A 144,179-nucleotide genomic window follows, 5' to 3' on the forward strand; every position below is an offset into this window, starting at 1 on the left:
TAAGATAAAATGCAGGAAATAGTATAAGGGCAGACTAGATGGACCATGAGGTCTTTTTCTGCCGTCAATCCTCTATGTTTCTAGAAATGAGAGCCTCAAAAATATTTGTTTGTAATTGGACACTTTGCCTTATTTGGATAGGCTTTTCTATGAATCATCATGTGGTACAGATCACACATTCCTTGTGAAAGAAAAAAGATACACACTCCATTTATTTTTGGCAATATAGGTGCTCTGACACTAATCTATAGTGTAAGTCAGCCCAGTAGAGGGCAAACTCTCCCTTTTGCGCTCTCTCTTTCTTTCTCTCTCTCTCTCTCTCTCTCTCTCTCTCTCTCTCACACACACACACACACACACTGTTCATTATGTTTGAGCAGTTTTTTGGAGCAGTCTCATGCAGATTTCCACAATTACCTGCAGGATTTTGATGACTATAAATCACTCACCACAGGCTAGCAAATGGGTTTTTTAAAAAGGAAAAAAAGCCACTTTCATTGTATAAAATAGCTTTGCATGTGGAAAATTACCCGAACATTCCATTTTTATTTCACATGTGAAACCAAAGTCACCTTAAATAATCCTATTTCTCCCTATTGATCTCCATTTAGAGATTATTTCTTTGCTCGTCTTATTTAAAGCTCTATTTTACACAAAATAAGAATGCATCATCGCTGATTATATGCTTCAGCTATTGGGAAACGATTCAGAATTCCAAATTGCTGTTTCATTGTATCAAACTTTTAAGACTGCTGTGTATATTCTGAAAGAAATATCCATATTTTTGCACCATGCTAGCTGTAAAATGCTGTTCTTGGCTTAAAACTAGGCCATTGTGCTCAATGGGATTCCTGCCTTTGAAAAATGGATGCAATATTCATTGTCAGAACTCTTACACTCCTTGGAATTATTCACTAAATGTTATAATCTATAACCCACCTACCCCCAACCATCCAGATATATGGGACTTCACATCTAGATTTTTTTATTTTTTTTTTGAAAAAGGCTTGGAAACAGACATGTCCATGGGGTGTAAAAAAAAAAGTAATGGAAGTGATGACAGTGCAATCAAATGTTCTTTATGTGCATCACAAATAAAAAATGGATAGAGCTTTAATTGTATCATTATAACGGCCATCTTGATTTTTTTTAACCATATACTGCAGACAGCCCTGCTGGGAATGTAAAGGAATAAAATATCTATTATTTTGAATATTATTTAGCTTAATTGGAGGACACTAGATTTTATCATAATCTTTGTATGGGATTTATCAGAGGACTTGGAAATAATTCTGGCTACTGCTATTGTTTTGAGGACTGATTCTGGTTTTTTTAAAAAAGCAGGCTTCATACAATCTCCTGCCCTTTTAATATTTCCTAGTGTAGTTCACTATTCTAGCACAATGGTGGGTGCTAACTTTCTACAGTGTTTCACATTCCCAAACGTTCTCAGAGTCTTCTTCCTGGAAGTTGAATGGGATAGGCCAGGGGTCGGCAAACTGTGGCTCATGAACCTCGTGCAGCTCTATGGCCCCTTGAGTGTGGCTCTTTCTTTTTCAGAGAGAGAGAGAGGGAGAGAGGGAGAGAGAGAGAGAAGGGCTGGCTATGTGCTTTCTGTTGGTAATGGCAAATAAATCAAGACATTTTGGTCCCGAAATAATTCTAGCACAAAAGAGGAAAGGAAGGCTTTGCTGATGAGAAGATATGAGCCGAGGTGACACAGTGGGTAGAGTGCAGTACTGCAGGCCACTAAAGCTGACTGCTAGATCTGCAGGTCAGCGGTTCACATCTCATCACTGGCTCAAGGTTGACTCAGCCTTCCATCTTCCAAGGTGGGTAAAATGAGGACCCGGATTGTGGGGGCAATATGCTGGCTCTGTTAAAAAGTGCTATTGCTAGCATGGTGTAAGCCATCCTGAGTCCAAGGAGAAGGGCGGCATAAAAATAAATAAATAAATAAAATAAAATAATGTTCTGATTTCTGTTGCATGGTAGATGGATGTCCGCATGCTTAGATATCCCAGTGTCAAATGAAAGACTCATGATGGCTAGCAGCTGAACACAGACTTCGCTTAAAGTTTGTTTTTTTTTAAAAAGCCCTTTCTCAAGAAATCTCTATGACTCAGCCGGCGAACTTGTTCAGCCTTCCCCAACTCACCTCACTCCAGAGATCTTGGAATCATAAATGCCTTTGTCCCCAAAATAGGATGATTTGAGAATGATGGTAGTTATAGTTCCTATCTCTTGTGCAGGGATGATGGCATGCCATGCACACAACAGGACCATCTGTGCATTTAGATTTTATATCACTGGGCTTAAGTTACAGGTTATGATTTAGTTCTACGGACTGAACTTTGGAAAATAGAGAGAATCCCACTTTGGAGAGCCAGACTCCCAAGTGCTATTTGAAAGGATTTGACTTGCGGGGAAATCCACCCAACTGCACTTGATCCAGATCTTAACCCTGCTGTTCTGTTCAAAAACACTATACTAAAGTTCTGTTCCCGGGTCTATTTGACCCGGACTGCAAATTGTTCATTTTAGGTACTTTCTTTTTGAAAGCTTTTTTTTACTTGGAAACACGCTTGAACATTTCTGCACACAATGAAATGAAAATTGAAATGAAAAAAATAATGCTTATTCGTTTATTTTGTTCATAAAAGGCGTTCCCCGTTTTTGTGAATTATTTTTTCAATTTATAGATAGTTTTGCCTGCAAAATGTGTTCTATTTTACTAAAGTTGGTGTGGGATTGGTAGCTTGAACATTTCTGAAAAAAATATAACCTGACACGAAATCCTCAAAAATTGGGGGGGGGGGATTTTGACCACAATAAACCAATAAGCTTCATTTTTTTCCATTCAATTTTCATATCATTTTGTTCAAAAATGTTCAAACTAGTTTCCCAGTGAAAAAAGTTTTCAAAGCCCCCCCTCCCCCCAAATTTTTGAGCATTTCGTGTCAGTTTATATTTTTTTAGGCTACAAATCTCCAAGGGATTTCCCCCAAAAAAGTTTGATATACAAAATTGAACATTCCTGATCATAACAAAAATATAAATGAGCTGAAAAAATTGATGCTCATTGGTTTATTTTCGAATATAATACCGTATTGTCTTATACTCGAGTATAAGCCTACTTGAGTATAAGCCTATTTGAGTATAAGCATAGGGGGCCTTTTATGAGGAAAATAAACCAATAAGCATCAATTTTTTCAGTTCAATTTTCATATCATTATGTTCGGAAATGTTCACGCTACCAATTCCACACCAACTTTAGTAAAATAGAACGTATTTTGCAGGCAAAACTATCTATAAATTTAAGTACTTAAAAGAATTTTTTTGTTTCAGGTCAAATAGACCCAGGAACAGTACAAGTGTATGTCAAATTTTGCCCCAGAAAAAAGTTTGCCCCCACTCCCAAAAAATATTTTTATGATGATCAGCAATGTTAAATTTAGTAAATCAATGCCTATGATATTAAAAATATTTCTGATTTGGAGCCTAAAAAAAATTTAAAGTGAAAATGGTTGCAAGCATTTGGGGGGTGGGGGGTGAGGCCTTATTTCTAATTTAAAAAAAACAATAAGCATCATTTTTTTCAGTTCATTTATATTTTTCTTATGTTCAGAAATGTTCAAACTACCAATCCCACACCAACTTTAGTAAAATTAAATGTATTTTGCAGGCTAAACTATCTATAAATTTAAAAATAGTTCACAAAAAAGGGGGGATGCCATTTATGAGACAAATAAACCAATAAGCATTATTTTTTCAGTTCAATTTTCATATCATTGTGTGCAGAAATGTTAAGACTATTTTCCAAGTGAAAAAAGTTTTCAAATTGGCCAAACATAAGCACCTCAAATGAAGAATTTTCGGTCCGGGTCAAGGTGACCGAGGAACAGAAATTTAGGAACTTTTTTTTCAGCAAGAAAGAAGCCCCCCACCCCAAAAATTCTCATAGAGAGAACCCCTGAAATGATGCAAAGTCATGAAATTTCAAGTTTCAGATATGCAGGGGAAAATTTTTACAGGGTCTCAAACTTTTACAGGGTCTCAAACTGTTCTGTTCGGGTCACAGACCCGAACAGAACAGCAGGGACAAAAAGTTCAGTATTGATTGTCCTTCCCTTTCTGCCATCATGCTTTAGAATCAGTTGTTATGGGACAGAAATCCCCATTTTGTGTCTTTTACTGCTTTTGAGACCCATTTAGAAATATATTTGCATGGCGGCAACAGCAGCAGCTCGAAGACAATGCCGCAGGGCCCTAAACTCCGCCATCTCCTCTCTCTCCATGCGGTTTGAAGTGGCCCTGAATTGAATAGCCTCCTTTACAGTCCCCTTTATAGGAGGACAGCTCTTTAAAAAAAATAATCCAAGGGGCATTGGCTATGCCAGTGGTTCAGAGCAATGCACCATTTGCAGTTAAATTCAAGACCCTTCCTTTTGATTTCAATGGCAATCCATCTTACCTGCTACAACTAGGGGCTCTTAAAAGTGGAGAAGAAAGACTTTTGCTGATTTTGAAGGGTGGAAGTCTAAGAAAAGTGAGAGTTAAATAGTAGTAGGATGGGAAGCATGCAGAAAACCCCAGGAGAGCAGATGAGATGCCAGAGAAGACACTGGCAAATCACTTCTGCATTGTTATCAACATTATGGGATGTCCAGGTAGAGTTGATTTTGACTCAAGGAAAATTTAATGATTACACAGAATGGGGAAATTATGCCAGCTAATATTTTGTCTTATGAATCAGAAATACTGGGGGTTGTGGGGGTGACTTCCTTGAAGGTAACAAAAATTTAACTGTTTTCTTTACTTGAAAAGAATAGCTTTGGAGTGATGCATAAGAAAATCTGGAAGATTAGGTAAAGTTGTAGGGCTGGATGTGGATTATAGGGCTGGATCCTCTTTTCCAGCAGGATGTTTGTAGAGTTGTAAAAAAAAAAGTGAATGTTTTGGATATTGGTTATCCACCATCATGCCATCAAACCCCTTCCTTAGATTACAGTACAAAGAAGGAAGATATGTTGGAATAGTATTCCTGACTCATATAATCATCTGAAAAAACTAGCGTTTGCTGTTATTTCCTAATCCGGGTCTACATATTTATGTGAACAAATATTTTCAAGCATGAACCTTATCAAGAGTAAATTGAAAGTCTGATAGATAGATAGATAGATAGATAGATAGATAGATAGATAGATAGATAGATAGATAGATAGATAGGTAGGTAGGTAGGTAGGTAGAGAGATGGGTAGGTAGGTAGGTAGGTAGGTAGATAGATAGATAGATAGATAGATAGATAGATAGATAGATAGATAGATAGATAGATAGATAGATAGATAGATGATAGATAGATAGATAGATAGATAGATAGATAGATAGATAGATAGATAGATAGATAGATAGATAGATAGTGTGGATAGCTATATATGTATGTGTATGGGGTGTTTATGGAGGAATAGCACTTCTGATGTCATGTCCTTTTACAGCAACTCATTTAGGGCAGCTTTTTCTAAAAGATTAAGCTCATTCACCTTTGGTCACTACCTGTCACTCAGCACTCACCTGTGGCTTCTAATAGCTGTAGCATGTGCAGCGGCCACACCCCGGACAACAGCTTTGACAGGCTGGCCAAACCAGGCTGAGAGTAGCCTATGGGTCTTTGACCTTTGTTGAGATAGGGACTTGTCTATAACGAGTATGTGAAGACAGATTCTGGTGGACTGAGCGGATGAAACCTACTAGAATAGGTCAATTGTCATGAAGGTGGTCTCTGCAAGCAATGTGGTACACTAAGAGCACAGCAAGACACGAACGACGCCCTGGTCAACCACTAGGAGAAGGGAAACTCTGACTGCAAACCTCCACTGCCTTGTGTCTATACCCATCATTGAAAAAGGCTTCAGGAGTAAACCTTGAGGAAAAATCTGGAGCCGGAATCTAGGAAGCAGTTTGTGACTGTGTACAGCCACATTCCAATAACTCCTGCGATGTAGCTGGTTCCAATCACATTGGCCTTTGCCATTCCATAGGAATGTTTCAGAGACATGGAGAGGAGGGATCTGCTGCTTGGGTAACAGCCTTTGTTCCATATTGGGATAGGCCATGTGGTGTCCATCTGTTTGTGGGTTTTTGGTCCCCCCTCCTTTTCCACAGATTTTTGGCTTCATTGCTATGCTCCTAGTAATTAATTGGCAGCAAGGTGATCCTTTGCTCCAGCAATTATATCTGACTCTCCCCCAACTCTTTTTCAAATATTAGTTTAACATTTAAGATTAAGTCCCAGAGATCCAGCTGCATTGGTACGATAAAGGGTTTGGGTTGCAATTATGATAGATGAATAGATGAATTATGAGAGAAGACAGGAAGGAAGTCACTATTTTAATTGCCATTGTATGGACTTCCTTTGTAATGTATACCTATAAAAATATCAACTTGAAAGTGTTTGCTTTTTATCTTGAGAAACAGACAGAAGTAGCACCTAAATGCTTTCATGTTGAAAGGTCATGGGACAGGAGAGCTTGCTTGTTTGTAGATTGCTGGAGTGTTTTGATTGAATAGCATAAGTAATGAAAAGAAACATTTCTTACTGACTCACCTATGGAACCAAATATTCCACCCCAATTGTCTCTCCTCTTTCAAAGTGAGCAGAAAATTTTTGGTATTCATCAACAGATGTCACCATATGGCTCTCGTACATTTGCAATGGTTGTAGTTTGATTCATGTGCACACATGCATGCCCTATTATTTATAACGATCCTGTTATAACGATCTTATTTATTGGTAAAATTACATTCCTTACAATTTACCTTACAACATCCATAAAATTAAATCATGAAAATGACTGACAAACACTAATGTGAAGAATGGCCTTGCATCTCCTTGGAAAGTTTAGGTAAGTCAGGTTTGTATGGTGTTTTTAATTTTAGTCACAATTCTGGGTCTTTCTCATCATCTCTCATCAGCTAACCATACCCTTGCTTCAGTACTCATAGAAACATAGAAACAGAAGACTGACAGCAGAAAAAGACCTCATGGTCCATCTAGTCTGCCCTCATACTATTTCCTGTATTTTATCTTACAATGGATATATGTTTATCCCAGGCATGTTTAAATTCAGTTACTGTGGATTTACCAACCACGTCTGCTGGAAGTTTGTTCCAAGCATCTACTACTCTGTCAGTAAAATAATATTTTCTCATGTTGCTTTTGATCTTTCCTCCAACTAACTTCAGATTGTGTCCCCTTGTTCCTGTGTTCACTTTCCTATTAAAAACACTTCTCTCCTGAACCTTATTTAACCCTTGTAACATATTTAAATGTTTCGTTCGTGTCCCCCCTTTTCCTTCTGTCCTCCAGACTATACAGATTGAGTTCATTAAGTCTTTCCTGATACGTTTTATGCTTAAGACCTTCCACCATTCTTGTAGCCCGTCTTTGGACCCGTTCAATTTTGTCAATATCTTTTTGTAGGTGAGGTCTCCAGAACTGAACCCAGTATCCCAAATGTGGTCTCACCAGCGCTCTATATAAGGGGATCACAATCTCCCTCTTCCTGCTTGTTATACCTCTAGCTATGCAGCCAATCATCCTACTTCGGGACCGCCTCCTGCCGCACGAATCCCAGCGACCGGTTAGGTCCCACAGAGTTGGCCTTCTCCGGGTCCCGTCGACTAAACAATGTCGTCTGGCGGGACCCAGGGGAAGAGCCTTCTCTGTGGGGGGGGCGACCCTCTGGAACCAGCTCCCCCCTGAGATTAGGATTGCCCCCACCCTCCCTGCCTTTCGTAAACTCCTTAAGACCCACCTCTGCCGTTAGGCATGGGGGAACTAAAACACCTCCCCCTTGCCCATGTTGTTCTGTTGATTGACTGTGTGCCTATTTGTTGTGAGCCGCCCCGAGTTTGTGGAGAGGGGGGGCATATAAATCCAATAAATCTAATCTAATCTAATCTACTTGCTTTCCCTACTGCCCGACCACACTGCTCACCCATTTTGAGACTGTCAGAAATCACTACCCCTTTACTCCTCCTTTTCTTCACTGCAGACCCTCTTTAAATACCTTGCATAGCCACAGATCATGGCCACAAGACAAGATTTAAATCATAAAATTTCTTCAAGCCTTGGCGTCCTCCTGTGATGACATCGTAGTCCTACCCAACCCCCCCCCCACACACACAGAGGTCCATGGACCACAGACTGAGAACCATTGATTTATGCAATTGCTGGCATGAAGAAGATTTTTGGAGCATTTTGCAAAGGGGAGTCTGAAGCGGATCTCATAATCTGGATAAAACGATGAAAGGTTTGAAGAAGAGAACAAACTGCCTTGACTGCCTATAAGTCAAATAACTAAAGAAGGAGAGAAATAAAATATTTTTGGTTCCTGATGTTGAGAGACGTGAACAGTTCTGAGCAACCATCAGACTTAAAAATCTGTTGCAACACTCTGTCATCCTTCTCAGCAGACTTTCTGGTGAAGAAGCCTTATGCCAGTGTTTCTCAAATAGTGGGGCAGCCCCTCTGGGGGGGGGTTGGAGTGATGCCAGGGAGGACACATGACCCCGGAGAATATAGGGTTTTTTGCCGCGGGAAGTAGAGGGCTTTTTGCACCGAACAATAGCACACAGCACAGAGTAGAAGACATGAAGTACAGATAACAAACCTGAAGAATACTGAGACAGGCAGGTTCAAAAGACGGTTCCTTTATTTAGCTCTTTTTGGCAAGTGACATTCAGCAGGGAACGCGTCTGCTGTCAATGAGAAAAGCCGCTCTATTTATACTTTTGCGGCTAGCGCCAAAAGGAACTGTCATGCGTCTGAACCAATCAGACGCGACCTCTTATTATTTACATTATCTGCCCAGAGACAGCGTTTGTACAAGATTCAACTATTTACATAGGATTTAACATCCCTCCCTCCTTAGTCTGGAACATGTCAATCAGTCAACCATGTGATATAGTCCTCCAATCTGCTTGGTCTACGCAAGGCTCTTTCCGACCTGCGCAGATCATTTGAGTCCTCACTTTCGACGGTGGAGGTCGGTTCGCCTGTACCTCCACAGTGCGGCTGGGGCCGAGTTTGAGCTCCGGCCCGCTGAGTTGAGTGGGCAGGCACAACACCGACCTCTGAGGACGAAGATGGCTCGGCGTCGCTGGAGGACCTTTCCTGGCTTGGTAAGTCCATTTGTAAATCCAACAAATCGGGTTGTGTGTAAAAGTCTGATAGGGGGGAAGAGTTTGCATTAGCGGTTTGATCATGGGAGGATCCAATGCGTCCTCTCAAGTGGTCAATGTGCCACTTCCACATGCGGCCATCCTCTTGTACATAATAAGTTTTGGGAGCAGTTTGCTGTACAATCTTTCCCTTAATCCAGTTTAACCCCCCATCAAAATTTTTAGCGAAAACATTTTGCCCCAGGTACAAATTCCTTTCAGGAGTTACAGACATATAATCAAGACATTTATTATTACAATATCGTGGGTGTAACCTGTCCAGAGGGGATCTGAGTTTTCTACCCATTAGGATTTCTGCAGGACTCTTGTGTGTAAGGGAATTGGGTGTAATATGCTGTACTAATAAGAATTGGTCCAAATGTTGCTGTACTTCTCCTGGGCCTGCTCTGCGCAATGCTTCTTTGGTCACCCTTACGTACCGTTCCGCCAGACCATTAACCCATGGCGAGTAAGGTGATGTGAGTGCGTGTCTGACCCCCAAGTTACTAAGGAATATTTCAAATTGCCTGGCTGTCAATTGGGGCCCATTGTCTGACACCAAGATGTCAGGACAGCCATGAGTGGCAAACAAATGGTGCAAAACCCTTATGGTAGCACAAGTGGTTATATTACTCATTGCAATTATCTCAACCCATTTGGAGAAAGCATCTACCACAATCAGAAAATACTGAGACCCTATTGGGCCTGTGAAATCAATGTGTATCCTGGACCAAGGCCCAGCAGGCTTTTCCCACTCTACTGGAGCTGTTTTGGGGGGATTAGGTCGTGACTCCTGGCATGGGTCACACTTGGCTATCCACCGTTCAATGTCTGTATCCAGACCTGGCCACCACAAGTGCCCCCGGGCTAAACTCTTCATTCTGACAATACCAGGATGGCCTACATGTAACATAGTGAGTACTTTAGTCTTCAGGCTTTCAGGAATGATTACTCTATTACCCCACAATAGACAACCCTTAATATATGACAATTCTAACCTTTTGGTTTTAAACTCACTTAATTTTGCCTCCTCGGGGTCTCCGTGCCATCCCTTTAGTACACAATTTATAACTTTTTGTAGAGTTGGGTCTTGCTGGGTGTGCGCAGCCACCTCCTTTGCTGTTGTTATTGAATTCTCCTCAACATCTATTATTAACACATCTTCAGATGGGGCTGGGTCTTCAACAAAGTCTGACATAGGGCACCTACTTAGGCCATCAGCGTGGTTGATGGTTTTGCCCCCTTTGTGAATGAGTTCATACTGGTATCCCGAAAGAAATAAGGCCCACCTAATTAGTCTGGGGGACATAAATGGAGGTGTTGGCTTGTTAGAAGCCAGAAGGCCCAATAAAGGCTTGTGGTCAGTGATCAATTCAAACCTCCTTCCAAACAGATAGTTATGGAGCTTTTTAACACCAGCCACTAAGGCTAAAGCCTCCTTATCTAGTTGGCTATAATTTCTTTCAGTGCTGGTCATTGTTCTGGAAAAGAAAGCGATTGGGCTTCAGTATTATTAGGCAGAACATGTGCCAATACCCCACCTACCCCATAAGGTGATGCGTCGCACGTAAGCCTGACGGGTAGTAATGTACTATATTGAACCACCACGCTTTTGGAGGTTAATAATTGTTTAATTTGAAAAAAGGCTTCGTGCTCAGTTTTGCCCCAGGTCCAGGGAATTCCCTTCTGAAGCAGCCAGTGTAGGGGTTCTGCTGCCGTTGCCTTCTGTTTCAAAAAGATAGAGTAAAAATTAAGAAGGCCTAGAAAAGCCTGTAACTCTGTTTTATTTTTTGGTTCTGGCGCTTCTCTAATAGCTTTTAACTTTTCGGTAGTGGGGTGGATACCATTCCCATCTATTCTATATCCTAAGAATTCTACACTTTCAGTTCCCCACACGCATTTGTCAGGTTTGATCCTCAGGCCCTTAGATTGCAGTCTATGCAGAACCTCTCTTATTCTTTGGTTTAGTTGCGCTTGGTTTTCACCACAAATTAATATATCATCAAAGTAGGGGATAGTCCCCTTAACCCCGGTCAATAAACGTTCCATTATGCTCTGAAAAATCCCAGGGGCTATGCTTACCCCAAATTGTAGTCTGGTGCATTTAAAGGCACCACTGTGGGTAACGATAGTCTGTGCTAGAGATGTTGGTTCATCAACTGGGAGTTGTTGGAATGCCTGTGCGAGGTCAATTTTTGCGAATACCCTCCCTTCCCCCAGGGAGTGAAGGATTTGTTGCACCACTGGAATGGGGTATGGGTGATGTTGGAGGGCTTTGTTGAGTGTGGATTTATAGTCCGCACAGACTCTTAAGGAGCCATCTGGTTTTAGAGGTGTGACTATTGGCGTTTCCCAAGGTCCTTGTTCTACGGGGACCAGGATGCCCTGGGCTATGAGTTTATCGAGCTGTAGGTCAAGCTTTGGGAGAAGAGGTAAAGGCACCCTTTGGGGCTTGAGTCTGACCGGGGGGACCTTAGGGTCAATAGAAAATGATATAGGGGGCCCTTTATAAGTTCCCAAGGTGGGGCTAAAAACCTCTGGAAATTCCTGTAAGAAATTGGGAATGTTATCAGAGTTAACAGTACAGATACCCAAAATTTCAATACCCAATGGGTCCATCCAAGTTAATCCTAGAAGAGAGTGTGTAGCCCCTGCAACCACAACCATAGGAAGGAGACATTTAACATTTTTAAAGTCAACAGGTACATGTACTTTTCCTAACACAGGTATGACATTCCCTTGAAAATCTCTAATTACCAATGTAGTTTGCAATAGATCAGATTTTAAGAGGTTAGGCATGTACATCTTAAGCTTTTCCCATGGCATAATAGTATATTTAGACCCCGTGTCCAGTTCCAGATTGTATGGTCTGTTGTTTAGGAGCAGCGAGATTACGATTTTGCTCCCATTTTTTGTTGTTGTGCTATTTACAGAAAATTGTTCGTTACCTCTTGTGTAGTCGCGGTTAGCGGTTGGGTAGTTTCTGCGGCTGGAACCTCGGGGGAATCTGTTGTCTCGCGGTTGGGTTGTCTGGTTGGAAAATCGAGGAGGACGAGGAGTGGAGAAGGATTCCTCAGGCAGAGGGGCTCTGCAGGCCTCGGCGATGTGGCCACGTCGGTTGCAGCGGCGGCAGATGGCGTCCCGGAAGGGGCAGCATTGGCGCGGGTGGTTTCCTCGGCAGCCAGAGCAAGGAGCAGTGGGGCGAGGGTATCTGGGTTGTCTCGATTGGTCACTCTGCAGTAGGAGACAGTTGTCCTCGGAGATGGCAGGTGGGCTGAGGTCGTCTGGGGCCTCGGCGCGGGAAGGTGAAGAGACGATTTTGGAAACGGTTTCTCTTTTGTCATGTTCTTTTAGCTCTTTGGCGGCAGCGTCGGCGACCTCGGCAGTTTGTGCCAACTTGATTACCGCCTGGAGAGTAGGCTCGTCTTCGGTGAGGAGCTTGTTGCGGACTGTGGCATTTCTCATGCCGAAAATGAGGGCATCGGTGAGTCGAGCTTCCGGGCTGTCAAACTTGTATTTTGACAGCACCGTTCGAAGTTGCGTGGCGAATTGGTTAATTGACTCGGAGTCGAGTTGTGTCATTCCAGAGAACTGGTGCCTGAACACGACGGCTGGTTTCGTGGGTTTGAAGTGGTTAGCGAGCCTTGCTTGCAGGTCGTCCCATGGAACAGATTTTGCTGGCAGCGGGTCGGTTAGAGTCTGTGTGAGGTCAAAGATTTCTGGGCCGCAGTAGTTTAAGAAAATTGCCCACTTTCGGTCGGCGTCCCTCATCCCGGCGGCTTCGAGGAAGATTTCGAATTTTGCCATGTAGGCGTCCCAGGATGACTTCTCCGGATCGAAGTATTCAGGAGCCCGGACGATTTGAAGGTTGTTCATCTTGCACGCGTGGTTTCTCCGTCCGTTGTCACCAGTGAAGAATACTGAGACAGGCAGGTTCAAAAGACGGTTCCTTTATTTAGCTCAACTGACATTCAGCAGGGAACGCGTCTGCTGTCAATGAGAAAAGCCGCTCTATTTATACTTTTGCAGCTCGCGCCAAAAGGAACTGTCATGCATCTGAACCAATCAGACGCGACCTCTTATTATTTACATTATCTGCCTGGAGACAGCATTTGTACAAGATTCAACTATTTACATAGGATTTAACAAAACCCTTAAGAGAAACCTTAAAACCCACCTTTGCCGTCAGGCATGGGGGAACTGAAACATCTCCCCCTGGGCACGTTTAATTTATGCATGGTATGTCTGTGTGTATGACTGTTAGTATATGGGTTTTTTAAATATTTAAATATTTTAAATTTGTCTGATTGCTTATGATTTGTTTTTACATGTTGTGAGCTGCCCCGAGTCTTCGGAGAGGGGCGGCATACAAATCTAAGTAATAAATAAATAAATAAATAAACCATAGAAAAATATTTAACAGGGATGAAAAGAAAGGAGGAGAGAGACAGAGATAATGAGACAAACATAAGTCTCCCAAAAGCTAAGACGATGAAATATGACAAAGCGTATGTAGCGCATGGCTTCACTGTGACTACGGTGGGAGACGAAGAAAGACCGGTATGTTTACTGTGTCTAAAAATGTTGGCAGCGGATAGCAGGAACCCAACTAAATTAAAGTGTCACTTAAACATATTACACTTGTTTTTGTGGGGGGGGAAATTGAGTTTTTTTGGCAAAAAAAATGCCATATATTGCAAACAATTGTCCTGGTGGAAAGTTGGGAAGTGCAAAATGTTTACTTTTGCCTAGGGGGGCATGACCGAAAATAATTGCTAATCAGAATGCAGCAAATTGGGAAATGCAGGCAGAAATCTATTATTGGTATACGGACCATTATGCCTAGGCATTCTTCTGTGTTGCATTTCCTCAGCTGTTTGGATAGTTCAATATTTATTTGTTTGTTTGTTTGTTTGTTTGTTTGTTTGTTTACTTATTTACTTATTTACTTATTTACTTATTTACTTATTTACTTATTTACTTATTTACTTATTTACTTATTTACTTATTTACTTATTTACTTATTTACTTATTTACTTATTTACTTATTTACTTATTTACTTATTTACTTATTTACTTATTTACTTATTTACTTATTTACTTATTTACTTATTTACTTATTTACTTATTTACTTATTTACTTATTTACTTATTTACTTATTTACTTATTTACTTACTTACTTACTTACTTACTTATTTACTTATTTACTTATTTACTTATTTTGATTTGATTTGATTTGTATGCTGCCCCTCTCCAAAGACTCGAGGCGGCTCACAACAATAACAACAATGTAACAAATCTAATACATTAAAAGAAGTCTAAAACCCATTATTTAAAAACCATACAACGCACTCGTACCATACATAAATAATATAACCCGTATTGCTAATATTGCTAAATAAAAACAGCTTTTAGTAATATACTGTGTAGATCACTGGATCACCTACACATCTGGGTCTTGAGAACAAGGTCACCTGCCTCCTGTTTCCATCAGGCTACATCTGTAGATGCATTTGCATATTTAGCTGATCATAAAGTTAAATAAAGTTGCCTTGTGACACCCATATTGTATCTATTACATATTTCACTTCAAAATCTCATCTTCCTTAAACCCTCTTCAGCATGCTTGAAGTAGGAAAGCAAAATGAAAGGAATTTTCTATTTAAGTCAAGCACTGACATTGTGTTACACAATTCAATCTTGTCTCTCTACCTGCTCTCAGAAAAATACAAGACACGGGGGGAAAAAAGTGCTGGATGCATTGTCAGCAGTGGCATAGGTGTCTGAATGCATCTGTAGCTTCCCTCTCACTCATCAGTGTAATTGTTGTCATGTTATTCCTTTTTTTTTTTTTGATTAGTCTGGTCCCCCAATCTCCAAGCTTTTTCTGGCCAAACGTTCTTCTGCTAGTTGTCATGGTGACGGGATTGTTAGAGAGGAGAAAAGCCCTGTTGTCTCTCATTCTTCTGTTGTGGTTTAGGTAATGCAGGAGGCATCACGAGTGAAGTGGATGTACCTTTTTTGCTCGACATCATTTCAGAGTATTGAAAATCTCACATAATAAAGGAGCAAATAGGCCCCAACGAAAGAAATAACTAAGTTCCCTTTTGAAAGAAAGTGCACATTATTGTACAAGGGGGTATAACAGCAGCAACTAGATAGCGGTAGAATACAGGAGCTCTATATTTATTATTGGAACAATTGCTACAATTTGAATGCAAGTATATAAATACCAGCCATTTTGCAATTTAGATTTAATCTTTCAGAAAACGCAGCTCCTTTGCCAATTGTGTCTGTGTTCTTTTACTATTTTCCTCCTTCAAATGAGAACTCATGAAGTAAGACAACAAGAACAGATAGAGAGATAGGGAGAGAGGGTGTGGTGGTGGTGGAAATAGTGCTATAAAAGATTAGCTATAATTAAATGCTCCTTTTAGGCCACTCTGGGAATCAATTAAACCATCTTTTATTATAGGGTTGCCTATTAGGGATGGAAATACCTAGCTAATTGTCCCCTTCATTGTGCTGCCCTTCTCTGCCTCATATCTATGATGGCTTGTGCATTCTCATCTAATGATTCCAGGCTACTCGCTGGGGAGAGCTCCCCCCCGGGAGTCTCAGGCTGTTCTCCCTCCTCCTCGTCCTGACATTCCTCTTCCCCATCTGCCTGGTCCTCCTCCTCCTCCTGTTCCTCGTCCTCCCCCTCTGAGCATGGAGCCGGCAGAGTTCCAGACGTTCCCTGAGGAGCCTCAGACTGAATCACAACACTCAAGGAGTTATAACAGTTTTTCTATACTCTTTTCAGAATGCTTTAGTAGAATGTCAAGGAAAAGTATATTTGTTAGCTTGTTTGTTTAAATTTCTATGTCACCCAATTCTTTGGGACTCAGGGGGGCTCACAACAAAAAACAGGTATAGATCAATATTAAAACATTTCAATTTAAAATAGTTACAGTCATCCATGCATTCATGGGCTGACCTCATTAATCATCCCCCCGAGATCAATAGTCCCAGGCTTGCTGGAAAAGCCAGGTCTTTACAGCTTTCCTGAAGGCCAATAGGGTGGGGCTAGTATAGATCTCAGGAATTAGCTGATTCCAGAGAGTCGGGGCCATTACAGAGAAGGCTTTCCCCCCACAGACCCGCCAGTCAACATTGTTTACAGAGTCTATGGAGTTTACGGAGAGGGGCAGCATACAAATCTAATAAATAAATAAATAAAATTGTTTAGCTAATGGGACCCGAAGAAAGCCAACCCTGTGGACTCTGACCGGTTGCTGGGAAGTATGTGGTAGAAGGCGGTACTCTGGCCCTGAACCATGTAGGGCTATAAAGATAATAACCAACACCTTGAATTGTGACTGGAGACCAATAGGAAGCCAGTGTAGTTCATGAAGAATTGGTGTGGTGTGGGTGTATCCAGAGGCACCCACAATAGCTGGCGCAGCTGTATTCTGGACCAACTGTAGTCTCTGACCACTTTTCAGGGGTAGCCCCATGGAGAGTGCATTGCAATAGTCCAGCCGTGAGGTGATAAGGGCATAAGTGACCGTGAGAAGAGCCTCTTGATCCAAGTAGGGTATATTGAACAGTATATAAACTGCTTTAATAGAAACACTGCCTGTTCTCAGTGTTCTCAGCGTTATCTAAATATTAATATATATAGAAGCACCTAAGAAGCACCAGTTAAAAACTATTAAAGCAAGTGGGTCTTTCCCCCCCCCCCAAAAGGAGAGACTCAGAAGCATCTAATCACACAAAGCTAGAACCTGGGGAAAGATGTAAGTGCTTCAATGATACCAAGAAAGGTTTTAAAAAATGATACAAAGAAAGGTAATCTATATATGCTTCCAAGCATTCCAAGGCACTTCTTTCAAAGCATTTGAAAATGTATTTAGCTTCTTTATTAATTTTTTTAATATTGCCTGATTCCTAGCGATTCTCCTTACAATCTATCCCTATGCTATAGCTATTTGAATCCGTTCAATGTTCTCAATCCGGTGTTTGCTTTCAAAAGCATATGCTTTCTGTTTTACAGACTGCTGTAACCATAATTTAAAATTTACTTTTTTAACTGCATAGCAAAATGAGACCTTTGTAGTGAATCCACATAATAGGATACTGTAAACCACTGTACATAAAATCAGCATTCTGTTTTTCCTGTGACATTTATCCAAAGAAGTAGAGTCATGTTAGAAATCAAATAGATACACTTAATTAAGGAGTACTTGCAAAATAGCACCTCTTGCCTTAAAACATAATAGGGGCGGCATACAAATCAAATCAAATCAAATCATAAATAAATGAATGAATGAATGAATGAATGAATGAATGAATGAATAAATAAATAAATGAATAAATGAATAAATGAATAAATGAATAAATGAATGAATGAATGAATGAATAAATAAATAAATAATAAAATAAAATAAAATAAAATAAAATAAAATAAATAAATAAATAAATAAATATTGTGACTTTGATTATAAAAGTCGGGAATAGATTATTTTCAAAATGTTACACAGTGAATTCACATCCTACCGAAGGTCAGTTACTAAATTTCCAACCATTTTATACAAAGATGTTAAAGAATGTCCCCATCTGCCCAACTCTTTTCTTCATGTGGACTAGCATGGTTACACTGACTCTGCACTAATTAGTTCATTTCTGTTCACACACATGGTCTTTTTCAAAGCCAATTAGTCCATTTTCCCCCCTGGCTTCCTCTCCAAAAGGGCTGAATCCTGGGAAGCTATCCTATACAGCAGGGGAAAGCAAAGGCCACGATGGACAAAGGACAACAAGACAAAAGAGATGTGCTAGCCTTACATTTCTAGCCCGGCTGATTGAAGGAATTCGTTCCTATGAAGAAATGTTTGAACTGGCTTCCTAGCACTGGAGCACCCTTGAAGAGGCGCTAGCTGGAATTATTTCAGCCCTCATTTAGAACTGAATGGTTGCAAATTCTAACTGCATTAAAAAGAGAATGTCCGCTCGGTGTGTGAGTTTTTTTGTGGCAATATGAGTACTTGCTTGGTACGTTTTATATATAGGCAACTTCCATCAAGTTGATTTCTTACACTTATTCAATGGGATATTCATTGCATGCAGGTACCTAGAGGTGCATAGGGGAGCCCATTCCATGTATTCCCAAGTCTTAATAGAGTTTTTTTATGAGCCAAGTGTGATTGGACACACAAGGAATTTGTCTTGGTGCATATGCTCTCAGTGTACATAAAAGAAAATATAGATTTGTCAAGAATCATGAGGTACAACACTTAATGATTGTCATAGGGGTCAAATAAGCAATCAGGAAACAATCAATATTAATAAAAATCTTAGGATAGAAGCAACAAGTTACAGTCATACAGTCCTAAGTGGGAGGAAAAGGATGATAGGAATGATAAGAAAAAACTAGTAGAAATAGAAGTGCAGACTTAGTAATAAAATTGACAGAGTTGAGGGAATTATTTGTTTAGCAGAGTGATGGCGTTCAGGAAAAAACTTTTCTTGTGTCTAGTTGTCTTGGTGTGCAGTTCTCTGTAGTGACGTTTTGAGGGTAGGAGTTGAAACAGTTTGTGTCCAGGATATGATGGGTCAGTAAATATTTTCTTTTTGACTCGTGCAGTATACAGGTCCTCAATGGAAGGCATCCTCTGAAGTCTGTGTTGGTCATGTTGGGTTGCAGAACCAAACCAGACAGCTATAGAGGTGCAGATGACAGATTCAATGATTCCTCTGTAGAACTATATCAGCAGCTCCTTGGCCAGTTTGAGCTTCCTGAGTTGGTGCAGAAAAAACATTCTTTGTTGTACTTTTTTGACAACATTATTGATGTTAGGTGACCATTTTAGGTCTTGAGATATGATAGAACGTACAAATTTGAAAGTCTCTACTGTTGCTACTGCGTTGTCTATTATTGTGTTTGTGAAGAAGAATATATCTGTGCGGTTGATAAGAGTTGAAACTGACTTGATGGTACTTTATCCATCAAAATGTGTTGGAAGTAGAATTTGTCCCTCTTAGGACAGAAACTATCAACAAACCTACAAATAATCTTGCTCCTCTCAGAAATGAAATTCAAGTCTGGGGTCTACAACGGGGATGTCAAACACACGGCATCACGTTGTCATGTTGTAATATATTGCAACACCCCCCTTCGCTAAAATGGGCTGAACGCATCCAACCAGTAGCTGGTTCTTACCGGTATAGTCAACGCCATCATACTGGTTGCGAAAATTGAGCTGCGCAAGCATCTCTGCATCTCCGGTATACATGTGCATCCAATGAAGATTTTGCTTCTGCGCATGTGCAAGAAGCAAAATCTTGCAATGTACATGAGATTTTGGTGATTTTTTGCTTCTGCGTATTCGCTGAAATGTGTGCGCCCCTTGTGAGATTTTGCTTCCTACGTATGCGCAGGAGCAAAGTCTTGCTCGGATGGGCACACGTACATGCCGGAGGTGCAGAGCTGCGTGCATGGTACACCAGGAGCGGCGCGAGCGGCAACCCCTGCCTGCACCCGACCCATGGGCTGTGAGTTTGACACCTCCAGACTACAACATTTTAAACACCCTCTTTATGTTTCCTTGTTTGCTTCCCCAGGGCTTTAAAATCCCCCAAAGTCCCAAAAGCTTTATGTCAGCATAGTTCCTTCTCTGTTCCTTTTAAATGCAGGCAGGTTCTTGGTAAGGAGACTATGCTGGTTGATTTCCTGAATTTTAATTGATTGGGTTGGGTTTCTTTAAAGTAGTGCTTAAAATTATGTTTTTTGCTGTCTTTTTAATTTATTTAATTTATTTATTTATTAGATTTGTATGCCACCCCTCTCCGTAGACTCATTACTCATTCTGCATTTGTATCTTTTTTTCTTGAACACTTTGAATACTACTCTTTGTTGGGAAAGATGCATATACAATAGTCCTGAACTTATGAACACAATTGAGCCCAAAATGTATGTTGCTAAGTGAGTTTTGCCCCATTTTATGACTTTTTTCACCTCATTTCTTAGGAGAATCACTGTAAATATTCCTATTTACATAGAAGATCACGCTGTTTAATCAAAACAGGTTGGAAAAGACTATTGGTAGGTCTATAGCAGTGATGGCAAACCTTTCTTTCCTCAGGTGCCAAAAGAGTGCATGCCTGTGTATGTGTCCACACTCATAATGCAATGCCCTTCCCCTGCATATGCACACATAATCCCCCTCATTGCCTCCCGTGCATGCGTGCAGACCTTACTGAACTCTCCGGACTTCTGGTATCCTCCTTGGGCCATTTTTCTCCCTCCCCTAGCTTCAGGAGGCCTTTTTTCAGTCTTCCGGAGGATGGGAGAGGCTGTTTACTTCTCCCTAGGGTTCAGGAAAGCCTCCGGAGCCTGTGGATGGTGAAAAATGGAACCAACTTCATGAAGCCTGGGGAGGGTGAAAATGGCCTCCCCCCTGCCCTGCAGATGATGGAAAATCAACTGGCCAATGCACATATACATGCTAGAGATGAAAAAGGCCAATGCTTCCTTTGCCCTCAGATATGGCTCTGTGTGCCACTTGAGGCATGCGTGCCATAGGTTTGCCATCCTGGGTCTTTAGTTTAGATATAATCTGCCAGGCACCTCTGCTAAACAAACCACTGGGGCATGAACAGGCCATTTTTAAAAAATGAAATATTTTTAATTGAATTTATTTAAAACAAAGCAACATACAGTATACAAAATACACATATGTACAAGACCAACATTCGAAAAGTTATACACTAACATAAATAATATAACCTAACCTAAAAACAAGAAACAGAGGGAAAATAAACAAAGAAACTGAAAAAAAATCAGAAAGAAAAAAGTTTGTATTTGTATGTTACAGCTTTATGTATCACTATAATAAGTTTCGTTCCTTAATGAATTATGTTCTTTAATAAAATTTGGCTTATTTATTCTTATTGTCTTTCCATCACCCATAGTATTCTGCACATTATTATTTATTATTTCTTTTTCTTTTGTGTTCCAACCATTTATACCAGTTCTACCAAATTCTATAAAATACCAAATTCTATAAAATTCTGTGTCATTTTACACATCTCTGCACATTTTAGTAATTCACATAGTGTTTGTAGGGATTATGTCAGTTTTCCAGAATTGTGCATATAAAATTTTTATATGTTTGAAAGACTGCAGAAATGAACAATGTAAACAGTATATTTCAAACATTGCAAGTAAGAATTGTTTCCACTTTGATAAATTCACATTCTACAATACCACTTTTAAATTTTATGTTTCCAGTAAAAACTGCATCTTTTATCTGTCCCTGTATGCCATACATTCATATGAATCTTTATATACACTTTCAGATTATTTATTGTTTATTCATTCATTCATTCATTAGTTTATTGTATTTATATGCCACTCATTCCAAAGCGGACTCAGAGTGGCTAATAAGTGGGATAATACAATAGTACAAAAATACAATCAAAATAAATAATAAAATCAATAATATAATAAAACAATAAAATAATATCCTAAAATCAGCCATACACACATGGCAGTCAATCTAATTCCAGGCTTGCCGGAAAAGCCAGGTCTTAACGGCTTTCCGGAAGACCAGTAGGGAGGAGATAGTGTGGATCTCTGGAGGCAGTTGATTCCAAAGGGTTGGAGCCACCATAGAGAAGGCTCTTCCCTGAGGTCCCGCCAACCACATTGCTTGGTGGATGGGACCTGGAGAAGGCCAACTCTGGGGGCCCTTACTAGCCGCAATGAGTTTATATGAAATTCATTTATATAGTTGAAAACAGCAGATAGTTTCATTATAGAAACTTGAATATGTAAAATTTTGGTTCATAAAAGATAAATCTTTTTAGAAACCTGCAATTATTTCTATATTTATCTGAGATTAATATCCATTCAGTGGGATTTACATCTGAATAAATGGTTGGTTTCAAGAATTAAATGTAAATGTGTGAAAACTTAAAAACAGAAAATTAATGCAACAATGAAAGCAAATGAAATACTGATTCTCCACAATACATGAGCCAAATTGCCCCCAAAAACCAAAAAAACAAAGGATTTCAGAGTCCTAATGTGATAAAGTCTTGCTATGGAATTTATTGGAAAGCAGTCAAAAATAGAATACTGTAATATTTCTTTTAAAAAACTGGAGGGTGAGGACATCAAATTGCCCCCATATGAACTGCTGAGAAGGAAGGGAATTTCAAAGCAAATTATGTACATATATACAGTACATACATGATACATACATGCGTGTGTGTGTTTATGTATATTTATATATATTTTAACAGATTGGTTTCTTTATTTCCATTGGGCACATTTAAGGGACTCGTCAAAATCTTATAAAAGGAAATGCTGTTAATCTACTGTTTGTCTTGGTCTGCTTAAGGGACAGAGAGAATGCAAACAAACCAAAATGAAGATCGTTCCTTAAATCCTCCAGAAAGGGAGACAAGGACTAAATTATTGCTGAGAATTACATATAGGAAACCCTCAGGATAAGATAGGTCATTGTTCCTTATTTGCCAAGGGTCACAGCAGCATTACATTTACATATTTGTGAAGGGATTAAATTAAATCTTCCAGCTACAAATTCAATAATGGTTGGCTTTTAGAATTTTCAAAGCAAATGCATTGCTTTTTCTTTTCTTTTTCATTTTGAACTCCAGCATGCTTTCATGCAATCTGCTTTCTTTAACGCTGGACACAAATTAATCTAATTAGTTCAGAAACTTCCATGAACTACCTTCTCAAACTATAAGATATTTTAATTGGATCTTCTACCGTTAATGTATCAAAATACTTTTCCTACCCTCTCTCCCTCCTCCATTTTAACATAAAGCTTATGCACTTGTATCGTAGTATCCTGATGTTTAACTAGTCCTAAGCAAAATACTAAAGCACTATATTTATCAGTGTCTTAAACAATTATTTGGCACATCCTCCAATAAATGGTCAACGGTATTTTCTGAACCATAATGCAGAGTAATTGCACTGGCAAATCAGACTGCAAACAGAAATTGGATTCCATCCAATTTTTAAAAATCCCCACTGAAAAAAACAAAACAGTAAATCTGTGACGAGAGGAAAAATATTCAGCCATAGCATGCAAACCTGTGCTTCAAGAAATAATGCTTTGGTGATGCAGAAGGAAGGAAGGAGGGAAGGAAGGAAGGAGGGAGGAAGGAAGGAAGGAAGGAAGGAGGAAGGAAGGAAGGAGGAAGGAGGAAAGGAGGGAAGGAAGGAAGGGGGAAGGAAGGAAGGAAGGATGGAAGGAAGGAAGGAGGGAGGGAGGAGGAAAGGAAGGGGGAAGGAAGGAAGGAAAGAAGGAAAGAAGGAAGGATGGAAGGAGGAAGGAAGGAGGGGGGGAGGGAGGGAGGGAGGGAGGGAGGGAGGAAGGAAGGAAGGAAGGAAGGAAGGAAGGAAGGAAGGAAGGAATTTTTTTCTTGGAACTGCAAAATATTCAATGGAGCTGTTCTATAAATAAAACATGGCAGCTTTTAGCCTAATTCTTAGTGTGAGAACATGCTACTTTTAGAGCCAACAGTAATGCCACTTGTGTGCTTCAAGAAATAATGCTCTGGTGATGCATAATTATATTCACCAAAGTATTTGAAGAAGAGAAAGAAAAAAGATTGGGAGAGGAGAGAAGGAAGGAAGGAAGGAGGAAGGAGGAAAGGAGGGAAGGAAGGGGGAAGGAAGGAAGGATGGAAGGAAGGAAGGAGGGAGGAAGGAGGAAAGGAAGGGGGAAGGAAGGAAGGAAAGAAGGAAGGATGGAAGGAGGAAGGAAGGAGGGAGGGAGGGGGGAGGGAGGGAGGGAGGGAGGGAGGGAGGGAGGAAGGAAGGAAGGAAGGAAGGAAGGAAGGAAGGAAGGAAGGTATTTTCTTCTTGGAACAGAAAAATATTCAGTGGAGCTGTTCTATAAATAAAACATGGCAGCTTTTAGCCTAATTCTTCGTGTGAGAACATGCTACTTTTAGAGCCAACAGTAATGCCACTTGTGTGCTTCAAGAAATAATGCTCTGGTGATGCATAATTATATTCACCAAAGTATTTGAAGAAGAGAAGGAAAAAAGATTGGGAGAGGAGAGAAGGAAGGAAGGAAGGAGGGAGGGAGGGAGGGGGAGGGAGGGGGGAGGGAGGGAGGGAGGAAGGAAGGAAGGAAGGAAGGAAGGAAGGAAGGAAGGAAGGAAGGAAGGAAGGAAGGAAGGAAGGAAGGAAGGAAGGAATTTTCTTCTTGGAACAGAAAAAATATTCAGTGGAGCTGTTCTATAAATAAAACATGGCAGCTTTTAGCCTAATTCTTCGTGTGAGAACATGCTACTTTTAGAGCCAACAGTAATGCCACTTCACAAAGGGGATGCTGCCTGAAGAAAGAATCTTGCCGTTCCTTTCCACTTTAAAATCAAGTACCTCAGCTCCACAATATCCTCAGCCCCAGGAGCCTGATGACTACAGTGCAAGAGTTAGACACCAAGCTCCCCTTTGGCAGAGCTTGTTCCGTCACCACTATCCCGCCAGCTGAGGTCTCCGGTATGAACTCTCTGTGCCTTGCCTTTTGAACCCCAGCAGCAATTCCCTGAAGAGAAAATATATAATTTTTAAAAGGACAGTGCACAAATCTCCATAAAATTGCTATATTTTTAGTTTAGGTAGGCCAGTGGATATGAACTGGAATTTAAGTGAAAGTATATGAGATTGTTTCCAGGTGACCTCTGTCTACTGTTCAAATGCAAAGATCGGAGTGACAGCTTTGTGCTATGCTTTTTTTTCCTGTAGTTAATTCGCCTTTCAAAGACAGAGTTATCTTGGATACAGGGATATCATCCAGTAATATTCAAAAAGGAATATATGGTATTTAACATATTCGATCTAGGTCCTATAGTTGACTTCGAACTTAATGTAATGAAGTGCATGAATGCACAACAACTTTAAACCTTGCAGCACAGAAAATTACCTTCTTATATTATTTCACAGCAAGTAACTTAGCCACTATTGGACAACACAGATGTTACTAATCATCAAGGCTTCATGTATTTATATTCAGTCATGATATTTCAACCTTATGCTTATTTGTACCAGAATAGAAAATGGGAATATTATACTTTTATATATATTTTTGTTGTTGTTAGATCTAATACTGGATTGTCTGAGGAATTCTCACTCTGGATTTTTTTCTTCTACTCCAGAGCTGCATTTGGGATAAAAATCCAGTTGCCCTCTCTGTTCTTCATCCTTACCTGAAACCTTGTAAAGATATTTCATCAATAGGATTTCCTTCTTTCAACTCCAGCTATGCTATGCTAGTGTCCTTTTTTGTAGACTTTAGTTCAGCATTCAATATCATCATACCGGACATAAATCAGCTAGCGGTACCTGAACACATTTGTAAGTGAATCACAAGCTTCTTAACAGGCAGGAAGCAGCAGGTGAAGCTAGGCAAAATCACATCAGATACCTGTACAATTAGCTCAGTCCCCCCCCCAAGGCTGTGTACTCCCACCACTTCTCTTCTCTCTATACATCAATGACTGCATTTCAAACGATCCATCTGTTAAACTACTGAAGTTTTCAGATGATACAATGATTGGCCTTTTTCGAGACAACAATGAAACCGCATACAGATGAGAGGTTGAACAACTAGCCTTGTGATACGATTGGAACAATCTAGAACTGAACACACTCAAAACCGTAGAAATGGTGGTAGACTTTAGGAGAAACCCTCTCATCCTACCATCTCTCATAATACTAGATAACACAGTATCAAAAGTAGAGACCTTCACATTTCTAGGTTCTATCATATCTCAAGACCTAAAATGGTCACCTAACATCAAAAGCGTCATAAAAAAAGCACAGCAAAGAATGTTCTTTCTGCACCAACTCAGGAAACGGCCCAAGAAGCTGCTCATAACAGTTCTACAGAGGAATCATTGAGTCTATCATCTGCACCTCTATAACTGTCTGGTTTGGTTCTGCAACCCAAGAAGACCAACACAGATTTCAGAGGATAATCAGAACTGCAGAAAAAACAATTTCTGCCAACCTGCCTTCCATTGAGGACCTGTATACTGCATTAGTCAAAAAGAGGGCTGTGAAAATATTTACTAACCCCTCACATCCTGGACATAAACTGTTTCAACTCCTACCCTCAAAACATCACTACAGAGCACTGCACACCAAGACAACTAGACACAAGAACAGTTTTTTCCCAAACGCCAGCACTACTATTACTACTAGTTTTTTCTCGTCATTCCTATCACCCTTTTCCTCCCACTTATGACTGTATGACTGTAACTTGTTGCTTGTGTCCTTAAGATTTTTATTAATATTGATTGTTTCTTCATGACCCCTACGGCAATCATTAATTGTTGTACCTCATCACTCTTGACAAATGTATATTTTCTTTTATGTAGTACACTGAGACCATATGCACCAAAGACAAATTCCTTGTGTGTCCAATCACACTTGGTCAATAAAGAGTTCAACATGAAAAAGTTGGATGTATCTTAAATTTTTTATTTTATTTTAACATGGCTACACAATAAAGAAATAAATTTCCCTTCATAATGTTCTGTGTTGAAAGTTAAAACCTGTTTTCCACATGCATGTAGGCATAAATAAGATGACCAAAATAAAATTAAAGATACAGCTAAAAATGAAATAAGAATGTGCAAATTGACCTGTAGGAAGCAGAAAATAAAAAGACAACCCCCCCCCCCCTTAAAATTACAATTTTCTTGAAAGAGATGTTTCTTCTGGGCTAAACTAAATAATGAGTCTAATATAAAGGAAGCATTTTCCACACATCATGTCAATATTTACTGACTCTAAGGACAAGTGGCTTTCAGGAGCCTGCTTTTTCCAACCCAAGTCTCCACCAGATCGCTTTGTGTATCCTTCTGCCTCTTGTAGTGAGTCAACAACTGATAAGGCAGCAGATGAAAGCTCTGATAGAAAGATGCTGGGTGATTTGTGTATGAAAATGTATATTTGAAAAGTGATAAGAATACAAAGGTTGGCTTTGCATACTTTCTCCACAGCTTGAATGGTAACTAGAGAATTGCTATGGCAGCAGATGCCAAACTAGTTTTTGATATCTTCAATATACAACAAAACATGAAACCCTGGAAATAAAGTTCATAGACTAATGCAGCAAATTACGAAATGGGTTTAAGTAGAATGTATGCTGAATTTTTCCACTCTTTCTATATGTTTAATAAACCCATTATAAACTCATTTAATGTGAAATTTCATAAATTTAGTATATTTAAGAGACGGCTTTGCCCTAAATAAAGCTCTAAAAATATGCTTTTGCTATAAAACTGCAAAAAGAAAACAAAAAAAAACAAATATTTTTGACATCAAGTTTACATAGTTAGTACCTTATAACACACATAGATACATAGATACATACCAAAAAAATGGGTCGTAAAAAAAATAATGAATTCCATCATTAAACATACAAATACAGTCTTGGAATCTATAGTGCGCCAGATGTTATTGCTTTTCTTTCCAGTAACCCACAATTAACAAGGCAAATGAGACTTATAATGCAAAAACATCATGAATGCAATATGTTCCTCACCCCTGAATTATAACTCTAAGGACATTTCTAGGTGAGGTACTAGTTATGTAATTTAAAATGGCCTAGTGAAAGCTAGAGATAGTTGCATAAACTAGGCTTGTATTTTCTGCATTCAATATTTCAAGACATTGAATTATTGTGTTCCTGATCAGAGAGCATTTCTCTTTGTTCTTTGGGTTTCATACAGCCAGAATGCAGAAAATGTTTGAAATGCTGTCACCAGTCAGCATCTATATTCTAGAAATTTTGGACAATGAAAAATGTAGAGTAATTCTGAGATAATTTCCATAAACTGGTTCATATATAAATCATAATGTGATTTATTTTTTATTTCTAGTTTGAAATATTCACTATACCCATCAATTGTAAACCATGATTTAGTACCAACTTTATTTATTCTGATTTTTGTCCCTTTTGGGCCATAAGCCAATATAATATACAATCAAAATATGTACAGTTTTGCCCTTAGACGTTTAAAATTAACCATCTACCACCAAAAAATAGGATGGTCAGGGATTATTAAACTGTTCAACAAGCCCAAAAGAACTCAGATTAGAGAAGGCTGAACTAGATATTTCACTGAAAGTTCAGGTACAGTGAAAGAATTTCAGAAAGACAAAGAAGCTGCAACCTTCTGATTGCATTAGAAACCAACTTTTCTTTCATTTCAGTATAATAAATTCATAAATCATGCTCACAGCAGCCATAATACGACAACAGCTGCATGGTGCAGTTATACATGTTACTGCTTAGTATCAGTCTACTCCGGTAATGCCTTACTAGCTGTTACAGGAATAGAGGGACTGGACAGTGAAGAGCTACCAAAAATTTTACTACCACACTGTGAGCATGGCTTGTTTATTTATTTATTTATTTTGTCCAAAACGTAATTAAAGTTACAGAGGATATACTTATAGCAGTGGTTCTCAACCATTGACCATTTCACGGGGGTCGCCTGAGAACCTGGGAAAAGACAAATTTCTCCTGGTATTAGGAACTAAAGCTTCTATTCTGGCATCTTGGAACATATTTTTACAATCCAACCAATCAGGCGTTTACAGTGGGGGCGTCTCTCTGACCTTCCTGCCAATCAGCCCAAAGCTCTGTTGGAAGAATTGGTGCTAGGCTTATGGTTGGGGGTCACCACAACATGAGGAACTGTATTGTGGCCTTAGAAAGGTTGAGAACCACTGACTTATAGTAAGTTATATCAATGAAAGAATAGAAGAAAAGATATAGGAATAGAAGAAGTATATATAAAGAAATATAGAAGAGACAATTAGACAGGGGACGGAAGGCACGCTGGTGCACTTATGCCCGCCCCTTACTGACCTCTTAGTAATCTGGAGAGATCAACCGTGGATAGACTAAGGGTAAAATGTTGGAGGTTAGGAGATGACACTAGGAGTCAGGTAATGAGTTCCAACTCGATTACTAAAGTCGTATTTTTTTACAGGACGCACTGCATTTTCTTACAACATCTTTCAATGTTAATTGGGTGCTCTGGGGTGGAGCTCCATTTTCACTACCCCACTGTGTTCCCCCACATCTGGGCAGTAGCCCACCCCTGGGACTGGATCAGAAGTGTATTAGCCAGTTCAGACTGGTTCAGGTGAACCAGTAGTAGTGACCAGCAGGTGGGCCCGCCCACATGCCCTGGTGCTATACCATCCCATTTAAGCTCATTTGAAGCTGCTTGCATGCATGATAGTTGTGTGCATAAGGACAGCACATCTGTGGAAGGCCACATGCATGAACAGAGGAGGCGTGTGCAAGCGAAGCATGCACACAAATGCTTGCTCTCATTTGCAAATTGGGGAGGGAAGGGAAGCGAATACCCTCCCTGGATGTCATCCATCATGTTGTTCCAGAGAAAAGGTCATTTTTTTCTTCCCTAGACCCAAACTTAGGAGGCAAATTACTAGTACTAATAGAAAGGCATGGAGTAACTGGTAATAGACTCTGTTTCTTCAGTCCTCCTAACTTCAATGTCCCTGAGGTTAGGTCTGCAGGAGAATGAGTAGGGCTTTGCACATTGAGGTCATCATTTGTCACTCTTAAGAGTCAGACAGAGGACTCTCATTCTACATTTTAGCTGATATTTAATTGGAGCAACCAAGTCTTCCATGTATGGCACCAAAACATATATATAGTGCTGATCCAAGGACTGTGCTTTTCTGAGGCAACATGCCACCTTCTCTTTAGTCAAGGACTATAATAAGTGGATTGTTTATTGATTGATTGATTGATTGATTGTTTTTGTCCAATACACAATGAGGGTTTTACTGGGTGTACACATAGTAAAATACATAATGAAGGTTATAGAGGATATACTCATAGTAAAATATATCTAAGAAAGAATAGAAGTTATAGTAATAGAACATATCAATGAAAGAATAGAAGAAGAGATATAGGAATAGAAGAAAGGTATAGGAGATATAGGAGAGCAATAGGACAGGGGACGGAAAACACTCTAGTGCACTTGTACTTGCCCCTTACTGACCTCTTAGGAATCTGGATAGGTCAACTGTGGATAATAGAAGGGTAAAGTGTTGGGGGTTTGGGGATGACACTATGGAATAATGAGTTCCACGCTTCGACAACTCGGTTATTGAAGTCATATTTTTTTCAGTCAAGTTTGGAGCGGTTAATATTAAGTTTAAATCTGTTGTGTGCTCTTGTGTTGTTGTGGTTGAAGCTGAAGTAGTCGCCGACAGGCAGGACATTGCAGCATGTGATCTTGCATATGATTGTGTTATGTTGGCACCTAAGACATAATACTTCATTCTCCCTGGCAGGAAAAATACAAAGATAATAGATTAAAAACAACTAATGGTTTCCCCCCCAATATCCATAGTGGTGCATCTGGGGCGATTTCCCCACTGAAAAATCACTGAGGTGATTCCCTTATACCAGTGTTGGTGAATCTTTTCGGCACTGATTGCTGAAAAGGGAATGCGCCCGCACACCCATAGGCCACAAACCAGAAGAGCAGTTGCAGGGGCGCATGTGTGCGTTGGGAATATGATCTTATGGTTTCTGATGCATCCATGCGCACCAGCCAGCTGGTCTTTGTGCATCCATGCATGCCAGAAACCAGAAGACCAGGGGGCTGGTGTGCATGCCGGTGCCAGAAACCAGAAGATGTGCAGATCCCTGGTGTGCAAATGCCCATTGGCCACCTGCTCTTCTGGTTTCCGGTGCTCCTGCGTGCCTCAAGATCAGCTGGCTGTCACGCCGGAAAACGAAAGAGCAATGTGTGAAACTCATGTGCCCAGAGAAATGGCTCTGCATGCCATTTCCGGCACACGTGCCATAGGTTCACCATCACGGTCTTATACTGTTTTTTCCCAAACACCATCACTCTACTAAACAAATAATTCCCTCAACACTATCAGACTCTTTATTAAATCTGCACTTCTATTTCTACTAGTTCTTCTCATCATTCCTATCATCCTTTTCCTCCCACTTAGGACTGTATGACTGTAAGTTGTTGCTTGTATCCTAAGATTATTATTAATATTGATTGTTTCTTCATTGCTTATTTGACCCCTATGACAATCATTAAGTGTTGTACCCCATGATTCTTGACAAATGTATTTTTTTCTTTTATGTACGCTGAGAGCATATGCACCAAGACAAATTCCTTGTGTGTCCAATCACACTTGGCCAATAAAATTCTATTTTATTCTATTCTACTATTTATTTTTTATTGTATTTGTATGCCGCTCACTCCAGAACGGACTCAGAGCGGCTAACAGCAATCATAAATACAACTGCAATAATAATGCAGTAAAAATATAAAATCAACAATGCAATAAAAAACAATAATATGATTTTTAAAACCATACAAACTTGCTAATCCTAATTCCAGGCCTGCCAGAAAAGCCAGGTCTTCACAGTTTTCTGGAAGACCGGTAGGGTGGAGATAGTGTGGATCTCTGGAGGCTTCCAAAAGGTCAGGGCCGCCACAGAGAAGGCTCTTCCCCGAGGCCCTTCCAACCGACATTTTTGGCAGATGAGACTTGTAGAAGGCCGACTCTGCAGGCCTTTACTTGCCACAGTGAGGTGTGAGGGAGGAGGCGGTCCCTTAAATATCCCGTAAACTATCTAAAATTTGGCTGGCTTTGAAAGCATGTATTCTACCAGTGAGCTATAGAAACTTATGCAAGCTGGAAATCTAAGAAAGAATGGATGCTTTCCAAGATACAATTTATTCAAAGCTTCTTTCAACTTCATTCACAGTAAGGAGGAGCCTACCTTATAACTTTATTCTCTGGGAAATAATGTTCCCTTTACATAGACACAAACACGAACTTTCATATAAAGTCCTACTAACACATACACACACACATGTACACACACAAATATTAATTTAATCAAATATCATCAAAAATATGACACATCAATCTTTTAATCACAAGCTTAGAAATGTGCAAATGCAATAAACATCATGTACATTTGGTATCTATAGCTGATTTTAAAATTATTTTTCCTCATATTTACACATCCAATCCAATCCTAAGTAACCAGTAAAACACAAATTCAGATTGCAATTCAGCTACAATGCATGCGAAGCACAAAAGCTTTCTAATGATCTTTGATTAGTTCTTTATTAAATTCATCAACGGAGCAAAGAAAATTTAATAAGCTTCACCATTTGTCATCTTTCTGATTAGAGTTTTGATTAGAACTTTAAGCTTTTATTTGCCTCCTTTCTACCCACTGCTATTATAATAGAGGGCAATGCAGAAGAACATATGTCTGATTTGGAATTCATTTAGAGATGCACAAGTTAAACTAAAGCTAGACAATTTTGTGGCACACAAATAGTTGTTTATAGGGGTAACCTGAATAGAGATCTATTGGAAGCCCAGAGATTGGCCCAGATGATTTATATATATTAGTTTCAAAATCAAGTATTAATAATTTATTAAATTTGTGATTTAAATATCAGGGCAATATATAATATCATGTGATACTTCATTGTTCTTCAGATAGGGTGGACTCCAACTACAACAACTGTAATTTTCAGTGATTATTCTACATAGGACATATTGGTTTTGGGCAAGTGGCAATTGTTCAGTATCCCACACATGGGAAAGATCCCATTCAGATTTGAGTTTCAATATTTGAAATGAGATAAATTAGTACTTCACAATTAGTGTAATAAAAGTTTATATGTATATGTATAATTCTGAAGCTAAGTTTAATATTTTGCATTCCTATGCATACTTCCACTTATATCAACTTCTGACTTCAAATGACAAAAGAATGAAAAGAAAATTATATTAATAAAAGATGCAATGGGAGGAAAATAGGACTGCAGGGCTTCATTTAAGAACAAACTTCTGACCAATAATATTTCTGAGTCGTAAGTCTTGCCAAGGGGTGGAGAGGATCAGGTTGCATATTATTTTCTAAAAAAAATTTTTTAGAATAGAATTCTTTATTGGCCAAGTGTGATTGGACACACAAGGAATTTGTCTTGGTGCATATGCTCTCAGTGTACATTTTAAAAAGAGATACTTCCAATGCTTATTTCATAGAATAGAATAGAATAGAACAGAACAGAACAGAACAGAACAGAACAGAATTTTATTGGCCAAGTGTGATTGGACACACAAGGAATTTGTCTTGGTGCATATGCTCTCAGTGTACATAAAAGAAAAAGATACATTTGTCAAGAATCATGTGTTACAACACTTAATGATTGTCATAGGGCTCAAATAAGCAATGAAGAAACAATCAATATTAATAAAAATCATGAACCAAGCATACACAGTCAGGATCAAAATGCATATAGTTCTATTGATATAACATTTCTTACTGAACTAAGATGGCCTTTCAGCATATCAGTCATATTTCTGCAGTGTAATAGAAATTTGTACCAATTTTGCAGCATTTTGTCTGCCAAGAGTCTTTGGACAAGCCAGAAATGTGTAAAGACATTGTTAAAGAAAATATAGATTTATTCAATAGAGAGATGAGTAAAAATACTTTCATTAAGAACAAGATCTGATCAATGGATTGTTTGAGCTGAATTCACTGGCCAAGACTCCAAATGTTATAAGGAGAATAAGAACTTGAATTGAAAATCAAATGAACCTGAAGGTAATTACCTCAGAAAAACTTCACTGAAAAGAAGGCAACTCTGTAACTCCCATCATCTCATTAATACATACAGTGATACCTCATCTTACAAATGCCTCGTCATACAAAATTTTCGAGATACAAACCCGGGGTTTAAGATTTTTTTGCCTCTTCTTACAAACTATTTTCACCTTACAAACCCACCGCCGCTGCTGCGATGCCCCACCCCCGGACTTCCATTGTAAGCAAAGCACCTGTTTTTGCGCTGCTGGAATTTCCCTGAGGCTCCCCTCCATGGGAAACCCCACCTCTGGACTTCCGTGTTTTTGTGATGCTGCAGGGGAATCCCAGCAGTGCAAAAATGGGTACTTCGCTGTCAAGGGGAGCCTCAGGGAAATCGCAGCATTGCAAAAACACAGAGGTCCGGAGGTGGGGTTTCGAGGACTTCGGTGTTTTTGCGATGCTGCGATTTCACTGATGCTCCCTTCACTGGGAAACCCCACCTCTGGACATCCGTTGCCAGCGAAGCGCTCATTTTTGCAATGCTGGGATTCTCCTGCTGGGATTCCCTGCAGCATCGCAAAAACACAGAAGTCCGGAGGTGAGGTTTCCCATGGAGGGGAGCCTCATGGGAATCCCAGCAGCGCAAAAACAGGTGCTTCGCTTACAATGGAAGTCCGGAGGTGGGGCATCGCAGCAGCGGCGGTGGGTTTGTAAGGTGAAAATAGTTTGTAAGAAGAGGCAAAAAAATCTTAAACCCCGGGTTTGTATCTCGAAAATTTTGTATGACGAGGCATTTGTAAGATGAGGTATCACTGTATGTATTAATGAGATGATGGGAGTTACAGAGTTGCCTTCTTTTCAGTGAAGTTTTTCTGAGGTAATTACCTTCAGGTTCATTTGATTTTCAATTCAAGTTCTTATTCTCCTTATAACATTTGGAGTCTTGGCCAGTGAATTCAGCTTAAACAATCCATTGATCAGATCTTGTTCTTAATGAAAGTATTTTTACTCATCTCTCTATTGAATAAATCTATATTTTCTGGCAAAAGGGGTTAATTTTGGGCTTGCATGCATTAATTGCTTTTCCATTGATTCCTATGGGAAACATTGTTTCATCTTACAAACTTTTCACCTTAAGAACCTTGTCCCGGAACCAATTAAGTTTGTAAGACAAGGTATCACTCTATTAAGTATTAATACATAATAATATTAATATGTATTAATTATAAGTAATAATATGTATTAATCGCATTAAGACATGCCATCTATCTAATTTTAGCATTTCAGGATAGCTAATGAAAAATTTCTTCTATGGAATTTGAAAGGGTATAGTGCTTCTCTACCAGATTTTTTTCTTTAACAACATATGCTAATTACAATATATTGCCTTATAAAACACCATTCCTCCTCCCACCCTTTTTTTCCAGCCTGATTACAACTACTAACCACAAAATGATCACTGGAGAGTAATTTATTATTTCTAAGTACAGATATGTTGATTATGAAATGCACTTTTATGATATACAGTTCTTTGATTCAGGCTAGCAGGTTAAAGCAAGACAATATGTAAAAGACACATTGATAAATAGAATCAGTTCTCTTGGTGCACTGACTGCGTCAAGTTGCAATGGACAAGTATGAATTTGCATAAAACACATTTCACCCCGGAGAAACTGCAATTCTATTACAGTTGTCCTATTGTAGAAGATCAAAGTCAAACTATCAGTCTGAGACCATTCATGTTATTTGTGGTACATTTAACAGGATAGTTTAATGCATATTTTATTCATATATTTTTTAGAAGCAGTCTCCCAGTCTGGGAAAAGTAATTTAGAAACAGACAAACAAAAATGATATATTCATGTAAGCTATGCTTGGAGAGAAAGAGGACAGCAAAAAAAAATTAAAATCTTCCGAATCTTTGATTAAGAAGTCAAAGTTTTATTTCTGTAAGCTGCACATTATAGAAAGTGCTTAGCTAAATGGAAAATAGACTTGTGGAGAGGATAATAATGGGATTAATCATCTTGTTAGGAAGAAGAAATGTATTGAAATAACTTCATGGTTGACATGGCCGGTTCTCAGATCAGGTCTCCTTTTCACAGACACTTGTTGTAACAGGCAGGGTGTTAACCTCGTCATCATGGTACTAATCGGTCCTCCAACATCATTTTGTCTAGCTAAGCGGAAAGATTCATTATCTCCTTACCTATTCTCACCTAGAGTAGGGGGAATAGTATTTAGACCAACCTCTTATATCAGATAATTTTGCCATTATAAAACAACTATTCTTTTCTCTTTAATTTAGAGCAAATTACTGCAATTTCCTATTAAATTGTTTGTCTTTTTTCGGGGTTCAAAATAAGACTTAATGCAGCTGGGTATTTCTTGGGGCAGCTCTAACAAATTACGACTCTTTTCACACACAGGAGATATTTTGTACGGACAAAAGCTTAGCACCAACTTTAGAATTTTGCCTTCAAATTCAATATAAACCCATAAAGTCTGCGAAGAGGGGCGGCATACAAATCCAGTCAATCAATCCATCAATCAATCAATAAATAAATCTGCTCAAAAACTAAAGGGAACACTTAAACAGCACAATATAACTCCAAGTAAATCAAACTTCTGTGAAATTAAACTGTCCACTTAGGAAGCAAAACTGATAGACAATCAATTTCACATTCAACTGTGTACAGAACAAAGCATTCAATGAGAATATTTCATTCATTTAGATCTAGGATGTGTTATTTAAGTGTTCCCTTTATTTTTTTGAGCAGTATTTATTTGTTACATCTACCTTGTTTACATATAATTTCAGCAGTTCACAAAAACAAGAAAAATACCTACGGGACCACCTTCTGCCGCACAAATCCCAGCAGCCAATTAGGTCCCACAGAGTTGGCCTTCTCTGGGTCCCGTCGACTAAACAATGCCATCTGGCAGGACCTAGGGGAAGAGCCTTCTCTGTGGCAGCCCCGGCCCTCTGGAATCAACTCCCCCATAATTCGTCAACCATATTGTTGACTATCACTATCAAGCGACCTAATATTGAGTATTTGTATCTAGTGTGTGGAATTGTGTGTTTGTTTTCTTTGGTTATGTATATTATATTGTATTCATTTTGGATATTTTGGTGGATTTTACTTTCAATGGCAAAGGAAAAAAATATGATCTGATTCTAACTCTAAAATGCATATGCATATACTTCTCTTGTGCGTCTTATGGTAGATGCTTTGAAGACACTAAAACATTTTCAGGATACTTTCTTTTGATGCAACCTACAATCCTACTTCAGCAATTTTAATAACAATAATATAGGCTACAAAACTTTGTGCAACTGCCATCAACAACTACTGTGCAGGATTTTTATTTTTTCCCACTGTTTTTATTATAGTTTCGTTTGTTTGTTTGTTTGTTTGTTTGTTTGTTTGGTTGGTTGGTTGGTTGGTTGGTTGGTTGGTTGGTTGGTTGGTTGGTTGGTTGGTTGGTTGTTCGTTTGTTCATTCATTCCTTTATTTATTTATTTATTAGATTTGTATGCTGCCCTTCTCCTCAGACTCGGGGCGGCTCACAACAATAATAAAACAGTGTACAATGAACAAATCTAATATTTAAAAGAAAATATCTAAAAACCCATTATTTAAAAAACATACAACACAAGCATACCATACATAAAACTATATAAGCCTGGGGGAGATGTTATTGGTTTTATGATTGTTATAGGTCAGAGTTGCTTAAAATTGGCCGCCATTTAAGTCTTTTAAATAAACTAATAAAAATAAATCTTAATCATAGCCACAATGACATCAAAAAGAAGCTGTTTGAGACAATCTCCACATTGATTCATGGACAGCTTGTCTAAAATTGGAAGATTCACTCTTTTTGTTAAGGGTATATCATTAAAAAGGTTGCCTCTTTTCAAGCTACTGAAGCGAACAGAACAAAACATCCTTTCCACTGCATAAGTATTTCTTCCATATATTGATTTAGTACTGTGATTGTTACAATTTTCTCAAGTTTAAAAAAATTACATACTGGTACCGTATTTTTCAGACTATAAGACGCACCAGACTATAAGATGCATAAGTGCACCAGCGTGCCTTCCGTCTCCTATCCTAAAGTCTCCTTATGTTTTACCAACATCATGGATATGAACTCTACTATTTCCAATGATTATTTTTTCTCTATTACTTCTAATATTTTTATAATAATTTACTCATGTTTTTAGTATGATTATATCCTTACACCCCTACATTATGTACTAGACAAAACAAATAAAATAAAATAAAAATAAAATGTAAAGAGGGGGGGGGATTTTTTTGGTCTTCATGCATCACATTTTCCCAGGCCTCCCAGAAGCACCATGCAGTGCTCTATAAAGCCCGTTTTCCCAAAACAGGCCCATTTTGTCAAAAAATGAGCACATTTATTTTGCTTGTACAGTAGTTCTGGGGGCTGGGGAGGATGAAAACACAATGAATGAAGGGTTTGGAAGACCAAAACCCCAAATATCTCATATTCAGTCTATAAGAAGCACCAAATTTTCATCCACTTTTAGTGGGGAAGAAAGGTGCAACTTATATTCCAAAAAATACAGGTATTTTATAATTTTACCATTTTTGTGTGGAATACTACTATCTATTTCTACAGATTTGTATCTGAAACTGAACAATAGCTTAGCTCACAGTATATTCTATCATAACTTACAGTATATCCTAATATGACACCAATTTTATTAACCTAGCTATTTCAGCCCCATGGGCATAAAGAGTATGGGACAGTTCCTGGGATCACAGAATTTATCCATCTCTGATATTTTCTAAGTTTTATCGTTCCTTTGTTTTGAAGGTGTATGACCAGTGAAGACACTGAAGTACCAATGGAATACACGTTTAATACCTTCTTTTGTTTATCTGTCTGAGAAGCAGTGTCTGATTTGACCAAATCACTACTCTAGTAAGAAAGAATGCAATTAAAAGTCATGTATGGTGGAATACCGTCCTAACATGGAGAAAAAAATGCTAGCAAAGGGAGGAGGAGGAAGAATTTACAGCATATCTATCTCCGTTGACATGTTTATAGTATATGGCAGTGATGGCAAACCTTTTTCTTTCCTGGGGTGCTGAAAGTAGGTGTGTGCTATCGTGCTTGGGCCCATTCCCATAATTCAATGCTCCCAAAGTGCTCCACACCCTCCCTTTTCCCTGACTTTCAGTGGGCCCTTCCCTGGAGCCTTGGGAGGTCAAAAATGGCTTCCCCAGACCCCAGAGGCCCTCAGGATAGTCTCAAAATGGGTGAACAGTGCAGTCAGGCAGTAGGGAAAGCAAGTAGAAGGCTTGGCTGCATAGCTACAGGTATAACAAGCAGGAAGAGGGAGACAGTGATCCCGCTGTATAGAGCACTGATGAGACCACATTTGGAGTACTGTGTTCAGTTCTGGAAACCTTACCTACAAAAAGATATTGATAAAATTGAATGGGTCCAAAGACAGGCTACAAGAATTGTGGAAGGTCTTAAGCATAAAACGTATCAGGAAAGACTTAATGAACTCAATCTGAATAGTCTGGAGGACAGAAGGGAAAGGGGGGGACATGATTGAAACATTTAAATATGTTAAAGGGTTAAATAAGGTTCAGGAGGGAGGTGTTTTCAATAGGAAAGTGAACACAAGAACAAGGGTGCACAATCTAGGTTAGTTGGGGGAAAGATTAGAAGTAATCTTTAATTAGAGAGCCGGGGTGGCGCAGCAAGTAGAGTGCTGTACTGCAGGCCACTGAAGCTGACTGTAGATCTGAAGGTTAGCGGTTCAAATCTCATCACCGGCTCAAGGTTGACTCAGCCTTCCATCCTTCCGAGGTGGGTAAAATGAGGACCCAGATTGTGGGGGCAATAGCCTGGCTCTGTTAAGAAGTGCTATTACTAACATGTTTTAAGCCGCCCTGAGTCTAAGGAGAAGGGCGGCATAAAAATTGAATGAATGAATGAATGAATGAATGAATGAATGAATGAATGAATAAATAAACAAATAAACAAATAAACAAATAAACAAATAAACAAATAAACAAATAAACAAATAAACAAATAAACAAATAAACAAATAAACAAATAAACAAATAAACAAATAAACAAATAAACAAATAAACAAATAAACAAATAAATAAATAAACAAATAAACAAACAAATAAATAAAAACAAGCAAGCAAGCAAACAAACAAACAAACAAACAAACAAACAAACAAACAAACAAATAAATAAATAAATAAATAATGTGAGAAAATATTATTTTACTGAAAGAGTAGTTTGGAACAAACTTCCAGCAGACGTGGTCGGTAAATCCACAGTAACTGAATTTAAACATGCCTGGGATAAACATATATCCATCCTAAGATAAAATACAAGAAATAGTATAAGGGCAGACTAGATGGACCATGAGGTCTTTTTCTGCCGTCAATCTTCTATGTTTCAGGAGGCCAGATATGGCTCATTTCCCAAATTCCATTGGGCCCAGTAGATTCGTTTTCTACCCTTCCCAGGTGCCAGCAGCTTTCTTGGAGCCTGTGGAGGGCAAAAACATCCTCCCCACCCCCCAGGAGGCCCTCCAGATGCCACAAACACCCTCCCAGAGCCTCTATGTGTGCCAAAAATCAGCTAGCCAGTGCTAGAGTTCAGTTATCTCGCATGCCGCCAGATAGTTCTGTGTGCCACCTGTGGCACATGTACCATAGGTTCTCCATCACAGATATATGGCATAGGGATGATGTTTTTTAATTTTTCTTCTGCTTAATGCCATCACTGTGTTTTAGGAAGACTTAAACCTCATTCTCTCCATGCTTCATTTTGAACTTCATATAAACACACACATAGATATATACATATATGCACGCATACACTATACTCAGACACGCATAATCAAACAAGAGTTCTAGATAATACTACACTCATTTATGTAGTTTGGGTTGGATTAATAAAGATACTTCCGTAATACAGAATCTGAAATATTTGTTACAACCATAATTGCTCTCTGCAGGAAGAAATTAAATACATCTGCTTCTTTTACAAAGTTAAACTCTTTCTTATTATAATCCCCTATTTTATGTTTCAGGCTTTGTTACAGAAATGTTTAAAAACTGCACTTAACTTATGCTTTAGTTCTGTGATGGCTGAAGCAGCTATTAACTTCAGTAGTCGTATTATTAGAGAAATGGATTGCATTTCTTTGTAATTTTCTATATGCATCTACAAATTGTGTTACTTTAAAAGGTCAAGATAAGCCTTTTGTGCCATAATGAGAGTAAGGATAAATAATGGTACTTGTGTTCATAAATTAGACCTTGCCCATAAACATCCTTTTACACAGATAGTCAGTGGAAATCTATTAAATATTAGCAGCATCTGGAGGACAGAGAACAAAAGAAGCCTTAAGGAGGTAGATTAATAGTGGAACCATTTAGGTATCATAGTGTGTTTAATGAATCATATTTTGCTAACTCTTAGTTGGGGGGGAGGGAGATAGTAAATCAGAACATTACAGAATGTTATTCTGCTAACATTAAATACAAAACCTGATCTCCTAATGATAAATTCATTCTTTATATGAAAAATAGTCTATATAGAAGAGTCTTAAGATAAAGAAATTAACTAGTGAAGTTTGCAAGAGGGAATAGCTCCTAACCCGTATCTTACTAACAGAAAGCTGTTCGGTTAATTTCCATTAGAAGACTCAACAGTTGATACAGTAATGTCACCTTGGCATTAGCTTGTTCCGAATCCAGAAGTAATTTCCTTCCATTTTAGTGGCATAGAAAAGACCCTTTGTTGCGTTTATAAAGAAGCTGCTGAAACTAGCTTTACCATTTATACTTACTATTAATGTAGCTCTTTTGGAGTTATCAAATGGTTCATTTAATGCCCCTATTTTTCTCTAATAACTCAGCTATTCATATATAGTTCACAAACATTTTCCATAATACTCTTTAGTGTCATGGGTCACTTGTAAAACTTTCCATTCTGAATACATGAATTTTATAAGATTGTTTGAGGTCACCCAAGACAACAGATACCTCACATTTTTATTCTAGTTAGTCACAGCTTTTTCACTCTCCCTACCTAACAAGCAGGTGGTCAAGGTTATTGAAAAGTATGAGGGTTTATGATTCACTTGGTTTACATCCAGCATATCCCAACCACTCTTGTCCATGGAATATGGCATATCTAATGGAAGAGGGATTCTGGAGAACACTTCAAAAAGTAGAATGCATGGTCAAGATCCTCATGAAGCTCACACAAAATGGGCTAAATGGTTTGCTCATTCAGAAAGTTGCTGCTACACAGGCAGTACTTCTTACAAAATATTAAACTACCAAATGAGAAGATGGGAATGTTCTGGCTTCCCCTGTAGCCTCCTTGGAAGATCAGGATGTCCATTCCTAACTTATTATTATTATTATTATTATTATTATTATTATTATTATTATTATTTATTAGATTTGTATGCCACCCCTCTCCGAAGACTCGGGGCGGCACACAACAGTAATACAAAAACAATATAACAGTGAGACAAATGTAATATTAAAATAAAACATATCTAAAACCCCAACAATTTAAAACCATACGACACATACATACCAAACATAAAATATAAAAGCCTGGGGGAGGATGTCTCAGTTCCCCCATGTCTGGCAATAAAGGTGGGTCTTGAGTAATTTGCGAAAGACAAGGAGGGTGGGGGCCATTCTAATCTCTGGGGGGAGTTAATTCCAGAGGGCCGGGGCCGCCACAGAGAAGGCTTTTCCCCTGGGGCCCGCCAAACAACATTGTTTGGTCGACGGGACCCGGAGAAGGCCAACTCTGTGGGATCTTATCGGCCACTGGGATTCGTGCAGTAGAAGGCGGTTCCGGATGTATTCTGGTCCAATGCCATGTAGGGCTTTAAAGCTCATTACCAACACTTTGAATTGTAACCAGAAACCGATCGGCAGCCAGTGCAGGCCACAGAGTGTTGCAGAAACGTGGGCGAATCTAGGGAGCCCCACGATGGCTCTCACTGCCGCATTCTGCATGATCTGAAGTTTCTGAACACTTTTCAAGGGTAGCCCCATGTAGAGAGCATTGCAGTAATCGAACCTTGAGGTGATGAGGGCCTGAGTGACTGTGAACAATGGCTCCTGGTCCAGGTAGGGCCGCAACTGGTGCACCAGGCAGACCTGGGCAAATGTCCTCCTCGCCACAGCCGAAAGATGATGTTTCAATGTCAGTTGTGGATTGAGGAGGACGCCCAAGTTGCGAACCCTCTCTGAGGGGGTCAGTAGTCCCCCCCCAGGGTAATGGATGGACAGATGGAATTGTCCTTGGGAGGCAAGACCCACAGCCACTCCGTTTTGTCTGGGTTGAGTTTGAGTTTGTTGACACCCATCCAGGCCCCAACAGCCTCCAGGCACCGGCACATCACTTCCACTGCTTCGTTGACTGGACATGGGGTGGAGATGTATAACTGGGTATCATAGGCATATTGATGATACCTCACCCCATGCCCTTGGATGATCTCACCCAGTGGTTTCATGTAGATATTAAATAGCAGGGGGGAGAGGACCGACCCCTGAGGCACCCCACAAGGGAGACACCTAGAGGTCGACCTCTGACCCCCCACTAACACTGACTGCGACCGACCGGAGAGGTAGGAGGAGAACCACTGGAGTACAGTGCCTCCCACTCCCAACCCCTCCAGCCGGTGCAGAAGGATACCATGGTTGATGGTATCAAAAGCTGCTGAGAGGTCAAAAAGCACCAGGACAGAGGAAAAGCCCCTGTCCCAGGCCCGCCAGAGATCATCCATGAATGCGACCAAAGCAGTTTCCGTGCTTGTCCAGGGGCACACTAAGCTGCATTCCCCCACCACTTTTATTTTCTTCTATTTCCTAAGGTCATCACTTTGGTTCCAAAGCTGATTCCATAAGCCAGGAGTGCCGTTGGACCTGCACACATGGCAGTGATGATATCCTTCCGACTGTCCTGGTCCTTCGGGATGTCTTTCACGAGGGTAGATTCCGACAATTTCTGAGCTCCCAGGTTACCTCCTGGCAGGGCCACCACATCATGCAGCCCCTGTTTCCGGGCTTCTTCCAAACTGGTATCGGGACAAATCACCACATCATGGGCTCCTTTCCGGACAATATCACTACCATCACATAAATTCCTGCCCTGCACATCAGCTCTGTCGGGATGACCGTTTCCATTTATTTTGCCGCTTTGGCCAAAATCACCAGCGCTCTTTTGGTACCCATTGGCAGGGAATTGCTCAATCTCAGTTACAGCCAATAATATAGGTCCCGTAGTCCCCTCTCCCCAAAAATATCAGGGGTTAGCAAGTTGCTTGGCATATACCAGCTGCCCATATTAAAATCATAATCTAGCCCCTTATGCTAGATGGAGAAGAGAATCTGATGCATACCAAGGCAGCTAGACTGAAGGAAAACTTGTGTCACAGATTGGGGCCCAAGACCTACAGCAATGATTCCCAATTTCAGCTCACACTCTAATTCTCCATTATCAGTGGAATCTCCTTTACTATCATTTTCTTTTTATTCTATAACGTGAGAGAATTCCCAAATCACGTGAAAGGCACCACTTGGGCCACCTCCCTCTCTCATGCCCAAATCCAGAAAGAGAGAAACATGGGCTTAGTGCACTTTATAGGAAGTTCAGAGAGATTATAGAAAGAGAGCCATGCATGAATCTATGTTAATCAAAATTCAGGAAATCAATAGCATCTATTAAGATTAACGAGCTACATTTCACTTCCTCAGATGCATGGAGTCACTAACTGAATTCCGTTGTTAGTTGGAGTTTCTCATGTTAACCTGATATACAGGGAACAGGTGTTTCCGCCATTCTAGTAGAAAAATAAAAGATCCCACAATAAAAGTGAAGTGACAAATTGGCAAGATAACACTTTAACATTTAGGTCCCACAGAGTCGGTCTTCTCCAGGTCCCGTCAACTAGACAATGGTGTTTGGCAGGGCCCAGGAGAAGAGCCTTCTCTGTGGGAGCCCTGGCCCTCTGGAGTCAGCTCCCCATAGATATTCATACTGCCCCCACCCTTCTCACCTTCCGCAAGAGTCTTCAGACAAACCTATACCACCAGGCTTGGGGCCACTAGCTTTAGCCCCCTGGCCAATGAATATGTTGAGAGTAAGTTGATTGAATGGGAATGACTGTTTTTTATGTGCCTGGGGGTCACCATTAGGGGGCTGAATAGGAATTTGTGGCGGTCACAATGCTTTAGTTGTGACCGTATTTTCACCTATTCCACACTGATATGCGGGATGGATGGTTAGGGTTTTTTTCGCATTTAGTTGATTTGATTAATTTGTCTTACCTTGGTCACTGGGTAGGCAGGTTAGGGGCAGAAATTGGGAGGTGGTTAGCAACTCATGTTCTCCTTTGGGCATCTTTGGGGATGATTGGCAGACTCTCTCCAAGAGCTCATGGTGTCATAAGCCAGCCTGAGCAATTGGGGAGAGGTTGCCTCTGGGTCTCGCCTCACCCAATTGCCTGTTTGGGATTGGACAGCGAGACCTCCCACATGCGTGGCATGGCTTGGATACAGGTGAGGGCGTGGTCCCTTTCACCTGGATCAGCAAGGAGCTACGCACATAGTTGCCCAGGAATTTTATTGACATCATTTCCACCCCAAAATTCTTAGTTGACCTCTGCAGGTCCCAGTTTTATTGTTTAATTAAATAAAGTTATATTTAATTAATAAAAGTGACCCAATTAAAATCCAGCTCTGTGTCCAGGTTTTCACTCCACTTCCGGCGCAAAGCAGTTTTAAAGTGCTTATATTCTGCAAGGCTTTATTTCCCTATGGAAGGAATTAAATTTCTTAGCAATAAAGTGGGAACAGACTGAGGTAATAAAAGCAGTTTTGGGATCAACAATGAAAATAGCAAATTTCATACTGGTTTACTTTTCTGCCACCACAAACAAGTTTTAATTGTCATTTCAAAACCCTCCACTCAGAGATGGGCTGCAGAGGGGGAACGGTGACACGTGCTTGCCCCTGTAGCTCTGAGTGCTAGCGAACTCCAGCGCAATTCTGCTACTGCACCTGGGCAGGTAGCATAATTGCGCTGGACTCCGCTAGCACTCAGAGCCATGGGGGTGAGCACAGGTCACCGTTCCACCTTAGCAGCCCACCTCTGCCCACACTGCTTCTTTTATGCCATTACATCATGTAACAATCTTTCTGCCTAAGCATTAAGCCAGGGTGGTGCAGCAGGTAGAGTGCTGTACTGCAGGCCACTGAAGCTGACTGTAGATCTGTAGGTCAGCGGTTCAAATCTCATCAGGTTGACTCAGCCTTCCATCCTTCTGAGGTGGGTAAAATGAGGACCCAGATTGTGGGGGCAATAGGCTGACTCTGTTAAAAAGTGCTATTGCTAACGGTTGTAAGCCGCCCTGCATCTAAGGAGAAGGGCAGCATAAAAATTGAATGAATGAATGAATGAATAAATAAATAAATAAATAAATTCTCCTTCAAATTAGGGCCCTTGTCCATTTTGCATAATGTTCATTAAGATCTTATCAGTATCTTCATATTATTGTTTCTATTGCGGGCTTGAGATTCCCAGCAAGCAAGGCCATCAATTATTGCTACAATCTTCAGCCTAGGAGTTGCCTCAGGAATATCTAACCCAACATCCTTTTTCTTGAAAGTCAATATCCTCTCTTGAAGGACTTTAGCCATTCCTCTTGGGACAGACTGTGAACATGGGTTTGCTGATTCCTATAAATCTCCATTTGACAAAAACATAGTGATAGACCAGGAAGAAGATGCAAATGTCAAGGAAAACAGAAACACTTAATACCTCTGGATTCTTTCTTCTGAATACATTCTTCACCCTCCACTGCCAGTTGTAAATTAACCTGGTTTCCATCTGTAACAGCTAGCATCACACAAATGCTGCTTTAAACAATAGCTAATCTTAGCTCTTAGAGATTTGTTTTTGTCTCCCTTTGCACTTTGATCCTATTTTATATTTCTTGTCTGGTGTGAGCTGAGTCACAATTAAGAAGCTAATATCATAGTAAAGACTCTCGAAAGCATCAAGAGAAGGAGGTGTAAAATCTCTAGAATGGCACTGCAATAGTAATCTATAAGGGTTTGTTTTAGTAGTATAAAAATAATTATGGGATCAGGTAGAATACAATTCCCAAGTGGAGGGCAAGATAGCACCTCATAAATCACTGTCACGAAGCAAAGGCTAGCATATTTGCATGTGAAAAGACGGGGGAGCAGCATTTATGAAGAACTGTGAAATTACGCCTGTATTTATTATTATAATTTTGTGTCATCCCCATCTCATTTCAGCATGACCTGCAAGAATAGATTAAATTAGAGCCATTTTCTTCTCTTGTTAACATCTTTATCACAAGAGCAAGCTGTCAGAATTTTAGTGTAAAAAAAAATAGTCTGGGAATTACTGAAGGTAATTGTTAGACTATTTCCATGGGGCTCACCTTGATTGGGTGCCACCATCCGGTTTTCACTCCCTTCAAAATGTGCAGATGTTACACGAAATAACAATCAGCCTAAAAACACTGACCCCATTCTCCTCCCAAAAGAAAATGAGAAGAAAAAGTGCAAATGAGAGACAAAAAAAAAGATGAAAGCAAGGAAAGGAACTGCAAAGAAAGATGAGCACTAAATCTTGTACTGTGTGTATGTTATCAAAACTGGATTAACATTTAAGGCTAAGCTATAGAGAGGCTTGAAGAGAGGTTGGTCTTTGCATAGCAAGTTAATGCAGCCATTAATATACAAAGGCATGTGGCTTAATGTTGGGTGCAATGCAGGTTGTTTTAGCTTGTCTAACTTGGGGTTAAAACGAATCATGGCTTAGGATGTCATGTAGGCTTAGCCATTGACTCAATAGTTGGGCTTGGATAAAATTAGGCAGAATTCTGATTTAGCACAAGCAAACTACCAAACGGATTAACTCCAAGTTTACCTCTCCCAAAAGGTGTAACTAATAAACAATCTAGAATAACAGATATATCAGAATTCTGCGGAGTCTGCGGAGAGGGGCGGCATACAAATCTAATAAATTAAAAATTAAAAAAAAAGAATTGAAGGTCTTCTAGTCCAACTCCCTGCATGAGCAGGAGACCCTATATCATTTTGTACAAATCCAATCTCTTCTTTAAAACTTTCTTTAATAAAGCACTCGCAACCTCTAAAGGCGAGCCACTCAATTGGTTAATTGTTCTCATTGTCAAAAAAATATATCCTCAGATTGCTTGTCTCTTTTATTAGTTTCTATCCATTGTTTTTTGTATTATCTTCTGGTGCTTTCGAAAATCTTCTTTGTGGCAGCCCATCAAATATTGGAACATTGCCACCCCTAGTCCTTGTTTTCACTGATCCACGAAAGGCTGGTTTCAATGAGTCATTGGAAATAGGAATTTGAACTACCTAGCTCAAAAAGAAATTGAGTCCCTTAGTTTTGCCATTTTACTTACTTGTCATGACAGCTGAGAGCAGAAAACAGGAATGAATACATTGTTATGAAGCAACAGCATATTTCTTTAATAGGAAACTCCGCAGTCTGCATTGGTTGCCGATCAATTTCCGGTCACAATTCAAAGTGTTGGTTATGACCTTTAAAGCCCTTCATGGCATTGGACCAGAATATCTCTGAGACCGCCTCCTGCCGCACGAATCCCAGCGACCGATTAGGTCCCACAGAGTGGGCCTTCTCCGGGTCCCGTCAACTAAACAATGTCGGTTGGCGGGCCCCAGGGGAAGAGCCTTCTCTGTGGCGGCCCCGACTCTCTGGAACCAACTCCCCCCGGAGATTAGAACTGCCCCTACTCTCCCTGCCTTCCGTAAAGTTCTTAAAACCCACCTTTCCATCAGGCATGGGGGAACTGAAACATCTCCCCCGGGCATGTACAATTTATGTTTGGTATGTTTGTGTGTGTGCTTGTTAGCATATTGGGGTTCTTTTTAAAACTTTTTAAAATATTTAAATTTATTTGAATCTATTTGGATTTGTACGATCTGTTTATGCTTTTTTGTGAGCCGCCCCAAGTTCGCGGAGAGGGGTGGCATACAAATCTAAATAATAAAATAAATAAATAAATAAATAAATAAAAACAGGATCTTTTAACTCTTCGCTGTCCATTCCATGCATTCCCAAAGACAAAATCCCTTTCTAAAACTCCAGGTTTATGGAATGCAATATCATTTTTAAATATGATTGTTTTTTTAAACAGAAAAAAATAGTTTTGTGAGATGGTGCAGTATTTGATTGGGTTAAATGAAATATTTATTACGAAATATTGCAAAATTGGCTAGAAACAATTTATTTTTGTAGAATTAGGTAGTCTCCTCCTTCTTCCTCCTCCTCCTCCTCCTTTCATTTGTTTCACAGTTCTTGGGTCTAGTATAATATTTTGGAGGGGAGGAGAAGAAAGAGAGGCAGCACAGGAGGTTAGCAATTGTGGAGAGGAAAAGAAGGAGACACCAGAAAAGGAAAAAGAAGAATGTATAAACACAAAGTTCGTATCATATTTATTTATTTATTTATTTATTTTATTTTATTGGATTTGTATGCCACCGTGGACTCGGGGCAGCTCACAACATATACCAAAATAAATAACAATAGTTTGTCCAATTAATATGCTAAAAAGTGTGTCGGCCTAAAGGCTGTAATAATGGTTTTGGTTTGCTCTGATACTGGGTGACAAAAGGATTTTATGGAATAAACAATACTGTTGCTATGTTGGCAAATATCTTTAGAATGCCTTTATTAGCAATATCTTTATAAAATAGAATGATAGTATAAAAATTAAAGTGACCTTCCTCCACTGAACCCCAGTTTACTCCACTTTCTAAAGGAGCTGTTTTCGAGCAATAATTGAGAAAAGGAATCTTGGTCAAATTCATTATTATCAGGGGATTCTTTGCAAGTCTTTTTGATGTGCAAAAACAGGCTTCTAAGAGTAGACTTCTAAGGATTTCCTGTACATTGTTCTTCCTACAAAGCCTTCCACATGCTATTTTAACCTCTTTCTTCCAACACAGAGCAGAAGTGGCATGAAAGAAGAGTAAGAAAAATAAAGAGAAATCTAAAGTGCTATTACTCTTATTTTCAGCTAAATTTAAACTGGAAGTTTAAGGGAAAGATTACATTGATTTTTTTTCTAGAATATTTACAGACTTATTCTATGCAAGCCTATCCTGAAGCAAATCCCATCAAATTCATTTGAATTTTATTACTATAGTACAGATAGTCCTCGACTTACGACCATATTTCTCAACATTTCTGTTAAATGTGTTTTGCCTCATTTTACCACCTTTCTTGCCACATGGTTGTTAAGTGAATCTGGCTTCTCCATTGGCTTTGCCTATCGGAAGTTTGCAAAAGGTGAACATTTGACCCCAGGGCATTGCGATGGTCATACATATGAGTCAGTTGCCAAGCATCTGAATTTTGATCACTTCAACATGGGGTCCTATGATCAAAATGGTCATTAAGTGTGAAAAACAGTCATCGGTCACTTTTTTTCAGTGCAGTAGTAACTTTGAAAGGTCACTAAACGAACTGAGCCTATTCCACCAATTAGTGACTTTTGTTTATTTGTAGATGATCCCAGTTTTTTGTCCCCAGGAAAGGCTTTTGGGCATCAAAGACAGGTGCACCCAGAGGTTGGCTGCTAAGGTGGAAAAGTAATGTGTGATCGCCCCCATGGCTCCAAGTGCTAGCGGAGTCTAGCGCAATTATGCTACTACACCTGTGCAGGTGGAATGGTGATGTGTGCACGAAATCTAAAAACCATGCCAAAACACGAGCGCACCTGCGTGTTCATGCATGATTTTTCTACCTGCTCAGGTGCAATAGCAATTGCACTGGACTCTGCTAGCATTCAGAGCCACAGGGGCAAGCACACTGTTCTACCTTAGCAGCCCACCTTTGGGTGTACCCACAAGAATACCTTACCATTTCTCCATGCAAGGAATTACAGGCTACATGGACCATCTTTGTCTGATCAAGAGAGAATAGGAAGTTGTGGGAGCTTCATCACCTAAGACTTTGGAAAAGAGATTTGGCTGCCATTTGTCAGAATTGGTGTAGGGTCTCTGGTTGAGCAGGAGATTGGACTAGATGACCTCTATGGTCCCTTCCAACTCTGTTAATCTGAGTAGGTATAATAATACATTGTTCTCCACTTTGATACCAAGAACTGAATGGCATGAAAGGGGTGAAGCTATTGTCCAGGGTTTGGAGAGTATTGCAAATATCAATATCATTATCAATATGGACCATATTCAATTTGAAATTATGGATAAAAGGATAAATTTGGATAATGAAACTGATTTGAGACAACTGATGGGACGGTGGGACAAGGTAAGACGATATATGACAAGTAGAATCCGAGACCAAGCTACAAGAAATAAATTGGAATCACTCTACATATATGTAAATAGATATATTGCTCTTGGCTCAAAGTGGGTTATATAAGAAACACCCCTGAATTGGTGGTGGGGTATGTGTGTGTGTCGGGGTTGTGGGCACTTTTCACTATGCACTGTTTTATGTTGTGTGTATATTAAAATTGTTAAAAAATCAATAAAAAACAAATATAAAAAAGAGTATTGCAAATATCAATATCATTATCAATAGCACTTAGACTTATATACTTCTTCGCAGTGCTTTCCAGCCCCCTCTGTGCAGTTTAAAGAGTCAGCATATTGCCCCCAATAATCTGGGTCCTCATTTTATTGACCTTGGAAGGATGGAAGGCTGAGTCAACCTTGAGCCTGGTGAGATTTGAACTGCCAAATTGTAGGTAGCTGGCAGTCAGCAGAAGTAGCCTGCAGTACTGCATTCTAACCACTGCACCATCATGGCTCTTACATACAGAAATAATTCACAAAACTTCACAGGTGTATATTGATGAGCCAGCATCCATTTACAGAATTGTGTGTATGTAGTTTCAAGGTCAAACTTAATATTCTTAATATATCGTGTTAATTTAATGGCCACTTTTATGTGGCCATTGGAAGAATGCAGTTTGATGCAGAGAAGCTGCATTCCTTCCTCCATCTCATTTTTAAAACGCTGACTCTCCTCTTCACAAGTTATCCATGTCTTCCTCTCCCAATACAGGGGAACCTATCAAAGATTAAATGTTCAATGCATATCTCCTCAAAAGTAAGTTTCACAGTACAGTGGTACCTCGAGATACGAGTTTAATTCGTTCCGGACCTGGGCTCTTAAGTCGAGCAGCTCTTATCTCGAACGACTTTTCCCCATAGGAATTAATGTAAATAATTTTAATTGGTTCCAGCCCTCAAAAAACTCACAAAGTTAGTCTAAATTATGCAGAAAGACATGTTTTTAATGAAGAAATGTACATGTACATATAAATGAATAATGAAGTTTCTTTCACTTAACTTGTAAACTTTCTTAAACTTTTAAATTTACATATGTTCAACTTCTCTGCCACCCAATCCTGTAGGACAGAGGTCCCCAACCCTTTTTGCACCAGGGACCGGCTTTAAGCGATCAAGAGAGGAATGGGTGAATGAATGGACGGAGGGTGGGAAGGAAGGAAGGAAAGAGGGAAGGGACAGGAACAGAGGAAGGAAGCAAGGAAACTTATGAAAGGGGAGAGTAAGAGAGGAATGAGTGAAGGGAGGGAGGGAGGGAAGAAGGTGGGAAGGAGAAAGAAAAGAAGAAATAGAGGAAGGGAAGGTAAAAGAGAGAAAGAAAAAGAGCAAGCAAGCAAGCAAGCAAGCAAGCAAGAAAGAAAGAAAGAAAGAAAGAAAGAAAGAAAGAAAGAAAGAAAGGGGGAAGGGACAGGAACAGAGGAAGGAAGCAAGGAAACTTATGAAAGGGGAGAGTAAGAGAGGAATGAGTGAAGGGAGGGAGGGAGGGAAGAAGGTGGGAAGGAGAAAGAAAAGAAGAAATAGAGGAATGGAAGGTAAAAGAGAGAAAGAAAAAGAGCAAGAAAGAAAGCTGCAAGCACCACCACCCCCCCGAGCCCCCCAGGCCGGCTGCAACCTTTTAAAACACGCGCGCCGCTTCGCAGCTGTCTCCTGAAGCCGAACGCGGAAGTTAGCGTTTGGCTTCAGGAGACAGCTCCTTGGCGCTTGTATCTCGAATTTGGGCTTGTAAGTAGAACAAAAATATCTCTCCCCTCCCAGCTCTTATCTCGAGTTGCTCTTAAGTAGAGCAGCTCTTATGTCGGGGTTCCACTGTATTGATAGAGGAGAACATTGCAGCTTGGGGTTGACATCCTTGCTTCTCTTGAGCATAGTTGCTTTTTGCAAACATTTCATTACCCAAACTAGATAACATCATCAATGACTGCACTGCACTGATGCAGGTACTATATCTCTGGGACCGTCTTCTGCCGCACGAATCCCAGCGACCAGTTAGGTCCCACAGAGTTGGCCTTCTCCGGGTCCCGTCGACTAAACAATGTCATTTGGCAGGACCCAGGGGAAGAGCCTTCTCTGTGGCGGCCCCGACTCTCTGGAACCAACTCCCCCCAGAGATCAGAATTGCCCCCACCCTCCTTGCCTTTCGGAAGCTCCTTAAAACCCACCTCTGTCATCAGGCATGGGGGAACTGAGATAACTTCCCCAGGCCTATATTGTTTATGTATGGTATGTTGTGTGCATGTTTTTTAAATTATGGGTTTTTAGTTTTAATTATTAGATTTCTATTGTATATTGTTTTTCTATTACTGCTGTGAGCCGCCCCGAGTCTACGGAGAGGGGCGGCATACAAATTGAATAAATAAATAAATGAATGAATGAATGAATGAATGAATGAATACATACATACATACATACATACATACATACATACATACATACATACATACATACATACTACACTGCATTGATTATGTTACTTGGTTTAGATTGTAACAGGTCTACAAGAAAACAACCAAGCTCAGAGAGCACCAAGGAACCTTAAGTTTCACAGTGTTCTATGTGGTGAACTCTCAGATCAGTGTTGGAGCATTTCCTGCTCTCTCAATATAGTTTCTAGACTTTAAATTGCCAAGACTGAAGGTCGAGGTTACCTTTCAAGTAGTAGTTTTCAAACTTGGAAACTTTAAGATTGGTGGGTTTCAATTCACAGAATTCCCCAATCATCACTGGGAATTAAAGCAGCGGTGAAATCTACTTACCCTCCCTACTGGCTTGGAAGTATGCGCTTTGCACTCACACCACCATTGTGCATGCTTTTTCATCTGCTGCACATGTGCAGAAGGCTTTGTGCAGGGAGCTAAAAATAAGAAAATAGTGATGTCCAGGTGGGTGGCAGAGCCTCACACTGCCACGACTACTGGTTCTCCAAATCTCTGGCGGACGCTGCTACCAATATGCCCGAACCACAGAAGGGCTGCACTTACCTTTGGATTGATCCCGGAGGCTGGCACATGTGGGCAGTGGTAGGAGCGTGCACCCCCATGGGTGGCAGTGGGTGCATGAGATTTTGCTTCCATGCATACATGCGCGGAAGCAAAGAAAGACTGAAAATTGCTGAAATCTTTCACGAGAACTTGGCTAATTTCGTCGATTTCTTTACTTCTGCGCATGCCATGGTGGCAAAGGAAGGCTGAAAATTGCCGAAATCTTTCATGAGAATTTGGCTATTTTCATCGGTTTCTTTACTTCCACGCATGCACGGAAGCAAAGAAAGGCTGAAAATTGCCAAAATCTTTCACGAGAATTTGGCTATGTTTGTCGATTTCTTTACTTCTGTGCATGCAGGAAAGCAAATTCTTGCACTGGGATGCATGGGGGTGCGTCAGGGATACACAGATGTGCACGCATTGCCATTTCCACTAACAGATCAGCAATCCCAGGCGTACTAGGGCCACTCCAATACTGGCCCCGAACCAAGGCGTACTGGTAGGATTTCACCTCTGAGTTGAAGTCCACAGAAAGGCAGAAAGAACAATGTGTTGAATAAAGCTACAATATAATTCAGGTGTCTTCAACCTTTTTAAAGCAAATTCTCCCACTTGGAACTTTGAATCCTTGCTGTGGCTGCTCTTACAAAATAGCTACCATGGGGTGTTCAGCTATATATAAAACTATAATTTTCCAGAAGGCAAAGTGAAGCACTTGTCATGATTGAGAGGGTCATGTTTTTACAATGATGCAGGCAATGATATTCAAAAATAATGTATAGACAGCCTTCTAACTTTCCATAAGCACCCACAACTTTCTTGGTGTAACCTTTAGCCTTGGAGTTTTGCCCTTAACTTTACTTTAGGTCTTGTACTTCATGATCTCAGCTGAATGATAGTTTTATAAAGCATGAAATCCTACATCGCAAAGTAAAAAAAAACTTTTTTAATAAAGCAAGGATAACAAAAATAAAATTATTTCTATTTAACACGTATTTTAAAACTTTTAAAATAAAATAAGTGCAAAATCTGTACTTATTTCAAGAATTATATGCTACTTAGTGGGACAAACCATTGAATTTAATTAAAGATGAATCATACTGGTATATTTTGATAATTATAGGGTTTTTTCCCCATTGGACTCTCATTTGTAAAACAATTCTATTTTCTGTAAATGATGATTACTTTGTGAGTAAGTGAGAACAATTCAAAAGAACATAAACATAGAAACATAGAAACATAGAAGACTGACGGCAGAAAAAGACCCCATGGTCCATCTAGTCTGCCCTTTTACTATTTCCTGTATTTTATCTTACAATGGATATATGTTTATCCCAGGCATGTTTAAATTCGGTTACTGTGGATTTACCAACCACGTCTGCTGGAAGTTTGTTCCAAGGATCTACTACTCTTTCAGTAAAATAATACTTTCTCATGTTGCCTTTGATCTTTCCCCCAACTAACTTCAGATTGTGTCCCCTTGTTCTTGTGTTCACTTTCCTGTTAAAAACACTTCCCTGCTGAACCCTATTTAACCCTTTAACATATTTAAATAATTTTAAATATTTAACCCTTTAACATATTTAAATAATTTTATCATAACGTAAGAGACTCCTGCTCTTTGCTAATTGGAATGGCGTTTGTCAAAAAAATATGGTCACTCATCACTTAAAACCAGAAGGTCCTATATTTTTCATTGACATGACCCAGCCTGATTGGGGCCTGGATTAAAGATAGATATTATAAGAATAGGTTATCAAATTTAGACCAGAAAAATGAATTATTCTAATAAAAAATATGGATTCCATTTAGAACAGTTCCATTTAGAACTGCAGCCTATAAGCCAACAGTTACTGCAAACTCTGTCATCCCCAGAGTTTCCCAAAAATCAGACTGCTGAAATTATGGGTCACAATTGCCTACAGATTTTAAGGTGGAAAAGAAAAGATGTGATTAAGTCTCAATCATCTATTGGTGAAAATTAATCCCTCAGACTGATGGTGATGATACAGATACACCTGTCATCCCTTCCCATATATTTATCATGCCTTCTGCAGTCCCCCCACCATTAAAAAAAAAACCCTGTCCACCTTGATTTAGAATAAGAAAAGAACTAGTCAATTTTAATCAAGGCTGCAGTATAGCCTTTGTGATGATTGGGCATTAGTCTGCGGTTAGTTGGATACTAGACCAATGCCTAATCATCACAAAGGCGATAGTGGATAGATAGTGTACCAGGCTAAGAAATGAAAGCCATGCAGGCCATTACTATTTTTATTGTAACGGCTGCAGTCACAGAATCTTTCATTCCTTGACTCTGGACTCAGGCCCCTTTTTATCTGATTATTTCTTTGATAACGAGTCTCCCCTTGTCCTTCAAACTTCAAAGCCTCTGTCCCCCCCCCCATCTGCCTATCCATGATTCTTGATATCTTTTTCTTTTAGGTACACTGATAATTTATGCACCAGAGACAAATTCCTTGTGTGTCCAATCACGCTTGGCCAATAAAGTATTTTAATTCTAATCTCCATCATTGTCTTATGACTGTAATAATTTCCAGTATGGAAATTATACATGACACTGTTTAAAAAATGATTTGGAAACTATAGTCAGTCCAAAACAGGATTTAATTGGAACCATCATCATTGTCGTTGTTATCATTGTTCTCATTGTCGTCGATATCATCTACTAAATTTATAGCTGCCCAACTCTGAGCAACTCTGGGCAGAATAATGCTTTGTCCATTCTTCATATAAAGTTGTTGTTTACTTTAGAACTGTTCTCATCTTAATACAGGCATTGAACTTTCTTCAGAAATCCAGCTGCATATGCTTCTGTCTAATTAACTAAATCAGGTGGTTCTAAGTGAAAAAGACTTCTTATTGATAGTATCCCAATTATATTTTATCCAGAGAAGTTGCTTTCTTTTTTCTTCTTCTTCTTCTTCTTCTTCTTCTTCTTCTTCTTCTTCTTCTTCTTCTTCTTCTTCTTCTTCTTCTTTCTTTTTTTCTTTCTTTCCAGATGAAGACCATTTTATTAACAAGTCAAAGATTCATGATAAAAATCATAACATGGCCAAGCTGACTTTATCAAGCAAAATGTGTAAAAAGAAATAGGCAGGGCCTGTGTCAAACCATTCCTACCCCAGGGATCACCCCAGGGATTATAGGAAAAATACTTTAAAATATATGGGGAGCTACCCCATTAGATCAGTGGATGACTTGAGATTTTCTTGCTTTGATGGTCCTCAGCACAATCAGAAGTAGCCCTAAGCTTGAAGATGACATTGCGTACATTAAGCAAAAAATAGCTAGTTCATCCAGAGTAAACCATCTCAGGGAGTTGATTTTATCCAATTGAGGGATTAATTTTCATCAACTGAAGATTCTAGCTCAAAGAGCTGGATAGTTGCATTCCCATCATCAGTAGGAGACATGCAGGATGCCTGATGTCAGTGTTCTCTCTAAATTTTTTTTGGGGTGGGCGGAAAAGTATAGTGTCTGAGCGGCAGTCCCTTCGGGACTGGGCGACACAAAAATAATAATAAAATTTCCCTCTCGGCTTCTGGGCAGGTTTGGAAAACTCTGAGTTGATGATGATTTTTAAGTGAGCGATTGCTCACCTGCTCAGCTTAGAGGGAACTATGCCTGATGTATGCTAAGGTTATCTGTGTGCAGGTATATGACTTGGACTGCCATTGTGTAGCTGAAAAAAATCCTGTTACTACCACTAATAATTGTTGTTAGCACAAAGCCTGCACACCAGGAGACTGGTCATGACAAAGACCACTTGAAGAGGGCTAGCATAATTTCAATGAGGTGTCCAGATAATTTTACCACTTTCTCTTACATCTGCAGACCAAGTGAAAGCAATCTGAGAAATCAAAGCATGAGATATTGCTTTGAAAATCAATACACATGTATGTCTAGCAAATAACAATAAATTATTTAAGAATTGTCCCAATCTGCCTAATTTGTAGGTGCATGTGTGGTCTGTATCTATGAAGGACACAAAACTCAACTTTTTGCTACTTCTTTTTCCATTCCCCTAATCTCCAGAATTTTTCAATCTTTTAAAATGTAACCAAAGAAGGTAAATCTACTTCTTTTCAATTTAGCAGTTCTACTTCACGCTGTAATAAATAATAGTTGTAACAGCTATCCGTAGGCTATCCTTAGCATGTTATTCATTCTGTTGTTCACAGGGACTTTAATTAATGTAGTTTAGTTTCCTTATACAAGTATAACTGAGATAAAAGATTCCCAATGAAACACTTGATATTGCCATTACTTACTTACTTACTTACTTACTTACTTGTTTGTTTGTTTGTTTGTTTGTTTGTTTATTCATTCATTCATTCATTCATTCATTCATTCATTCATTTATTTATTTATTAGATTTGTATGCCGCCCCTCTCCATAGACTCGGGCCGGCTCACAACAGAATAAAACAGTTCATAACAAATCTAATAATTTACAATTTAAAATATTTTTAAAACCCCATTATTAAGCAGACATACGTACAAACATACCATACATCAAGTACATCATTCCAGTTCCTTGGGCACATAAAATTAATGTACAGTATAAATAACCGTCCCATTCTTCACCATTAGAAACAATTCATAAGGCATGCACACACAAATGCCCCCATTTAGATAATTTTATTTATATTGATATACCTCTGGAACCACTATTCATAAAAACAGAACAAGAATGAAATAACAGAGTATTAGAGCGCTATAGTAAGTCCCAGTTAATCAAGGGCTAGATATTATTTTCTTGAATATAAGTAGGAAATGCCCGTAGAGGACAACAAGAAAAAGGAAAATGAAAACTGATGCTGAAAATGCACTTTCCATTCTGGGAATTGACTAAACTCCCTTCCCGAATCTATTTTTTCCATCTACCAGCACTGTGATTTTCTGTAGTTCATGCCCCTCCTCTTCCCTCACCCCTGCAACTTTCTTTCCTTTTCATTTCTTTCCTCTCTTTTTTTGTCAGTGACCTTTCTTCGGTCCGACTCAGCCATCTAATGGTCTGAAGAGGGGCTCCTTCACATGACAGAAAGCTTTAGGTTTAAGATTTCGCCCCCTCCTTCATTAGAGGGGAACGTGAACAGCCTCTATGTGCGGGGTGTTAATGAACATGAAGGAAGAAATTTTTTTTCTATGTGTTTTACACATTATGTTCTTGACTTCTCGAGGTGCTACAATAAATTGCCGTGCTTCATTTACAAGGAGTGATAACAGCAGCAAAATGAGGATCTGGTGGCAAATTACTTTTCCGTTCACCCTGGGTCAGGCTGTTGGGGCTAAAGAGAAGAGCTTCTCTAATTTGAAATTCCTCCTCGACCAAGCTATTCTCGCATTAATGTTCACTGCCACAAATTGTAAAGTCAAATGAAGGAGCACTGTTGAAAATTAACCAGTATTTTTGTCCCTTTAAGTACCAATAGAACATACTTTGGCTCCGGAGACTGGTAGTTATCAAAGGCAGCTCTGACAACAGCCTGACAGGGTGCCCGGCAGAGCTCGCCTTACTCAGGACTGCAAGTAAAGCCCCAATCACATGGGGGACACCCACACACCCACACCTGAAGCAGCAATCTGAAAAGAGGTTTGGTTGCAACAAGACTGTAATTTTGCCTAGGAGAGGAGGGTGTTCAGAAACAAGCCGTATGATGGATCTATTTAACTAGACACTGTACACAGGCATTAAAAGTCGTGTGGTCTCCGACTACAGCCTCTGCATGTTTAATGAACCGCAATTGTGTGTGTCTCTGGGAGGAGCCCCCTCTGCCCCTTGAGGCTTTGAAGGACTTTTGTCAGTCAAAACGCAAAGCGGGATTGGAGTATCTAATGAGAAACAAAGGCAGCACCTGCTTCGTGGGTAACATCTTACGCAGATCCCACATTTGCCATTTAGCCAACTCAAATGCACTATAAATTGTGGGGGGGGGGTCAAAGGAGAGGAGGGAGGGAGAGGCTGGACCTAATGTGCCCAACGATCATGACTTAGTTGGGATTTGGATGCTGGGATTTGAACTATGTAGAAGAGTCTCACTCTTTGTCTATAAGCTGGCGTGGAACTTGCTTGGCAAAGGTCTCTCCCTGGCAGAATATTTCATGGTACTGTAATGTAAAAAAACACATTAACTCCACCATCCTAGTCTAGTTATTGTAATCAGTTATGTTTTCATGTGTACATTACTGATATATAAGGTTGTTGTAGTTCTTGTGTGTGGCTTAATTGCTTGTTTTTGCATATCTTGTGTGATTGATGATGTTCTAGAAAATCTTTTTCCCCTAAAGGAGACTTTCTAAATTACTTTGTTTGGATGCTAATGATTGTGTTTCATTAGTGGCCCTCTCATCCAGAATCATCTTTAAATGAATGAATGTGCCATAATTAAAAATCTGAATTATGAATTACTTTGAATGGAGACAACATTGTCCCGATTTCCCACTGAGACTCCGTGTTATTTCAATTATGTAAATATGTTTAATCATTCCCCTTTTGTTTTTCTAATTATTTAATATTAATGTTGCTTTACTCCTTTATTGCTACCAGAAGAGATATGGCATCTTAAATGAGAGTACTTAGACAAGTGATGCACAGATGACAAGATTAAACTATCAGAATGCATAACCCGTTTCAATGCATAACAAACATGCTATTAACGTTCATACTAATATAACAACACTAGCAGTAATTGCACTTCATGCATGTTTTGTCTGTGCAAACCTAATGCATTCACAATGAACAATTCCAAATCATTATCCTTTTTCTTAACATCAAAATCCATTTGAGAAAGTTGACAATTGGTGAAGTTATCAAGCACTGGCAAAAATGAGAATTTCCTCTTTCTACCCTCTTCTGTCAACCAGCAATCAGTATAGAGCATTTAAAAAAAAAAAAAAACAGATTAGCAGCTGGACATAAACTAGGGTGGTTTTTTTTTTTTCATTCATTCATCAAAGCAATTTTGGTTTTCAAGTTTTTCCAATGCGTTTTTCAACTTAGGAAAGGATGGTTGTTTCATCTTTATAACTGGAATGATCTTAGAAGAATTCTTTGTTTTAAAAAAATAGAGGCAAAAGATTATTACATGAACATAGTTAAGATCTGGATCTCTATAAATTAAAAAAGGCCTACTTTAAAATAGAATATAAAATGAATTTGCACAACATGTAGGGAGAAGCATGAGAAACATTAAGGATATTTAATGAAATACAAACATGATTATATTAAACAAGGAAAGTTGTCCTATAAATGTTTAGATGCTAACTTAAAAAAATAATTTGTGTTGCAGTTGATATAATTTACATTTTCATATCTTAATCAAAAATATAAACTTGCAAAGCAAGTACAAAACTATCACTGAATTTCAACATTTTGCCTAGAACATTACACTGTTTGGATACCAATCAGACATACTGGATAATACATTTAATAGGTATCCCAAAATAGCCTAGATTATAGAAAATTGTACTGTGATCTTTATTGATAAATGACATATATGGTCTTTAAATATATAATGGTATTTGAGTCAACAAGGCATAAATGGGTTGGAAAGCTGTACTTCAAAATCTCAGCAAAAGCAATAGGTGGATCAGCCGTTAGTGAGATTTTATACTGGTAGGAAGATAAATTGAAATCAAATATAAATGGACTTTACAAGCATAGGATTAACAATTTTTTTACATCATGTGAAGAGTTTGTTTTGGTTTAGTTATTATCAGTAATTATTTAGCAGAATCCATTTTCATGGTGGTATAGAAATTTGTGTTTATTTTCTGAGATGATGCAATTAAACAAATAATTGGGTGAAAAGTGTGTGTGTGTGTGTGTGTGTGTGTGTGTAGAGACAGAGACTGAAACAAAGCTGTTCCATAATAGTGACCAAAAGATATACTCTGATAATCTGAGAACTGACCACATTATAATCAAGGCTATAATGAATCTCCATTGAAGTTGGGTTTAGGCCACAAGCTTCTGGCTTTTTCAAATACATTTGGTTAGCCATTAGAAGAAACAGAAACTAAATGGATGGAAATTGAGTGTGATTCATTAGTGGCCTTCTTGTATTTTAGTATTCCTTAAAGTCACAAATCATCAAGGAAAAAAGGAACTATCTCTCTAGCTCATCATGTTAATAACAAAGTAACATTAGAGGAGATTCCACAAGCTTACTCTGGGATGAGTAATATTATTTTTAGGTTAATTTCTATATTATTTAAAATATAGTTGCAATTTAAGAAATTATTTAAATCAAGGATTGCCAACCTTTTAAAGTGGTGAAAACCATAACATCATAATGCAAGTGTCTTCCGCAAAAAAAAGCTGAAGATCTCTAAATCTAGCAAAATATTGATGTTGTGTTGGAAATCTTGTGACATTATATTAATCTTTGAAGCTCTTGTAGTCCTGCAAATTTTTCAATGCTTTATTTTATTTAGGAGATTAAAATACAATATCTGAAATAAAAAAGGTTTAACATAGACAAAACAAAACCAAACAAGAACATTAAGTGATTAAAAAAGAAGAAGACAAAAACACATATCATCTCCCCTGATGAATCTATTGCAACAATAATAATTCCCCCCTTGATAAGCAAGTCCAAAATTTATAAGCTTCAACGTTTATTTTCACCCCAATTGATCTGTCATACATATATACATGCATACATGAAAGCAATAATAGTTAACAGGTTAAACAATAGCAAAGGTGGGGTTCAAAGCACATTGAACAGTCTGTTACTGTAATTAAGTTGTCAAAAATCAACATGGTTTCTTATTTTGCTCCAAGTTACACCAATCATTAAGAAATCCTGCTAATTTTTTAATATCGTGAAGATGTTGAATTGGAGCAAAAAGACAAGCCGAAACTTAACCTGAGCCATCAAGTATAACACATTCTTTACTGTAAGAAAAAATGAAGAAAAAGTGTTTTAAGATAGATTTGAATGGATAAAATCCATTTAAGAATGGACAATACAATTTTGATGTTCAACCTACATGAGTTAGGACATGCTTCAGAGTTGTCTCTCAATACAAGAACACCAGCACATTACCAGGTTAATTTTTCCTATGCAGAAATTTTCAATACCCCAGAGGCTATGTTGATTTTTTTTTTTACAGTATATGTCTACACATGTGTATCTAAAGAAATCTTCTGTACATTATCCAGAAATAAGTCCAGAGAATTCAAAAGACCTTTTAAAAAAACAAATAAATGTTGAAGATTTTGGAAATAAAATGGCTTGTTTTTCAGTTCAAATCTTTTTCAGCTGGCATAGTTTTTGGGTTGGCATCACAGATACTTGACATAGAGTTTAGATAAGATAACCTAAAGGTGAGGCTTTATTCTTTCTTGGGCAAACTGGAAGTGCAACATTCAAGTCCCAACACTGGTATAAACTACAGAGGACATGACTTCATTCAAATAGTTTTGCTATTATAAGTACCCACCTGTCCAAATAAGTATGGACACATCATTGGAGATACTGTCTTCCCCAGAAGTCTTTTTTTACTAGAAGTAATTTATTTGTCCCCTTTCCTAACATAACTTTAAACCATGATCTGAAAAGAGAGAGAGGGAAAGAGAGAGAGATATTTTAATTCTATCATTCCAAATCATATCTAAAACTGGCATAAATGTTAATCTTATTCATAGGTGGACTAATTTATAAATAGAAGAATATAATTCCCTCAGTACATTTTTATTTCCCAACATTTCAAAGACTTATATAATCTTTCAATTGGAAAGGCATATCCAGTAAGATTATATTTCTGATTTTAAAATCTTTTTAATGGGAATGGTTATGTTCACGCACACATTTGCACTCTTCCTTATGTTCCACACTTAATTTGTTTTTTGTTTTGTTTTTTTAAAAAGCGCATTTTATAAAAAGTTTGAAACTCTTGTTTTGCAATTTCAGATTACATGGATCATAGATCCTGTGACATTTTATAGGACCATTTGGGGTGATATTGAGAATGCCACCTCCAGGAATCTGTACCTCCTTTCTTTCACAGAGGAAAAAACTACAAAGTAATTCTTTTGGATTCTAAGATATGCAAATTGTTTTCCCACTTCAAATTCCTCCATAGACTTGGATAGCACAAATTACTACACATTCTATGTGCCTTGAGAAAGAGAGAGAGAGAGAGAGAGACAATGAGGCAGCTAAAACAGATGAAAGAGTTCCTTGCACTGTTTGAAGGTATGTATTAGAACCTTTACTTTATACAAAACTATATTATGTGCATTGTACCCAATTAATTGAATGTTTATTTCATATTTTGAAGTTATCTTTAAAAAAAATTGATTGTCCAGTGACCATTAAAAATTACATTGAAAATGGCTGCTCAAGTGAACTTATACATATTGATTTCAATGTATGTCTATTAAATAATGTTATTAATATATACTGCACGGATATAGTTTGCAACAAAGCTAAAACATGAAAAAGATATATTTTTTTCATTTCTCATAGTCAAATTAAACAGGTTTGTCCCTTTTTAGTTTTCTCAACACATTTTTGGGGTAACATTTCATTTGCAAAAACTGCAATAAAATTCTATGCTTATTGAAATACATTTAAATGTGAGTTACTCTGTTAAGCATGCACAATCACATTGAAAGCAATTATTTTTCATGATCACAAGGATTAAAACAAATACATATAATCAATAGCTTAATATACTTTCCTTCAGTTACAGAAATAAAATGTTTCAAGTATAAAAAAAACTAGAAAGGAATTTAAAACTAAAACATTAATTTTGTACAAGAACTACATTTAAATTTATTTTTGTAAGCGTAATTTTTATTCTTAGCTACTCAGAATAGATATTGTTTTAAAACACACACAAAAAAGGAAAGATTTAATTAAGGCATGTAGTTGAGGTAGAAAAACTGCTGTTTAATAGACAATGGACACTTTTATTAAAAGTTTGTATTTAAAGAAAACTATGTTTCTTATCCTTTTTGCTATTGTTTGCATTCTTTAATGCAAGTTTGATAATGAATAAAATTAGCCTATAGGAATTAAATAATTAAATAAGATGATCAAGCAAATTTAATGGGATATTGTGTGGCTTCTTAAATTTCTTTGTGGGATATTCTGATTAAATGCAACAATGAACCCATGTGCATTTAAAAATAGGTGATAGGCATAACAGATGTTGAGGTTATATGTGTAATTTTTTAAAAAAAAATACAGCAGGAAATATGAATTTCCTTACGGAAAATGTTTTGGGGATATTTTTTAAAAATACTAGAATTGTAGAATCTATTCTGTTCTACAGTTCTGGTATGCATTATAGTATACTTTACTGTATTCTTCTGGAACATGATAATCTGGTTATAATTATGGAGTTATTTTGCCCGTAATGAGCAGAAGTTATTTACCTATTATTATTTATCAGGTGTTTCTGAAATTCTAGACAATATTTTTAAATAGTTGTAAGACACATCCATGTACTTGCTGGCAACGGCAACAACTGATTGGGCAAGTGGGGAGTGGAAGGAGGAGGAAAGATGAGTAGAAGTACTTTGTAACAGATCTAAGAGAGCTAAGTATCATGAAGCATCCATTCTTTGAAAGAACTGGGTTCCTCTTCCATATCTTTCTGAATAAACACATACATTATTTTAAAGGAAAGAATATCTGAAAGAGAAATGAAAGATGGTCTGATAGCTCATAAAATATGATGGTGAAATGTGAATATCGCAAATTAAATTCTTTATTTGGAGGAACCAAAAAGTTATCATGGTACTAACATCTGGTGAAATTAGCACTAGTCACTGAATCAAAGACCAAGATAAACTAAGTTGGACAAGATTTCTTGTTTGATTGTAACAGAATGATTCAACTACTTTTCTGGTAATTATTAAATATATGTTACAGATTCTTATTCCTATGCTAATATACTAATTGTTGTCAAACGCTCCTAAATGAGACTTCCTTACCTTTTCAATGGCTTGTGCTCAACAACTTATCATTCAATTAAATGCTGTAAGATATTGATCAGGTTGAACTCTTATTTTTATTATTATATCAAATTATTGCTTATAAAGTGAATGTTTTTTTTTAATATTTTTATTGATTTTTAACAATTTTTAGATACACACAACATAAAAAGTGCCCACCACCACCCTTTCGCCTTTTACTTATAAAGTGAATGTTAATAAGAAATATTTTTAATTATTAAGATTAAGCATATTATATATTTCATGTGTTAACAATTTTACAACTTTCTGACTAAAATCTTTTAGTTCTCTGATAAATTATATCAGTATGTTATCTATTCTTTTCTATTGATTTTTTTAGCCTCTAATCTTATTAAAGATATATTTAAACTGAATATGTTGATCCCAGTCTTTACATCTGCAAATGTTCAGATGCAATATTCTCTCTCTCTTCCATTTCATTAACACAATACCCTGTTTCCCCCAAAATAAGTCATCCCCTGATAATAAACCCAATCGGACTTTTGAGTGCATGGCAGTAAGGCCAAGCACATATTTCAGAGTTCAAAAAAATGTAAGGCAGGGTCTTATTTTCAGGGAAACATTGTAGTAGCCATGACAATTTTTATCTATGAAAAAAGATAATAGAAAACAATTTTTCAGAATAAGTGTATTTCATATAGTACAATAACTTCCATATTTCTTTTGGAAAAAGAAATATATTTGCATACTATTATTTTTTTAAGCAAAGTGAAGTTTATTTCCATGCAGTGGACATACATAAACTGGCCATCAAAACAAGATGATCTTTCTCTACAGTAGAATCCTAACATCCAAAGTGAGGTTTGATCAGCATATGAGATCCTTAGGCAATGCTAAATAGATTCAGCAGATCAAGAATTAATACCCTACGCAGCCAACCAATGAGGCCACAACTTTTTACAACTTTCCCTGACTCAGAAAGTAATCCCAGACTTTATCTCATCTGACCATGGCAGTGAGACATCAGGAGAAATATCATCCATAATTCAATCTATAAAACCTAGTTGGCACATTAAGCATAAAAGCAGAATTAATTTCTCAGAGTTTTCTGCCACTTTCAACAAACAGTAATTTTTTTAAAGTTTTTTTACAGTTCCTTGAGGGTCTTCTTTTGAACTCAAGGAAGTGACAAGTTTTGCTTTAGTCAAATTTACTAATGGGTTGTTCTTCTGAATCCACACCTTTAGGCTTGGGAGGAAGAATATATAATACTGAAGGGGAATAGGAAGAACTCAAATAATCGAGTAACATTTTACTTATATTCTGTCCCTATTTCTTCTTTGAATAATGGACATGTTCAATAAGCATAGACAATATTCCAATTCCCTCTTACAGCACAACAAACAAGAAATACGGCAGTGGGAGTAAGGCACAATGGTTGATCCTGTTTTTGTTATTTATTTAATTATATTTGGGGGGGGGGGATTCTCCAAGTAGGATGTGAGATTATGTGAGATAATTCTTCTCATTTTCTTTTTGTTCCAACAATCCAATGATTTAATAATTATGCCAGCTTTAAAGTATGAAAATGCAAATCCCAGTTCAAATATCACCCTTAAAATTATTAGTTGGCCATATTTATTGTGTGTGTTTGTTTGTGTGTGTTCCTGTATGTGATCTTTCAAACATTACAATTCTATTGAAATCAAACACTCAGCCATCACTACTTATCACTTTCACACACCCTTCTCCAAAATGGGAATAACATCAGCAATGACAATAATTATAGTAACAACCACAGTGAAAACACCTTACCCAGTTGTCATAAGGATTACTAAGATTAAATATGCAAATCACAATAGCAATAAGAATGATTATTTTAGTGATTGCTACTAAAACTTAATGACCACTTGCTGTTCCAAGGCTAATTCAGTACAAATATTTATATCCCACTATATTAGTTTGAAGACTTTGAGAACAGCTCGCAGTAGCAGCAATTCTAAAAATAGAAGGCAAAGTAACAAAAATAGACAATCTCAAAATAAGGAAGCAGCTCCAGATGAAAGCCAGAAGGCAATAATAATATCACTGGTATATATAAAAAATAGTATTTGTCTCAGGTAGCTCACTTAATTTAGTAGCTGAAGGGAGAAGGAAATGTTGCCACATTCATTGTGTCTAACGAATTATTTCATGTATTTACTGTACTGAAGGAGAATAGTGCACCTTCATTCATCCTTCACCTTCATCCATCCATAGGTTACAAGCAGCAGCCAAAATTTTTACTGCCACACTGTGGGTGTAGTTTGATGGTCATGTGACTAGGTAGGAGTGGCTTGCCAGCCATGTGACCAGGTGGGAGTGGCTTGAATGATCAAGTGAACTGTTAACTCCTCAACTTACAACCTCACCAGTGTGGCTCGCTGTGGTGACAATTTGCTTCACGTTTCCTGCGCTCTACTTCCTGGGTCGCCCCCTGCCTCAGGCTGGGTAGCTAGGTGAACAGCTGCCAATCAGATGTTGAGAAAAGAGTGGGGAGGAAAAGGACCCCCCGCAACTCCTGCCGGTGCTGGTCTCCCTGCCGCTTTCTGAGGAGAAGGAGGAGGAGGACAGGAGGGGGGATTTAAAAATATCAGAAAGCTGAGGGAGAGTCACAAGGTTATTATTGCCGCATTATGCCTTTTCATCTCAGCTGCGGGTGGACTGAGGGTTTTGCAAGGGAAAAAATACCAGACTGCTTTGGTGTGGCTCGCCTCGACTTTCCTTTTTTTCCTGCTGCTGCTGCTGCTGTGTGCTCCTCGCTTTTTTCCTCTTTCATCCTTCCTGGCCTCAGGAGGTGGCCATGTGAGACTGGAGAGGAGTCAGGCAGGAGAGAGGAAAGCTCGTTTGAGGCCAGGAAGGAGGAAAGAGGAAAAAAGTAAGGCACACGCAGCAGTAGCAGAAAGGGAGGGGGGAAGAGAGCCGAGCTGAGACAGGTAATCCAGGAAGTGACTGCTACCGGGCAGCTGGAGCTGCACATGCAGCTTCATTTCCACCAGTGGAACTGTGTCCCACCCCGTCCTGCCTGCTGCCCACCCCTAGTTACAATTTAGATTAATAGAAGGAACATTTAAACACTTCCACATCACCACATTTTAAAAGTCTCTAAAACTACAAAATGCTTAGCTTCACTCAAGTGGGGACTGTTCCAGCTGGTTCAACCTCACATCTCCTTAGACACAACAGAAAAAGTTGCAATGATTCTAGGCAGTTTGGACACAGCCTAGCACAGTGATGGCAAACCTTTTTTTCCTTGGGTGCCAAAAATGTGCATGCGTGTGTTATCGCACCTGTGTGAGTGCCCACACCCATAATTCAATGCTTGGGGATGGCAAAAATAGCCTCCCCACCCCACCCCCCGAAAGCCCTTTGAAGGCCTGAAATAGCCCATTTTTCAAATTCTGGTGGGCCCAATAGGCCTGTTTTTTGCCTTCCCCAGGCTCCAGAAGCCAAAAATTCCCTCCCAAAGCCTCCAAGTGACCTGAAAATCAGCTGGCTGGCACACACGTACACATTGCAGCTGAGCTAGGGTAACGACTCGCATGCCAGCAAATATGGCTCCGCATGCCACCTGTGACACCCGTGCCATAGGTTCACCATCACTGGCCTAGCACTTCACTCATAAGTCAAGCTGTTTTGAAGAATAGAAAAATAATAGAAAAATAATGAGGTGCACAATTTAACATTAAATAAGATCTTATCCTTAATTAATAAATTAATTAGACCTATATTCTAAGGTGGAGTCATCTTGCCGTATAATATAGACTGACTCCAGATTGTTGAATTCAAAGCTTCTAATGTCAAATTCACAGCCCACAGGCCGAATGTGTCACGCACTGGTCATGCCCACATAGCAAAGGGAGGGGGAGTCACGATATGTCATATGATGATACAAGTTTGATACTTCTATTATAATGTTTTGGCTTTGATTCTATGAGATAGCCATGATTTCCAAAACCAAGAAGAATTGGCTTCTCGCCATTTTATATTATTGAATAGCCAGAGGGTAACAGGACATGGAGGCAAAAGAATAATAATCAGTGGAACTGTTGTCTTGAAAATGTATCTATGGTGGAGTGACACAGGGTAGTGTCACCAGAAAGGAAGCTGATTGGATATGGCTACTGGGTGCAGGCTTTGTTTTTGTTCCAAGGATATGTAGTCTATTAACTACATATCCTCCATTCAAGGTCAGATATGTAGGGAAGGGAAGTTTTTCTGAATGCATTGTATGCATACAGCAGATAAGATATTTAGGTATATACTGTGCCTACTATATAATAATGGAGTGAATATTTATCATTTATTTACTTACTTACTTACTTACTTACTGACTGACTGACTGACTGACTGACTGACTGACTGACTGACTGACTGACTGACTGACTGACTGACTGACTGACTGACTTACTTACTTACTTACTTACTTACTTACTTACTTACTTACTTACTTACTTACTTAGACTTCTATGTCACCCAATCCCAAAGGACTCAGGGTGGTTTACAACAATAAAAATTACAAAACAGTAAAAAGAAGTTTTAAAAAATCTAAACACTAAAACCCTGGTTAAAACTTATGGTATATAAAAGAAACACAATAACATGCACACACACCATTCATACTCAGCCATAGCAATTACTAGGAGTAATTAGCCAGCCACTAAAATCTTCTATGTTTCATATGCACTAATAAACAAATTAAATTGAGAAAAACATCTCCATATGGATGTGAATCCAAAACCTATAGCAATTGTAAGGGGGGTGGGAGAAGTTTGTATTTGGCAAATAAGGAGAGGAGGAAAGTGCTAAAGAAATGGCAGGGCAGGAGCCTCTATACACCAGGAAAACTCAAGTGTTGATGAAAATGATGGGTTGTTGGGGTTAAATGGGAAGCTTTACCGAAGGGAAGGAGAAAAAAGTAGGGCAGAAACAGTTATAATTGCCCCTTAATTTCCTTTAAAGTGGAACAAAAAATGCTTCATTTCTTGATTGGTTCCAGATAAGCTACTCCCCAGTCTCCCAGTCTTTTTTGGTTACAGAAAGAAAGAAAAACTTTCAGTCTGGAGAACATTATTGTCCTGAAACAAATAGTATATAATACTCTTCTAACAGGAATGCTGGGAAGATTGAAGGAAGATTTAGCCATTGTCACTAACCCCAGAGACAAAACAATTTGAAACATGAGTGGAACTCAAATGCTGATTGTGTGTGACTTAGAACACAGTTGGAACCAGATTCTGAAAATATCCCCCCCCCAGCATAAATATGAAAGCAGATGGTTGACTCTCAAGGTTTACCTATTACCTATAAACTGGTTTACAACCTTTCTAATGCCGCGATCCCTTAATATATTTCCTCATGTTTTGGTGACCCCCCAACCATAAGTCTAGCAGCAATTCTCCCAACAAAGCTTAACTGAATAACTGAATTAACTGAATTTAAACATGCCTGGGATAAACATATATCCATCCTAAGATAAAATACAGAAAATAGTATAAGGGCAGACTAGATGGACCATGAGGTCTTTTTCTGCCGTCACACTTCTATGTTTCTATGTTTCTAAGGTCAGAGGGACACCTGCCCTGTAAACGCTTGATTGGTTGGATTGTAAAAATATGTTCTAAGGTGCCAGAATAGAAGTTTTAGTTCCTAACACCATGGGAAATTTGTCTTTTCCTATGGTCTTAAGCAACCCTTTGAAACGGTCATTTGACCCCCAAAGGGGTCCCAACCCCCAGGTTGAGAACCATTGCTATAGAACCAGGCCATTTTCTCACAGGATAAGGACTCTGTAGGAATAGATAATGATAAAATAGGGGAAAAATATGTGAGATGCTGCCTCTCAAAATAATAATGTGGCTTTTTAGACCACCTGAACCACAACATAATTACCACAACTCTTAAATAAATTCTACACATATATGTTTAGTTTTTTCACATTTGTGCTAATAACCATTGCACTATATTTTGGGGGATATTTGTATCATCTTGTAGATTGTGACAACCAGTGTTTGCTTTGGACAAGAGCTGAGGCCACACCCTGACCCAACTCACAGTGCATCTATTTGTAGTCTAAGAAAAAAACCACTTCATTTCCCTTCCACAATGAATTATTATATGTAATAATAATATTGTGGAACTCTTCTCCTTCTGAGCATTTCAGAAATTTTGGAGAAGAATCTGAATGCCAAAGAAAGATTTTCCCCCCTTGAACAAGAACAGTGATTTAACTGATAAAATCCTCCAAGTCATCACAAACAGACAAAACAGTTTGTTTGTGTTGTGATTCCGTCCGAGGCCCCTCAGGGAACAGCTGATCTTCTGTCGGTTTCCTGCTCAGAGGGGGAGGACGAGGAACAGGAGGTGCAGGCAGACGAGGAGGAGGAATCCCAGGCTGAGGAAGAGGGGGAACAGCCAGAGGCCCCCGAGAGGGAGCTCTCCCCAGCAAGCAGCCTGGATTCCTTAGAGGAAAATGCACAAGCAATAATCGATCTGCGACAGAGAAGAGCAACACAAAGAAGGGACCAATTGGCTAGGTACTTTCAGCGCTAAAGAGGCAACAGCTGGGTTTGGGTGTGGTGCTCTCTGGAAAGGCTAAAAGGCAGACCCACCCTTCCTGGCTTGTGGAGTATTATCTTTGTGAGTCCTGGGACCTGGCTGTGATCTTTGGCGTCTTGGAATTCTGGTTTGTGACTTTGAATACTGAAACCTTGGGGGGGAAAGGTGGGGGTCTTATGCTCTACAGTGGTGGGTGTGCCAGCAAGAAGTTTGCTGTATTGTCTGGACATCAGGACTCTGCTGTAAAGTTTCCTAGCCTGCCTGTTGGGAAGAACAGGTTTTTCGCTGTGTTTATTTTTCAAGCTATAAAGTACTTTTGCTTTTACCAGCGTGTCTGGCTGTTTTTTCCAGTTGGTGTTGAGGTCTGGGGGAACCCAGACAGAACAGTTTGTTTGTTTGTTTGTTTGTTTGTTTGTTTGTTTGTTTGTTTACTTACTTACTTACTTACTTACTTACTTACTTACTTACTTACTTACTTACTTACTTACTTACTTGTAAAATTTATTGTCAGGCTGAACTCTCTAACTCCACATGCCACCCAATTCCAGCTTACAACAATAACAACAATTAAACGACAATGTAAAATTGCGTTAAAACTCTTAATGCAACATACATAGTTCTCAATCATTCAGGGACGAATCAAGATCATAATCTATTGTCACCAGACCTGCCAGAAAAGCCAGGTCTTCACAACTTTCCAGAAGACCAGTAGGGTGGGGTTAGTACGGATCTCTGGAGGCAGTTGGTTCCAGAGCATCAGAAACACCACAGAGAAGGCCCTTCCCCATGACCCCGCCAAACAACATTGTTTGGTGGACGGGACCTGGAGAAGGCCAATTCTGTGGGCCCTTACTGGCCGTTGTGTTCTGCCGGGCTCTCTGGTAGGAGCCTCCCAAAAATTCAAGGGTACAAATTTCAGACAGACACACGTTTGAAAATTCAAAACAATGTTCTTTGTCACAAAATTCAAAATAAACAAGCACTCTTTTTGTATTGCAAAGAGCACTCTTCCCAAAACAATCTGTACAATTTCCCTTAAGCAGTCATTAAGTACTTAGCTGGCAGCTGTGAAGAAACTTCACACCCCTTCTTCTTCCAACGAAGTGAGACACACACACACACGTTGCTCTGCTTTGGTTTCAGAGGTGTGAAAAAGCAACAAAGTCCAGCAACACAAGATTCCTGATGAACTGCAATCAGATATGCTTCTACAACGGCCAAACCCACATAAATAGCAGCAGCTCTAATTACTGGAGCCCCACCCAAACACAGGTGGCCTCCCTTATTTCCTGTAATATGTTCTTATTTGGTCTCTTCTATGCATAATTCTGCGCTTGCGTGGGTCCAAAACATCATCATCTGAATCAATGGAAGATAAGGGAGATTGACTTCCTGGGCAGTGTGCCAAGCCCTCCTCTGCCGAGTCACTCCCAACTTCTTCTTCGCCAAGGAAACTAAACTCTGAACTGATTCTGTCGGCAATAACACAAGCCTGTGACATGTTGAATTTTCCCCTACATCCACCTCCTCATTCCCTGGGGCAAGAGCTGGGCCAGAGCCAACCACAACACATTGGAAGGTATAATTACAATATTTCCCAATGTGTTTGCGTGTGTCAACAGGTCAGATCTCAGGCAATCAATTGTGCATGCACAGTTTTTCATGTGATGAATCTTTCAGATCAAATATTGTGATATATATGCAACTGCTATATGTAAACTGCATTGGCTTTTGTTTTCCTTTGTAAGCAGCTTCCAATGTTGGCTGAAATTTGTTAAAGCCTTTCCTTGTTTAAAGTTGCTAAACCTGAAGGATTAGCTATCCTACACATACACACATCTCTTCACCAACAGTGGTGTATTGGCAGTTCTGTGTTAGCAAAAACTTCAGAAGAGAAGGATTTAGGGGTAGTGATTTCTGACAGTCTCAAAATGGGTGAGCAGTGTGGTCGGGCGGTAGGAAAAGCAAGTAGGATGCTTGGCTGCATAGCTAGAGGTATAACAAGCAGGAAGAGGGAGATTGTGATCCCACTATATAGAGCGCTGGTGGGACCACATTTGGAATACTGTGTTCAGTTCTGGAGACCTCACCTACAAAAGATATTGACAAAATTGAACGGGTCCAAAGACGGGCTACAAGAATGGTGGAAGGTCTTCAGCATAAAATGTATCAGGAAAGACTTAATGAACTCAATCTGTATAGTCTGGAGGACAGAAGGAAAAGGGGGGACATGATCGAAACATTTAAATATGTTAAAGGGTTAAATAAGGCTCAGGAGGGAAGTGTTTTTAATAGGAAAGTGAACACAAGAACAAGGGGGCACAATCTGAAGTTAGTTGGGGGAAAGATCAAAAGCAACATGAGAAAATATTATTTTATTGAAAGAGTAGTAGATCTTTGGAACAAACTTCAAGCAGACGTGGTTGGTAAATCCACAGTAACTGAATTTAAACATGCCTGGGATAAACATATATCCATCCAAAGATAAAATACAGAAAATAGTATAACGGCAAACTAGATGGATCATGAGGTCTTTTTCTGCCATCAGTCTTCTATGTTTCTATGTTTCTAACACTTTTCCAAAAAAAGAAAGTGAATGGGTTTGAATGTTATTTTAAACTGGACACTTGTTTTATGCTGTTTTCACATAGCATCTGTGTTTCCGTTTGCTTTGTGTTTACATATTCTTATATTTCTGGGATTTTTTTTCTTGTACATCTCCTTAGGAATAATGTTGAAGATTAGCATATCAGTATTTACACGACCTTTAAAAATATAGATCAAATTATTTCTATATCTATATATACATACAGTATAGGACAGAATATATCTGAGCCATGATATCAAAACTATTTGTAAACTGTACATCTCTATAAGTGGATCAAATGCATTTTTCTTTTTTCTTTTTTTTAACATTTTTATTGATTTTTTTAAAATATAAGACAAGACAAGACAAACAACATTTAACATGTAAAGGAGCTACCATTGCTCCGCTAAGCATAGAAGTCTTACTAATACAAAAAAGAAAGACTAGTTATGATTCAGATCAGTACAGAAAAGTAAAAATTGTTAATAACATATTTTTTAACATACTACTATAATATAACATCTGAATACTTCAGCATTTTTGTTATAGCATTGCAATTAAAATAATTGAAATCGGTTAATAAAGCTAAAACCTATCCATAAAGTTTCAGTATACAATTTATTCAGTCTGGTAAATTGGTTTTCTATAATTTGTTTTTGTATTATTGATAATCCTTTTTTACATTCCACCATTTATATACTTTCTCCCAAGTTTTATAAAACTCTGTTTCCATTTGATTATTTAACTGTCTCGTCATCATATCTAATTCTGCACATTCTATAATTTTCTTAAAGATGTCTTCGTCTTTTGGAATTTCCTTTTCTTTCCATTTTTGTGCAAAGGTAATTCTTGCCACTACTAATATATGGATTATTAAATAATATATTTCTTTTTTGTATTTAGTATCAGTAATACCTAATAAGAAGAATTCTGGGGTCTTCTTAATCTCCTTATTTGTAATTTCCTTTAACCATTTTTCTATCTTATTCCAGTAGATCTTAGCTTTTGGGCAAGTCCACCATGTATGGAAATATGTACCAATTTCTTTTTTACATTTCCAGCAAATAGGGGAGGTATTTGGAAACATCTTTGAAATCCTGTATGGTGGAAGGTACCATCTATAAAACATTTTGGTTTGATTTTCTTTAAAAGAGATCGATTTAGTTATTGCAGAAGAGGCGGAGTAACGACACGACACAAGAGCTGGATTTAAAACTGGGTCATTTTTATTAATTAAATTTGCATAATTTAATTAAATAAATTAGCATAAATTAGCATAATTAAATATAACCCCTAACAAAGGACCCGCAGGGTCAAACAATTGCTTCCGGGGCGGAAAATGACGCCAGAAAAACTTCCGGGGCAACTTATGGGCGTAGCTCCATGCTGATCCAGGTGAGGGACCACGCCCTCACCTGAGACCCTGCCATGCACTTGCATGTGGGAGGTCCCGCCTGCTAACCCCTACAAGGGGAATTAAATGGTCGGGACCCAAAGACAGGTTCCCCCCAATAGCTCAGGTCGCTCAAACCACAAGCCCTTGGAGAGAACCTGTCAATCATCCCCACAGATGCCCAACAGAGAACACGCGGTTGCTAAACCACCACCCAGTATTCCGCCCCTAACCTGCCACGAAGTGGGGGTCAGATCTCTATCTTGGCCCCCCGACTCCCCCCTCTAACTGCACCAGCTCGCACAGTGACCGCTGCAGGTCCTGTAAGAAGATGGTGTTCCCTTGTTCTGACAGGTGAACACCGTCAGCCCGGTAAAGCCATGGCTGATCTATGGTGATGTGGGAATGGGCCACTACAACCCAACCTAATTCCCTGACTGCCTTACCCAGGGCCTTATTAGCTCTCCGTCTAACCCGGTGAATGGCCCTAAGGGAAATGGCGACCCACAAATGATCCTCGGGAGGATCTGAGACCACACCACTTGCGCGGTGGGCCACACAGTGCGAAGCCACTGCAGGTCTTCGCAAGCCTGGAAGATCAAGGACCGACCTCCAAGCATGCACAGGTCATTGCCACCGAGGTGCAAGACCATTCACCTGGGCGCAGCAATGGGATGCCACCCTACCAGTACCACCTGGGTGCAGCAATGGGATGCCGCCCTCCCAGCGCCTCCTGGGTGCAGCAATGGGATGCCGCCCTCCCCGCACCTCCTGGGCGCAGCAATGGGATGCCGCCCTCCCAGGAGCCCCTGGGCGCAGCAATGGGATGCCGCCCTCCCAGGACCACCTGGGCGCAGCAATGGGATGCCGCCCTCCCAGCACCACCTGGCCGCAGCAATGGGATGCCGCCCTCCCAGCACCACCTGGGCGTAGCAATGGGATGCCGCCCTCCCAGGACCACCTGGTCGCAGCAATGGGATGCCACCCTCCCAGCACCTCCTGGGCGCAGCAATGGGATGCCGTCCTCCCAGCACCACCTGGGCGCAGCAATGGGATGCCGCCCTCCCAGCACCACCTGGGCGCAGCAATGGGATGCCGCCTTCCCAGCACCACCTGGGCGCAGCAATGGGATGCCGCCCTCCCAGGTCCACCTGGGCGCAGCAATGGGATGCCGCCCTCCCGGCACCACCTGGGCGCAGCAATGGGATGCCGCCCTCCCGGCACCACCTGGGCGTAGCAATGGGATGCCGCCCTCCCAGCACCACCTGGTCACAGCAATGGGATGCCACCCTCCCAGCACCTCCTGGGCGCAGCAATGGGATGCCGCCCTCCCAGCACCACCTGGGCGCAGCAATGGGATGCCGCCCTCCCAGCACCACCTGGGCGCAGCAATGGGATGCTGCCCTCCCAGCACCACCTGGGCGCAGCAACGGGATGCCGCCCTCCCAGCAGTAGTGGTAGAAAACCTTTCCCACCACACACCTCTTCTCCCCAGCCAGCCGACGTTGACCCATCCGCCCAATGACAGTTGGGTCCCCCCCGGCGGTTCTTGTTGCTGAGCGGTCGACCCAAAATCACGCTGTGACCCCAAAGCAACACCTTCGGTCTCGTACTGGCGGGGCTGAATAGAAGAGGGCCAAAAGAGGTGAACCTAGCCTAAGATCTTACCCCGTACCCTCAGCCAGCCGTTCATACCCTAAACAGGCCGCTGACCACCAGCGGCCGATTTCCCGAATCCTCCGTATCGAGAAACCCCTAATTGCCGCACTAGTGGCGGCGCCGACACGGAACAATGTGTTTCACAGCCAGCGGGATCAATGCCTAGCTTGGCCAGAACCCTGTACACTAGAACCCAGCTGACTAAATCAACGAACCGGAAGGCACGGAGCGACCTGTCAGCCTGCCAGGAGGCCATAGCCTCGCTGACCCGCAGGGCCCCAAAACATGACAGAAGCCGCTGCCCCAAAGAGACGGGCCTCACACAGAGAGGCACACAGACTGTCCAAAGCTTGAGCAATAAGCGACAGCTGCTGCACCGTCAGAGCCTGGCGACTATCCAAAAAGGGAGTCCCCTGTCGCTCCCATACCCAGCCTTCCCAAAGCTTCTTACCCACGTGCTAACATGCCCCCAAGGTGCTTAGTGCTACCGAGAGGGCCACGGTCCTGTTGGCTACAGTCCTCCACTGCCCGAGGGCCCACCCAGGCTCCAAGGTGGTCGGGGAAGGCTTCCGGTGCCGCGCAAGCCCATGTAGCCAGGGTCCAAAACCTGGACAACTGACCCCGGGACAAGGCGTCAGCAATCCTGTTGTCTAGACCATGAACATGTCGAGCCATAAACAGGGCATTCAGGGACAAGGACCTGTGCACGAAATGGCGGACAAGCCGCATGACCATGTCATTTTTAGAGGACAGGGCATTCACAACATGGACAACTGCCAAGTTGTCACACCAGAAGTGCACAGTCCTGTCCCTAAACTGCTCTCCCCACAGCTCTAAAGCTACTATCAGTGAGAAGAGCTCCAAAAAGGTCAAATCCTTGACTAAGGGAGAGGCCCTCCATTCCGGAGGCCACATGGATTAAATTGGCCAGAAAGCCCTGCCATACGCGCAGGTCATCCTTGACCCCAGCGCTCAGGCGGGTACGATGATGGGGCAAACGAAGCCCCTTCATCGTAGTGTATACTCTCCGGGCGAAGGCCCTGCCAGGGGCTATTACCCGACAGGCAAAGTTAAGAAGCCCGGCGAGTTCCTGTAGCTGATAAAGGGTTACCTTCCGACTAGCTAACACCATGTCAAGCTTGCTCTGAATCTTGAGCAGCTTGTCTGGAGGCAATCTGTAAGATTGCCCCTCCAAATCCAATTCGATACCCAGAAAAGTAATCCTGGTAGCAGGGCCCTCAGTCTTCTCCGGGGCCAATGGGACCCCCAATTGAGCACAAAGGGTTTCAAACGATCGCATCAGGGGAAAACATTGCTCCGAATGCGCAGGCCCCGCTAGCAGGAAATCATCGAGGTAGTGAATGACCGAGCCCAGACCAGTGCGCCTCCTGAGCACCCACTACAAAAAGGTGCTAAAGTTCTCAAAAAGAGAACAAGATAGGGAACATCCCATCGGCAATGCTCCATCCACGTAAAAGCCCCCCTTGAAGTGGAAGCCCAGGAGCTCGAAATCGTCTGGGTGTATGGGGAGGAGCCGGAATGCCGACTTAATGTCACATTTACCCATAAGGGCTCCAACCCCACACTTCCTCACCATACCTACCGCCGTGTCAAAAGACGCATAGCGGACAGAACAAAGTTCATCAGGAATGAAATCATTCACTGATTCACCTTTTGGAAAGGACAGGTGGTGAATCAACCTAAATTCACCACTAGCCTTTTTGGGGACCACCCCTAAAGGGGAAACCCGAAGAGTCGGCGAGGGCGGGCACAGGAAAGGTCCCAGTACCCTGCCCTCGGCCACCTCCTTCTGGATTCTGGCTCTAACGATGTCTTCATGTCCCACAACCGATTTAAGGTTGTCAGACATGAAGGCGTTCCGGATCCCCACATAAGGGATCCTAAAACCCTCCGAGAAACCCTGCAGGAGAGCAGCCGCTCTCCTGCAAGGGTGGTAATCCTCCAACCATTCCTTCAAAACTCCCAGCCTAATTGGGCTGGGACCCTTTTCCCCCAGTGGGCGGGGGCTGCTTAGCCTGACCCCCCCTTTTCTATCCTTACCATTTTTGGGCCTAGTACAAACGTTGGTAGAGTGTGAGCCCCCACAGTTCCCACAGGCCTGTCTGAATTTGCAAAAGGGGCGAAAACACGGCCCTTTCGCCGAAAATTCATGACATGGGGGGGCACTTTTGCAGCACCCCCCATAGCCGTCTTAACTGAAGGGGATGCCGCCGGCTCCTCCTCCATGAAGTGACCGCTGTCTGTGCGTTCGCCATTCTCGTTCCCAGACATGTGGGTGGCAGCAAACCACAAATCGGGGACAACCATATCCCAGGGGAGTGTGGGATCAAACGCTACCCTCATTCTAAAAGCCTTGTCATAGTGACGCCAAATCGTGCCCTTGTACTCAAAATGAGCACAGGCAATCAAACCGATATATTTAAACATCAAGGCGGCCCTAGCGGGCTCCCTCTGAATCACTATGGAAGCGGAAGTCAGATAAGCATACAGCCAAGAGCTGAAGCATATGCTAACCTTAACCTTCTTAGGCTTGTCCACCTGCACCTTCCCCTCTTTCTCTTTCTTGGGGACTTCTCTGTTAAGGAGGGAGAATAGATCAATATATTCCCCTTTCTAGATACTTTCCCTGACAGAGGGATGGAGGTGAAATCCCAGAGGCGTGGAGGGCAGCCCCCAAGGGATAGCACCTGACCTAATGCTGGCCGAAGGATCCCAGGCTGTGGCCACCCTCATCCCCCCCAGACCCCGCCCCCGGCACAGAGGCCGTCGAGGGGGTCTGAACCACTGCAGTAACAGTGGGGGGAGCCCAAATCTGGCTACAAGTGACAGCTGCACTACCCAATGTGTTGACCCCCCTCCCAGAACCCGGGGGGGACAATGGCCTGACCAGGCAAAGGGAGGAGCAGTGGAAATGTGGGGTATGGTGCGATCTCACCTGCCCCCATTGGGGTAGAAGCCATCCAGAGGGCCCAGCTCCTACTGAGCTAGGCGACTGTCATCTGCCCGGTCTGGGCCGCTGGTTCACCTGGTGGTCCACCGAGAGCCGCTGGGGCTGCTGGGGTGGCACCCCCTGGCCCATACACCGACCCCCAATGGGCATCCAGGTCAACCAGCCTCTCGATGATCCTAGACCAGGAATGAGCAGGCATACTAGCATCGGTACACTGGGGACCTCTTCCCCTGCCCTCCCTCCTGACCCCTGTTTGGGAGTCCTCCTTCACCAACCGTGCCCTGGCAGAAGGCCTTAAGGCCTTCTTAGGCCGGGCCATAGCCTCAACTGATTGCGCAGGAGGCTTCTGCCTTTTAGGAGCCATCAGGTTAGAAATAAATGTTAAATTAAAGTCCAATTAAACCAATTGGTCTAATACCAAATGAGATCTGTGGGAGGGAAAGGATTCCCCTGAAGCCACCAGGCCTGATGGCCCAAAGGCTCCACCAGGCCCACTAGGCCGCACCCCCCTGGACCCAAGCCTGCCCCAAGGGTGCCTCGAAAAAACCCCGGAAGGGAAGGCCCAGCCCCAGGAAAATTTCCCCCCTTGGCCCAAGGGGAAGAATCCCAAGCTCTCCGCCCCAACACCCGCCCCGGGTGTTCGCTGCTGAGTCCAGGGCGAAAAGGAGGTTTTCTAGCCTGCCCAGCCCTTTTATAGGGCTGGCAGGTTCCGCCCTGGACTCATCATCAGGCAGGCCGAAGCCTCCTGATGATGCATTTCCAAGATGGTGGCTGCCAGAGATCGTGTCTCCTGGCCCTGCTGCAAAAACTGCCGGGGATGAAGACACCGACAGGTATTTTCCAATTTTTCTAATATCTTTGTTGTAGCTGCATATCTAGAAAAATAGAAACATAGAAGACTGACGGCAGAAAAAGACCTCATGGTCCATCTAGTCTGCCCTTATACTATTTCCTATGTTTTATCTTAGGATGGATATATGTTTATCCCAGGCATGTTTAAATTCAGTTACTGTGGATTTACCAACCACGTCTGCTAGAAGTTTGTTCCAAGGATCTGCTACTCTTTCAGTGAAATAATATTTCCTCACGTTGCTTTTGATCTTTCCCCCAACTAACTTCAGATTGTGTCCCCTTGTTCTTGTGTTCACTTTCCTATTAAAAACACTTTCCTCCTGAACCTTATTTAACCCTTTAACATATTTAAATGTTTCGATCATGTCCCCCCTTTTCCTTCTGTCCTCCAGACTAGTTTATGAAAACCAGCAAAAAATTTTACTAACTAACCCTAGTCTGCATTTTGCCTTCATGAATTTTATGGACTGCATTAACATTTTTTCTAATTTCATAAAATGAAATTAATAATCATTTACGCCATTTCCTCTCATTTTTCCAGTTTTGGGAATCTTTTCCACACAACGAACCAAATCATCAAAAGTAATCCAACTTATATCTCAGATATGACTGCTACCTGTATGTTTGTATATCTTTAACTCATTTTAACAGCATCATCTGTTGCATTTAGCTAGATTTTCAGCATAACATTGCACTTAGCTCACTCTGGAATTAGATTAAACTCATACACGCACAGGAAAGCTTCATTATGCCAGAAACAAATAAACCCATTCATTTCAGCACCTGTGCAACCTCATCTTTGGGAGCCAATCATTTTGAGATGTATGAAGAGCTTTTATAATGGTGGTGATTATGATGAGGGGCAGACTACGTAACAACCGAGGCACAATGGCCTTCAAGCAAAGAAAGAGTGTCATATCAGAGAGGCTTTTAATGGGGGGAGGAAGTACTGTGGGGTGTACATTACCTGTAAGTGATAGCATTGCATCTCTGCTTTAAACAAATATTTACCAGAACCCAAACAATTTGTTCCATCACTACTTTGCTTTTTATGAAAATCCTGAAGAAATCAGAGAAATTCCCCAGGGCATCATAGATTCCTCAAGCAAGCTATTTAAATATGTACTTTAAGGTTAGGGTTGATAGATGCTGATGGAAACAAAGGGAAAATGGGAGTAGTGCTTGATTGGTAAGGAAGAGATTGAGCTAATTAATTTATTATGCTGGTGTAAATTTGCTACGAGAGCAATCATGGGCTTCCCTAAATATGCCCATGTCACACCAACACTTCGTAGTCTGCATTGGTTGCCGATCAGTTTCCGGTCACAATTCAAGGTGTTGGTTATAAAGCCCTTCATGGCACTGGGCCAGATTATCTCAGGGACCGCCTTCTGCCGCACGAATCCCAGTGACCAGTTAGGTCCCACAGAGTTGGCCTTCTCCGGGTCCCGTCAACTAAACAATGTCAGTTGGCGGGGCCCAGGGGAAGAGCCTTCTCTGTGGCAGCCCCGGCCCTCTGGAACCAACTCCCCCCAGAGATTAGAATAGCCCCCACCCTCCTTGCCTTTCGTAAGCTCCTCTAAACTCACCTCTGCCGTCAGGCATGGGGGAACTAAGATAATCTTTCCCCCTAGGCTTCTACAATTTATGCATGGTATGTTTGTATGTATGATAGGGTTTATAACAAGGGTTTTTAGCTGTTTTAGTATTGGATTTTTACATTCTGTTTTTATCACTGTTGTTAGCTGCCCCGAGTCCACGGAGAGGGGCAGCATACAAATCCAACAAACAAATAAATAAATAAATAAATAAATAAATAAATAAATAAATAAATAAATAAATAAATAAATTGTCTTGATAAAGGTCAAGAAACCAAGTGACCCTCAGTTATAGACCTATCTTGGCCATGAACCCACCTGAGTGACTTTGTCTCAATCAATCTGCCTCAGCCCTAATACAGAATTGTACTTGCAGTTGAAAGTGATCTGTTTACTTTTTGAATACCGTATTTTTCAGACTAATAAGACAGACTGGGGTATAAGACACACCTTATTTTGGGGGGGAGGAAAATAGGGGAAAGAATCTGCTTACCAGATATTCTGGCTAGCAACCTTAATCTGATCAGCTTCAGCACATTATTTTATCCCCTGGTTAGGGCTTTAAAAAAACTTTATTCGGAGAGAGTAACAATGAAAGAGCTTGCAAGCGGGTAAGAGCTGGGAACATTGTTAGCACTTGGTTATGGCTGGAAAGAAACTTATTCGGAGCAAGTTAGAACAATGAAAAAAGCCCTGCAAAGACATAGGGCTTGGAAAACATTATTTACAGAGAGAAACAATGAAAGAGCCTGCAAGGTAAGAGTTGGGGAGATTGCTAGTTAGGGCTGAAAAAAAGCTACATTCAGAGTATAAGATGCACCCAAATAATCAGGAGGAAAAAGGTGTGTCTCATACTCCAAAACGTACAGTATATAAACATACTTGCCATTTTGTAAATCTAATTCCATCTTATACATCCACTGCAACTTAGGCACAAAAAATACAGTTTCCAATATTAGGTAGCCTGAGGCAACTGCCTTCAGCTGATAAAGAGGGACTGTACTGCCTTCTAAGTTCTCCTACTACTCTCAAGGGTAAGGAAGGATATTATCTGTTCAACAATGTTGAAAGAAGATTGTCAGCTCAATTAGTTTCTTGGGAAAAGTGGGTGTGGCATTATTCGTTGTTCTTCATGCAACATATTAAACAACCACCACACCACAACAGAGCTGGGGTGGCACAGTGGTTAGAATGTAGTATTGCAGGCTAACTCACTGCTTACTGTCTTCGGAGAGGGGCGGCATACAAATCTAATAAATTATTATTATTATTATTATTATTATTATTATTATTAATTATTATTATTATTATTATTATTAATTATTATTACTGACAGAAATTTGATTCTGGCTGGTTTAAGATTGACTCAACCTTCCATCCTTCCAAGATCGGTAAACTGAGGACCCGGATTGTTGTGGGTAAACTGCTTACAGAGGGCTGTCAAGTACTGTGCAGCAGTATATTAGTCTAAGTGCTATTGCTATATCTAAGCCAACTCCTAAAGTAGTGTTTTTCAAACCTGGCAACTTTAATACCTGTCGACTTCAACTCCCAAAATTCCCTGGCCAGCATAATTTCTGGGAATTGAAATTCACATATTTTAAAGTTCCCAAGTTTGAAAAAGACCTTTAAACATAGAAGCTAAAACTCAAAAAGAAAATTAAGACACAAAAATCTTTGGAAGGGAAATTTTCTCTCTTTTTTTTTTTAAAAAAAGAAGCCTCATTCTCACTAAGGTGACAATCTTGTTGTCTAGGCAGAAGCACTTTAAGCAGAGCTTGTGTGATTGAATTTCCCTCCACATAAAACATTTACAGCACTTAGAGAAGTACTGTAGGTAGGAGGGAGAAGGTTGGCACAATAGGTTTCTCCCTCAAATGCAGCGTGCTATGTGGAAAGCTTTTATTTTTACCATTTGCAAAGTTATGGATCGAAACTTTCCATGGCAAACTTTCCATTGTGGGCCAGTTTCTAAATTACGGTAGATGCTAGCTTTTCTGATGATTGTTCTAAAAAATTTAAATGTAGGGATTCCATGGTGTTTTTTTTCTTTTTCACTTCAAACAGTGCAGCCCAAATGTTTGTGCAGAGTATTGATGTTGAGATGAATACGCTAACTGATATCATGTTCATTTGCATAGCAGAATTTTCTGGAAAATTTTCTGATTAAAAAGCCTGAGTAATTTTTTGGGGGGTGACTAAATGTTCCAATGTTTGGACTAGTGTGGATGTAGAATTCTGCTCATATCAATTGTAGAATACTGGGCTGTTGTACTGCAGCCATAGTGACTACCAGCATCAAAGGCAAGTTGTTTTCATTTTCACATTGTTTTCTCTGAACATCAATAAAATCAGATATTGAACTGAAAGACCAGGGTCTCCAAGATAAATTTGATGCCTTTCTCCCAAAATGATGGGAAATTTTTCAAAATCATAACGACGGAGTGGGGGCTGGGGGTTGGGCAGGTTTGTTAATTATCAATTTTACCCAAATTGTGAGGTAACAAAGCTTCATGGGAACCTTTACAAAAGCAATGCTTAATTCCAGTCATAATACAGAATTAGGTCCATTGCAAGGAATTCAAAGTACAGATTTGAAAACTGAGCTATTTCAATCGGGTTTTGATCACTAAAGCCAAAGGTAAGTCCTTTTGGCTTTTAAAATGTTTATGGCAATGGATGGATCTCTTGTGCCATCTGTAAAATGCAGACTGGCATTAGCCTAACTGGCAACAGTTTTTATTTTTTCCTTTTAGCTGACATTACCAAATAATGGAACAGGCAAAGGAAGAAGTGGACAACTAGAAATGAGGACAAGTGGGATGGGAAAGGAGGGCAAACTATTTGACTTTCCTAGCACCCATGACAAATATTATAACCAAAAACATCAATAAAAACCCACATACATCTATGCATCTATGTGTATAAAATATGAAATTACTTTTTCCAACATCAGAAAGACTGGCTTTTTAGTCATAGGGTTAAATTCTTCAGTGTATGAAGTTGTCCATTTCAGGCAGCAGCACAAGACAGGCGGGTGCCAATAACTCATTAAGATCACAGAACTGAGTTTGTTAACTTGTAGTTAGTATTTATTAGGGTAAACCACAGAGCTTCTGAGAGAATCTTCTCATGAATAGATTCTCAAAAAAGACAGTATTTGATTTTTGAACATAGGCCTACCAGACAGAGGACGTAAAGACAAAAGAAGAATATATTCTCCTTTGGCCTGATGAATGATAACTGTATACTTAGCTTTAGTAGGAAGTTGCTGCATTAGTCTATGGTGGCACAAAAATAAAAATAAGGGGAGTCTGGCAGCATCTTTTCCAACTAACAAATTATATTAAAAGTCAGAAGAAGTGGGAAGGCTGCTTATCAAACCTTACACTTTAAATAAAATTTATTAATTGTAAAATACTTGATGCCTTCTAATTGTTTGTCTCTTAGCAATAGCATTTGTAATTCTCAGATATTTAAAAGTTTTTGGTTCTTGAATAGCTGATTTGCATTGAGAGATGACAGGCAGACAGAGAGACAGCTGTTATATACATACAGACATAGATTCATACATCTTGCTAGTATCCGTGACAAATATTACAATGTACAATGGAGTGATTGTCCTCAGATTTTACATGAAGTACATAACGCAAAAGATAAGAAAATAATAAAACAAAGCTAAAACATTTGCATAGAAATTATTCAGCAGTTGATAATGATAACAAAAAGCTAAGAAAAGCTTCCGAGATCTTTGTGTGAAGACCCTGTGAGGGACAATATAGTCTATTATGCATATAAATTTTAGAGCTCCTTCTTCAAGCTCAAGGACACAGACTAGCCCAAATTAAATACTCCCACACTCATTGATTTCCTGAAAACAGACTAAACACCTTTCCCAGTGAAATCAATAGAATTTAAAAGTGGATTTTTTTTGTTTCAGAAATCCAAAATGCATCCTTAGAGGTACTGATGCCAGAAAAAAAACCCATATTTGCTTAAAGAGACTTTCTATAGAAAAAAACATATATTTTTATGATATGCTATATTTTAATTTAAAGAACGATAATCTCAAATTAAAGTGGCTCATACTGTGAATGGTACAATTCTTACCATATTTTCAGCAAATCTTCCACTTCAAAGGTAAATTTTATTTTATTTATGCATCATTTAAATAAAACTCTAATCTCTCTTTCCGATAAACACAGTATCTTTTTACAAGTAGATTTTCTTGGTTTGTTGATTGGAATTTGAATCGCAAAAATTAACACAGCCAATCTTACAGAGGGAAACTCCACTTGCAGTATTTTTGTTTGAAATATTTTATCAAATTCTGAACTTTTGCAAAAAGAATGATTGCACTGAGTTTGATTAATTCATTACAATCTTTTCTCCAACACTTGTTGCCATTTCAGAGCAATTCCCATACCTATACTGTTATTTCCTAGGTAACAAAGCACTCAATAATAGGTCTGGAATGTAAAAAGGAAGGAAAGAACCTTTGTGTTTGCTTTTCATTTGAAGTCAGAAATCTAGAGATTTCTTTTTTTAAAAAAAAAAAAAACCATACACAATACAGAGAAAAGAAGAAGAATCCATGATTCGGCAAAGAAAAATGAGGTAATTGTAAGACCTGTGAATTGAAAACTCTTTAAGTATTTTATTGCATAAAATTCAGCTTTGCAGTAATAAATATACTGCCTACTTTGGTCAGCAGAATTAATCAGTAAGGTTGCCAACAACCCAGAACTCCAAAAATAAATTTAATTTTAAATTAATAATTTTTGAATGTTAATCTTTTATATATTTCAAGCTTTGGCTTGTACGTGTGATATCTGAATGGAATTGCTGAATAATAAATAATTGTTTTCAAGCAAGGCACTTGATAAGACTCAGTGGTGTTTTAGAATTTAGACTGTAACTGTTAACTTAATGATATGTGCAAGCTAAATCCAGAGTTTACTTGTGATTTCCCTGATTATCCTTTATTTTTCCTGTGGCCCATCAAGTCTGTAACCCATAACTGTAAAAATAACAGCATCCAAGCAAAATGTTATTTCTATATTTCTTTTGCTGTGAGCCACTTAGAGTCCCTGGAGAGTTGGGCAGCATAGAAATTGAAGGAAGGAAGGAAGGAAGGAAGGAAGGAAGGAAGGAAGGAAGGAAGGAAGGAAGGAAGGAAGGAAGGAAGGAAATATACAGTATAAGTCAAATATTATTATTTCATTTGTCTATGAGGCTGGAATTATTTATTACTTCTGGATTGTTTCTGATTAAATTGTACCAAGACTTGCTGTGATATGTAAGTGTAGCCAATGTTTTCACCATACTTATTATTGTAACAAATTTAAAGAGAGGTGCGATTTTATCTGATCAGTTTTACTAGTATGAGTTGCATTTGCTTAAACCAGAGTAACATTGCAGGGTTCCAGAAAATAGTAACTACCACTTTTTATACTCCTTGATCAACAGAGTAAAGGTAAGGAAGAAGTATCTTTGCTACCGTTACGATTATTATTGCAGCCACTTATTATTACAGTTTTTGCACTTCTAATAAATTAATTTAGATGAATTCAATAGTCTAAATCAGCATTCAGCATTTCTGAATATGTGATCTGAGGAAATCAAATTTTAAAAATATTCCAAAATTTCTCAATTTTAATTTCTAACAGAGTAAAATTAATAAATATAATTCACATAATCAAAGCTATTTGTGGTCCTCAATTATTTTTAAGAATGTAAAGGGTTTCTAAAATATGTCATGATTTTGTCTTTGGGGGGTGTATTTCTGCATACTCATCTGTCACAATTGTTTTGACTATGTCACCTCTTAAATCCCCGTGTGCCACTTGACGTTTTCCTTGTCCTGATGTTTCCAACTGAAAAATGTTCTCAGAAAATACAAGAAGCTGAGAGGAATTCATTATGGATCAAATTTTGCTCTCTGATAGCCATGCCTTTCTGCTTCAGAAGCAGAATTTAATTGAGATCTGAGGATCCCTGGTGGAGCACTGGTTAGAGTGCAGGATTACAGGCAAACCTCATAATTTTTGAAAAATGTATTTTTTCTTTTATGTACGTCTAGAACATATGCACCAAAGACAAATTCCTTGTGTGTCCAATCATACTTGGACAATAGAAAATTCTATTCTATTCTAACACTCGCCCCACAGCCTGGAGTTCAATTGTTGTTGTTGTTGTTATTATTATTATTATTATTATTATTATTATTATTTATTGGATTTGTATGCCGCCCCTCTCCGTAGAAATTGAGTTTCCACCCCCCTGAGGTCAGTAAAATGAGGACCCAGATGTTGGGGACAATATGCAGACTCTGTAAATTGCTCAGAGAGGTCTGTAAAGCTCTATAAAGTGGTATATAAGTCTAAGTGCTACTGTTATTGCTAACTTAGATCTTAGTCTGTTGCAATGGTTAACTTGTGAAGGTACAGTTGCCAAAACAGCTGATTTCCCCCATAGCGTAACGCTCCAATCTTTATAATATCCATTACTTTTTGAAGCAACAATAAATATTTCAAAATGGATAGACTCTACACATTTTTAAAAGGGAGAAAAATAACTTAGTATGAATGTTTGTTGAGTTGGTTTCAATTTTATCATGCTTTGTCATAATCATTTTGATCTTTTTTAGAAAGCTTCTTCAGTTTGTATGTTCTGTAATTTGCCTTTCAACCCAGATTCCCCTCTACCTCTTCTAATCCTCACTTTTATTCCTGCATGTTGGTTTTATCTCTGAAAGGCTTGGAGTCTCATTTTATTCAGGTTGGAATAGTGTTTTTGTTTCTCTGTAGTTTTTTAATCTTTAACACATTGTTCTTGAGTGTTTTCCTTTCTTCGTCAGGTTTTCTTTATTTATATTCTCTATAGACATTTTCTAGGTATACATGTGGAGTGTCCAGAACAATATTCATAACAAAATGCATGGTTGCTATAGTTTCCTTCAAAATATTTGCCTTAAAAAATATTTCTTCCACTTGAAGTTGGAGATGTATTGCACTTGACCTCCCTTAATTATTAATATGAACAACTATTGAGTTTTCAGAGTTGTGGGCCAATATATGTTAAAGGCGCAAAAAAGGAAATGTTGTATGTATGTTTGTATGTATGTATGTATGTATGTATGTATGTATGTATGTATCATTTATATTTTTTATTTCTATTGCCCATCTTTCTTAGATGTAGTTATTGTTAAACAAATCACAATGTGACGTAATAGCCAGTTCATATTAGAAAAATACAAAAATATAATTCTTTATTCTTTATTGGCCAAGTGTGATTGGGAATTTGTGGTAGCCCTCCTCCAATTGTCAATATTAATTTTCTAAGCATCAATTTATTAAGATAAAAGTTTCTACTATTACCATTGCTGTTTTTTCAGAGCACCATCTTACCATATTTGATGGGGGAAAAACATCATAAGTTCATCATTGTAAATCTGGCACCATTGAACTGCTCTAATACTTTATTCTACAAATCAAAGTACACTTTGTCACTGAATCTACTAAGAAACAAAGTGTCTCTCTGACAACTAATTTTCTAGGGAAAAGGTTTTCCTTTTCCTTTTTCAATTATTTGAGCTTCAGCCAACACAATAACAGGTTAATTCTTTTCGGTAGGAAAGTATTTACCAAAATCTTCCAGAAAAAGTATTTGTGCTTCATTTTCCTTTTGCATTTTAAGAAAGTTCATTACAATTTTCTGTATTTTGCTATTCTAGATGAAACTTCAAATATACATCCCATAACACTTTAAAAAGACATTTAAATTGTAAGTGAGAAGAATTTGAAAATAAATTCATTTCCAGGAAATTAATGTTTGTTGTGAATGACATTCCATATATATGATGAACCCCCTTCTCTTAAAATTCTTTTCTGTATAATAATTAACTGATGCATTCCACACTTCCTCCTTTGCTTTTCCATTTTATCCTAGCAAGAGAGAATTGTGAAAGAATTGAGGGTTTTTTTCCATACTATAAGTTAAATATGGTATTGGGAAATGATAATAAAATGGGCTTTTAAAAATTGAATAAATATTTCCCTGATTTTTAGACATAGAAACATAGAAACATAGAAGACTGACGGTAGAAAAAGACCTCATGGTCCATCTAGTCTGCCCTTATACTATTTCCTGTATTTTATCTTACCAACCACGTCTGCTGGAAGTTTGTTCCAAGGATCTACTACTCTTTCAGTAAAATAATATTTTCTCATGTTGCTTTTGATCTTTCCCCCAACTAACTTCAGATTGTGTCCCCTTGTTCTTGTGTTCACTTTCCTATTAAAAACACTTCCCTCCTGAGCCTTATTTAACCCTTTAACATATTTAAATGTTTCGATCATGTCCCCCCTTTCCCTCCTGTCCTCCAGACTATATAGATTGAGTTCATTAAGTCTTTCCTGATACGTTTTATGCTTAAGACCTTCCACCATTTTTGTAGCCCATCTTTGGACCCGTTCAATTTTGTCAATATCTTTTGTAGGTAAGGTCTCCAGAACTGAGTGCAGTATTCCAAATGTGGTCCCACCGGCGCTCTATATTGCAGGATCACAATCTCCCTCTTCCTGCTTGTTATACCTCTAGCTATTAAAAACACTTCCCTCCTGAACCTTATTTCACCCTTTATCATATTTAAATGTTTTGATCATGTCCCCCCTTTTCTTCTGTCCTCCAGACTATACAGATTGAGTTAATTAAGTCTTTCCTGATACGTTTTATGCTTAAGACCTTCCACCATTCTTGTAGCCCGTCTTTGGACCCGTTCAATTTTGTCAATATCTTTTTGTAGGTGAGGTCTCCAGAACTGAACACAGTATTCCAAATGTGGTCTCACCAGCGCTCTACATAAGGGGATCACAATCTCCCTCTTCCTGCTTGTTATACCTCTAGCTATGCAGCCAAGCATCCTACTTGCTTTTCCTACCGCCTGACCACACTGCTCACCCATTTTGAGACTGTCAGAAATCACTATCTCTAAATCCTTCTCTTCTGAAGTTTTTGCTAACACAGAACTGCCAATGCAATACTCAGATTGAGGATTCCTTTTCCCCAAGTGCATTATTTTACATTTGGAAACATTAAACTGCAGTTTCCATTGCTTTGACCATTTATCTAGTAAAGCTAAATCATTTACCATATTACAGACCCCTCCAGGAATATCAACCCTATTGCATACTTTAGAGTCATCGGCAAATAGGAAAACCTTCCCTACCAGACCTTCCCCTATGTCACTCACAAACATATTAAAAAGAATAGGACCCAGAACAGACCCTTGTGGCACACCGCTTGTAACCTGTCTCTGCTCAGAATACTCGCCATTAACAATAACTCTCTGATGTCTATGCTTCAGCCAGCTTGATTTTGGAAACAATTTGTCTGTAAAAATAATACTCAATATTGTTTTGCTAAGAAAGTGTTCTAATAACTTAATCAAAAAGAGGTAAAAGGATCAATAAAGAGGAATATTTTTAGCTCAAGGTTGAAATGAAGGGTCCTTGTTGCTCTTTGACCTTGGTTGGTTTCTTGAAGATATTTTATTATCCACACTAGGTAACATTATCAGTGATAGGCAAAAGTATATTTTTCTTCTTTTGGCAGCAGTAGCCGAAATTCCAGTATAACCAGGAAAGGAAAGATCCAGTACAATCTTTCAATGGCATAGGAAGGCCACCCAAATCTTCCCATTTAGTCCAAACCCAAGCCAAGAAGATCTAATGCTGTCGACCTAAAGGAAGAGAGAGGGAGAGAGAAAGTGAGAGAAAGAAAAGGAATTCAAAAATCCAAGCCCATGACTTGAGAAATTTCTTAAGGGTCTGGAGAATTTCTTTATCCCCAAAATGGCCCTGTTTCTCCCTGCTTTTTCCTGTTACAGTTTCAGAGGCTCAGGTTTGTAAGTGGAAAATGGTTCTTGAGAAGAGGCAAAAAAATCTTGAACACCCGGTTCTTATCTAGAAAAGTTTGTATGTAGAGGCGTTCTTAGTTAGAGGTGCCACTGTACTATGCATCTTTTTAGAAGAGGTTACATTTCTCATATAACCCCAACCTTTTTGCTGCAGTGATCTTGAGTTAAAAACAACCTTTAATCCAACAACCTTTAATCCAACTGGATTAAAACAACCTTTAATCCAATCTAGATATTAGAAGACCATATGATCTAGCCATTTGAATTGTCTACCATTTTCCTATCTCCTCTTCTACTCCCGACCATTCAAAGTGTGATCCAGGAGAATACATTACTCACCTCTTTAAACAGGAAACCATAAATAAATGGGATAATTTTCACCCCCTTCAGAAATTACAACTATGGAGCGGGTAGTTCTGTACCTGCAAACTCTCATTGAGATGCTTGCTAGTGACACCTCTGACTCATTCCTCACTTTGGCTCAAGGATGATGTCACATCCATTGTATAGTCTTCAACACTAGACTCCTTAGACTACTCAAGGAGAAGTCTTGCATTAATTAAGGATGCCTGTTACATGTACATCACTGACAATTATGAACAACTAATACATTACAGCCCATTGACCTTATGTGTAATATTAGCAAAAGGAAGCTAAGATGGGATAATAAGTCTTGGCTCATTTCCTGGTCTTCCAATCCAAACCTCCTGCATGCATCATTTTTATGTTTTACTTGGCTTTCTTATTATAATTGGCATTTATGTATGGTTTTCTTGCTGAATGTAACCTTAAGTAAAGCTTCAGTTAAAAATCTTATCCAGCCCTTTTTGTCATTCAAGAAATTATGCAACTCCCCTCTCAAACAGTGGAATGAGAGGGACCCAGGATTGCATTTAAAGAAATGCAATCCATGTGAGAATGGATGAGAATGGAAGATGGGCATGCCACTAGAAAGGGAGTAGAAGAAACACATGAACATCTCCCATACTGTCTAAGAGGCAGGAGAAGAGAGAAAGTAACATGCAAATTAAGACGTAGAGGTTATAAAAAACCCTCAACTTTATGAATCCCAGGCATAGCATCTGAACCAATGTATTTAGAAACAATGTATTTATAAAACCTACTTAGAGATGACCTGTTCCGGAACTGTTGCTTCAGTCAAGCATCATTAACTACAAGAATGCCTCAATTGGTTCTAGACAAGTTTGAAGGAAGGAAGTTAATATGAATGCCTAACAGTATTTTCAAATATATACAGTGCTTTCAAATATATAAGCCAACCATCTCCGTGAACTAATAATACACTAACATTCATGCTGAGCCATGTTGCAATGGAATTAATGAATGAAGAAGTGTAAAGCTATATGAAAAGGCTCTAGGAACTTTGTTGTTGATGCTTATCAAGAGTTTGGTGGTGTAATGGTTAGAATGCAGTACTGCAAGCTACTTCTGCTGATCACCGGCTGCCAGCAATTTGGCAGATCGAATCTCAGTAGGCTCAAGGTTGAGTCCTTCCAAGATTGGTAAAATGAGGAGCCAGATTGTTGGGGGTCAATGCTTATTCTCTGTAAACTGCTTAGGGAGGACTGTAAAGCACCGTGAAGTGGTATATAAGTCTAAAAGCTAATGTTATTGCTTGCAGGATGCTAATGTTATTGCTTGCATTTTTACCTTGCAATAACAGGGTATTTTCTCCTTTCATATGAAATAAAATAAGTGACACTTGAACAAATTTCTCTAGTTGACTTACCTTGCATCATACAATACTTTATTGGCCAATGTGATTGGACACACAAGGATTTTGTCTCTAGTACATAAGCTCTCCATGTACCTACAAGCAAGAAAGTATATATAGTCATAAGATACCAAGGTAGTAGAAAAGGTGAGAATGATAATAGTCTGATAATATGTAATAATCATATTACATGAACACATATCCATAGACATAAGACAGCACTGTAGGAATTAGGTGTCCAATAGAGTGATAGCGATGTCTAGTTGTTTTTACATGCAATGCCCTATAGCTGCATTCTGAGGTGTCCATTATGTCATGGAAAGAAAGTCTGTGACATAAAGGTTTGTTTCCAATCGTAGCAACATCAATATGATGAAATGTGTATCATAGCATCATGATGACACAACGCTCTTTGATACTTTGATATGTCTTGACATAAGTTGTGTTCTGCCGGTGTGTTTCAACCGCCCGTAATTACAGGATAATTAGTCCAGGAAGACACACACCACATGATAAAAGGAAAACCCAAAAGTTTTTATAAACAGAAAAACAGAAACAGCTCCCTTTTTAAATGGCAAAGGGATTTTCTGGTACACACAAGACACAGGTTAAATGCAATCCAATTGCTCACCCAATAACTGGGAAATTGAGTCCAATTCTAAAGTCCAGAGAGTCCATACACACAATCCTGAACAGCAATAAACCATGATCTTGATGAAACAATGAATCAGATAAACTGCCATGAGGCTAACACACCAGGCTGCACTTTTACCTGTAGCACTAATTACAGCAGCCCCACCCAACCACAGGTGGCCTCATTTTCTCTTGCAATAATCCTTCAGTTGTTGTCTCCTATGTATCACTCAACGCATGCATGGATGTGTCATTAATTCTTGTTCAGAATCCAGGGATGATACAGATGATTGATCTCCTCCTGGGCTGTCTGCCAACCTCCCCTCTTCTCTGTCACTCACACTTCCTTGGTCAGAGGAGATTTCGTCGGCAGATTCTACTGGAAGAAAAACAAGCCTGCGGCATCTGGATGTCTCCCCCACATCCACCCCCACACTGCTTGGGGCAGGAGCTGGGCCAGAGCTAACCACAACAGGTTGTGGCACCACATTGCCCACCTCTGATAAAGACACAATTCAAGGATTGAGAGAGTAAAGCAGTTTCCTTGACTCAGCCTTCCCCCTAATGAACCAGCACCCAATGGACCAGAGGAATGAATAAGATATGATGATATTAATTGGATTAATTGGGTCATATTATGTTCTGTTTTATATATGCTGTGAGCTGCCCCAAGTCCTCGGAGAGGGGCGGCATACAAATCCAATTAAATAAATAAATAAATATCTAAATGGTAATTTGCATAAAATGTCTGTCTTATCAGTGACCATATTATCTAATAATAGATGCATTTGCACTCTCCAGATTTTATGCCCCCCCCCCAATGCTGGCTGTCATAATGCATAATTTATCTTGTGATATAACCGAAAAAAGGCCCCTTAATAATAATGTTTTATGGTGACTCCAAATATGTTAATGCTGGAAAGTTTCTATCTCTCTACAAAGACACACACACACACACACACACACAATTAATATCCTAGAAAAGCCTCTCAAAAGTATGTTATATAAAACATAATTTCTCTTCCAGAAAAATAGTAGCCAGCAGGAATGTGGGGTTTGCCACCCATGGAATCTGTTCTGAAAAATCTGCAATTGTTGTATGCTATTTGAAAAGAGCCGAGTCTGCGGAGAGGGGCAGCATACAAATCTAATTAATAATAATAATAATTATAATTATAATTATAATTATTTTTATTATTTTTATTATTATTATTATTATAAATTATTATTATTATTATTATTATTATTATTATTATTATTATTATTATTATTATTATTATTTGCAAAAAAAAGATTAAAGAGTTTCTCTGAAGGACTGTTATCCACCAATTTGCAATTCAAGCCAGGGCTAGCAGGGGTGTGTATGTGTGTATGTGTTGTCATACTGCCCCCCCCCGGGCCACACACACTGTGAAGTTAGCATTTAGCCCCTCTATGAGTGTTTCCTGTGAAACTGTAATTAGTCTGACCAGGCTGTCTGCAGGAGGGGTTGAAAAAAAGTCAAGATAGTGACCACAACAGTGTGATCTTGAAATTCCTCACCTCCTGTTCCTGCTATGGATACTTCCGAACGCATCATCCCTTGAATCCTGTTCCTCAGCTGCACACAATAATCTCAGGAAGTTATTTTCAGTGTAAAGCCAAGTCATATCTGATATGGTTAGTTTAACAATACTGATCAGCATTCTGACCATTGCACATTTTTTCCTTCCAAATAACCAATACAATGGCAATACAAGGTTAGCGTTATCATATCCAGACCACAAAAATCTACATAATCATGAGGAAGGAATCAGCACCTTTTCCATCTCATTGTGCCATCCAATGATGGTCTGAAGTTTTGCAGCCTGGTGTGATCAGAGTGATGTACAATCACAAATAAATTTATTTTGTGACATTATTCTTCATTCCTAGTAGCCACTTACATAGATGTTATCCATGACAATCTATCCCTAACGTGTTATTTAACATCTTCTAATGGTGCCCACATAACTACTGTAACTATCCACCTTGCTAGGAGGACAAAAGGGAAAGGGGGGACATGATTGAAACATTTAAATATATTAAAGGGTTAAAATAAAGTTCAGGGAGGAAGTGTTTTTAATAGGAAAGTGAACACAAGAACAAGAGGGCACAATCTGAGGTTAGTTGGTGGAAAGATCAGAAACAACATGAGAAAATATTATTTTATTGAAAGAGTAGTAGATCCTTGGAACAAACTTCCAGGAGACATGGTTGGTAAATCCACAGTAACTGAATTTAAACATGCCAGGGATAAACATATATCCATCCTAAGATAAAATACAGGAAATAGAATAAGGGCAGACTAGATGGACCATGAGGTCTTTTTCTGCCATCAACCTTCTATGTTTCTATGCTGCTGATCATCCATTTTTTTCTTCCATCCTTTAATGCTCAACCAGCATTAAAGTCTTTTCCAGAAAACTGGGTCTGTGCTAAATATGTATGATAACTTGAACCTAGTCATTTGTGTCTCAAGTGGATTGATTTTTTTGGATGATCTATCAGTTGTTGTTTTTTTACTGTACATGGTATTCTCAAGAGTCTTGTCTAAGTCCATAGATAAATTGGTTCACTTAAATTATAATTGGTATTTCAAGCCCCAAAAATTCTGTGAAAATGTCTAGCGAAAATGCCATTTCAGCCTTCCTTATTTTCTTTTCCATTTTGTATAAATTTTGCTTTTGCATTGCCAAAAAAGAAGAAAAGAAATCTAAAATCAACTAACTCTTTTCCATGGGGTTTCCATGGCTCCATTAATATAGCAGGGCATATTAAAGGGGGGGGAGGTATTGACTCATCTTGTTTTAATTCATATGAAGGCACCATCATGGAAAATTCAAAGCAGAACACCAATCAGTTGTTTTCAACAATCATTGGATCTCAACTTTATGAAACAGAGGAACTCCAAACAATGGGAAGTGAAGATTTTTCTATAGAATATTCAGGAGTGGCAGTACAGCAGTTTTTGGAAACTAGCCCTTATCAACAAAACCATGAAATCCAGACCCAGAACAACACAGGATGCCACCACCAATCACCTTCACCAGACCCAAACCCGCATCCACCGCACGGCTTTTGGTTTTTGCCTGCACAAGCGTACATGCGTGCACAGGTTGGACTGATTTCCGTAGTCCGGTCACAGACAGTGGGTGGGCCGCATCCGGCCCCTGGGCCGCATCTTGCCCAGGTCTGCCCAAAACGATGCTATAAAGCACTGCACACCAGAACAACTAGACACAAGAAGGTTTTTCCCGAACGCCATCACTCTCTTTAAAAAATAATTCCTATTTACTAAATCTGCACTACTATTAATCTTCTCATCATTCCCATCACCCATCTCCTCCCACTAATGACTGTATCACTGTAACTTTGTTGCTTGTATCCTTACAATTTATATCGACTGGTTCCTAATATGATTTGATTGCTTATTTATACCCAGACTACCATTGTGTTGTATTTTATGATTCTTCTCGAACTTATCTTTTCTGTTATGTATACTGAGAGCATGGGCACCAAGACAAATTCCTTGTGTGTCCAATCAAACTTGGCAAATAAAACTCTATTCTATTCTATTCTATCTCATTTTCATTGTGTTGGTTGATTCATTTTTAAAGTTTGCAAATCATCTGGAAGTGATGTGCCGGTGGAAGTGATGTGCCGGTGGAAGTGATGTGCCAGTGCCTGGAGGCTGTTGGGGCCTGGATGGGTGTCAACAGACTCAAGCTCAACCCGGATAAGACGGAGTGGCTGTGGGTTTTGCCTCCCAAGGACAACTCCATCTGTCCGTCCATCACCCTGGGGGGGGGGAATTATTGACCCCCTCAGAGAGGGTCCGCAACTTGGGCGTCCTCCTCGATCCACAGCTCACATTAGAAAAACATCTCTGAGCTGTGGCGAGGGGGGCGTTTGCCCAGGTTCGCCTGGTGCACCAGTTGCGGCCCTATCTGGACCGGGACTCATTGCTCACAGTCACTCATGCCTTCATCACCTCGAGGTTCGACTACTGTAATGCTCTCTACATGGGGCTACCTTTGAAAAGTGTTCGGAAACTTCAGATCGTGCAGAATGCAGCTGCGAGAGCAGTCATGGGCTTACCTAGGTATGCCCATGTTTCACCATCACTCCGCAGTCTGCATTGGCTGCCGATCAGTTTCCGGTCACAATTCAAAGTGTTGGTTATGACCTTTAAAGCCCTTCATGGCATTGAACCAGAATATCTCCGAGACCGCCTCCTGCCGCACGAATCCCAGCGACCAATTAGGTCCCACAGAGTGGGCCTTCTCCGGGTCCCGTCAACTAAACAATGTCGGTTGGCGGGCCCCAGGGGAAGAGCCTTCTCTGTGGTGGCACCGGCCCTCTGGAACCAACTCCCCCCGGAGATTAGAACTGCCCCTACTCTTCCTGCCTTCCGTAAACTCCTTAAAACCCACCTTTGCCGTCAGGCATGGGGGAACTGAAACATCTTCCCCTGGGCATGTCTAATTTATGTATGGTATGCTTGTGTGTATGTCTGTTAGTATATGGGGTCTTTTTTAAATCTTTAATATTTTAAATTGTCAGATTATTTATGATTTGTTTCCACGTGTTGTGAGCCGCCCCGAGTCTTCGGAGAGGGGCGGCATACAAATCTAAGTAATAAATAATAAATAATAAGTAATAAATCTGCATTTTAAGCTATCAGGATAAACTCATCAGCACAGCACTCCAATTTAAAACCATACTGAGTTTCTTTCAATTCAGCTTTTGTGTCTGTTTGTGTCTGGGGGTGTTTGGCCTTGTCTCGCTCTTTGGCTGATCTGGAGCCATTCTGTTTCACCTTGCTCTTGCTCTCTGGTTTCCTTGCCTGGCTTTCTCACTTTTCCAGCATTTATCAGTAATAGAGAATGCATGGGTCAGTAAGTGGGAAGAGTTGGGAGTTCCATATGAGGAACACAAAGAGGTGCGTGAATGCCACGGGGTTTAGGAGGATGCTTTAGGCCTGTGATGGCAAACCATCATGATTGAGGACACGCGAGGCATTGCCCTATGTCAGCTCCAATGTGCATGCGCGTGTGGCCAGTTGATTTTCGGCCTTGGGGGAAGCCATATTTGCCCTCCCCAGGCTTCTGGAATCAACTCCCCCCGGAGATTAGAACTCTCTGCCCTCCTTGTCTTTCGTAAACTACTCAAGACCCACCTATACCGCCAGGCATGGGGGAGTTGAGACACCTTTCCCTCAGGCTCTTTATATTTTATGTTTGGTGTGTATGTGATGTTTGGTTTTTAAATATGATAGGGTTTTATATGCTTCTTTTTTAATATTAGATTTGTTTTGCTATAATATTGTTTTTTTTATTATTGTTGTTAGCCGCCCCGCATCTTCGGAGAGGGGTGGCATACAAATCTAATAAATTATTATTATTATTATTATTATTATTATTATTATTATTATTATTATTATTATTATTCAGAGCCTTCGCTGAATCATCTAAAGTGCAAAAAATGTCCCAACGGGCAAACCGGAAATCCATTTTTCTGAACTTCCAGTTTGCCCAATGGGCTGTGTTTTGTACTCTAGAAGCTTCACAGAAGCCTGAGGGTGAAAAATGGCCCAGTGGGGAGGGGGGCACATGTGTGGGGTTGTGTGCCAGCACACATGCACATTGGCACGAGCACACACTTTCATCTTTGGCACGCAAAACAAAAAGGTTCGCCATCACTGCTTTAGGCAAACAGTAAGCGGTATGGACAGATTGTGGCATAGGCCGGCAGAGACTCTGGGCAGTTGGCGGAAACTACAGGAGGGCCAGCAATGCTGTGGGGGGACTGGACTCTGCAGGTGAACAATACGGACTGCAATTGGATGGGGATTTGCAAGATAACAACCAAACTCACAGAGCATCTAGAACCCCTCATGTAAGGGATTTTTATTGTTATTAATAATTGATTGATTAGCTTAATAATAATAATAATAATAATAATAATAATAGTAATAATAATTTATTTATTTATTTATAAAATTTGTATGCCGCCCCTCTCCGCAGTAATAATAATAATAATAATAATACTAATACTACTACTACTAATACTACTACTACTAATACTACTACTACTAATACTACCACTAATAATAATAATAATAATAATAATTTATTAGATTTGTATGCTGCCCCTCTCCGCAGACTCTGTTTTATTGTGGTTTTATTGCTATTAATATTTGACTTTAACTTTTTACTGTATTATTTATTTATTTATTTATTCATTCATTCATTCATTCATTCATTCATTCATTCATTTGATTGATTGATTAATTTGTATGCCTCCCCCTCCAAGGACTCGGGGCAGCTCACAATATGTCAGTAAAACAATATACAAATTACAGTCGGATCCAATTGATATCGATAATTAACTAAAAACATAATAAAAACTAAATATCACAATCATTTATTCAATGCTACCAAACATAATAAACATACATTGGTCAGAGGCTGGGATCTAATGACGGCTTCAATAGCGTAAATAAGGCGGCATAAATAAGTTTTCAAGTTCTTTCGAAAATCGAAAAGGGTTGGGGCAGTGTGAATCTCTGGGGGGGAGATGATTCCAGAGGGTCGGGGCCCCAACAGAGAAGGCTCTTCCCCTAGGCCCCGCCAAGCGGCATTGTCTATTTGATGGGACCTGGAGAAGGCTGACTCTGTGGGACCTAACCGGATGCTGGGATTCATGCGGCAGAAGGCGGTCCCATCTTGTTTCATTCTTGTAAGCTGTCCTGAGTCCTGCGGGATTGGGTGGTATATAAGTCACATAAATAAACAAACAAACAAAATAACAACAACAATAACAACAACAATAACAATAACAATAAATATGCCACCTGGAGTCCTTTGGGAGTTGGGCGGCATATACATTTAATAAAAATGAATAAATAATAAAATAAAATTTGAACTCTGACCTACAAATATTCTCCTTTATTGGTACTTGTATAATTGCCAGATCACAGAGTTGTCCGGAAAGTGGAACCCTTTTTTAAAAATCTTCAAGGAAATACTGATTACAAAGCATACTGTCCCACTACTTCCTCATAGATGAGCAAATATATAGGGAATGTTGCATAGTAAAATTCTCCCACAGAGAGAGGGACAACATTTCTGACATATTGACAAGGTTTCTGTCCAGGCACCTTCTCTGTCTTCCACTAAATCTGGTCCTGACAATTATTAACAGGAGTACATGTCCTTACAGACAGCCCTCCACCTTTATTAGAACAATTTTGGAGACATTGAAGTTTGTACTAATAAGCAGCTCTTTCCTAGAAGCTGCTAGGAACCAAGTCAATTATGCAAGTGTGCCATCTGCTGGTCAGAACCATGTAAAACCATAAATGCTTTTAGTGAAGGAAATAAATTGAGCTTTCCAAGATTTTCTTTTAAGTTTTTTTTTGCAATGAAACTATACTACTCAATAAAATAAAGGGAACACTCAAATAACACATCCTAGATCTGAATGAATGAAATATTCTCCTTTAATACTTTGTTATGTACAAAGTTGAATGCGCACAACAATATGTGAAATTGATTGTCAATCAGTGTTGCTTCCTAAGTGGACAGTTTGATTTCACAGAAGTTTGAGTTACTTGGAGTTATATTGTGTTGTTTAAGTGTTCCCTTTTTTTTTTTTTTGAGCAGTACATATAAACAATATATCTAGTAAAAGATCAACTTCCTTTTATATTATAAAATATGTATAATGATAAAAAAAATCTTGTATTATTTATATTATGAAAATCAAGATGATCTAATGAGTTTGTTTCAGAAGTAATTTTTTTTCTATCTCCTTATCATGGAATCTAATTAAATCTTATTCCCAGATATTTAAAGGCCTTCATTTGCTACATTTGGGTGGCAAGGAGATATCTATCGTCCAACAGTAATTATAATTAGCCAACCTTTTAGAGAAGATCATTGGCCATTTATTTAAATCCTGGAACATAAAAAGGAAATTTCTTTTTTAAAGTGCCACCCTGAGTTGGCAGAGTTTTCATTATCATTATTTTTTCACTTGTGCAACTGCATTCAAAAAGTTTGCTAAAGTGAGAAAGCCTTAAACAGAGAGTATGAATTAATGGAGCAATTTCTGCTGTACGTTTTCAATCCTTCCATAGTCAACTCTACAAAATACACTGAAGGACATGAGCTGATTTTGAATGTTTCTGGAACAATCTGACTGTAATCCCCATGGTGAGCCGCAATGACTTTTACCATCACTGCCAAAGAGAGGGGGAAATGATAAATGACTTTGTGGTCAAATGGAGAGAAATCATGACAAAATATGAATTCATGAATCCCAAAGAGATGGTGAAGGATTGAATCAGTTTAGGGATGAGGGACCTCATTCTGCAAAAGAAGGAGCTTGTAAGATGGGGAGTTACTTTCAAGGATGCAATAGAAGAAGTAAGAGCAGTCGAATCCTCAGAGAACTCCACAGCCGACATCCAAAAAACAAACGGAGTACATCATGCCCATCACGAGCCCAACCAGATCCCGGAGTACAAGGATGACTCAGAAGAGGAGGAAGCCATGCACCACATTCACCCCCAAAAATGGGTAAGCTCCAAAGATTATGAGTTCAAGCAATCCCGCTGTTCAGATTGCCAGGGGATCCATGCCAGAGCAGTTTGCCATTTTAGAGATGCCATCTGCCGCTGATGCCAATGAAAAGGCCACATAGCTGAGGCCTGCAGAGCCACACACTCAACTCCTTACCAGCCCAAATCTCCCAAGAGGTGGGGAGACAAGGGCAACACGGGGCCAATGGAACAAGTGCCTCGAAGAGCCATATTCCGACAACCAGGGAATCTACCACACAACAGTGGGTAACTCAGACAAAGGCAAAGGGGACACATTTGTTTGAATTTGTTTGTTTGATTTTTAATATATTGGGTTTTTTAGCTTATATGGTTTTTAATTAATTAGATTTCTCTTTATATTCACTGTTTTATATTGTATGCTGTGAGCCGCCCCGAGTCTTCAGAGAGGGGCGCCATACAAATCTAATAAAAAATAAAATAATAAAAATAAATAAAAATAAATAAAAATTCCACATTATGGTCCTCATCAAAGGAATCACCTGCAGGATGGAATTAGACACCAGATTAGTTTTTACCATCACGTTGTGGGACACACTGCAGCATATTCAGACATTGGTCTCAAGGAATCAGCTCAAGCCGCAACTCATAAGGTTGAACAATTTCCAGGGGAAACCAGTTCAAATTCTGGGCTGAATTGAAGTTCAAGTCCAGTTCAAGGAATTCTCTGGCACACTACCCCAAACATCATCATCAGACACAGGCCCACACTGCTGTGCATCAAGTGGCTCAAGCAACCAAATCAAGGGGGATGATCAACTACAGTGGTACCTCGAGATACGAGTTTAATTTGTTCCGGACCTGCGCTCTTAAGTCGAGCAGCTCTTATCTCGAACGACTTTTCCCCATAGGAATTAATGTAAATAATTTTAATTGGTTCCAGCCCTCAAAAAACTCACAAAGTTAGTCTAAATTATGCAAAAAGACATTGCAAGAATAAATGTAACTTTACTTATTAATAAGATGATAAGCTGAGAGCTTTCCTTCCCTTCCTCTTTTTACCCAAAACAATCAACATGGCAAACTTTTATTTTTATTCATTAAACTGTAGTTATTTATTCAACTTCACTGCCACCCAATCCTGTAGAGGGAGGAAAGAAGGGAGGAAGGAAAAGGAAAGCAAGAAATGGAGGGAGGAAAGGAAGGAAGGAAAGAAAGAAAGGAAGGAAGAAAGGAAGAAAGAAAGGGTGAAGGGACAGGAACAGAGGAAGGAAGCAAGGAAACTTATGAAAGGGGAGAGTAACTTCACTGCCACCCAATCCTGTAGAGGGAGGAAAGAAGGGAGGAAGGAAAAGGAAAGCAAGAAATAGAGGAAGGGAAGGTAAAAGAGAGAAAGAAAAAGAGCAAGAAAGAAAGAAAGCAAGAGAGAAAGAAAGAAAATGAAAGAGAAATAAAAATAGAGAGGGAGAATGAAAGAAATGGAAGGAGGGAAGGAAGGAGAGAAAGCAAGAGAAAGAAAGAAAGCAAGAGAAAGAAAGAAAGAAAGAGAAAGAAAGAAAGAGAAAGAAAAAAGAATGAAAGAGCAAGAGAGCAAGAGAGAAAAAGAAAGAGAGAGAGAAAGAAAGAAAGAAAGGCAACTTCAAAGAAAGGCTCACTGAGCATCTCTCACTCTCTCTCTCTTTCTATCCCTCTCTCTTTCTCTCCCCCCTCTCCCCCCCTTTCCCTCTCTCTTTCTCTCTCTCCCTCTCTCTTTCTCTCCCCCCTCTCCCCCCTTTCCCTCTCCCCCCCCAGGCCGGCAGCAATGTTTTAAAACAGCCGCGCCGTTTGCGAGCTAACTCCTGAGGTGCGGAAGTTCGCCTTTGGCGTTTGGGCCACTCGGAATGTGAAATTCAAAACAGCGTTCGGATCCCCCCACCCCCAGCAGAAGCCAAGGACCCCCAGAGTGGGGCGGCAGGGGAAGCGACCGCCTCTCCACTCACCAAGTGCCGGGATACGAGCCAAGAAGAGCCGGCTGGCTTACTTTCCTTCCTTCCCGCGCTGATGCAGAGCCACTCGAACAAAGCGTCACGCCCCCCTGACGCTTTTGGCGGCAAAAGAGCCCAGCGTCGCTTCGGAAGCCGCTGAAAGCATCAGAGGGGCGCGACGCTTTGTTCGAGTGGCTCTGCATCAGCGCGGGAAGGAAGGAAAGTAAGCCAGCCCGGCTCTTCTCGGCTCGTATCGCGGAGAGGGGCGGCATACAAATCCAAGTAATAAATAAAATAAAATAAAAAAATGTCTCTCCTCTCCCAGCTCTTATCTTGAGTAGCTCTTAAGTCGAGCAGCTCTTATGTCGGGGTTCCACTGTACTGGTGAGTTATAAGGATGTGTTCAGCAAGAGCCTAGGTAAATATGCAGGTAAATCAATTTCCTTCAACCTAGACCTCAGCGTCACCACCATCAGGCTAAAGCCCCAGAAAGTCCCATTTGCTCTGCAGTCCAAGATTGATGAGCAACTAGATCAGAGGTCTTCAAACTTGGCAATTTTAAGACTTGTGGACTTCAACTCCCAGAATTCTCCAGCCAGTATAGCTGGCTAGAGAATTCTGGGAGTTGAAGTCCACAAGTCTTAAACTTGCTAAGTTTGGGGACCCCTGAATTAGATAAACGTTTTGCCCAAGGGGTCCTAGAGCCAGTTGATCATGCCATGTGGACCCCAGTTACCACCCCAATAAAGACAGATGGATCTATACACATCTGTGCAGATTATAAACACACAATTAATAAAGAGTTGCAACAAAGTGCATACCTGGTGCCAGTGGGGCAACATCTACTGCTTTGCTGGGGAATGGCTCAATTTTTGAAAAACTGGACTTGGGCTAGGCCTACCATAAATTACCAGTGTACACTGCCAACACAGAGGCCCAAACTATTGTGACTCAGGGGGGCGGGCATTCAAATGCAAACATGTACAATTTGGGGTAAGCATGGCCTCGGGGCTATTTCAAAGCATGATGGAGCACCTTCTACAGGGTCTTCCGGGAATGGTACCTTACTTCAATGATGTCCTCATTTCTGGGAAATCCAAGGAGCAACTCATGAGCTGATTAAAAGAAACTTTGGAAAAGTTTCAAAAAAGGGGAGTGAAAGTAAAAAGAAAAAAAAAAGGAAAAGTGTAAAATCGGCGTAGAACACATTGAGTTCCTGGTGTTTCTCATCAACCGGTCTGGCATCCACCCCACAGACAGTAAAGTAAGCACCATAAAAGAAGCCCTGACCCCCAAAAATGAGACTGAGCTGCAAGACTTCTTAGGAGTACTGAACTTTTACAGTATTTTCTTAAAACAGAAGGCGACTGTTGCTGAACCACTCCACAGGTTATTGGGGAAGACGACCATGTGGACATGGGGACAGAGAGAAGCAAATACATTTGTAGCCATAAAATATCTACTCTCATCCAACAGCGTCCTAATACACTATAACAAGACCCATCTCCTATTACTGACATGTCCCCTTTTGGAGTTGAGGTCATCCTCAGTCATTCACTACTAAACTGATCAGAAACACCCATAGCCTACTATTCAAAAACATTGTCTTCAGCCAAGCAGAACTATGGACAAGGAAGCTGTGGCTGCAGTCACCGGAATCAAATGCTTCCATGAATACTTGTACAGTTGGAGATTTGAACTCATCATTGACCATAAACCACTGCTTGGACTCCTTGCAGGAAACCAACAAATGCCAAACTTCAGGTCCCCCAGAATGACAAGATGGTCAATCTTCTTGATGGGATATAACTACAAATTGTCCTGGCAAAAGTGTCAGTAATACAGATGTTCTGAGCCACTGCTCCATGCCTGAACCCATGGAGGACTCCGCACCTGTGGCCCAAATCCTACTAATTGACATTGATAAGACCAGTCTGATCACATCCAATGACATAGCAGAACATACAAGAAAAGACAAGGTCTTATCCAAAGTATTGAACTAGGTGATAAGGGAGTGGCCACAGAAGAAGATGGGGGACAATTTAAAGGATTCCAAAATAAACAACTAGAGCTGTCAGTACTCAAGGAATATTTACTTTGGGAGGGGAAGAGAGTCATTGTACTCCAGAGAGCTTGTGAAAACCAGTCCTGGAGACATTGCATATTATTATTATTATTATTATTATTATTATTATTATTATTATTATAATTATTTATTAGATTTGTAGGGCACCCTGGAATTGACCACATGAAAGTGCTTGTCAGGATATATATATATATTGTGGCCCGATCTAGACCAGGACATTACAAAATGGATGGAAACTGCATGCCATGCCAAGAGATGTGACCGCACACCAACCCTAGAGTGGGAAAGGCCATAGGGCCCCTGGTCAAGGATATATTGATTTTACTGGACCTATGGTGGAACAAACATTCCTGATTGTGGTGGACCCATACTCAAAGTGGCTGGAGGTCATGACAATGCCTACATTGACCACAGAGACAACCATCTAAGCATTATGGCAAATATTCACAAAGCATGGTCTACCCAACATCCTTATCAGATAACAGCCCACAACTCGCCACCAAGCCATGGAGTCATTCCTGGCCGAACTACGCATATGACATGCCTTCATATTGCCATTCAATATGGTGAGCAATGTTAAAGCAGAAAGAATGGTGAGAATGATCAAAGAAACATTAACCAGAATGGGACCGGGAAACCGGTAACAAAGAATCGACCAGTTCTGGCTCACCCAACATATTATGCCCAGTGTAGTCACCAACAGAAGCCCAGCTGAATTATTAATGGGATAGATATTGTGGTCCCAACTGGACAGGCTGAACCCCAACTATCATCCAGAGACAGCTTTGGACTCAACCCAGCAAACCAGATAACTCAAGGACCTGGTGTTTACCCCCAACTATGTGGGTGAGAGCCAAGTGGGTGAGAGCCAAGGATGTGGCTGTCACTGGGCCGAAGTCATATCAAGTTAAGCTAGATGATGGTGGAGTTGTGACGGAGACACAGTGATCAAATCTGCTAAAGGCTATGGGGATCATGATACGTCAACCAGATGACTGGCAACCTCAGACGAGTCCCAAACAGAACTGGGGACAACTTGGGTCTCTGCCCTGAAGAGCATACATAACATGCAAGCAGGAGGATGACATGGAAAATCCAGCCCTGACTACAAAAAACCATGAGACTCTGTTCTCAAACCTGGAGGTGGAGTGCAAACCCTTACCTGGAGCTACCAGAGTCCAGCAACATCATCCAGGACTGGAGAACATTGATGCTAGGCTGGAGATTACTATGTCCAGTGGAGGATTCCAGATAACTCCACTGATAGGTTCAGGAGTGGCAGGAGGCTTGACCACACCAACCAAAGGTCCAGGAACAACTGAAGCATGCAGGCCCAGTAGGACACTAAGACTCCCCGCCTACCTGCAAGATTATGTAACATTTATCAACAACCAGTTGTAGAAGCCTCAAGATAGGAGGGGTGTTACAAATTTACATGACCAATGTTAGTACTATGTACAAAGCAGTTGGGTTTGCAATATATAAACAAGCTAACAATGAATGTTTGTTTGTATTGAAGTACTATAGCTTTAAGAGGTAGTGCTGCAAATTGCCATAAGAGGGAGCCAGAAATCATGATTCTCTCTCTCTGTCCTCTCTGTTCTTTTTGCTGATTCACTGATGTAGTAAGCTCTGTGTTCGTTTGATGTATTTGTAAGATGTAATGTATGTCTGTTATGAAATACAAAGACAGTCTTATAATATTATTATTGTATAAATAGATATTGACTGATTTGAATGTGTATGACCAGACTGTTAACTTGACTGTGTTATTTCTAAAGTAAACATTAACTGAACTTTAATGTATCTGTCTTGTATGACTGAATAATTACTCATATCTCCTGGATATCTGCTGGAAACCCATGTTTCCTCTGTTCATGTCCTTGATAACTCAAGGATTCTGCACACTCCTTAGCAGCCACCAATGATTGGATAATCTAGCGGCGGAAAAAATAAACCACTGCCAGTGGCTGGCTAGGCTGCAGAGATCACCATAAAAGAGGATCTCAGCAGCTGTATTACTACTACCAGCTAGGTAAATAAAAGCGCAGAACTGTTCTCACGTTTGTCTTCTTTCGCACTCACATCTAACAGAATCTCTCATTTTAAAGGTTCCAGCTACTGATTTTTCTCCTACCCTTGGATACTACAAAAAATAATAATTACAAACTCTTTCCTGTAAAAATGTTTTTTTCTCCTTATTTCAGCATTTCTACCATTCATTACAAGCTTCTAGAAGCTTCTTTTCTGTCTGACAGATTATTTTTCTTTTTTCCTCATGGAATAACAGAATAACAGAATTGGAATGGACCTTGGAAGTCTTTTAGTCCAACCCCCTGCTCAGACAGGAAACCCTATACCATTTCAAACAAATGGTTGTCCAATCTTTTCTTAAAACCTCCAGTCATGATGATGATGATGATTGTTATGCCGGGCTACACGTTACAAGCCCCCAATTAAGTCCAAAGGAGAAATTCAAACACACGTGTTTGTAAAGTAAACAAAGTTGGTTTATGAAAAGGAAAATACTGTCCAACACACACTTTTAATCAGCCAAACTGCTCTCCCACACACAACAAGCCTTGAATGCTGTGAAAAACATAAAACAAAAGCAAAGCAGATAAAAAGCAGCTGTGAAGATGTCACAGCCAACCCCCTTTCAAGAGTCCTCATGCTTAAACTTAACTGTGAATTTTTCCACAAAGTCCTTGTAAATCCTGAAGCCGTTCACAAAAGTCTTTGTAAATTTCTGAAGCAAAACCACAAGTCTCTTTCTCTCAAAACTGATAAACTCCCACGCCAAGAGGCAACAACACTGGCAATTTATCAGCAGCCCCATTAGCCTAATTGCCTCAGCCACAGGTGTTCTCCTCGGAGAGGGGTGGCATACAAATCTAATAAATTATTATTATCATCATTATTATTATTATTATTATTATTATTATTATTATTACTTCCTATAATACTTGCGCAGTTGTTCCTTCCTTGACATCAACCTGCACTGCGAACATCTATGAATGCCTCCTCTTCTGAACCTAACAATGATAATGATGACGATGGTTCACTAATGGGGTAATTAGCTAATGGGCTGCCTGTAATTACCTCCTCCGTTGATCCTACTTCACTAGAATCTTCCCCTGACACAGACGCTTCGCTGTCGGAAACTTTTGGCAGTAAAACCGGCCTCTGATAATGTGAGGATTCTCCCACATCAACCCCTCACAGTCCTTGGAGCAGGAGCTGGCCCAGAGCCAACCACAACTCCAATGATGATGATGATGATGATGATGATGATGATGATGATGATGATAATAATAATAATCAAAGTTTATTTATAGTGCCCTTTTAACAAAATAACAGCTTGTTAGCAATAGCACTTTTTAACAGAGCCAGCATATTGCCCCCACAATCTGGGTCCTCATTTTACTCACCTCAGAAGGATGGAAGCCTAAGTCAACCTTGAGCCGGTGATGAGATTTGAACCACTGACCTACAGATCTAGCAGTCAGCTTTAGTGGCCTGCAGTACTGCACTCTACCCACTGCACCACCTCAGCTCTCACAATTTCTGGAGGCAAATCTTTCCACTGATTAAATGTTCCAACTGTCAGGAAATTTCTCCTCAGTTCTAGGTTGCTCCTTGATTAGTTGCTTTTTTGTCCTGCCCTTGGATGCTTGGTAGAAAAGATTGTAGCAACCACATAGATATGAGAACACTGATATTGTGTCATGACTTTTCATTAAACTAGGCCAGTGCTTCTCAAATAGTGGGGCGTGCCACCCTGGTGGGGGGCACAGAGCAATGCTAGGGGGAAAATGTGGCCCTGGGGAACGTGATTTTTTTTTTTTGCTGCAAGGAGTAAGACACGCCTCCCACCTGACACTTGTACGAGTACCTCCATCACATTCCTCGGCATTGTGTCCAGGGCAGCCGGTTCAAAAAAAAAAATCTCAGAAGTTCAATCAACTTTCTCGAACTTGCGAGATGTTTTCTTTTAGAACAGGCTGCCCTGGACATACCGAGGAATACAACAGAGGTACTGCTAGGTCAGGTAGGACATGCATCTCGTGATGAGGTGCAATTTGGGAGTGTCAAGTCAGGCAGGGCAGGCCATAGGTCGGCCTCGGGGATGAAAGAAGGCAACACACACAGCTTTGGTTCAAGATGAGATGACCCCAATCCAAAGACCAGGACTCTCTTTTATTAGGTTACATATGCTAAGCAGTTACACGTATAGCAATGGCTCACATGATTACTTTTGTCCTATCTATGAATTTCTTGCTGCGCCACAGTTACAAGTTCCAACCCCTCTATTGAGTTGTCTCTACTGAATTATGGCCTCATTATTAGTTCTGCTTTTTCCTCTGATCTTCCTACCATACTACTAGGTGACAGGTCAGTGGTGATATTTTTCATATCTCTCCTGACCATGATACTGTTATTAATTGCTCCATTGTGTTACTGCATGACTTATTTTAATATGTGAATATAATCCATCTTGCCTTATATTGTGTACTCATACCTACCCAGGTCATCCTGCCGTTCTCCAGCCGCATGTTGACCCAAAGTCCAGCATGAATTATTAGAACACTCTGTCACCTTTCTGGTGTTGTGTCCACTGACCCTCCCCTGCCTCCAGCTCTTGAGCAAAGCGTGTTCTAGGCACGGCTTCATTTTCCACAAATTCTCCAAAAGACCCACTGTTCAAACAAGCAATCTCTTTTATTGTTCTTCACAGCAGTTTATATACGAGGAAATGTAGTCAGGTAAAATGCAAACAGCACGGCTGGGAAATTCTCTCTCGGCGGGAAGCTAATAGCTGTTTTGGTATAGTTAACATTCCGTTCTGAATAGCTTGGAGATAACAGCACTATAAATCATTGCTTTAGGCAAAAGCTTACCGGACGACAGCAGAAATTCAGCAAAGCATCTTTGGACTCCTTTTGAGAAGCCTCTCATAAATCTTTACTGTTTTTTTTCAAGAACGCTACTAAAATCTATGCCATTCTCTTTCAGCGCAGTTGTCAGACCACGCCTACATTTCCGGCTAAATCCTGGAAGTGACATCTGCAAACCACAGAGCTACTAAATGTGGATTAATACCTTTTACCGTGAATCTATTCTGTTCTTATTATTTTTCTTCTATATCTTGGATCCAACCATTCATTTTCTAATACCTCATGATCACTATCTGACAGGAACCAACTTTCCATTGTAACGTCAGTTCCCTGAGGCACTCCTAAATCACTGTCAACTTCAGCCTTGGCTTCCCTTCCATCTGATAACCGCCTTAACCCAGGATAAACTAAGGAACCTGGTTCATCGTCCTCAGGATCAGACATATCCTGAGGCTGACAAGGATCACTCACAACAAAGCGGTAGAAGGAAGAAACTCTTGCAGGCTGCTTGAGGAAGAGCTAACAGCCAAACTTCTAGCCAGGCATGCGCTTCTTTGTCGCTTCCAAACATGTTCCTCTCACTTTCTTTCTCTCTCTCTCTCTCTCTCTTGGCAGAGGAGAGGGGGGGAGGGAAGAGAGCACATAAGACACAGCACCAGAAGGAACCTTGCTGAATGTAAGAAATATTTCCCTTTTCACTCCAAGGGTTTTATGAACACTTATTTCTGGCTGAGTTTTGAAGAGAGAAAGATTTATTGCATTCATTGTGTTTGGAAGAAACAAGGAAGTGCGGCTGAGCCTGGCTAGAATTTGGGGGGGGGGGGCAGGGGTGGTGGTGCGAAATGTTTACTTCTTCCTGTGGGGGGGGGGCGTAACAGAAAATAATTGAGAAACATTGAACTAGGCATACCTAAGTCCAGCAAACATTCTTCTTATGTCTTAGCTTCCAATCCCCTAATCATCTTTTTGGCTCTTCTCTGCACTCTTTTTAGAGTCCCAAAATCTTTTTTATATTGTGGCAGCCACAACTGAATGTGAAACCGGATACAATAGTCTCTTGATAGTCTTTCCAGGCTTTTTCAAGAAATTTAATTTGTTCCAATATGAAATAAGGAAAAAAAGAGAGTGTCTTTCTGATTGATTAGTTGAGTCAATCTCTCAGTCACATTCTGGAAGTTTGTGCCTGGAGATAAAATTTATTTTCATAATGCATCAACCAATTTAGGACTGGCTTCTGTTACCAATGAATCACCTAGTAACATCAGATCTTTTCCTTTGTGGAACACTTTTTCTTGTCCCTGGAACACCAGACAAAGCCCTTTTTCCAGAAATCTGCAAAAACAAAAGAATAAATTGGAAAATAAAGCAAATAGTAAAAGATATCATATAAATGCACATCAATTTAAAATTAAAATCAAACCACTTTCTTGTTTGTTTGTTTGTTTGTTTGTTTGTTTGTTTGTTTGTTTGTTTGCCACCCATTCCAATAGGATTCAGGGCAGCTTGATTTGAAGCAAATCAATGACAATTTCCAGTTTTGTAAAAACCAACCATAGAAACATAGAAACATAGAAGTCTGACGGCAGAAAAAGACCTCATGGTCCATCTAGTCTGCCCTTATACTATTTTCTGTATTTTATCTTAGGATGGATATATGTTTATCCCAGGCATGTTTAAATTCAGTTACTGTGGATTTATCCACCACGTCTGCTGGAAGTTTGTTCCAAGGATCTACTACTCTTTCAGTAAAATAATATTTTCTCATGTTGCTTTTGATCTTTCCCCCAACTAACTTCAGATTGTGACCCCTTGTTCTTGTGTTCACTTTCCTATTAAAAACACTTCCCTCCTGGACCTTATTTAACCCTTTAATATATTTAAATGTTTCGATCATGTCCCCCCTTTTCCTTCTGTCCTCCAGACTATACAGATTGAGTTCATTAAGTCTTTCCTGATACGTTTTATGCTTAAGACTTTCCACCATTCTTGTAGCCCGTCTTTGGACCCGTTTAATTTTGTCAATATCTTTTTGTAGGTGAGGTCTCCAGAACTGAACACAGTATTCCAAATGTGGTCTCACCAGCATTCTATATAGCGGGATCATAATCTCCCTCTTCCTGCTTGTTATACCTCTAGCTATGCAGCCAAGCATCCTACTTGCTTTCCCTACCACCTGACTGCACTGTTCACCCATTTTGAGACTGTCAGAAATCATTACCCCTAAATCCTTTTCTTTTGAAGTATTTGCTAACACAGAACTGCCAATACAATACTCAGATTGAGGATTCCTTTTCCCCAAGTGCATTATTTTACATTTGGAAACATTAAACTGCAGTTTCCATTGCTTTGACCATTTATCTAGTAAAGCTAAATCATTTACCATATTACAGACCCCTCCAGGAATATCAACCCTATTGCACACTTTAGAGTCATCGGCAAATAGGCAAACTTTCCCTACCAAACCTTCCCCTATGTCACTCACAAACATATTAAAAAAAATAGGACCCAGAACAGACCCTTGTGGCACACCGCTTGTAACCTGACTCTGCTCAGAATACTCACCATTAACAATAACTCTCTGATGTCTATGCTTCAGCCAGCTGCAAATCCATTGAACTATCCAGGGATTAAGTCCAATCTTCACTAATTTATCTATCAGCTCTTTATGTGGAACCATATCAAAGGCTTTGCTGAAGTCCAGGTAGGCAATATCCACAGCACCACCTTCATCCAACACCTTTGTGACATAGTCAAAGAAATCAATGAGATTAGTCTGACATGATTTGCTTTCAGTAAAGCCATGCTGATTTGGGTCCAATAAGTTATTGTTTTTTAGGTGCTGATTTATCCTCTTTTTGAGTAGAGTCTCCATCATTTTAACTACAACTGATGTCAAGCTAACTGGCCTGTAGTTACCAGCTTCTTCTCTACTGCCCTTCTTGTGAATAGGCACAACACTGGCCATTCTCCAGTCCTCAGGAACTTCTCCTGTTAACAAGGATTGGTTAAACAAATCAGTCAGGGGGGTAGTAATGACATATCTGAGTTCTTTAAGAACGCTGGGGTGGATGCCATCTGGACCCATTGCCTTATTTATCTTTAATCATTCAAGTTCTTCTAAGACATCGGCTTCTAAGATCACTGGAGCTGAATCCGTACAGCTGGAAGCAATGCTATATCCCTCTATAGTATTATTTTGTACGGTGTCTTTTGAGAAAACTGAACAGAAGTAGCTATTGAAATGGTCAGCGATCTCCTTATTCCCATTAATGCATGTATTATTCCCGGTACTAAGTTTCGTGATGCCGCAGTTTTTCTTCTTCTTATCACTAATATATCTGAAGAAGGTTTTATCCCCCTTCTTTACAGATTTGGCAATTTCTTCCTCTTTTGAGGCTTTAGCAGCATATATTATCTGTTTTGCCTCCTTCTGTCTCATTTTATACACCTCCCTATCAGCTATACTTCCAGACTCTTTATACCTTCTATAGGCAGCCTTTTTTTCATTGACTATAGCCCTTACATCATTGCTAAACCATAGCGGTTTCTTCTTCCTTTTACCTTTAGTTATTTGTCTTACATACAGTCCAGTGGCTTTTAAGATGGCCTTTTTTAATACAGTCCACTGGGTGCTCGCTCCTGCCATTTTATCCCTCCCCTTTAATTCATTTTCTAAATATTCCCCCATTGCATTAAATTTTGTTTTTCTGAAATCCAATACTTTGGTTTTTTGGTTATATTAAAACCAAGTTTTAATATACTAAATGTTTTAGTGTTTCTTAAAACATCTTCCAATAGTTTATATTTTAAGTCAAAAACAGTATCTGTGAGAGGGAACTTGGAGTCCTAGTGAATGATCACTTGAATATGAGCCAGCAGTTTGCAACAGCAACCCAAAAAGCCAATACAATCTTGGGATGTATAAACAGAGGCATAGAATCAAGATCACGTGAAGTATTAGTACCGCTTTATAAAACCCTAATAAGACCACACCTGGAATCCGACAACCAATTATAGACACCATACTGCAAAAAGGATGTTGAGACTTTGGAAAAAGTTCAGAGAAGGGCAACTAAGAAACTCAATATGGATACCAAACATACCCCTTGATAAAACAGCTATACAAGTTAGAGTTACAACCAATCAGAGACCTAGCTTTTGTTGTGTAGACTTTGATTGGCTTCTTTTAAAAAAAAGTTTTTTATTTGTAAAACACATTTTTAAAAAGGACAAAAGCATACATAACACCCAAAGACAAGTATGTGTATGTATACTCAAATACTCTTAATTATTACATCAATATTCACCTTAAAGCTATAACCACAAATTGTATATATACAGTGGTACCTGTACCTAAAGATGCCTCTATTTATGAACTTTTCTAGATAAGAACTGGGGTTTTTTGCCTCTTCTCAAGAACCATTTTCCACTTACAAACCCAAGTCTCCGAAACTGTAACTGGAAAAGGTGGGGAGAAGCCTCCAGGGGGGCTCTCTAGGAGTCTCCTGGGAGGAAACAGGGCCTCCACCCTCCTTGTGGTTTCCCCAGTTACATGCATTATTTGCTTTTACATTGATTCCTATGGGAAAAAATTGCTTCTTCTTACAAACGTTTCTACTTAACAACCTGGTCACTGAACAAATTAAGTTCGTAAGTAGGGGTACTACTGTACATACATTTTACATCTCAACCAGTTTGGGTTGGCTTCTTATGGCATTTGGGGGGGGGGGCAATTTGAAGAGAAGCAATCTAAAGTTATTCCTTTCCTCCTCTTTGCCAACTCCCCTGGCTGGCTTTTATTGAGTCAGTAAAGTTCAACAAACTCCTTTTCAAAATCTTATGTTTTGTATTTTGAAGAAGTAATGCTTTTGAGCCCTATTTAAGAACATCTGCAGCTTGAGTCTGTATGTCTTCCTTTGTAAATGTCCTCAATGCCAATTCTACAATAATTTGCTCTGTAGAAGGAGAAAAACCCCAAGAATTGTTATGTTTATTGTTCTTTTTTTGTTTAGCTTTGCTTTGTTTCCTTAAAGAATAGTGTTTTCAAGGTATAAACTTGTAAGTTTATCATATTGTAAAACATGCATTCCATATTTATTTTGTTTACATTTTGCAGCTGAGAATCATATTCTAAAATTCAGAGAAATGTTTTTGCTGGTGTATGGTCAAAGCTCCTTGTTCTTAGTAAGATGTTTATAGTAAGATATGTCCAGAAAGGGCCGGGCTATAACTACCAAAAAAACCTCTGGAGAAGAGTTATTGACCAAAATAAAGATGGACCTGTAGTTTTCTTCCAAAGTTTTTAATTCATCATATTTAAAATATGAATGGCTTCTTTCTTCACACGAATCAAAATGAAGAAATATGTGAGAATAATAATGGGAAATTAAACATCTAATCTAATCTCTTTTCCAATCTGAACTCATTGGTTATCAATCACATTATCAAAGCAAATTCTCAACTTTGACAGAAATAAGTAATGTAATTAATTTATTTTTATTTATTTTATTTATTTATTTGTCAAACAAATATAGTATTATAGTACATATTAATATAACATAACATAAGTAGAATGTAATAATAGAAAGGATAATAAGACAGTAGGACAGGTACATTAGGCACATAAGTGCACTTATGCACACCCCTTACAGACCTCTTAGAAAAGGGGAGAGGTCAATTGTAGATAATGTAAGGTTGAAGATTTTGGGGTTGGGGGAAGCAACAACAGAGTCAGGTAATGAGTTCCAGGCGGTGACCACTCTATTGCTGAAATCGTATTTTCTGCAGTCAAGTTTGGAGCGATTTACATTCAGTTTGTATCTATTACGTGCTCTTGTGTTGTTGTTGTTAAAGGTGAAGTAGTCACTGACAGGGAGAACATTATGATGTATGATTTTATGAACAACAGTTAAATCAGTTCGGAGACGACGTAGTTGTAAATTTTCTAGATTTAGTATTTGAAGTCTGGAGGAGTAGGGTAATTTGTTACATGAGGAAGAGTGAAGGACTCTTTTTGTGAAGTATTTCTGGACTCCTTGGATTGTATTAATATCTGATAGGCAGTGTGGATTCCACACAGGTGAACTATATTCTAGAATAGGTCTGACGAATGTTTTGTATGCTCTGGTTAATAAATGAGTGTTTCTAGAGAAGAAGCTACGTAAGATTAGGTTTACAATTCTTAAAGCCTTTTTGGCAATGCTGTTACAATGGGCTCTAGCACCTAGGTCATTGGAAATGAGTACTCCAAGGTCTTTGACTGAGTGAGGGTCCACTGTTAGTTCAGTTTTACCAAGTATGTATTTAGTATTTGGATTCTCATTACCAATGTGTAGGACGGAGCATTTGTTGGTAGAGATTTGAAGTTTCCAGTTGGTAGACCATTCAGCTACATGGTCAAGGTCCTTTTGAAGGGTAGAAATATTGTCAGTAGTATTAAATAGTTTAACATCATCAGCAAAGAGAACATAATTGCTTGTCATGTTGTCACAGAGATCGTTTATGTAGAGTATAAAGAGAGTAGATCCTAATACACTGCCTTGTGGGACACCACTGTTAACTGGAGCAGGATTAGATATGGCATTACCTATTTTGACCACTTGTTGTCTGTTGGACAGGAACGCTGAAATCCAATCATGCAGAGATCCAGAGATGCCATAGGATTTTAGTTTCAGAAGAAGTTTGTCATGAACTACTGAGTCAAAGGCTTTGCAAAAGTCTATATAGATTGCATCTATTTATCTACCCTGGTCAAGTTGGGTAGTCCATATGTTTTTACAGTGTAACAGTTGTAGGTTGCAGGATAATTTTTTCCTGAAACCGAATTGTTTATTGGAAAGTAGGTTATTAGTTTCAAGATGAAGTGTAATGGATTGGTTTATGATGGATTCCACGACTTTGCAAGTGACACAAGTCAGGGAGATTGGTCTGTAGTTTTCAACGTTGTTTGGATCACCTTTTTTGAAGATAGGGATGACTGTGGCTAGAGACCAGAGTTTAGGTAGGGAGCTAGTTGTAGAAGATATTTTCAAAATTATGCTTAGGGATTCAGCCAAGGTTGAGGAGAGGTTTTTAAAGAAATATGCGCATAGTCCATCTGGTCCGATAGAAAGGGAAGGTTTTAGGTTGTGTAATGATTTTTTAACATTTTCCTCTGTAAATTCAATTTGTGTTAGATCATTGAAGTTAGTTGAGTTGCAACTAGGAAATGCTGGGCATGAGCCATTGCTGTTAACAAAGACAGAGCTAAAGAAGATGTTAAAGAATTTGGCTTTAATTGTTTCATTGTTATACTCTTTATCATTAGGTCCTTTAAGGGGAGGGATGAATCTAGAGTCTTTGAGTTTATTGTTTACAAAGTTATAGAAGGCACAAGTTGATTTTGTATGTAGGAGGTTTTCTTCTTGATTAATGTGATAGTTGGTACATTCAGTCTTTATTTGGTGACATAAATTTTTAAAGCAGTTTTTAAAGTTTGCAACATGGCCTGTTTTATTTTTATGCCAGAGTAATCTTTTTTTGGATTGTAGCTTTCTTATTTTAATGGGTAATTTATTTTTCTTGGTTTTGGTGAATATTAGAGGTACATATAATTTTATGACTCTTTGGATCTCGAGCAAAAATATATTGTAATAGTCCTCTACAGTGATACAGCCAGAGAATATTGTGGTCCAATCAAGAGATGAGAGATAAGATTCTATGTTTTCATAGTTGGCCTTTTTAAAGTTGAAATTGGTTGTCTTGTTCTTGGGGTTGTTTATTTGAGGAAGTACATTGAGGCAAAAGTCGATTGTGCTGGGGTCGCTGTTGGAAAAGGGTTCTCTTACTTTGAGTCCATAAATTGAGTGTAAACTGTTGCAGAAGATGAGGTTTAGGCAGTTGTTGAGTCTGGTGTTGTCTGTAACTAGTTGCACTGGTCCTAGACTAGTGATAGCATTGTAGAGGGTTGAGTGGATCAGTGTTCTGTCTAATTTTTTTGGGGGGTGGGCGGAAAAGTATAGTGTCTGAGCGGCAGTCCGTTCGGGACTGGGCAGCACAGAAATAATAAATAAATAAATAAACAAACAAACAAACAAACAAACAAATAAAAAACCCACCCTGTTTTGCCTCAGAGAATTTCAAAATAAAATACTGTACTGTGTGTCTATAACAGTGAGCTCATAATAGGGCAACTCTATCAATATCAAAATGCCACTTAAATAGTTGAGCTACTTTCAAACTAGACTTTGATTTTCTTTCTCTCTTCCTTACTCCCATTCTTTTTCTTTCTCTTTTCCTTCCTCTCTTTTTTCTATCTGTTTCTCTCTCTTCCTCTCTCTCTCCTTCCCTCTCACTCTTTCCCTCTCGGCTTCTGGGCAGGTTTGGAAAACTCTGAGTTGATGATGATTTTTAAGTGAGCGATTGCTCACTGCTCAGCTTAGAGGGAACTATGGAGTAGATGGGTTCAGTTGTGCATTCATTTAGGGACCAGTTAATATGTGGTAAGTTTAAATTGCTAAGAAATATAAGAGGATGTTGGTAGGAGGTTGCCCATGTTAATAGTGTGGTTAGCTTGTTCGCATGTGAGATGTTGTAGTCAGGGACTCTGTAACATAGAAGGAAGCGGAGTGTGGTGACTTAGTTCACATATGATGGTTTCTGGAAGGTAAAGATCTTGTTTAACTTGGATTTCCTTTAAAAAATATTTATACTGATGATAAAGACTGTTCTTTCTTTGATTATACTGTTGTTGTGTTTAGTTCATTTTAATTGCCATCACATATCTGTTGTGGTTCCGTCTGAGGCCCCTCAGGGAACGGCTGATCTTCTGTCGGTTTCCAGCTCAGAGGGAGAGGCTGAGGAACAGGAGGTGCAGGCAGACGAGGAGGAGGAATCCCAGGCTGAAGAAGAGGGAGGACAGCCAGAGTTCCACCAGAGGGAGCTCTCCCCAGCAAGCAGCCTGGATTCCTTAGAGGAAAATGCACAAGCCATAATTGATCTGCGACAGAGAAGAGCTACTCAGAGAAGGAATCAATTGGCTAAGTACTTTCAGCATTAAAGAGGCAACAGCTGGGTTTGGGTGTGGTGCTCTTTGGAAAGGCTAAAAGGCAGACCCACCCTTCCTGGCTTGTGGAGGTTTATCTTTGAGAGTCTTGGGACCTGGCTGTGAACTTTGGCGTCTTGGAATCCTGGTTTGTGCCTTTGACTATTGAAACCTTGGGGGGGGGGTGCCAGCAAGAAGCTTGCTGTATTGTCTGGACATCAGGACTCTGCTGTAACGTATTATAGCCTGTCTGTTGGGAAGAACAGGTTTTCCTCTGTGTTTATTTTTTCCAGCTATAAAATACTTTTGGCTTTTACCAGAGTGTCTGGCTGTTTTTTCCAGTTGGTGTTGAGGTCTGGGGGAACCCAGACAGAACAATATCTAGAGTTTTTCTCTTTTTTTCCCAGTATAATCACTATTTAATGTGGATTGCTTGTGTGCGTTTCACAATTTTTAGCCAATACTTAAGTTTCTTCATTAGATTTACTTATGTCTGTAATTTATTATGTTACAAAGTGTAGATTAAAAGCATCGAGCAATTGGTTTCTTCCATAGCAATGATCCTTGTGATATGTCTATGATGATTCTCAGTCATCCAGGTCATGATTGTCCCAAAGGTGCTTTTTCAAAAGGCAACTTGTTTTTATTTGTTTTTACTTGAAGAAGTTTTGCTTCTGATCCAAGAAGCTTCTTCAATTCTGAATGAATGATGGATAATGGAAGGATTTGTATCCCTTGCAGTCATCTGGTCATTAGTACTCTTCCATCCCATTCTCTGCCATTCATTCAGAACTGATGAGACGTGAAACGTTTTGAAGCAAAAACAAAGAAGGTCCAGTTGCCTTTTGAAAAAGCCTTTTGGGGTCCTTGTGATGGTACTAAACTTTTCTTTTCCTTTTGCATGATTTATTTTTTTGTCAGAACTTCACAGACCATTCGTTTCCGGAGTGTAACATAAAGCACATAACCCACTTCCTGATGATGTAAGTATTTTTTTCCAAAGGACCAAAAGATTAAGATAAACCTTGGAGTCCCTTCCACACTTGTGTTTGTTTGTGTGTCTGTGTGTATCTGACTCCATGATTTGTGTATCTGTGTGTATCTGACTCCATGATTTGTGATGATGAAGTATGTACAATCCCTCCTCTCCACTTTACACCTTCCTTGGTTTTCAGCTCTTTAATATTCTTAACATTGCATTTGAGAAAAACATAGCTATAGCATAGGAACCTGTCTTGAAAGGTTACAGGAGTAACCCTGTTAAGGGAAAATATTTGTGGTGCACTTTGGTTATAAAGTACAAGTCTTTTAAAGGTTCCTATTAAGTACTAGGGTGGATCTATTTAAAGGCAGCACAAAGCCTCTAAGCCAGCACTTGCGTACTTTATGAGGCAAGGTTGCTGTTGTAAGCACTTGTTTCTCCTTGAATGCTCTTGTGGTTTCATGAAATCCCATGTAAGTGGTCAAGGATAAGTAGGAGAGATCGGTAGGTAGCCTTACCCTATTCATGCGTTCCTTTCCTACTTTTAAAAACACTGCTTTTGGCTAGCACTTGATACTTGAAATACAGAATCCATGGCTCACCCACTGGGATGTCCTCAGTCGGTGGCTTATTGAGTTTAGCTAAATTATAAGTCCTCCATCAGTTAATCTTCCTAGTGCATAAACCTGTAATAACTTCACATTTTGCAAACAAAACTAGGTATGATTTTTCAAGATTTTTGAAGCCTTTTCATCCCCCAGGGATTTTAATTGGGTTTTTTTTTAATTTGCTTCCAAGAAATCAATCAATCCAGAAATCAAAATAAAACACTGCGAGAAAAGGCAAAAATTAGCTATGACCTCAGAACATATGAGATCACAACACATTGGTTATTCCTTCTGTTGTAGAATTAGTATTTTTTTTTTAAAAAAAATTAATGAATCTGTCATCCTAAGGAAGTTACAAAGTTAACCCAGGGTTTCTCAGTCTTGACAATTTTAAAATGGATAAAATGTCCACATTCTCTGTGGTGGTCCCAGTCCTCTGGAATGAGTTCCCCTCGGAGGTCCGTACTGCCCCCCACTCTCCCTACCTTCCATAAACTTCTAAAGACCCATCTCTGCCAGCAGGCCTGGGGCCATTGAAATTTTAACACCTTGCCCCACCAATGAATGAATGTGTGATGGATGAATCTGTTGTTAACTTTTAATTATGGGGATTTTAATCTGTAAATTTTATTTAGATTTTTACATGTTGTGAGCCATCCTGAGTCTCAGGAAAAGGCCGGCATAGAAATCAAATGAATGAATGAATCAATCAATCAATCAATGAATGAATCAATGAATGAATTAATCAATCAATCAATCAATATTTTAAATGTGCCAATGTGGGGAAACATAGCTCTAATCTAATGAAGCTTACTTCTGAGTAAGTCTGAGTTTATTATTTATGAAATGCTATGTAATCACAGATAATATAAATCCTGCTTAGTCAGGGGGTACAGTAAGACATTGGGACAGTATGAAGGCCTAGTTCTACTTTGTTTAGGATTAAGTTGTTCAGCTCATGTTGAACATTTGTAAATACATAAAGTGCATTTCATCCCCCTTCGTAACCCATTTGATTTTTTTTTTGGTGGGGGTGGGAGATAGAAATTCAGTCAAAGCAGAATTTACAGATACTATTATGATAGCTAATGCAATTTAAAAACAAAAAACAAATATAAATGCAGCCTATATATACAACAGGTTGTCCTAATATTTCTATTGTGTACAAATTGCCTATTGTTTCAATTACTTGTTCATCGTGGTAAAAAATATGTTTATCATCCCCCCCCCTAAGCAATTGTCAAGTATGCTTGATATAATACTATTCAGCACAATAGCATTTCAAGGTGTCCATTAGTTTGACTTGAATGTTGTATCTGTATAAGAAAACCATGCATTAGCATTAGCCCTTTGTCCAGGAAGGATGGAAATAAAATGTCATTAATATTTCATTTGTCCATGAATATCAGTTGAATTGCTATTGGAAATGCTTGCAAATACAGTATTGCTCAAAATAACCATTTCCTGGCTAGGGATGATGGGATTTATACTCCAACATATCAAGAGACCACTTCATCAGGAAAGACTGATGAATGCTACTTCCTACAACAGAGTCGGATTTAACAGGAAAACAAATCGATTAGTTAGATCATTTAACATAGTAAAACAATTATGACATAATTATAAAGAATATAATTATATGCTCTCAGTGCCTTTAATTGTATCATCCTCACCAATCAGCATTAAAAATTCAATCAAAACAAATTAAGCTTTAAAAGTTTAAAAGCAGAAGTTAATGATAAAGATTACTCTTCAAAAAGAAAGATTATAATTATAATTACGAATTTTACCTGTTAACAGACAAACTGTTAGCTTGTTCTCTTTTCAATTGCTTTCTGAGAGTCTCATATTGATATTTCAGCAAAATGCTATCACTTCATAATTGTCAGCAATATCACTGACTGTGTTCTAGTGGATGCCTACTTTTTGATAAAAAACAATTTTCCTTTGTGAAAATTGGCAAATCCTGACAAATTCTATGAATATCCAAAAACTCAGATACCCACCTAAAGGCAGCTACCAACCTTGACAGTTAATGACCTTGATAGTTATAATATATCCTAAAGCTACCAGATTTTAGGTGCAGAAATCAAGATCACTAGGTGTTCTGTTGGGCTATCTGATAGGAGCCTCCCGAAAATTCAAGGGTACAAATTTCACACACACACACACACATTTGAAAATTCAAAACAATGTTCTTTATCACAAAAGTCAAAATAAACTAAGCACTCTTTTTGTATTGCAAAGAGCACTCTTCCCAAAACAACCAAGTAGTCTGTACAATTTCCCTTAAGCAGTCATTAAGTACTTAGCCAGCAGCTGTGGAGAAACTTCACACCCCTTTTTCTTCCAACGAAGGGAGACACACGCACACGCTGCTCTGCTTTGGTTTCAAAGGCGTGAAAAAGCAACAAAGTCCAGCACACAAGATTCCTGCCGAAACTGCAACAGATATTCTTCCACAATGGCAAACCCACATGCTGCTATTTATAGCAGCAGCCCTAATTACTGGAGCCCCACCCAAACACAGGTGGCCTCCCTTATTTCCTGTAATATGTTCTTACTTGGTCCCTTCTTTGCATAATTCTGTGCTTGCATGGGTCCAAAATGTCATCATCTGAAGCTATAGAAGATAAGGAAGATTGACTGCCTTGGCTGTGTGCCAAGCCCTCCTCTGCCAAGTCACTCCCATTTTCTTCTTCGTCCGAGGAAACTAAACACTGAATTGATTCTGTCGGCAATAGCACATGCCTGTGACCTGTTGAAGTTTCCCCTGCATCCACTTCCCATTCCCTGGGGCAGGAGCTGGGCCAGAGCCAACCACAACACTAGGTAGCAGCAAAATATGATTTCTGTGCCCACCATCCAGACTTTTGTAGCCCAAATCCAATAGCCTTAATATTCTATTTCCCTAAATGAGAACTGGTCATTCTTTTCCAGCCATTTACTATATCCATTTGTGACTTCCAACATTCATACATGAACTTCAATATTCTTCAAAATTTGGTCATTTTAATGGGTGTCAGAAATCAAATCTGCAGTATTCATAGTTACATTTGGATGGCAACTCAATCCATCTATATCCATCTACATCTAAAAGATATACCTTGATTAATTTGTGCATCCACAAAGCGTTCCATTCAGAGGCCTATTTGTGTATATAAATACAGTTCACAGTTGTTGAGTACCTGAAATGTAAATTGGTTCTGTCATATGACCCTATATCATGAACACTTATAAATTAATGAAATAAATAAATAGCAAAAGATCTTCAAAGGCCATCTCCAGTCCAGATATTGTAGCTAACTTCCTCAATTAAAAACGTACTTGATTGTTGTAGTTGCATACCATAAAGTTAAACCATTCATCTCAGTGCTTGTTATGCAATGATATAAAAATATACAAGAAAAGTTTTTTTAAACTACTGGAATCGATAAATCTTGAATTTTCACATAAAGACTTTTTCCTGTAATTGTAGTGTTGCCTCTCAAAATTTTCCCATACTAATTGAAATAGGATCTTCTATAATTCAACATTTAGTTGATCAGTCTACCAAGTAAAATTATTAACAACACAATTATATATTTTTAGCTTATACAGTGTTCCCTCAATTTCCGCGGGGGATGTGTTCCGAGACTGCCCACGAAAGTCGAATTTCTGCGAAGTAGAAATGCAGAAGTAAATACACTATTTTTGGCTATGAACAGTATCACAAGCCTTCCCTTAACACTTTAAACCCCTAAATTACAATTTCATATTCCCTTAGCAACCATTTAGATTATTACTCACCATGTTTATTTATTAAAGTTTATTAAAATATATATTTATTAAAGGCAGATGAAAGTTTGGCGATGGAAAACCCGCGAAGTATTTTTTAATTAATATTTTTCAAAAACCATGGTATAGACTTTCCGCAAAGTTCGAACCCGCGAAAATCGAGGGAACACTGTATTATAGTTTGGGTGGTAATTCGTGGTGGTGTAATACTAGCTTTTTTTTACAGCAAATTCTTGGGGAAGACATTGTACCAAATATGTAAGCATGTTAATAATTTGGATCTCAACATGCATGACTGACTTTGAATTTTGTGCTAAAATCTGCATTTGGAGGGACAATATGTTATTGCTTTGGGACTTAGATTGAGAGGTAAAATGATGAAGGGATGCATTAAAATTGCTACATTAATATATTCACAAACAACAAAGAGTGAATATCTGAATTGGCCCTTGGAAAATAATATCTTTATTTTTTCTTTGCTTACTGAAAAAAAAAAGCAATCTCATTCCAATTGTACAAACAGAAATCCTATCTTGTTGCTGAAGTCAATAATCAGTCAAAGCGTGGGATGAATGAGAGGGGCCAGGTGGTTAAATATATAAATATATACACAAATGCTCTCTTAGTGTGAAAGGCATGATTACCATGGGGGCTGAACAAATGATGGCACAAAGCTTGCAGTGGCAATTGTGAGGAATGGTGGTGTTTGGGCAGCACTTTTCAGAACAGGAACAACTTATAGAATAACTTATTATGATTATGTGCTGTCAAGTTGATGTCAGCTCTTGATGTAACCACATAGGTGGATTTTATCCATCTGTCCCTAAACTGGTCCTTCAGAGTTTTCAACAGTACATCTTTTGCTTCTATAACTGAGTGTATGCGTCTTACTGCTCATTCTAAAGGCAGAAGTTATTTTGATATCTTTATTGCCATTTCTAAGGTTGGTTGTTGTACCTGTTCTCATTAGTTTGGTCTTTACATTTCTACTGTGTAGCTGCCATAGCATAATGTTAGGATAGGATTTGATATCTGGACTTCTGACATAAATGCCTCATACATTCCGACTTCATTAGCCAGAATAAGACTGTACATAAAGGTCACATAGTGAGTCTGCATTTCTGGTGAAATCTGCTTAGGAAGTGACTGGCCATAAAGCGGTTCAAAGCAACTCTCCTCGACTAACAAGAATGTAAACAGGATGAAGGCTATGATAAAAGACCTTGCTTTGTGGTAAACAGGAGATAGCCGTATTAACAACAAAGGGGCCCATGAAATTGGCCACGAGAGACATTTGTTCAGTAGAAACTAGTTACGTGCCATATGGAGATGGGAAGGACTCGGAAGTTGTGTCATATCTTAGAGTTACGTCATTAGATGTTTGTATATCACTTGACATGTACGTATAATCATTCCCAATTAGCATATTCCCCCCAATAAAAGGAGGTGCACAGCTCAATACTGTGTCACTTCACCCGGAGAGAAATGTGTCCAAGTTTTCTTTCTAGGATTTGCGTTCGTGAGTGACCCCCTATGGCTGGGGTTGCTCTAAGTCCCTTTGAAGACATCGTTCCCCTCAGAGACTTTGCAGCATCCTCATACTGCCCAGAAAAATCTGATCACCAGAGAAACATTTTGATTTTCTCTCCTTCCCTCCCTTCCTCCCTCCCTCCGTTCAAAAAGCTACAATCTGCAGAGGTATTACATGGGGAAAAGAATCAGAAAGTAATATTCTTGTTGGGAGAATAGACTTCTGCTATTAGACTTCAAGATAAGGCAATGTAAAATCGCTGTTACCAACTTTTTTTACAGTAATAGTATTTAAAAACAGATTAGGATGGATACGTGACCCTGATAGCTACTCACTATTGGTTTCCTTTATAAAAGCTTTTAAAAATATTAAATTAGATGCTTAAATTCAGAGAAAAAGTGTTTAGAATTCTTCTCGGAATGCTGTTTTCCAGCATTCATGGGTAAATTTCTGTTTAGAAGCTAAAGCAAAGCAAATGATGTTTTTTAATTCCTGCCCAATTCCTGGAAACTATGAAAATCTAGACAAAGAGAAACAGTCTCTGACTCAACCCTAGTAAAACTGAACACCTCCAGTTTTAGGCCTCTCTTAAATCTTGAAAACGTCCATTGTCATTTCTGGAGTAACAATCATCCAAAATGAGTCGATGTACAATATGGGTTCCTTCTAGACTCCTGTCTCTTGCTTGAAGAGCAGGGAGAGCCATAGCAAAGACAACCTTTCATAAATCTGTCTTTTGTATTTGTATTTATTAGATTTGTATGCCACCCCTCTCCGAAGACTCGGGGCAGCTAACAACAATATAAAAAGACAATGTAAACAAATCTAATATTAAAAATAGTCTTTAAAACCCCAATTTAAATAACCACTCATACATACAAGCATACCATGTATAAATTCTATAAGCCTAGGGGGAAGGGAAAAATTTCAATTCCCCCAAGCCTGACGACAGAGGTGGGTTTTAAGGAGCTTGTGAAAGGCAAGGAGGGTGGGGGTAACTCTGATATCTGGAGGGAGCTGGTTCCAGAGGGTCGGGGCCGCCACAGAGAAGGCTCTTCTCCTGGGTCCCGCCAAATGACATTGCTTAGTCAATGGAACCCGGAGAAGGCCAACTCTGTGGGACCTAACCGGTCACTGGGATTTGTGCGGCAGAAGGCGGTCCTGGAGATACTCTGGTCCGATGCCATGAAGGGCTTTATAGGTCATAACCAACACTTTGAATTGTGACCAGAAATTGATCGGCAACCAATGCAGACTGCGGAGTGTTGGTGTAACATGGGCATACCTTGGGAAGCCCATGATTGCTCTCGCAGCTGCATTCTGCACGATCTGAAGTTTCCGAACACTTTTCAAAGGTAGCCCCATGTAGAGAGCATTACAGTAGTCGAACCTTGAGGTGATGAGGGCATGAGTGACTGTGAGTAGTTAGTCCCGGTCCAGATAGGGCCACAACTGGTGCACCAGGCAAACCTGGGCAAACGCCCCCCTCGCCACAGCTGAAAGATGTTTCTCTAATGTGAGCTGTGGATCGAGGAGGATGCCCAAGTTGCAGACCCTCTTTGAGGGGGTCAATAATCCCCCCCAGGGTTATGAATGGACAGATGGAATTGTCCTTGGGAGGCAGGACCCACAGCCACTTCGTCTTATCCGGGTTGAGTTTGAGTCTGTTGACACCCATCCAGACCCCAACAGCATCCAGGCACCGACACATCACTTCCACTGCTTCCTTGACTGGACATGGGGTGGAGATGTATAACTGGGTATCATCCGCATACTGATGATACCTCACCCGATGCCCCTGGATGATCTCACCCATTGAGTTAATTGCAACTCTTCCTAGATCAAAAAAGCTGTATTCATGATCATTCATGTCTTAGTAATGTCCTAGTTCAGTGATGGCGAACCTATGGCATCGGTGCCACAGGTGGCACGGGGAGCCACATTTTATTTATTTTATTTTATTTATTTATTTTGTCCAATACACAATACATATTGAAGAGAATAGACATGTAGTAATATATATAAAGAAAAGGATAGAAGAAAAGATATAAAAATAGAGGAGAAGATATAAGAAAGGAAGAAAAGTTATATGAGATAAAGGAGAGACAATCGGAAAGGTGACAGAAGGCACACTAGTGTACTTATATACGCCCCTTACTGACCTCTTAGGAACCTGGAGAGGTCAATCGTGGACATCTGCTGGCACATGAGCCGTTGCCCTAGCTCAGCTCCAAGTGCCAGCGTGTGCTGGCCAGCTGATTTTTGGCTTGCACAGAGGCTCCAGGGGGGTGTTTTTGGCTTCCAGAGAGCCTCCAGGTGGGTGGAGTAGGGCATTTTACCCTCCAAGTAAGCCTTTGGAGCCTGGGGAGGGCAAAACACAAGCCTACTAGGCCCACCAGAAGTTGGGAAACAGGCCATTTCCAGCCTCCAGAGGGCCTCCAGGTGCTGGGGGATATTGTTTTCATCCTCCCCAGGCATTGAATTATAAGTGTGGGCACTCGCATATGTGCAAGAGCGCCAATGCATGCTCTTTTGGCACCCGAGGAAAAAACCATTTGCCATCACTGTCCCAGTTGGATTATTGCAATGTGCTTTACATAGGGCTGCAGTGAAAAAGCACTCCATGGCTGAAGCTGGTCCACAATGTGGCAGTGCAAGCAGTTGGCTATTACATGACCCCCATTGCTACACAAGGCACACAGGCTTCCAATAAGTTGCCAAGTTCAACTCAAGGTTTTGACAGCAGGTGAAGCAGTAGAATAACCTTAAGGCACAAGAGGAAACTAAGCAAACAAGGCAAAGGTCAAATAAAGTAATCTGAGTCAGCGGCAGAAATGTAATTTGAATAAACATCTCAGACATGACCCTTCCTATTTTTCAGGAAGATAAAGGGAAGCAGAGCAGAGAAGCACATTCAAGCTTAAAAGAATCTGCTACTATAACATTTTAATAAAGTAGCATTAACATTCATAACTCTGATGTTATGGTTTACCTTGAAGGGCTGACAGTCTCCAAGGCTTTTTTCTGCACATCTGACTAGATCTGGCAGATTGGGCATAGTCCAGGTCTTTTGGTGATACAAAGGTAAGCAGTTCTCTGTTTCCTACCTATTCCAATAAATAACATAAACAAATTTATGGAAGCAAGAGAGTGTAGCAAATAAAAAGTAGATAGTAACAGTTTTGTTTGACCAGATCCCAATCTATTTACACCCTCCCCCATCTTGTATCTTCCAGATATATTGGAAAAACATTTCTATAAAAGTTGAAGACTGAATTAAGTTCAGCCAAGCACAAACTTGGCTTCAATCTCAGACTTGTCAAATCAAAAGGCTTCCATACCACTATGTTGGAAAGTGTGTTGGCCTGAGACTTATCAAATGAATTAGTCTAGCACCAGGATGGACAAATAGGCAGCCAGTTTCCTACATTTAGTCACCCTGAGTCCTATTGGGAGTAGGGCAGCATATAGTTAGTTAGTTAGTTAGTTAGTTAGTTAGTTAGTTAGTTAGTTAGTTAGTTAGTTAGTTAGTTAGTTCATTAATTAATTAATTAATTAATGTCAGGAGGCCCACCAGACCAATGATAAAAAGCCAAAGCAGATGAGCTATTGAATGCATAATAATAGAATAGAATAGAATTATTTATTGCCCAAGTGTGATTGGACATCCAAGGAATTTGTCTTTGATGCATATGCTCTCAGTGTATGTACAAAGGCAAGATACATTTGTCAAGAATCATAAGGTACAACACTTAATGATTGTCATCGCGTACAAATAAGCAATCTGGAAACAATCAATATCAATATAAATGGTTTAGGTTTATTGGATTTATATGCCGCCCCTCTCCGCAAACTCGGAGAATACAAGCAATAAGTTGCAGTCCTGCAGTCATAAGTGGGAGGAGATGGGTGATAGGAATTATAAGAAGACTAATAGTAATAGTAATGCAGCCTTAGTGCTCAAGATTTGTTTGCCTCTTCTCTTCTGCCTCTTCTCAAGAACCATTTTCAAATTACACACCCAAGCCTCTGAAACTGTAACCGGAAAAGGCAGGGAGAAGCCTCTGTGGGGCCTCTCTAGAAATCTCCTGGGAGGAAACAGGGCCAGAAAAAGCAGGAAGAAGCCTCCATGCGGCCTCTCTAGGAATCTCCTGGGAAGAAACATGGCCTCCACCCTCTCTGTGGTTTCCCCAATCGCATGCATTATTTGCTTTTACATTGATTCCTATGGGGAAAATTGCTTTTTCTTACAAACTTTTCTACTTAAGAACCTGGTCATGGAACGAATTAAGTTCTTAAGTAGAGGTACCACTGTACTTATGTGTGAGTTTATCAAAAAAATACATTAGGCTAAAAATCCTATAGAATAATTCTTCCAACAGCTTGGAGTTTAAATACAATTTAATCCAAATGGTGAAATCAAGATATGTTTTATTTGACTATATAGTATTAACATTTGGCAATCAAACAAATCCCAATAATTTTGAAGCTCAGACATAGTTTGTTAGACCTAAATTGTGAAGACAATATATGTTTTATTTCAGTATGCTGATATTTGACAATCTAAGTTCCTCTTTGCATAATTCAGATTTGTCAGGACTTGATTGGCAATAAGCTGACCTAAAATATTAATACTGTGTCCATGAGATTTTTAAAATAATGATTTAGTTGCAATCTGACATTGTGCTAAATGAAAGTATAGCATGTGAGTTAAAGTCAAAATATTATTTCGATCCCAAATATCTTTTGCAGCCTTTAATGGATAAAACAGTAAAACTGTGGTTTGAAATAGAGCTCAGTTATTACAGTATAGCAAAGGAATCCAATACCAATTTTCTAAATTTGCAAAACTTTCTATGTACATGAATTAGATTTAGGTGGAGTAGTATTCCAATCAACTAGAGACTCTAAAACATAATTGAAATTTTCAGCCACAATTAACAGATCCACAGAGAAAGTAAAGAAATCTGCAAAACATCTATTTAATATATATTTAGAAGGACCATAATAATTGATAAATGCAGTATTTTGATTAAAACTGTCACCAGTAATAAAAATATCCTTCTAGGTCACTTATTTCTTATTCAACCATAATTGTTGAGTGCTTTTTAATTATAATCACTGCACCTTTAGTAGATTTTAAATTTCAACTAATATATACATGACCAACCCAGACCCTAGATCAAAAATTTTCTTTTGTGGAAAAATATGTATTTCTTGTACAAAATCAACTTTATGTTTAAGCTATCTGATTTGGTATGAAGATATCTCAAAAATATCTATGTCTTAAAATACAGATATGGACTGGGATTTCCATTGGAGGATATAAATTGTGAAAAACCAAAAACTCATCAGAAAGTAACATATAGGAACAAAATAAATCAAACCCCCCCCCCATAAAATAGACAAAATCTAAAAATGAGTTTAAAACAAAAACCAAGGAATAATTTTTAAAATCTCATGCGACATTGGCCATGAATCAACTTCTCCTTTCATTTAAAAGTGAGGCATTTGCAAAGACATTTAAAATACCACTTTTTCTTTAGCATGGGTGAATCTACAACAGTAAAGTTCTGAGCAAATGTGGAATAAAAACTGTTTTTCACACCAGCACTAAGTTAAAAAAAAAAATTGATCCATTTTTAATTGCCAAACTTTATTTAATTGCTTCCTTTCAGGCTTCCCATTTTCCAAGAGAAAGTCAGAATATGATCCCCTGTAGACAAAACTTAAAATAATGGAAATTTGGGGGGAGGGGGTTGTCTGGATAAAAATAGACATTCTCACAATAAGCAGTTTCAAATTTGCAGCTTATACTACAGAAGCAGTGATAATATCTGTTGTATAGGGCTTTTCCCCCCCAAACACTGTTATATGTTGGTCATGCTGAGCATTATGGTGAATTTTAGAAAATGTTTTTTTAACAAGAATTTGTAATAAATTTTATTGATTTTCAACGCTTTTCTTTAAAATAACAGTTATAATAAATCTTTGAAATAACAGTTACAATAAATCCTCATAGCATTCTACTTTTGCTTAAGACATTAAAGCATTACATTTAATCTTATTTCATTCGTCATCTTTATATCTAAATTTTTATATTCAGTATCTATATATATCTTTATATCTATGTTTTTATTACATATTTACAATTTTCCATGCTTTGTTAGTTATCCCTTTTCCTCTTCCTTGATTCACTGATACAATTTTTCCCATATGTTATAATAGTTTGAGTCTTTTTGCCTCCTTAGTTTTATTGTAAATCTGTCCATTTCAGCACAGTGATAATTATTTTTTTAAATTGTCATACCTTCTACAGATACTTCTGAGTTTTTCCAAAACTGTGCAAACACTATTCCGGTTGCAGTAGTTATGTGTAAAATCAAATGTTTAATATTTTTGTTATAGTTGTTTTAAATATTCCCGCGGTTGCAATTTACCTCCGCTACCAGTGCAGATGTGTGCACAGCTCCAGTTGATTGGCAAATGTGCACATCTGATGTGTGTGCATGTGTGTTGGACTGAGATTTGTCTTCTGCACATGCTCAGGAATCAAATCTTGCAAGAAGACGTGTAGGCACATGAGATTTCGGCGATTTGAGTAAAAAATCACCAAAAATCACTGAAATCTCACATGCCCATGAGATTTTGCTTCCTGTGCATGCGCAGAAGCCAAATCTCTCTCTGTCATGCACACGTGCCATTCACCCGGAGCTGTGTGCACAGTTCTATTTCCACTACCAGAACACCGCCCCTCCCCCCCCCCACTGTCCAGGTAGGAACCCAATACTGGTACAGTGGTACCTCTACCTAAGTACGCCTCTACTTAAGAACTTTTCTAGATAAGAACCAGGTGTTCAAGATTTTTTTGCTTCTTCTTAAGAACCATTTTCTACTTAAGAACCCGAGCCCGGGAAAATTTCCCAGGAAATTTGAGAGCAGCACGAAAGCCCGGCCAGTTTCCTGCCATTCCCCCTTTAATCCTGGCCATCTCGGGCTTTTCTGGGCTGCCAGAGGAGCCTTCCGGTGGCACTTAAGTAGGCTTTGGCAGTCCAGAGCGAGCGAAGCATTTTCCTTTCCCTGGGTACTTGGAGAGAGAATAAACCTCTGCCACTGCCCAGAGAAAAGAAACTCTCCCTTCGCTCTGAGAAGCAACTGCCCTCCTCATCTTCTTCCTCCTACTACTCCCATCCAAATTCCGAGCTTTTAATTTCTTGCCTAATGGGTTTGCATGCATTATTTGCTTTTACATTGATTCCTATTGGAAAAAATACTTCTACTTACAAACTTTTCTACTTAAGAACCTGGTCACGGAACGAATTAAGTTCTTAAGTAGAGATTATTATTATTATTATTATTATTATTATTATTATTATTATTATTATTATTATTATTATTATTATTTATTAGATTTGTATTCCGCCCCTCTTCTATTTTCCTCTACAAATAAATCCAGTTCTTTTTCCATCATTTATATATATTGGCTGTCTTGTACTAATTGTGTATTAAATATCCATCTTCTATTACCTTGTTTTATATTTTTCCATGCCATATTAATGGGATTATGGTCAACAACCCCAGGTACTCTGCTGCAGCAATTGTTCATTCAATTGGAAAATACTTCTCAAGATTTTCATTGCACTCATGATATTATTTGCTCACATAATTAAATAGTTTAGAAAATAAGTCTTTGGATCAGTCTTGTTACATATGTAGATTGCCTGGTCCTCTGTTTAAGCAGGAAAATGGGGACTGATGATTGGTTGAGCCATCTGACAGCTACCTATAAAAGGGCTAGCTGTCAGACTGGCTCTCTGCCATGTCTTGTACAGAGTTGAGAATAAAGAGCTGTTGTCTGAAGCCACTCACCCTATTTAACAAGTCTTGGTACAACAGATTGATACAATTTTTAGCCACAGAAGCATTTTCTTCAGTCCTTCCCACTTTTTTCTGTCTAGCTCAGGATTGTAGAACTTGTTTTAGGCTTGATCTTTGAGCAGCATGTTGGAGACCCACTCCAAAATATGTGGCATTTGGAAAAAGAAATTAGCAAGTCCGGGGGGAGTAAATCTGGTTTAATTACCTTTTAAATTAAATTAAGTTTAATTAAAAATAAAGGAATATTAGTAATTCAATTATTTCCCATATATATGACAAATTGGCTGACAATATTTTATAGCGGTCTAGAGCCCATAGATTGTGGGGACCCACAGCCAATGGTGAAATCCAATTTTTTTTACTACCGGTTCTGTGGGCGTGGCTTGGTGGGTATGGTGTTGTTTGATGGACGTGACTTGGTGGATGTGGCAGGGGAAGGATCCTGCAAAATCCCCATTCCCATCTTACTCTGGGGCTAGCGAGATGTGGCATTTGCCAGTTCTCTGAACTATTCAAAAGTTCTGCTACCGGTTATCCAGAACCTGTTAGAACCTGCTGGATTTCACTCCTGCTCTTTGGTTCTCCCCTTAACCCACCCTACACTAGTTTTTTCTGGGGAAGTTACCTTTATCTTCCAGCTGGTTTTACTTTCAGTATTGAAGATCAGTTAAGCAGAAGGAGAATCCAAGACGAGAGCTTCATTGCAATTAAGCCTTGGTGAAGTACAATTGTTTGCATCAGGAACGAGTATACAGTGGCTTATCCTTTTGATGTCAAAAAGGATGTGATGGAGTAAACAGTTATTATCGCGCATCCCGTTTGTCATATGGTTGGTTATCCTTTCCATGTTTCCACATTCAGATTTTATACTAGAAAAGTACAATACTCTGAAAATTAGTCCTCATTTTAAAATGATTTTCAGCAATATTGGCAGCAAATTTTGTTTGGCAGCTTGATTGTACCATATTTGTGAAGACACTCTGGCAGCAGCAATTGAGCCTGAAATTTACAAGCATACTCAAAATCAAATTCAGTTCCCATAACTACGTTCCTTGTCCTTTCATCACAAAAATGTGGGCGAGGTTTTTCTATTATAATGATGAGCAATGAAGCAGAAAGCATTTAGTACAAAATGTAATAGGGACACTTTATATACCAGTGGCGGAAAATAAGGAAGAAAAAAGACATTTCTTATTAGCAACAGAAGTCCGTCCCAATTCTCTTTGATCAGAATATCAGCAGCATGTTCAGTGCCATTGTCAAATATAGTAGGACTAATTTTAATACAATAGGATTAATTTTGGTTGTATAACAGTGGCATGGAATCAAAATCACATGAAGTAATACTAGTTTAATTTAATTTATTGTATTTTTATGCCACCCAACTCCCGAAGGTGGCTTACAAAAGGATATAGAAAATATTTATTTATTCATTTATTTATTTATTGTTAGAGTTGAAAGGGACCATGAAGGCCATCGAGTTTAACCCCCTGTTTAAAAACATCATAAAAGATTTTAAAACAGTCAAAAAAAATCACACACATACATATTATTCAGGTCGGAGCTCACAATTGGAAAATCAGTGGCCCCAAGTCTGCTGGAAAAGTCAAGTCGTCAATACTTTCCAAAAGGCCAATAGAGTAGAGATACTACTGCTTTATAAATCCTTAGTAAGGATTTATAAATAATAATCCTTAATAATCCTTATAAATAGTAATCCTTAGTAAATAGTAATCCTTAATAAATAGTAATCCTTGGTAATCCTTTTAAATACTACCGCTGTGGCGAGGAGGGTGTTTGCCCAGGTTCACCTGATGCACCGGTTGCGGTTCTATTTGGACAGGGAGTCATTGCTCACAGTCGCTCATGCCCTCATTACCTCGAGGTTCGATTACTGCAATGCTCTCTACATGGGGCTACCTTTGAAAAGTGTTTGGAAACTTCAGATCGTGAAGAATGCGGCCGTGAGAGCCATCGTGGGGCTTCCCAGATTTGCCCACGTTTCTACAACACTCCATGGCCTGCACTGGTTGCCAATCAGTTTCCGGTCACAATTCAAAGTGTTGGCTATGACCTTTAAAGCCCTACATGGCACTGGACCAGAGTACCTCCAGAACCGCCTGCTACCGCACGAATCCCAGCGACCGATAAGGTCCCACAGAGTTGGCCTTCTCCGGGTCCTGTTGACTAAACAATGTCGTTTGGTGGGCCCCAGGGGAAGAGCCTTCTCTGTGGCGGCTGCGGCCCTCTGGAATCAACTCCCCCCGGAGATTAGAACTGCCCCCACCCTCCTTGTCTTTCGTAAGTTACTCAAGACCCACCTATATCGCCAGGCATGGGGGAACTGAGACACCTCCCCCAGGCTTTTATATTTTATGTTTGGTACCTATGTGTTGTTTGGTTTTAAATGATAGGGTTTTATATGTATTTTTCTCTTTTAATAGTAGATTTGTTCCCCTGTAACATTATTTTTATTATTGTTGTGAGCCGCCCTGAGTCTTCGGAGAGGGGTGGCATACAAATCTAATAAATAATAATAATAATAATAATAATAATAATAATAATAATAATAATAATAATAATAATAATAATAATTATTATTATTATTATTATTATTATTATTATTATTACCACTTCATAAATCCTTAGTAATCCTTATAAATAGTAATCCTTAGTAAATAGTAATCCTTAGTAATCCTTATAAATACTACCACTTTATAAATCCTTAGTAAGATCATACCTGGAATACTGTATCCAGTTTTGGTCACCACATTACAAAACAGATGTTGAGACTTTGGAAAAAGTGTAAAGAAGAACAACTCAGATGATTAAGGGCCTGGAGCATAGTTCCCTCTAAGCTGAGCAGTGAGCAATCGCTCACTTAAAAATCATCATCAACTCAGAGTTTTCCAAACCTGCCCAGAAGCCGAGAGGGAAGGAGAGAGAGAGGAAGAGAGGAAGAGAGAGAAACAGATAGAAAAAAGAGAGGAAGGAAAAGAGAAAGAAAAAGAATGGGAGTCAGGAAGAGAGAAAGAAAATCAAAATCTAGTTTGAAACTAGCTCAACTATTTAAGTGGCATTTTGATATTGATAGAGTTGCCCTATTATGAGCTCACTGTTATAGACACACAGTACAGTATTTTATTTTGAAATTCTCTGAGGCAAAACAGGGTGGGTTTTTTATTTGTTTGTTTGTTTGTTTGTTTGTTTACTTATTTATTTAATTAATATTTCTGTGCCGCCCAGACACTATACTTTTCCGCCCATCCCCCCCAAAAATTAGAGGGAACACTGGCCTGGAGACAAAAATATGAAGAAAGGTCCTAGGAATTGGGTATGGCCAGTCTAGAAAAAATAAGGGCTAGGAATGGCATGACAGTATTATTCCAGTACTGTATTTGACACAAAGAAGAGTTGACACAAAGAAGAGGGGGTCAACTTATTTTCCAATGCATCAAAACGCAAGACAAAAAAAAATTATGGAAACTACTCAAGGAGAGAAGTCACCTGGAATTTAGGAGAAAGTTCCTAACAGTGAGGACAATTAAAGCAGTGGAACAGCTTGCCTTCAGAATTATAGAAGAGCTAAATTCCTCCCGGTTCGGATCAGATTGCTTGAATCATTAGCGACATGCTGGTGATGTAATTTTGACGTCACGGATCTGGTTCTGTCTGTTCCAATTAGTGCTCGCTGTCATCTTTTTTGCTGAATTTTTGGGTGATTTTCCTATGTTCTGATGACTTCTCCTCAATCTGTGCTTTGAAAAAAGGGTCCGAAGGTTACAAAAGGTGATCACATGACTCTAGGGCAGTATTTCCCAGCCTTGGCAACTTGAAGATATCTGGACTTCAACTCCCAGAATTCCCCAGCCAGCATTTGCTGCAAAGGTCATAAGTGTGAAAAAGGGTCATGTCACTATTTTCAGTGCTGTTGTAACTTCAAATGGTCCTTAAATAAACCATTGTAAGTTGAGCAGTACCAGCATTGTTGTTGTTGTTGTTGTTATTATTATTATTATTAATTAGATTTGTATGCCGCCCCTCTCTGCAGACTCGGGGCGGCTCACAACAATAATAAAACAATGTGCAAGAAATCTAATAATTTAAAAATCACTAAAAAAAACCCTTATTAAAAAGCAAACATACACATTATAGCTGTTGACTCACCACTAGTGTGCTATTCAGCTTTCTAGTTAATGGTACAGGATATTGTATCATCAGTCGGAGCTAATTGTTCAATGATATTTTCCTGAACAGAGAATCTCTCTTTGGATGATTTTCTACATGACCAAAGTGACAATATGAGCGGAACAAATAATTCGGAAGATAAAATGAAATTAAATGTCACCCTCTCTACCGGCCTTAGCTCAAGCAATGTGTATTGTTTTTCTTTAAATTCCTTTAATAATTATAATGCCTGTTCCATTTCTCATTCTTACAGTGCTACCCTGTCAGTGAAATGCCTGCAGAAGAAAATTCTAGAAGAATTCGGTAGACAGGAACTGAAATATGCACGTGTGTGATAAAAACCAAGATGGCAGCTGCAGCCGATCCAGGCATTACTGTTTTTTTTAATTTGTGATGCATGTGGGACTTTGTAGTCACCATTTTGACTTTTTCATATAAAAATCCCACCTCCCTCTTAAGGACACCCCTGACTCGATTTCTGAAGTGGAAAAATGATAAGAGTTCATTCTACTCTATAAAATCTTTTTTCCAAGTCTGAGAGATTCATTCACTAGGGTTAATCAATGGTAGGAAATGCAATTCTTATGCTCTTGCATTAAAAAAAACCTTCAGCCAAAGTAACCCAGGAAAGGAAAATATTCCTCTTAAGTAATCCTTTTACATTGCTTTTCTGAAAATAGTTCCTGTATTTCATTGCACGGTTAAAAACGGAAAGTGGCTTCAAAAGATTTGCTGGTTTCTCCTCACACATCATAGAAATCTTTCATGTTTTAGCAAAGAGATTTGCTGAGGGATGAAGCAGTAAGTTTATAAATCTGCAACGTGGGCCAAATTTCAGGTAACTGGGCAAATAGAACATGAAATACAAGCTGTCTTTGATATTTGGGGGTGTTAAATCCTTGCTGGAATGAAGGACTGCAATCTTGTAGTAAATAACGGTACTTTATTAAACAGGAAGTAATGGTTTACAGAACTGAACAAGACAAAACATGGCCGTGCCTGGTAGCTATATATATGCCAGGCTGCCAGGCTGAGCCAACCAATCACCTTGCAGTATTTTCCCGCCCAAGGAATGTGGGGCGGGTACAAGGCCTAACTGTCCCCTGGACACAACAGGGGGGATTCTAGAAGGACATACTTTCAAAATATCAATAGTTATAGCAATAGCACTTAGAGTTGTATATTGCTTCACAGTGTTTCACTTACTCTCTAAGCAGTTTACAGAGTCAGCATATTGCCCCCAACAATCTGCGTCCTCATTTTACTGACCTTGGAAGAATGGAAGGCTGAGTCAACCTTGAGCTTGGAAAGAATCAAACTGCTGAACTTCAGGCAGTTGGCAGTCTGCCGGTTAGGTTACTTCTTAAATAACATGTGGAAATAGGAATGGATGAAATATATTTGACTTCAACAAAGCATTGATAAAATGCCTATACAGTGATACCTCATCTTACAAATGCCTCGTCATACAAACTTTTCGAGATACAAACCCAGGGTTTAAGATTTTTTTGCCTCTTCTTACAAACTATTTTCACATTACAAACCCACAGCCGTCGCTGGGATTCCCCACCTCCGGACTTCCGTTGCCAGCGAAGTACCCGTTTTTGTGCTGCTGGGATTACCCTGAGGCTCCCCTCCATGGGAAACCCCACCTCCAGACCTCCGTGTTTTTGTGATGCTGCCGAGGAATCCCAACAGGGGAATCCCAGCAGGGGAATCCCAGCAGGGGAATCTCAGCAGCACAAAAACGGGCACTTTGCTGGCAACGGAAGTCCTTCCTTCCTTCATTCCTCCCTTCCTCCCATTTTTGCTGTACTGTAACTGAATGGGTCAGGTGTAAATTTACTCAATTTCCACCAATCCCTTTCCTTGCACGGTGATGAAAGCGGGTGGGAGAGGAGAGAGAGACAAAGAGACAGAGACAGGTAAAGACAATCTACACTTATCTCCTGAGAATTGAGAAATGGATTAGGCACCCCAAACCTGAAGACTGTTTATTAAAACATCAGGGAACAGGGTGTTTAACCTGTTTTATGCTGTAAAAAACAAGATTGCTTCTTGTAATGCAGGTTCAAATATCCTCGGGATTCAGTAAAGGTTAGTGATGTTTTGGTCTGTGTTTGCTTTCCTTCACTTAATCATATATCTTGTGACTGCAAGAATTCCTACTGGGCTTAATTCATAACCTTTTGCAAGTGTAATATTATCTTGCAGCAGGTCTTTTTTAGCAAAAAAAAACCCCTGCAAAAACAAAATTACAATATATTGCAGATTCTAAAATACCTTAGACCAGTGATGGCAAATTTCTTTTTCCTCAGGTGCCAAATGAGCATGTGTGAACACTATCAAACATGTGTGAGTGCCCACACCCATAATTCAATGCCTGGGGAGGGCAAAAACAGCTTCCCCT

Source organism: Erythrolamprus reginae, chromosome 1 (genome assembly GCF_031021105.1).
Source record: "Erythrolamprus reginae isolate rEryReg1 chromosome 1, rEryReg1.hap1, whole genome shotgun sequence".
NCBI lineage: Eukaryota > Metazoa > Chordata > Lepidosauria > Squamata > Dipsadidae > Erythrolamprus > Erythrolamprus reginae.